The following is a 143,158-nucleotide window of genomic DNA, read 5'->3' as shown; positions in this document are numbered from 1 at the left end:
CGTCAGATTTTTGGTGAAATTCTGACCGCGCGCGTTAGGGATTTTTTCAAAAAAAGTTTTTCCCGCAGGTCAACTTGGGGAGGCCTGATTTCCTTTCCTTTGATGAAAAACCCTTCTGTTTTCGCCACCAAATCTTCCGGGGGAGTCTTGGCAAAATTTTGGCACCATTTTTGAAGAAATTGGAGAACGTCAGATTTTTGGTGAAATTCTGACCGCGCGGGTTAGGGATTTTTTCAAAAAAAGTTTTTCCCGCAGGTCAACTTGGGGAGGCCTGATTTCCTTTCCTTTGATGAAAACCCTTCTGTTTTCACCGCCAAATCTTCCGGGGGAGTCTTGGCAAACTTTTGGCACCATTTTTGAGGAAATTGGAGAACGTCAGATTTTTGGTGAAATTCTGACCGCGCGGGTTAGGGATTTTTTCAAAAAAAGTTTTTCCCGCAGGTCAACTTAGGGAGGCCTGATTTCCTTTCCTTTGATGAAAAACCCTTCTGTTTTCACCGCCAAATCTTCCGGGGGAGTCTTGGCAATATTTTGGCACCATTTTTGAGGAAATTGGAGAACGTCAGATTTTTGGTGAAATTCTGACCGCGCGGGTTAGGGATTTTTTCAAAAAAAGTTTTTCCTGCAGGTCAACTTGGGGAGGCCTGATTTCCTTTCCTTTGATGAAAAAGCCTTCTGTTTTCACCGCCAAATCTTCCGGGGGAGTCTTGGCAAAATTTTGGCACCATTTTTGAGGAAATTGGAGAACGTCAGATTTTTGGTGAAATTCTGACCGCGCGGGTTAGGGATTTTTTCAAAAAAAACTTTTTCCCGCAGGTCAACTTGGGGAGGCCTGATTTCCTTTCCTTTGATGAAAAACCCTTCTGTTTTCACCTCCAAATCTTCCGGGGGAGTCTTGGCAAAATTTTGGCACCATTTTTGAGGAAATTGGAGAACGTCAGATTTTTGGTGAAATTCTGACCACGCGGGTTAGGGATTTTTTCAAAAAAAGTTTTTCCCGCAGGTCAACTTGGGGAGGCCTGATTTCCTTTCCTTTGATGAAAACCCTTCTGTTTTCACCGCCAAATCTTCCGGGGGAGTCTTGGCAAACTTTTGGCACCATTTTTGAGGAAATTGGAGAACGTCAGATTTTGGGTGAAATTCTGACCGCGCGGGTTAGGGATTTTTTCAAAAAAAGTTTTTCCCGCAGGTCAACTTGGGGAGGCCTGATTTCCTTTCCTTTGATGAAAAACCCTTCTGTTTTCGCCGCCAAATCTTCCGGGGGAGTCTTGGCAAAATTTTGGCACCATTTTTGAGGAAATTGGAGAACGTCAGATTTTTGGTGAAATTCTGACCGCGCGGTTAGGGATTTTTTCAAAAAAAGTTTTTCCCGCAGGTCAACTTGGGGAGGCCTGATTTCCTTTCCTTTGATGAAAAACCCTTCTGTTTTCGCCACCAAATCTTCCGGGGGAGTCTTGGCAATATTTTGGCACCATTTTTGAGGAAATTGGAGAACGTCAGATTTTTGGTGAAATTCTGACCGCGCGGGTTAGGGATTTTTTCAAAAAAAGTTTTTCCTGCAGGTCAACTTGGGGAGGCGTGATTTCCTTTCTTTGATGAAAAACCCTTCTGTTTTCACCGCCAAATCTTCCGGGGGAGTCTTGGCAAAATTTTGGCACCATTTTTGAGGAAATTGGAGAACGTCAGATTTTTGGTGAAATTCTGACCGCGCGGGTTAGGGATTTTTTCAAAAAAAGTTTTTCCCGCAGGTCAACTTGGGGAGGCCTGATTTCCTTTCCTTTGATGAAAAACCCTTCTGTTTTCACCGCCAAATCTTCCGGGGGAGTCTTGGCAAAATTTTGGCACCATTTTTGAGGAAATTGGAGAACGTCAGATTTTGGGTGAAATTCTGACCGCGCGGGTTAGGGATTTTTTCAAAAAAAGTTTTTCCCGCAGGTCAACTTGGGGAGGCCTGATTTCCTTTCCTTTGATGAAAAACCCTTCTGTTTTCACCGCCAAATCTTCCGGGGGAGTCTTGGCAAAATTTTGGCACCATTTTTGAGGAAATTGGAGAACGTCAGATTTTTGGTGAAATTCTGACCGCGCGCGTTAGGGATTTTTTCAAAAAAAGTTTTTCCCGCAGGTCAACTTGGGGAGGCCTGATTTCCTTTCCTTTGATGAAAAACCCTTCTGTTTTCGCCACCAAATCTTCCGGGGGAGTCTTGGCAAACTTTTGGCACCATTTTTGAAGAAATTGGAGAACGTCAGATTTTTGGTGAAATTCTGACCGCGCGGGTTAGGGATTTTTTCAAAAAAAGTTTTTCCCGCAAGTCAACTTGGGGAGGCCTGATTTCCTTTCCTTTGATGAAAACCCTTCTGTTTTCACCGCCAAATCTTCCGGGGGAGTCTTGGCAAACTTTTGGCACCATTTTTGCGGAAATTGGAGAACGTCAGATTTTTGGTGAAATTCTGACCGCGCGGGTTAGGGATTTTTTCAAAAAAAGTTTTTCCTGCAGGTCAACTTGGGGAGGCCTGATTTCCTTTCCTTTGATGAAAAACCCTTCTGTTTTCGCCGCCAAATCTTCCGGGGGAGTGTTGGCAAAATTTTGGCACCATTTTTGAGGAAATTGGAGAACGTCAGATTTTGGGTGAAATTCTGACCGCGCGGGTTAGGGATTTTTTCAAAAAAAGTTTTTCCTGCAGGTCAACTTGGGGAGGCGTGATTTCCTTTCCTTTGATGAAAAACCCTTCTGTTTTCACCGCCAAATCTTCCGGGGGAGTCTTGGCAAACTTTTGGCACCATTTTTGAGGAAATTGGAGAACGTCAGATTTTTGGTGAAATTCTGACCGCGCGGGTTAGGGATTTTTTCAAAAAAAGTTTTTCCCGCAGGTCAACTTGGGGAAGCCTGATTTCCTTTCCTTTGATGAAAAACCCTTCTGTTTTCACCGCCAAATCTTCCGGGGGAGTCTTGGCAAAATTTTGACACCATTTTTGAGGAAATTGGAGAACTTTAGATTTTTGGTGAAATTCTGACCGCGCGGGTTAGGGATTTTTTCAAAAAAAGTTTTTCCCGCAGGTCAACTTGGGGAGGCCTGATTTCCTTTCCTTTGATGAAAAACCCTTCTGTTTTCGCCGCCAAATCTTCCGGGGGAGTCTTGGCAAAATTTTGGCACCATTTTTGAGGAAATTGGAGGCGAAAACAGAAGGGTTTTTCATCAAAGGAAAGGAAATCAGGCCTCCCCAAGTTGACCTGCGGGAAAAGAAGGGTTAAGCCGCGCGGTCAGAATTTAAACAAAAATCTGACATTCTGCAACTGACTCAAAAATGCTTCCAAACTCTGGGAAAAACTCCCCTGGAAGATTTCACGGTGGAAACAGAGGGCTTTTTATCATAGGAAAAGAAATCAGGCCTCGACAACTTAACGTACAATTTTTTTTTCAAAAAATCCGTAAGCCGCTGGGTCAGAATTTCACCAAAAATCTGACGTTCTCCAATTTCCTCAAAAATGGTGCCAAAATTTTGCCAAGACTCCCCTGGAAGATTTGGCGGTGAAAATAGAAGGGTTTTTCATCAAAGGAAAGGAAATCAGGCCTCGACAAGTTAACCTGCGGAAAAACTTTGTTTGAAAAAATGCGTAAGCCGCGCGGTTAGTATTTCACCAAAAATCTGACGTTCTACAATTGACTCCAAAATGGTGCCAAACTCTTGCAAAAACTCCACTGGAAGATTTGGCGGTGAAAACAGAAGGCTTTTTATCATAGGAAAAGAAATCAGGCCTCGACAAGTTATTCCCCAATTGACTCAAAAATGGTGCAAAAACTCCCCTGGAAGATTTTGCGGTGGAAACAGAGGGCTTTCTATCATAGGAACAGAAATCAGGCCTCGTCAACTTAACCTGCAAAAAACCATTTTTTTGAAAAAATCCACAAGCCGCATGGTCAGAATTTAAACAAAAATCTGACATTCTCCAGCTGACTCAAAAATGGTTCCAAACTCTGGGAAAAGCTCCCCTGGAAGATTTGGCGGTGGAAACAGAGGGCTTTTTATCATAGGGAAAAAATCAGGTCTCCACAACTTAACCTACACAAAAAAAAAATTGTTTGAAAAAATCCGTAAGCCGCGCGGTCAGAATTTCACCAAAAATCTGACATTCTCCAATTAACTCAAAAATGGTGCCAAACTCTTGCCAAAACTCTCCTGGAACTTTTGGCGGGGAAAACAGAATGCTTCTTCTCATAGGAACAGAAATCAGGCCTCAACAACTTAACCTGTGGAAAAACATTTTTTGAAAAAATCCGTAAGCCGAGCATTTAGAATTTCACCAAAAATCCGACGTTCTCCAATTGACTATAAAATGTTGCCAAACTATTGCAAAAACTCCCCTGGAAGATTTGGCGGTGAAAACAGAAGGCTTTTTGTCATAGGAAAAGAAATCAGGCCTCGACAACTTAAATTGCAAAAAAACATTTTTTGAAAAAATCCGTAAGCCGTGGGGGTCAGAATTTCACCAAAAATCTGATGTTCTCCAATTCCAAACTGTTTCCAAACTGTTTCCAAGACTTCCCTTGAAGATTTTGTGTTGAAAACAGAACGGTTTTTATAATAGAAAAGGAAATCAGGTCTTGATAGCTAGACCTACGGAAAAAACATTTTTTGGAAAAATACAGTTAGAATTTCACCAAAAATCTGACGTTCTCCAAATCACTCAAAAATGGTGCCATACTTTCGCCAAGATTCCCCTGGAAGATTTGGTGTTGAAAACAGAAGGGTTTTTATCAAAGGAAAGGAAATCAAGCCTCGACAACTTGAGCTGCGGAAAAGCATTTTTTGAAAAAATCCCTAACCAGAATTTCAGCAAAAATCTGACATTCTCCAATTCCCTCAAACATGGTGCCAAACTGTTGCTAAGACTCCCCTGGAAATTTTGGTCTTGAAACGGAAGGGTTTTTATCAAAGGAAAGGGAATCAGGCCTCGACAACTTAACCTGCGGAAAAACATTTTTTCAAAAAATCCGTAAGCCGAGCATTTAGAATTTCACCAAAAATCCGACGTTCTCCAATTGACTATAAAATGTTGCCAAACTATTGCAAAAACTCCCCTGGAAGATTTGGCGGTGAAAACAGAAGGCTTTTTGTCATAGGAAAAGAAATCAGGCCTCGACAACTTAAATTGCAAAAAAACATTTTTTGAAAAAATCCGTAAGCCGTGGGGGTCAGAATTTCACCAAAAATCTGATGTTCTCCAATTCCCTCAAAAGTGGTTCCAAACTGTTTCCAATACTTCCCTTGAAGATTTTGTGTTGAAAACAGAACGGTTTTTATAATAGGAAAGGCAATCAGGTCTTGACAACTAGACCTACGGAAAAAAACATTTTAAGGAAAAATCCAGTTAGAATTTCACCAAAAATCTGACGTTCTCCAAATCACTCAAAAATGGTGCCATACTTTCGCCAAGATTCCCCTGGAAGATTTGGTGTTGAAAACAGAAGGGTTTTTATCAAAGGAAAGGAAATCAAGCCTCGACAACTTGAGCTGCGGAAAAGCATTTTTTGAAAAAATCCCTAACCAGAATTTCAGCAAAAATCTGACATTCTCCAATTCCCTCAAACATGGTGCCAAACTGTTGCTAAGACTCCCCTGGAAATTTTGGTCTTGAAACGGAAGGGTTTTTATCAAAGGAAAGGGAATCAGGCCTCGACAACTTAACCTGCGGAAAAACATTTTTTCAAAAAATCCGTAAGCCGAGCATTTAGAATTTCACCAAAAATCCGACGTTCTCCAATTGACTATAAAATGTTGCCAAACTATTGCAAAAACTCCCCTGGAAGATTTGGCGGTGAAAACAGAAGGCTTTTTGTCATAGGAAAAGAAATCAGGCCTCGACAACTTAAATTGCAAAAAAACATTTTTTGAAAAAATCCGTAAGCCGTGGGGGTCAGAATTTCACCAAAAATCTGATGTTCTCCAATTCCCTCAAAAGTGGTTCCAAACTGTTTCCAATACTTCCCTTGAAGATTTTGTGTTGAAAACAGAACGGTTTTTATAATAGGAAAGGCAATCAGGTCTTGACAACTAGACCTACGGAAAAAAACATTTTAAGGAAAAATCCAGTTAGAATTTCACCAAAAATCTGACGTTCTCCAAATCACTCAAAAATGGTGCCAAACTGTTGCCAAACACTTGGATGATTCCTTGAAAGATTCCATCAACAGTGTCTCCAAAAATTTCTACACATCCCTTGGGAAGACAGGCGAACTAATGGCAGTGTACTGGAAGAAGCAAAAATCCCCTGTGTCAAAGCAATGATTCTTCAACATCAACTTTGTTGAATGAAATGAATGTTTAAGATAACCTTTGTTAAAAGAACAGAAGCCTATTTTGCTAGGCATTATAGGCCAAGACTTGCCAAAGGAATAGAATAAACTATTTATGTACACTACAACAGCGGCTAGGATACAACTAGTCCCAAAATGGAAAGACATGATACCAACTAAAGAAGAATGGCATGAAAAAACTGATGGACTATGTGGAAATAGTGAAGTCAACTTAGAGACAAAGACAAGGGAGAATTTAAAAAAGACTGGAAACCATTTATGTTGTACTTACAAAAACATTGTAAAGAAGTGAACTCACTAGCAGGGTTTGAGTAAACACATTTAACAAAATGAACATAGAGATTAAGGTGTAAAAATTGGGAAATAATAAAGTGTAAGAGGCCATTTGAGAACAATTATGGTATAAAAAAGATAAGAATAGAACAATATTTAATCTAAAGAATGTAATATTAAGGTATAATGAAAACAAGCAGGAGAGGTTAATATGTAAAGAACCAGAAGAAATTGAGGGAAGTCGTGGGGGTGGGGTAGGGGGAATATGGGAATTGTATTTTTTTTCTTTTTCTTTGAGATAACATCATTGTAATGAGTATGAAATTGTACAACTTAATAAAAAATTATTAAAAAACAAACATCAACTTTGTTGGACTGGTCACGTTGTTCGGATGCCCGATGATCGTCTTCCAAAGCAACTACTATATTCCCAGCTTAAAAATGGAAAGCGTAATGCTGGTGATCAACAAAAGAGGTTTAAAGACTCTCTCAAGGCAAATCTAATAAACTGTAGTAGAAACACTGACAACTGGGAAACACTGGCCTGTGAGCGCTCCAATTGGAGAACAGCCAAAGGTGTCATGAAGACGCTCAAACTCAGGACGAAAGGGAGAAACGTGCTAAGAGGAAGGAACGCTTGGCAAACTTTCACCGTGAACAACTCCCACCCGGAAACCTACACCCCCACTGTGGAAGGGTATGTGGATTCAGAATTGGCCTCCACAGTCACTTACGGACTTACTGTTAAGACTGTGTTCATGGAAGACAATCTTACTGTTTAGGGAAGTTTTTAACGTGTGATATTTTAATGTATTTTTAATCTTTGTTGGAAGCCGCTCAGAGTGACTGGGGAGACCCAGCCAGATGGGCGGGGTACAAATAAATTATTTATTTATTTATTTATTTATTACTCGGCAATGAGTGATCACCAAAGATATAGAAAAGGTGGTCTCGTAAATATCTGATTAGCACCACCACTGGGATGCAATCAACTCTCTTGCAAATGTGTTGGAAATCAAAGACTCGGATGCAACTTGTGGGCTTACTCCCCTGTCGTTCCCGTACAAATGACACATCCAAATCTGGGTTCGGAAATGTTTAAATTGATTTGAAAGGAAATGGGTCATTCCTCTCATGGCTTTTCTGGTTATGTAGCTAGCTGCTACAGTAAAAGTGCGAAGCCACTGTGTTTATATGGTTAAGTGAGAAATATAATCAGAAAAGGAACCATTAGAAGTGAAGCGAGGATGGTCTCAGCACAGATAATACTATTTCCCCCCTAATTTAATTTCGGCATTGGTCCTGCTTTATTGGACAGAGCTACCTGAACATAAGCATGTGTGTGATGTACCCTCCTATTCGAGAATCATAAAAGGTAAAGGTAAAGGACCCCTGACAGTTAAGTCCAGTCGCGAACGACTGGAGTTGCAGTGCTCATCTCGCTCTATAGGCCGAGGGAGCCGGCGTTTGTCTTCAGACGTTTTTTCCGGGTCATGTGGCCAGCATGACTAAGCCGCTTCCGGCGAACCAGAGCAGCGCATGGAAACGGCGTTTACCTTCCCGCCGGAGCGGTACCTACTTATCTAGTTGCACTTTTGACGTGCTTTCGAACTGCTAGGTTGGCAGGAGCTGGGACCAAGCAACAGGAGCTCACCCCGTCGCGGGGATTCGAACTGCCGACCTTCCGATCGGCAAGCCCCTAGGCTCTGTGGTTTAGACCACAGCGCCACCCACGTCCCATCACAAAAGATTACTGAGCTGCTATTTTAGGCAGCAGCTCTCCGTGACACATTGAATAGCTGCATCTCCCTGTGACTGATTCAAAGATGCTATTAATAGATGGGCTAGCATGATGTTTTGGGGAAGGTATGCCTTATCAAGTAGCTGAATATCTGGTTTCTCTCAGCAATATGTTTTCTCTTTTAAACCTCCTGGCCTTTAAAGGTTTTGAGCAGACTGTAATGGGGGAAGGGGTGCAATGCATTTTTACCTTAATCCTACAGCGGAAGTCTAATGTAGCCCGAATTTCAAGCTTTTATCCAACAATTTAAGTACCTTTCAATTAAGATGTGGATTAAAAGGAACCAGGATCAAGAAATCACGTTTAGCTCCTATTTTTTTTTAAAAAAACAACAACAGCAGCATTTGGGCCTCAATCCTGAAATAAGCTCACTTGAATGTGCACTATAGGCTTCAGAACTGTAAGGAGTAATAGGCATACTGTGGGGAATTAAGTCAATTTAGGAAAATGATATTACTGAAGTTGCAGCAATCATGCTGGAGCTTTTAGCATCTGCATCAAAATCCGATACGGCTAACATTCTCCAGCATGGAGACTACGTTCATGAGATGTTTCCTCCAGAAGAGATGAGTGAATGCTCGGGGAATAGCATATGACTGTACTTTGCATTTCCCATAATATTTATAAGACAGCACAATATTCAAGATTAATGCTTAATGTTCTGTGGCAAATTCCTTTGAGCTGGTGTAAGTGATGGCAAAAAATTAAATTAAATTAAAAAATGCTAATGAACACATAAGTTGAGTTGCCTGTGAAGATTTGAATCCAAGATATGCTGTGCTATAAATCATACAAAAACCAGCACCTGCTTCCTTTCAAAGGAGAGCATGGTAGCGGTACTATCACAAGTATTTTAGTTCTTAAGATATAGAGGGATTCCCCCAGATGAACAACACAGTGTCTTCTGGCACTTGCCTTTATTGTGTGAAGTTACAGAAAACTGCCAGAAGATGGCAGCCAAGACTAAGAACTGCTAACCTAAAGCTTTAAAAGTGCAAGAACTACCTTGATACAGCAAAACCAGGGGGTAGGCAACCTAAGGCCCGGGGGCCGGATGAGGCCCAATTGCCTTCTTAATCCGGCATGTTTTTACATGAGTAGAATGTGTGCTTTTATTTAAAATGCATCTCTGGGTTATTTGCAGGGGATAGGAATTCGTTCATTCCCCCCCCCCCTTCCAAAATATAGTCCGGCCCCCTACAAGGTCTGAGGGGCAGTGGACCGGCCCATGGCTGAAAAAGGTTGCTGACCCCCTGAGCAAAACCATCCCTCTTCTGTGCTTGTTTTTCAAACTGTGACCATCTACATAGGTGCCTCTGTAGACAAGACTAGAAAATTGTCTATGAAGCCACAGGACTTCAGGTGGAGATAAAATATTTTTAAGGGTGCAGTTTGAGGGGATGCTAGTGGTTGTTTCTTTTTATACACATAAAACAGAGAACCTGCAAGGATTTCTTTTGGTGTGCCAGCCATGCCTTCTTTTAGGATCCTTTCTCCACATAAGAAATGGAACAGAAAAGGAACATTTTTGCACCACGCTTAAGATCTTAAGGCATAAGGTGTGTGCAAGAAGGTCAGGCAGACTTATACAGCCAGAGAAACTCAGCTTTAGGCAACCTGTTTTCGTGGTGTTTCAGTTTACGGAGAGGAGGGGGAAACCACCACAACTCATAAGGTGAAAAGAGTTTATTGTGCAATATGAACTGCCGACACCATTTAATTACAGAGTTTAAAAGCTCTATCATTTTCCTTGCGAAACCTGTGATTTTCAAAAACTAGTGCTCTTGCAGATTCTCCTTCATTAAAAAGTGATGAAGATTTCTTTCTTCAATTTCTACATATCAGTACAAAATACATTATAATTTTATATAGGACATACACATAAACACATACATATCCAAAACAGGTATCTGAGTGACGACGTTAAGACATCTGAAGAATGAATACACTTCAACAGGAGTTGATTCGACTTTCATACTTATTCCAGGTAATTCTTTTCTCAGGAAAAAGAGGCTGCGGTTCTGTGCACACTTGTTTGCGAGTAGGCCCACACTGAACACCACCAGGGGCCTCACTTCTGAGAAATTATGCACAAGGCAACGCTGCACAATGTTTAACCATCTTTCTTTAACTGTAGCTAAACACATACATGTCCAAACAGTTCATCATCTCACACGCAAACTTCAATCTGAGTAGACCTGGTACCCAGAATTACAATTCGCTCAGAGGAGCTGGATGGATCACAGTCCAGTCCTATGAAGAGTTAGTGCGCTTCAGCGCAATGATTCCACTGGGTTTAGTTGTGTCTAACTCTTTGCGTGAATAGGTTTTGGGTTTTTTTGTTTCTTAAAAGAGGCACTATGTCTTAAGAGCTAGGTAATAAGAATTCAGCCCTGCAGTAGCAACGATGGAGCAAACATCATCTGCTGAATTTCTGCGTGTCCTAGGAGTGTTGCTTCCAAAAATTCTCCTAATTATTATTTACAAATGTTAACAGAGAATATTCTCGACATATCTGATGTGCATAGTTCATGCTCAGTAATATTTTACTTCAGTAGTTGATATCTGACAGTAAACTTGCAGTGTTGTTTCCTATTCCCACCATGGCTCCTTTTATAGGTTTAAAAAAGAAAAGAAGATAAAGGATCCCTGGATGGTTAAGTCCAGTCAAAGTTGACTATGGGATTGTGGCGCTCATCTCGCTTTCAGGCGGAGGGAGCTGGCGTTTGTCCACAGACAGCTTTCCGGGTCATGTGGCCAGCAGGACTAAACCATTTCTGGTGCAACAGAACATCATGACAGAAACCAGAGCGCACGGAAACGCCATTTACCCTCCCGCCGGAGCGGTACCTATTTATCTACTTGCACTTTGATGTGCTTTCGAACTGCTAGGTTGGCAGGAGCAGGGACCGACCTTCTGATCGGCAAGCCCTAGGCTCTGTGGTTTAACCTACAGCGCCACCCGCGTCCCTTATATTAAAGTGTAACCACTTTGAAGTTGGGGTGTTTCTAAAAGGGATCCCCCTCCCCGTTTTGTAGGCAATTTGCTGTGTTCTGCGGCTGTGCTACACACACATATACACCCGCAGAGTGTTATATTAGTGCTTTGTGCAACCATAAAACCCTGCTTGCCCCCAGAGCACCTCCCTCGCACTATATTCTTTCAGCCAGACAGCAGGTATCCAACCTTTATCGATATGGGGCTATCTGTTTAGCTCCATTCCATTGAGGGTTATGTTTTCCTTTCCCCCCTCAAAGTTCCTTCAGAGGTTTTTTTTTTTAAAAAAATTAAAAATTCTGTACAAATGTATTTTTTCTGACTGTCGGTCATATAAAAGAATGTAGGTAGGTAGGTAGGTAGGTATCCAACCTACTCTCTGTTTTAGAGCAAGATGCTGAGCTCTTTCTGGCCTTAAAGTATAAAGGAGAGGAGGGAGCAGAGTGGCAAGCCAGCCTGACTGCCTGGCACCAGCGGCCCTCTATTATTAAGTTGCCTTTAGCAGGAAGGGGTGCCGTGCCCTTCGCTGCCAGGCAACCGGCGAGAAAGAGCTGGCACAGCTTGATTCAATTTGTGGGGACCCCGTGGAACTCCATGCGCTGCCAGGGGCGATGTTGCCAGCAGCAGCCAACCACGGAAAGCACAGCAGTGGATTCGGGCAGCTCCCCATTTGTGATGGGCCTTGAGCATCCTTGGGGACACCGTGTGCTGCCGCCGCCGCCACAGACACGTAGCCGAAAGCACAGGATCGGCCTCAGTGAAGTTGCTTCTACATCCCTCCCAAAAGCACTGCGACGGGAAGGAAGGAAGGAAGGAGAACCCTGGGAAAGATTCCCCAGTTAAAAGCGAAAGCTGTCCGTCACAAAACTACGGCCCCACCTTTTCCACCCTTGGGAATAAATGTTGCCGTTTTTGCAGATACGCTGCTTGCCTGTGCCTCTCCCTCTGCCTCCAAATCTCTGGATTAATATGCACAAGGCTTTGAGGGGATCTAATTTGGTTTGGGAAAATTTGGAGGGAGACCAGTTTGGCTCAGACATCTCTCGAATTTCTCCAAATCAGCTTGATTCAGATCGGGAATTTGTCTTGACTCTTAGGCACACACGTACTCTCTCTCTCTCTCTCTCTCCCTGTGTGTATATATATAATTCTTCTTACAGCATTTGATAGGTATTGTGCAGTCGTACTTTTCCGTAACTGACAATTTGTGGAATTTCTCACTTCAAACCCAGCAAAATTGAGAGATGGGGGGGGGGAGCCTTACCAATGCTAATTAAAAATTGCACATTGAAATCCAAGTATCTCATTTAACATTTTGTACCATTTTATGTAAACTGTTAAGAGACTGCTTTTTTCTAATTAAGTGGCATATAAAACTTGCTAAGTAACATAAACACTTTGGCAATAAATAGGAGAAGGTTCGCTGAATTCCAAATGCTTGTTTGTATAAAAGACAAATTATGTAACCAGGTATGTGAAAATTCGCCAGTGAGGTGGAACTCCCTTGTCCAGAATGTCTGGTGGCTTGAGACTATCTGGAAATCATGTGAGCATCTGTGGTGATCATGCAGCTGTAGTGTTACATCAGCTGTTCATGCACAACGAAGCTAAAGCCATTTGATTGGCATTTGCAAACAGTATTGCCGAATATGCTTCCCATCCATCTGAAATGCAGCCGGGCATCTGTAGTGCAAGTCAGACGGAAGGGGTCTTTGCCATCTTCATATCCTGAGGTAAGGTGAGAGGAAGGGTAAAGGCAACGGCAGCAGACGACAGAGAGCACATCGATTTCAGTACAACCTGCTCATTGCTCTCTCTTTGGCTTGGGGAAAAAAAAAGTTAAGGCCAGGACTGAAGACTTCTAGAAAGACGTTGAGGTACACTCCGAAGGGAGACAGAAGCAGCAAAGACTGTATCTCTGGAAGACACTGACAGCAGAATCCTCAAGGATCCGCCCCCCCCCACTTGATCAAGGTCTAGGAATCTTGTGTGCTTAATGAGAACATCAACTTGGCAAGAGAGATTAAGGTCCCTGGTCACCTGAATAAACAGGACTCTGCCAGGAATTCCGGAAAGAAGAGTTTTATTAGAAGGCCTGTCGGAGTCAAATGAAACTCAAAAAGAAGGTAGGCAGGTCTTGGTCAAAGCAGAGGAGTAACAGGAACAAGGCTGTAAGCAGAAGATCCTTTTGCTTCTCACCGTGAGGTATTCAGGGATTCGCCTACGAAGCTGGTTTAAAGTGCTTCCTTATGCACAAGTTCGGCACGAGATGCAGACGCTTCAGCTCCACGGCCTTCAGCCCCGTCGGCTATGAGAAATACAGCAGACTCCTAAGTGGCAAGGCTAGCGATTGGCAAGGCTACCGGCACAGCGGTGATTTGACTCTGAGCTGCTCAACAGCCACCGTGAAGCTCCGAGGGATACAGGCAGCTGTAGGGATCAGCGTCCCGGATGGCAGAACTGGCACGAAGAAGGCACAGCGCTATGGCAAAGCAGCCAGACAACAGCTAAACAACAGCAACTTTCCAGCTCTGCTCACAAAGACCGGTCTCTGGAGGGAAAAGATTCTCATTTTGGCTGCGCAGTTTCAGCATTCCCAACCCCCACACGGAGGTCGGGCAGGTGATGTTAGCAGAGCAGCCCAGAGCCCCCAATGGCTGGCTTCCCATGCCGAATGCAAAGACACCTGCATTTCTCGACCTCACAGCATCTCCTGCCCACAACTTTACCCAACTGGAGCTGCCCTCTGGGGTCCGTTCCGTCCTCAGGCTCCAGAAATAAGAGAAAGAAACAAACAGCAGAAGCAGGGGCAGTCTTGCTATGAAACGGGAGCGACTGAGATGATTCCTACTCAAACGACAGCAAATCTGGACTGTGACCTTCAGCTTCCAGTGTGGACGTCTCCGCTGTTGAGGGGCCCATGCTGCTCTCGAACTGGCATTCGGGGGGGCTCTTGTGGCTGAGTTGGAGCGCCACATTTTCTGGGGAGGGGGGTATCCTGTAAGCAGTGTTTAGCTTAGGCTCCAAATTCTCCTTGTAGATGAGATCAGGCACCCCACAGGCCCTGCTGTGGCTGGTCCCAACTTCCTCCTGCGTCAACAAACCAATTTCGCTCTGCGCTGCCTCTCTCCTGGAAGGCTGGCATGCATGTTCCTGGCTCCCCTCTGGAATAGAAGCCTCGACGCTACCTGCCAATGGCTGGGAGGCAATCAACATATCTTGGGTGGTCTTCAGAGCTCTTGGGGTGCGCTTCTTGGCAATCTCCGGGGGCGGATTGAGCCGGGGAATGGCATCGACAGGAGCCTGCCTACAAGCACAAGAAGAAATGGTTAAGGGAGGCGCTCAATGACAACTGTGCATGACCAAATTCTGTATACCTGACGGAGCGTCTCCACCCCCATCATTCAGCCCGGACACTGAGATCCAGCGCCGAGGGCCTTCTGTCGGTTCCCTCACTGCGAGAAGCAAAACTACAGGGAACCAGGCAGAGGGCCTTCTCAGTAGTGGCGCCCGCCCTGTGGAACGCCCTCCCATCAGAAGTCAAGGGTATAAACAACTACTTGACATTCAGAAAATACCTAAAGGCAGCCCTGTTTAGGGAAGTTTTTAAACTGTGACTTGTATTGTATTTTGGTATTTGTTGGAGGCCGCCCAGAGTGGCTGGGGAGACCCGGCCAGATGGGCGGGGTATAAATAATAAATTATTATTATTATTATTATTATTATTATTATTATTATTATTACTTAGAAAAGCGTGGCTTGAAACCGATCGTGGCTCACAGCTCTTCGTGTCGCCAGCTTCTTTCTAAGAAACAAGACGGCAAGCGCTAATGGCTTCTGTTCCAACCAAAGCTAGAACGCGTAGCACGCAGAACAGAAAAGTGCAGTCAGCACTTCACCTACCAGGGCAGCACAGCTTGAAAAGTGGCAAAACTTCTTCGAACGAATATACCTCCTCCTAAGAGGGCAGGTCCTTGGTTCCTCTTTCACCCCAGGGCTGATATGGTGGGGAGTCCCGTCCCATCTTCCGCCTACCTATTGTGGTGCACTGCTTTCTGGTGCACAAGTTAATCAGGTGTAGCAATGGGCAAAATGGCCTAGTACCACTTCCACGGCCTTCTGTTAGCTGGGTGTCCTGGGGTGTGAGCCCCTGGGGTTGTGAGCTTTGGGAGTTCAGATGTTGTTACAATTCCAACTCCAGCCCCAGCACAGCACAGCCAAGAGTCTCTGGCAGCAAAAAGGTAAATGTACCCCTGGACCAGGCATAGGCAAACTCGGCCCTCCAAATGTTTTGAGACTACAGTTCCCATCATCCCTGACCACTGGTCCTGTTGGCTAGGGATGATGGGAGCTGTAGTTCCAAAATATCTGGAGGGCCGACTTTGCCTATGCCCGCCCTGGACAGTTAAGTCTAGTCAAAGGCTAGTCAAAGTCTAGTCAAAGGTTGTGGCACTACGCGCCTGGGTAAAGGACCTCTGGATGGTTAAGTCCAGCGAAAGGTGACTATGAGGTTGCGGTGCTCATCTCGCTTTCAGGCCAAGGGAGCTGGCATTTGTGCACAGATGGCTTTCCGGGTCATGTGGCCGGCAGGACTAAACCGCATCTGGCGCAACGGCACACGGTGATGGAAACCAGAGCACACGGAAACGCCGTTTACCTTCCCGCCACAGCGGTACCTATTTATCTACTTGCAATGGTGTGCTTTCAAACTGCTAGGTTGGCAGGAGCTGGGACAGAGCAATGGGAGCTCACCCCGTTGTGTATTCAAACCACCCACCTTCCATTCAGCAAGCCCAAGAGGCTCGGTGGTTTAGACCACTGCGCTACCCACGTCCCATGCATTCCTATACTACCCCAGGCTAGGTTACTCCTCATCCTTCTACCCCTATTTCACATTTCATTCAGAAAACATTTGCTTCTGTTCAAACTGTTCTGGGGGTACCTTTTCTCGGCATCCCCCCCCCCCCCAGCTCACCTGGCAAGCTGCTTTTGTGCACGGGGCATGTTAAGTCAGGTACACTCTTCAGGGCAAAGCTGGGGAGACGTGGCCCAGAGATTGTCAAGAAGGAAAAAATTACCATGACTTCTCAGGCAGTCCTTAACTAAAAGGGCCCATTTGTGGTGCAAAGCTTTCTCTGGGCAAAGGACCAGCTAGCCAGCTGGCCTTGTGACATCATCTTCTGACCTAACAAAGGGCAACTGCTGGCACCTTGGCCTGACTTTGTAGAGGCTGCTAGCTGGCAAGGGCAAGTTGTGAGGGAAGCCTTTCTATGTGGGTCTGATGCTGAATCCTCCTTGAGGGATGCGTAGGACAGGCTACACAGACGCAAACGAAAGTGGTTCTGTGTCCTTCGCGAGGTATCTCAGCCCCATTGTCCTAATTTATCGCCTCTAACGAGAAAGGCAGCAATCGGTGGATTAAAATGAGACACAGGCTCTGAGCTCAGGTGGTTTAGACCACAGCGCTACCCGTGTCCTCTGGCAGCATTGGGTGGGTGGGGTGAGGCGCTCAGGTAAAGTCCCAGAGCCAGTGTGGTGTAGTGGTTAAGAGCGGTGGACTTGTAATCCGGTGAACCGGGTTCGCGTCCCTGCTCCACATGCCGCTGCTGGGTGACCTTGGGCTAGTGACACTTCTCTGAAGTCTCTCAGCCCCACTCACCTCACAGAGTGTTTGTTGTGGGGGAGGAAGGGAAAGGAGAATGTTAGCCGCTTTGAGACTCCTTCGGGTAGTGATAAAGCGGGATATCAAATCCAAACTCTTTTTCTTCTTCCTATATCCCTGACCTGCGGAATCTGCAAACAGTGGTGACCACGAATGCCTATGGAGCCCCACTTACCATTCCTCCTGCTCCTGGCCTCCCAGCAGCTTGCCATGCCCACAGGAGAGGGCTGCCCCGGCACGCTCATTCACTTCGGTTACCCCAAAGCTACTGTGGTTGCTGGTCTCTTTCCTGCGTAGCAAGTCGTTGACTTTCGCACCCACTGTCTTGCTCAGGTTCTTGAGGTGCTGGCTGCCCCCACCCCACTCGGGATGGCCTCGAGGGCTCACACGGGGGGAGGATCTGGGGTGAAGCGAGACCGATTTGGCAGCTGGCAGCTTTGTTGAGGCGGTAGTGTTTGAATTCTCAAATGTATTTTGGTCAACTAGAAAAAAGAAAGAAAATGGGACTCGTGTGAGTGGGACAGGTGCCAGGAAAAGCCCCCTTCACCCAACCTAGCCTGACCAATTGTTTCCCATGTGCATTGGTTATCTATCTAATGAATGAATTTCCTCCCATAAAACACAAAGCGATTTAACCATCTACGCGCATCAATAATAAAAGCATATTTTAAAACAACTTCAAGTCCAATGTAAACACAAGCTAGGATGGACATCTTCCGTTGAGAGGCTTGTTGGAAAAGCAAGTTCTTCAGATCGTTCTCCTTCCCAGGCGGAGAGGGAAAAATTGTGAAAACAGGTTATTTATTGGGACAGTGATTTTTGTAGCTGCTGTTAAAGTTGCAAAGCAATGAAGCATGGAATGGAGCAATGGAGAATTTCTGAAACAACAGTGGTATATTAGCTCCACCCAAGGCATGATGGAGAACAGCAACAACCAGGAAAATATAGACATAATATTTTACAAGGACAGGAAGAAACACCACAGACAGAATAATTGCCACACACAGGAAGAACAAGGATATACTTTGAGTGCCTCACTTGTAGTTTTTATAAAGCAATTAATGTGTCAATACAAATGGAAATTGTTAATATCATAGTTGTTGTATAAGGGTTTATTTTGACCAGAGTGTAACCTAAATTAATAAGATTTTGGAATGCAGAAATAAATTAAATCATCAAACCATCATATCTAGAACACGGGGGCCACCTAAATGGTATAATTTGGTACCTGAATGATTGGTATTAGTAATTGTATTGTAATTTGGCATTGTTATAATGAGGCTGGATAGAGGATGAGATGGTTGGACAGTGTTCTCGAAGCTACTAACATGAGTTTGGCCAAACTGCGAGAGGCAGTGAAGGATAGGCGTGCCTGGCGTGCTCTGGTCCATGGGGTCACGAAGAGTCGGACACGACTGAACGACTGAACAACAACAACATAATGAGGCTATTATTGGATTGTAATTGAAAACAAATAAAAATATATAAGAAAGGGAAAGCGAGTTCTTCAATAGACACCGAAATGATAATCGAGATGGTGGTTGCTTGAAATGCGGCATAAGAGAGAATCCCAATTCTAACACGGCATGAGATGGACCTCCTAGTGAAGTGGTATCTCCAGGAGGCCTTCTCTTGAGGAGCACAGTGATCAGGGGTGAGACAACTTTAAGCTATCCTGGTCTCAAACCACACAAAGCTTGTATACACTAACAGCAGCACTTTGAACTGAGCTGGTAGCTACTTGGAAGTTGGTGCAATTCCCCCCCCCCCCAAGCAAGACATATAACGTGATCAGTAATATTCTGCCCCAGTGAGCAGCCACATCGTCGTATTTTGCACCAGCTTCTGGGCCCCAGATAGAGCGGACTTACAGCGATCCAACATGGAGATTATCACTGCATGGATGGCCGTGGCGAGGCTCCCCCAGTCTGGAAACGGCGATCGCTGTCTCAATTGCCAAAGGAAGAAAGCTATGATTGGCTTTTCTCACCAGGGACACAAGGAAGGGGAAGGTGTTACATTTAAGAAATCAAGTTCCCCAAGGGCAGACACTCTGTTCAGCCAATTAAAAAACCCGAATTTTCCCAGTTTTATGTCCTAGGACACTTCTGGTACATAGGCTTTCCTGTTTCCTGAGGAAGCAGGCTTATAAATCTCTGCTTTCCTTTGGACCCCCCATTGGTGAGGCTGAGAGGTGGGTCTTGTCATCTGGGCAGCCCAGGACCTTCACATACCATTGCCCAGGCTTGCGCCCTGGAGAGGCCACTTTGGTGCTGCTAACACAGTGGTTTGACTTCACCCTCCAGAGGGGCACTCCATTGTCTCTCAAGACAAATGGATGCCAATGAGAGTTTACCCCATTTCAAGTTGCTGTAATCTAGTCTTCGCTAGTGGTTCGTTTCCTCGCCCTTTTCTCTTTCCGCCTGGTTCATTTCCTCTTCCCTTTTCAGCTCACTCGGCTGGTTGTGTTTTGGCACTTATTTTTACCGTTTCATTCCATTTCTGCAGGTTGGTTTCCATCCATTAGGAATAGGAATAGGAATAATTTATTGGCCAAGTACATTTTCCAACTCATTTCACACGCTAGCAAGGTTATGCTTAAAATTCTACAAGGCAGGCTTAAGCAGTATGTGGACCGAGAACTCCCAGAAGTGCAAGCTGGATTTCGAAGGGGCAGAGGAACCAGAGACCAAATTGCAAACATGCGCTGGATTATGGAGAAAGCTAGAGAGTTCCAGAAAAACTTTACTTCTGCTTCATTGACTATGCAAAAGCATTTGACTGTGTCGACCACAGCAAACTATGGCAAGTTCTTAAAGAAATGGGAGTGCCGGATCACCTCATCCGTCTCCTGAGAAATCTCTATGTGGGACAAGAAGCTACAGTTAGAACTGGATATGGAACAACTGATTGGTTCAAAATTGGGAAAGGAGTACGACAAGGCTGTATATTGTCTCCCTGCTTATTTAACTTATATGCAGAATTCATCATGCGAAAGGCTGGACTGGATGAATCCCGAGCCGGAATTAAGATTGCCGGAAAAAATATCAACAACCTCAGATATGCTGATGATACTACCTTGATGGCAGAAAGTGAGGAAGAATTAAAGAACCTTTTAATGAGGGTGAAAGAAGAGAGCGCAAAATATGGTCTGAAGCTCAACATCAAAAAAACTAAGATCATGGCCACTGGTCCCATCACCTCCTGGCAAATAGAAGGGGAAGAAATGGAGGCAGTGAGAGATTTCACTTTCTTGGGTTCCATGATCACTGCAGATGGTGACAGCAGTCACGAAATTAGAAGACGCCTGCTTCTTGGGAGAAAAGCAATGACAAACCTAGACAGCATCTTAAAAAGCAAAGACATCACCTTGCCGACAAAGGTCCGTATAGTTAAAGCTATGGTTTTCCCAGTAGTAATGTACGGAAGTGAGAGCTGGACCATCAAGAAGGCTGATCGCCGAAGAATTGATGCTTTTGAGTTATGGTGCTGGAGGAGACTCTTGAGAGTCCCATGGACTGCAAGAAGATCAAACCTATCCATTCTCAAAGAAATCAGCCCTGAGTGCTCACTAGAAGGACAGATCCTGAAGTTGAGGCTCCAGTACTTTGGCCACCTCATGAGAAGAGAAGACTCCCTAGAAAAGACCCTGATGTTGGGAAAGATGGAGGGCACAAGGAGAAGGGGACGACAGAGGATGAGATGGTTGGACAGTGTTCTCGAAGCTACTAACATGAGTTTGGCCAAACTGCGAGAGGCAGTGAAGGATAGGCGTGCCTGGCGTGCTCTGGTCCATGGGGTCACGAAGAGTTGGACACGACTGAACGACTGAACAACAACATTTTCCAACATACTTGGAATTTGTTTCAGCTACATTGCAATGTAAACATACAGACACTGTTCCTCTCACAATACAAAGAAGCAAAGAAACCCCACCCATAATTCACCTCCCCTTCAGCTATACAACTACGAATATTACAATTTAATGGCACAAGGGAAAAAACTATTCTTGTGCCTGGCCGATTTTGTATATGAAGTCCTGTAGCGACGTCCAGATGGAAGTAAATCAAGCAGATGATGACCGGGATGTAAAGGATCTGCTACAATTCTCTCTGCTCTCTTCCTAACTCGGGTAGCATAAATTGTCTCTATTGAAGGCAAGCTAACACCAATTACCCTTTCTGCAATTCTTACAGCTCGCTGGAGCCTTTTCTTGTCTCTCTTGAAGGATGTACCGTACCAAGCTGTTATAGAATTACCCTTCTTCCATCGTTTCTCTTCCCTCTTCATGAGTATTCTCAAACTCTCTTGATAATTCTCACACCTCACCTTGACCATTTCCCTCTTCTGCTATTCAACATTTGGCCAATGGTCTCCTTTGGTGCGCATGTCATTGTGATCACGTTTCTCCTCTTCCCTTCAACTCCCATTTTCGTTTCAGATTTGCTTCAAGCTCTCATTATCTTTTAAGTGTCTCTTCTCTATTTCTCCACTCTTTTCCTCTCTCCTTCCACATTCTGACTTAAGTCTACTTGCCAAGCCAAATATTTTTAGCTCAGTTTTTGCCTCCTTCCCCTTCTCCCTGGTTATACCACATTGTTTTTGTAATACTCTTCTCATTCGCAATTAAGCCACTTCAATTACTTCATTAAAAAAATTACGGCAAGGCATCTCTTTAGTTGAGGTTTTCCTGGCAAATCCTCCTACCTTATCCTCTTCTGCTCTTGTTTCCAAAGCCTGAGCTCAGAGCTTGTGTCTCATTTTAATCCACCGACTGCAGCCTTTCTCATGAGAGGCGATAAATTAGGATGATGGGGCTGAGATACCTCGCGAAGGACACAGAACCACTTTCGTTTGCGTATGTGTAGCCTGTCCTACGCATCCCTCCCCTCAAGGAGGATTCAGCATCAGACCCACATAGAAAGGCTTCCCCCACAACTTGCCCTTGCCAGCTAGCAGCCTTTACAAAGTCAGGCCAAGGTGCCAGCAGTTGCCCTTTGTTAGGTCAGGAGATGATGTCACAAGGCCAGCTGGCTAGCTGGTCCTTTGCCCGGAGAAAGCTTTGCACCACAAATGGGCCCTTAAGGACTGCCTGAGAGGACATGGAAAATTTTTCCCTCTTGACAATCTCTGGGCCACGTCTCCCCAGCTTTTCCCTGAAGAGTGTACCTGACTTAACATGCCCCGTGCACAAAAGCAGCTTGCCAGGTGAGCTAGTGCTGGGAAAAGGTACCCCCAGAACAGTTTGAACAGAAGCAAATGTTTTCTGAATGAAATGTGAAATAGGGGTAGAAGGATGAGGAGTAACCTAGCCTGGGGTAGTATAGGAATGCATGGGATGTGGGTGGCGCTGTGGTCTAAACCACCGAGCCTCTTGAGCTTGCCGAATGGAAGGTGGGTGGTTTGAATACACAACGGGGTGAGCTCCCATTGCTCTGTCCCAGCTCCTACCAACCTAGCAGATTGAAAGCACGCCAGTGCAAGTAGATAAATAGGTACCGCTGTGGCGGGAAGGTAAATGTCGTTTCCGTATGCTCTGGTTTCCGTCACCGTGTCCTGTTGTGCCAGATGCGGTTTAGTCCTGTTGGCCACATGACCCGGAAAGCTGTCTGTGCACAAATGCCAGCTCCCTCGGCCTGAAAGCGAGATGAGCGCCGCAACCTCCCTTTCGCTGGACTTAAAACCACCCAGAGATCCTTTACAGAGGGGCGGAGGAAGAGGGGGCGGTGGGGGCGGTCCACCCCAGGTGTTACCGCTGAGGGGGTGACAAAATGCCAGGCGGCACTCACCGCGGGGCCTGGAGCGCGCCCGCAGGCTCTGCGCTGCCCCAAACAGTCTGCCTGCCGCCTCCCCCTCAGCTGTTGGGTGGCTGAGTGGGAGGAGGCAGGCAGACTCCTTGGAGGCCCCGCGGAGTGTCCTGCCCCTGCTGGCCCCGCCCCTGGGCGCAGGGCACGCACGCTGCCCCAGGCACCCGATTGGCTTGCTTCACCGCTTCCTTTATCTTTTAGCTTACCACGCCAACCAGCACGCGGTGCTGGCCACGTCTGAGAAAGGCAGAAGGAGCCCCTTGGCTCACCCATCCCCTTTTCTTTTCCCAGACTGCCTCCTCGCGGAACTGCAGGGCGGGGAGCCTCCGCAGCAGAACTGCACCATCTACCGCCCCTGGTATTCCCCCTACAGCTACTTTGTGTGCATGGACCAAGACAGCCAAACCGAAACCTGTGGTTTCCCAGGGACACTGGGAGGCAACAGCCAAGAAGTCCCAGCGGACACTGGGCCTGCCGGAAACGACAACATGGACAGCGGTTCCTCTTCCTCTGGCTCCCTGGAGAAAACATATCCCCAAGAGAGCAGCGGCAGCGGCAGCAGCAGCAGCAGGAAGGCCACAGACTGTATCACTTCCCAGGACATCCTCTTGGCTTCTGAGTGGCGGCCCCGGCAGCAGCATGGGTGCCAATGCGTGGCCTGCTGCCGAATGTTCCCGACTTTGCGCTCGCTCAAGGCCCACATCAAACGCGGAGCCCAGGAGGGCTTCAGCTGCCAGGTCTATTACCATAAGCTCAAAGCCCTGTGGGGGAAGGAGCACAAATGGCGGCCCAGTAACCGCCCGGCGGGCAGGGGCAGCCACAAAAATGCTCAAATAGCCCTGTCCGTCTGCGAGACGCGCCGCAGCCACCGGGCACCCGTCCTCTCCCCCACAGCCAAATAATAAAGCAAGTTATTGATGTCCCTTATAGCAAGCTCGCTATTCCACAGCAGCCCCGCTCCCTTCCTCTCCTGGGGTCTCCGTTCCCAAAAGGGAGAAGCCTCTTTCTCAGACCACCTCCTCCCTGAGCTTGGCCCTGATTGTTATTTCCATAGCTGATGCTGCTCAAACTCTGGTGCTAGCAGAGGCCTGTCTGCAACTCGGCTGGTGGCTGTTTACTAAAGCTCCTGTGTTTCTCTTGCACAGTCACCAAGGCAAGCAAGGCTGGCTAGAACCATGCCAGGAGCCTCTTCCTGGCACCTTCAGGGCGCCTGGCTGCCATGGGAGGGCAGTCGCTCCAGCTGGAGACACACCAAGGCAGCATATTCAATCTACATGCGACAGAGGCATCAAAGGCATGTCTGCGCATGAGGCAGGGGGGGGGGGAGGACTGCCTGCAGCTTTTCTGTGCCGATTCAGGGGCCTTCAACTGCCCTTACTGTGGGACTAGAGTAGGCCTGGTCCTGCAATGGCAGGAGAGGCTGCAATCCTGCCAGCTACATGCTACACATGCACGCTTCATTTCCCACCTTCCTCAACCCCAGCCCTTTACCACCAATAGCTCCGGAAGAGGCATGGAGCAGGCGCCGAGTGTTTGGCAAGTGTTTAAGTCTGGCAATCGGGAGAGGTGCCCTCACCTCCGGCTTTTGGAACACGTTTTAGAAAGGAAGTATCAGGCAAAAGGAGTGGGAAGATAGCAGAAAAACAAACTGGGCCAGCTGCATACAGTGGTACCTCTGGTTATGTACTTAATTTGTTCCGGAGGTCCGTTCTTAACCTGAAACTGTTCTTAACCTGAAGCACCACTTTAGCTAATGGGGCCTCCCGCTGCCGCTGCGCCGCCAGAGCACGATTTCTGTTCTTATCCTGAAGCAAAGTTCTTAACCTGAAGCGTATGTAACCCGAGGTACCACTGTAGTTTGTTATGGACCTGGCTGGTACCCTAGGGCGATAGGCACGGAGCAGTCTATTTAGAACATGTCTGGTCTAAAAGGATTGCATGGCAATGGGAAGGAGGACAGGCACTTAGCGAGAAACAATGCAGGGGCACAGAAAGTGCAGAAATCAAGTGCTGGGCAGGCAGCGCCAAGGAGAAGTCAGTGGCTGTGGAGGGTTTGGAAGAAAATTCTGGGTTGCTGGCTATAGGATGGAACCTCCAAGGTATCATTTTGGAAATGTTCCCTGTATTGGGCCAGCATTAATGATCCTTAAATGGTTAAGGCAGAAGACAGAGACAGCGGTTATAAATTGGTAAGTCTCCACAATAGAAGAAGGATCTGTCCTGAGAGTGATGCTATTTGATTTACCGGTATTCTTAAATGACCTAGAAACGGGGTGAGCAGCAAGGCGGCCAAACTGGTGTCTCCCTCCACATTCTTGGGCCCCCAACTCCCATCTGCCCCAGCCAGCCTGGTCTGGGGTTCTCCTAGAGAGGAAAGGTTTGGGGGTCACTTCCAGTTCAGTTCTGGTCCTGTCCTGATTGCAGCATCTCCAAAGGATTTTGGTGTAGCAAGGGGGCAATTACAATGATCAGGGGACAGGAGCAGTTTGCCTATGGAGAAAGATTAAAGGGGGACAGGGACCATTTAGTGTAGGGAAAAAACACCTTGCTACCACCCTCACATTTGGCAGGTGTGGGGGAATGGATTCTGTGCCTATACCCAGAGGGATGGGGCAGTTTCTCCACACGAGAGGGAACACGGCCCAGCCAGGTCTGTCCCCCAGCCCCTGCCCCCGGTGTGAAGGAGCAATGTCTGCACAGAGTCTGGCTTAGGCCCAGGTTGTGTGAAGAACTCGAAGCCTCCATATGAACCTTCCTGGGTTCTTAGATCTTTGGGGAAGGCCCTTCTTTCTGTCCCTAGACCTTCACAGGCACACTTGGTGGGGCTGCGGGAGAGGAGGGCCTTCTCGGTGGTGGCTGTTCCCAGGCAACTTTGGAACTCCCTGCCTAGAGGAACCAGACTAGCTCCCTCCTTGTTGTCCATCCATCAGCAGGCAAAGACCATGTTGTTCCGGCAGCTGGGCTAAGTGGGCTGGCCTGGCCCTCTCGTGCCATCATTTAAAAGGCTGTTTTGGCTCCTGCTTTTTCCTCCTGGTGTCTCTTTCCCCTTTGCTATCCCTCAGAGCCTCTGCAGGAGTGCCAGTTGCAACCACTCTCCTGCAGCTACTCCTTGACACGTGCAAAGCGCTTCCTAGCTACTGTGGGAAGGCAAATGGATCAAGTGACGTCCTTCGACAGCAGCTTTTATTAAAGCTCTTGGATCGTTGTGCTGAATTTTTCACTGGTCAGCCTGGGCCTCCAAGGCACAGCATTCCGGCTACTTACGGTAGCCCTCCGAGTGTGGCCTTTTCACAGGGTTTCCCCACCTAGGGGTATACAGTCGTAGAGGCGGGTGTGCATTTTGCTAAGAAAAGAAGAACCATCAGGCCGCAATTGGTGAGGATGTTGGGAACAGCCCAAGCGCCATAATTCCGGATGGTACACACCATTAACATTCCTGCATGCCTCAAGGCACAATCTCATCTGGGACAGCTGCCCGAGGGCTCATCCAGACTTCCTTTTGTGCCACATTTCTAGGTACTGTGTCTTGCACTGTGTCCGAACCCCCCTCACCCACTTTTTGGCCTCAGCACTGCCTTGCAAAAATCTGCTCTTTACTGCTAAATTGGAGCAAACAGCAATCCGGGGAAACACCAAATTTCCGTTTGTTCCAATTCAGCCCTAAAACATGGGTTTTTGCAGTGTGTGTGTGTGGGGGGGGGGTGCTCAGACCTGCTCCTGGAAAGTGTGGGGCGGAAAGCCCTGACTCACTAGTGGAAAGGTTTATGGTTCTTTTTCCTTGGCTGACGAAGCAGCATGAGACTTGGGAATGGCAGTAGGTTTAGACTGCTAAGATGCCACCAGGGGCGATTCTTTCCACCCTAACCTTCTGCCCCATAATGCCTGCCTGGCACAGCTGTTCCCTGCAAACTGCTGCTCTATTTGGGAGGCGGGGGCGGGGCGGATATAGGACTTGGTCTCTTCAAGCAGTCTTTGGTTGTGCACAACCTGCCTTGGGACCTGCCAGTGTCAGCCGCAGATTTTTCACGTGGCCTTTCCTCTTTTCCAAACTCAGGGTGTTAAATTTGGGTCACTGTTCTCTTAACTGAAGGTTGCTGCTGTGCTACTCCTCGTAAGGAACCCTGAACAAACCAGCCACCTTTCTTATAACGCTCGAGGGGATCGAGAAGAAAGGAGGGAAGTGTGAAAAGATACAAGGAAAGCAAAGGAAGCAGAAACGACAGTTCAGCTTTAGGAATAAGGAAGATTTATTTAGCAAAAGCCAAGAAGCTCTACCACCACCACCCGGGGGTTAAGTGCACTTACAGAGAAAGAAATTCCATAACATTCACCGCTTTTGCAAAAGGAGAGAACGAAAGGAAAAAATGCAGAGGAAACTCCCAACAGGCTTTATGAAGGAACCATCTGTTGAACGCCAGGAGATTCAGAAAGGCCTTCCTCTGAGAGTGCCCTCTAAGCAGTCTGGGCTGCTGTGAGAGGGGCACTGCCAAGGCTAGCAGATGCCTTCCTTTTCAAAACTGCATTTTCTTGCCTTAGGCATCTGCCAATGTTGCTGGGCATGCTGGCACCTCTGGCTCTGGCGGCTCCGTGGTAGGTGCTTTCCTGCCCTTACAACCGACACACACTCACTCCATCCCTAAAAGCATTCATTTGGCACAGTCCAGCTTCACACCACCCCCACATTCATGCCTCCCTCCCGTCTTCAGCAAGGTCTTGGGATATCAGGGCCTGGCCTAGGTTGAGAGCAGCAGCCCAGCCCCTTCACTGCTCTTGGCAGAACACAGAAGTATCTCTGATGCTCCCTTCCTCTTCCTGAACAAGACCAGCAGGATCATGCCCTAACTCTCAATTCACCCCAGAGGCACTTTCTCCCTGAGCTGCGTCCCTGAAAGCCCAAGCTGCTGAGCAAAGAGGCTGGGCCTGACTTCCTCAGGGGAGATAATTTGGCTTCAAACTCCCCGGGTTAAGAAGAGAAGAAAAGTTTGGATTTGATACCCCGCTTTATCACTACCCTAAGGAGTCTCAAAGTGGCTAACAATCTCCTTTCCCTTCCTCCCCCACAACAAACACTCTGTGAGGTGAGTGAGGCTGAGAGACTTCAAAGAAGTGTGACTAGCCCAAGGTCACCCAGCAGCTGCATGTGGAGGAGCGGAGACGCGAACCCGGTTCACCAGATTACAAGTCTACCGCTCTTAACCACTACACCACACTGGCTCTTAAGTGGCAGACATAAACTCGCTCCGGATGTTAACAACCCTGGTCAGATGAACCATGGCTTCTCAACAGAGGACTGAGCCATGAGCCGCTTCCCTCTCGCAGGAAACTTCACTTGCTTTCCTAAGCCACGGTTTCCTGCAAGATCCAGACCAGGAAACAGTAGCTTAAGGGCTCCCTCCCTCCAAACCTGGATATGCCACGGGAAACCAAGAAAGCTTTGCTGCTGAAGCTGCGCAAGAGAGGGGAAGGGACGCAGCTTGTTCAATGGCTTTATCACATTTGCATTGTTTCATCTGAACCAGGGGTAGAAGGAAAGGGGTGGAGAGCAGCCGCAAAAGGAAGGTCTTGTCTTGCAGACGCAGGTGGAACCCTGTGGACGTTATGTGAAAACTGCATCTATCTTCAGTAGTTTTGCATAAAAATCACCCATGGAATAAAAACAAAAATAAATAAATAATCCAATTTGCTTAACTGCACAGCAGTTAAATGTAACATTCCTCCCTGTGCAGCTGTATCTCCCCACCCCACCCCCGTTCATCGTTCCAGTTCCTCCAACTACATCCCATGACCCTTGTTTGCAAGCAAATATTTGGGAGGATTCGCAGAACGCCCTGGCAAATATTAACCGTCAATCTTCCTTTGGTGCCTTATGCTCCCCAACAGGGAAGGCCGGAAGCGATCGTTCCTCACAAACCTAGGGAACGGCTTGCCAATCAAATAACGGCAAAGTCTGCAGAAGAGAACAAAATTCGAGCTGTGGAAACACCTAAGGAAAGATCAAACTGAGCAAAAGCCCAACAATCCCTGAATGTTTCTGAGAACATGATGCTTCTTCAGGGAAGTAGTATTAAGAGGGCAGCAGGGATATCTGCACCACCCTTGCTGCAGCTTCTGGTCAGGGTAAGAGCTGGAAGGAAGCCTGAGCACTGATGCTTCTTCTAGCTGCCAGTCATAACATGGGCCGGCCCTCAGAGATTGAAATGCACCTGCTGCCTTGTACGACTGAGTTCTAGTTCAGTTTATGCTGCGCAGGGACCCTTAAGAAACTGCCCTGTTAATTTCTCAACAGCTCGCCAGAAAGTGGGAAGTCCATTTTGCAAAACGTATTCTGAACACAGAAGCTCCTTTAGTGTCTTAAGTTAAAACTAAAAAAATCTGGACCTCTCGCTTGCAGTGTGCCGCTTGCCCTACCCCTCAAAAAGCCAAAAAAAGAGAAAGCAGGGCAGGAAAGGCCATGTCCCGTGTGAGGAAAACAACCTGGCCAATGGAAGGCCAGGGCTGAGATTCTGCTTCCCAAAGGACGGTCACAACATGGAGCCAATGGAATGCTTAACTGCCAATGACTCCAAACGCTGCCTGAGTGCATCTCAGAGAACAAATACAGCAAAGTGTATAACGCTTGCCTCCATACAAAACATGCATTGCAACCCCAAAAAAGTTCTTCTCTGGCTCAGGTTCAAATCCAAGCTAGAGAGGAACATCCATAGTCTTTGCTCTGCCTCTCACCCAACCATTCCGCACACTTGGAATTTAGTTAGAAAGGACTGAGCCATTTTCTGACAAAGCAACTCTAACTTTTCTAGCGCCCAGTTCCAAGCGCAACTGTAGTTCCGACTCGTCTAGGAGATTTTTGGGATGAACGCAGAGGCAGCCTGAGCTTTCAGAGACGCAGGCCTCCTTTGTGGAGTTGCTTCCATAAGGAACCCGCTCCTGTGTTCCTGCAGTTATATACTCAGGGGACGAAGGTGCCAGAGTTATGACAAAAGAGTACGACTTGAGCTTCTGGAACTGAGGCTGTCGTGTCAAGAATTTCAACAATATTCAAAAACTGTAGGATAAGTTATCAGGCCCACAGTTCTAATACAAATTCCAACCAAGGTTCGATCATTTATCCAAAGGCCAACCCTGTCATAATTGAACTGTTTCTTTCAGAGGTTTGCAGAAACATAAGGCAATTGATCCTGTCTGGAAGCTGACTAGGGATAATCCTAAGTATGGAAGGCAGCAAGGGGGGGGGGAATCCCCCTGCAGGGCTTTTGCTGATGCGACTCAGAAGAAGAAGAGTTTGGACTTGATATCCCGCTTTATCACTACCCGAAGGAGCCTCAAAGCGGCTAACATTATCCTTTCCCTTCCTCCCCCACAACAAACACTCTGTGAGGTGAGTGGGGCTGAGAGACTTCAGAGAAGTGTGACTAGCCCAAGGTCACCCAGCAACTGCATGTGGAGGAGCGGGGACGCGAACCCGGTTCACCAGATTACAAGTCTACCACTCTTAACCACTACACCACACTGGCTCTCAGAAGCCAAATCTAATCCACTAGGTACAAAAAAGGCCCCTCTGAATTCTGCCACCTGTATGCATGATGCAAAGGAGGCAAACTTGCAGGTCCTTGCTAGATTTGCATAATTTATCCAGCTTCTAATAGGTCTTTTGGGGAGCGGGGGGGAAGTGTTATGGACACTGGCAATCCTGCACACTTTCACTGCTGGCTTTTCAAGGTTTCACTAGGAACTGCTGACACTCTTTCACGACCACCTTTTCTAAAAGAAAGACGAGGATCCTCAAGATGCTGTCATTTGCACCCAGTACCCCCTTTTTGGTGGTGCAATGTGGCATTTAAAAATATTTAAATCAATGAAAACAATTCCTGAGACCTTTGGGCATCCCGGAAAGCGGCTATTGCCTTCAGGAGGGAAACCGTCACCCTACTCCCAACTTTCAGGTACCAAGACACAGAAAAACAGAGAAGCAGGCTTTCCCCGGCCTGTTTGCAAGGAGCCCTGAGCCCCACGCTCTCTCCTCCCGTCGCTTGCTTGCCACGGGCCTGAGATCTCTGCCTCCTCTTAAATGGCAACCTCTTCGTCCAAGCTATCTCCCAGGCCCTGCTTGTTGAGGACACTGAGCAGGCGAAGCTCTTCCTCCTGGCCCCACGAGTCCCACTCCTCACTGCCGTCCGTGTTGGACTCGTACTCGGAGGCGATCCCCGACTCACGGAACTTGAGGAGCTCCAGGCTGCCCAAGGGAGGGCCGCCACTGGGGAGGAAGCAGAAACATTCCAGCTTGGCCAGGCAGTCGCTCCTACCTAAGGGGCTGGCCAGAGAGTTGGCAGTGTTGGAGAAGCTGGGGTGGAGCTGGAGCGGGTGAGTGTCCTCGGGCATAGGGGTGCTGGGGTCACACAGAACGGGCAGCCCGCCGGGGCGGAAGGTGATTTCCAGCAAGCTGTCCCGAGAGCCTCCTGAAAGACAAATAGAGAAGTAGCAGTGTTATGTCCTTTTATCAAGTCTGCCTGATGCGTGCCTTTCTAGTCGCCCTCCAGCAAATTAAGAGCAACAGCCTCAAAGTGAGGAGTCTTTTGTTCCTGTAATCCATGCATGCATGTGTGTGTAGGGGGTTATCGGTTTGCATTTGTTCTTATTTTTATTGTGCATTTTGTGATTTTATATTGTGAACCACCCTGAAATGTACAGATGAAGGGTCGTATACTTATTACTTTTATTGTTATCATCATCACCATCAACAACAACAACCACAACCCTGGAGAATCAAGAGCTCTGAAATGTACACGGAGCCTCCACAAGCCCTGATGGCACCAAACTTTGGATGGCTGCCCGCAGGTAGCCCATCGAGGAGAGGGAAAACTCTGATCCTAAACCTCTGCTGCCTTGTGGTATATCTCGAGGAAGAGAAAAAGGCTAAGAAGTGAACCCAACAGAAATCCAGAGTGGAGTCCCTAAGATTGGATGGGGCCTTGTACGCCTCCTTCCGGCAACTTCTGCAGCCGAGCTGGTGCCAAACATCTTGGTCTGCTTTCCTTTGGACCACACCAGCGAGGCCGAGAGCGGGGTCTTGTCGTTTGGGCAGCCCAGGACCTCTGGACTCACTGCCCAGGCTTGTGCCCCAGGGAGGTCATTCTGGTGCTGCTAACAAAACAAAAACAACACAGGAGGCAGCAGTGATGAATTACCGGTCTCTGCAGCCACAGCAAGCGCCGTGATTCTCCAGCGGTTTGACTTTCCCCTTGAGGCACAATCCACGGTCTTTCGAGACCGTCTGATGCCAACAACAATTGATTTCTTAATCATATATAATATGAGTTTTGCTTTATTTGTGATATTTAGCTTATTTGTAGTTGTTGTTTTGTTAGCAGCGTTTTATACATACTAATGGACTGGTCATGTTGTGTGGATGCCTGATTGTCATCTTCCAAAGCAACTACTCTATTCCAAACTTAAAAATGGAAAGCATATTCTATTCTTCTCTTTTCTTATTTACAAACAAATTCTTGTACCTCCAATTATCCTCATTGCATTTTTAAGCTATTATACCTATATCACGTACAGTTATATATTTCATTTACAAATCATAATTTTCCATCCTTAAGTCTCTATTTGTTTACCTTAAAGGTTCAGTCTGCATCTGCCATTAGGATTCCACTTATACCATTATTCCTTAAGTAATCTTTGAATATCCTCCATTCAATAGCAGTTTGTTTATGTTTATGTTTACTTGTTGTGTTTGTGTTTGTCTTTATGTGTATTTGTATTTTTATGTGTATTTTTAAATAATGAGAGATTATTAAAAATAAAAAAAATAAAAATGGAAAGCGTAATGCCGGTGGTCGACAAAAGAGGTTCAAAGACTCAAGGCAAATCTTAAAAAATGCAGTATAAACACCAACAACTGGGAAACACTGGCCTGTGAGCGCTCCAATTGGAGAACAGCCTTGGGGCCGAAGGGAGCCTGCAGGCGCCCAAGCCATTGCGTCACTCGCAGGACAGATGCGTGGCTCAGGCGCACTGCAGGCCCCGCGGTGAGTGCCACCCAGCATTCTGTCACCCCCTCAGTGGTGATACCCAGGGCAGACCACCCCCACCGCACCCCCTTTTCCTCTGCCCCTGCTCGCAGTGTCACTGTGACGGTAAGCACAAAGCTGGAAGAGCAACTGTCAAATGAAAAGCTTGCTCTAAGCGTTAAGGAGAAGTGGCAGAATGAAAAGGGAGGAGGAGTATCGAGGAGGAGGAGGAGGAGGAGGAGGAGCTCTTACTGGGGTTGGATCCCAACAGCTTTGCCTCCAGTTCTTGCACCTGTTTCACCAGAAGCGAAATGTGGTGCAGGAGGTCCTTATTCTGCAGCAGGAGCTGGTGCACTCGGGCTTGGGCCTCAAGGCGGGCAGCGGCCTCTGTTGCCAGCTGGTCCTTCAGCAAGTGCACCTGCAGGACAGAAATAAGGTAAGACCCAGGTGAGATGCAGCGGCACAGAGGAAGCGGGGAAGGAAGCAAAGGGAAATCTTCTCGGAAGACACTCTGCACCCATGCGCCTGCTGGGGCTGTCACAAAACTGCTAGCTTCCCCAAATTGGGGAGGGGGCATTTTAAAGGGTGGGGGGTCCTGAAACATTGCAAATTGTTTTGTGGTGAAGGCACCCAATGGTGTGACTTCTTCCCTTCTTTTTACAGTACTCCTTCCTCCCCCCACATACAGGTGAAACTCGAAAAATTAGAATATCGTGGAAAAGTCCATTTATGTAAGCAATTGTTTTCGTTAACTACTGGAGTTTAATATATGAGATAGACTCATGACATGCAAAGCAGGACATCTCAAGCCTTTGTTTGTTATAATTGTGGTGGTTATGGCGTACAGCTGATGAAAACCCCAAAGTTGAAATTGTGAACTTGGGGTTCTCATCAGCTGTGCGCCATAATCATCACAATTATAACGAATAAGGGCTTGACATATCTCGCTTTGCATGTCATGAGTCTATCTCATATATTAGTTTCACCTTTTAAGCTGAATTACTGGAAGAAATGAACCTTTCCACGATATTCTAATTTTTCGAGTTTCACCTGTACATTATGCACACATACGAACTGTGGGCACACCCATTTTTATTTTTTATTTTTTGCCACCTGGCAACATGCATTCAGGCCAGGCATCTTTGCCACTATCTCAGAGACAAAAAACAAAATGGATAAAAACTGATTTCGGATTTACAAAGAAATGAAAATAAAATAGGGATGATCACTTCTTAGGCCATGCTAATTTTAATACGGAAGAAGCATATTTTTTTCTTTAATTCAGCGATGTGAAACTTGAAACGAGGAAGCGCAATTATAGTGTAAATCACGCAAGTTCTAGAATTACTATAAATATGAAAAACTGCAAGAAGATTCAATCACTGTATAGAATGGGGGGGGAAACAAAACTCGTTTCTTCTATAGCATATTGTTAAATAAACTGCAACAGACAGAAGGGTGGTCCTTCTTGAATTCATGCACATGGTATTAACTTAAGTGTTTGGGTTTTTTGTTATGGAAAATGCTGTTTTCAATGTTGTATTTGGACTATGCATGCCTTTCCCCATATAAAGTATTGCTTAAAAGTGATATAAATTAAACAAAAACAAACAAAATGGAGGCATGGCTCTGTTTCAAATCACTCTTGCGAGAGTTGGTGATTCCCTGAAGGACCTGTCGAAAATGCATCGCCTCAGAGTACAGTATTCAAAATTCACGAATCAGGACTAAACGTCAGATAACCACTGTCGTGGCTATAATGCAAAAAATAGCCCTACTTACAGTCACAGAAGCTAGCTTCAGAAACAGATGTAAGTAATAAATCACTGCGTAACTGAAGGAAAATCTAATGGTAAACAGCAACAGATATTTTTTTTAAAAAAATCAATGATCAAATAAAAAACCTACCATGTATCACATCATTGTAAAAAACCGGGATGCAAGATATGTGCTGAAGCATCGTCAATATCCTTGTAAATGTATCAAACACTTATTAATAATAATAATATTAATAATAATAATAATAATAATAATAATTTATTACACTTTGTAATAATAAGAAGAAGCAAAGAAAGGCAGGTCCTTACACATGTTTTGAAAGAGGGGGGAACCAACAGAGGGAAGGAAGCGTGAAGGTAACTGGGACAAACTGTGTGAGAATGCAGTTACAGGTTCCTAAAGAGTGGCTAGAAGAAGAGAAGAGTTTGGATTTGATATCCCGCTTTATCACTACCCGAAGGAGTCTCAAAGCGGCTAACATTCTCCTTTCCTTTCCTCCCCCCACAACAAACACTCTGTGAGGTGAGTGGGGCTGAGAGACTTCAGAGAAGTGTGACTAGCCCAAGGTCACGCACCAGCTGCATGTGGAGGAGCGGGGACGCGAACCCGGTTCACCAGATTACAAGTCTACCGCTCTTAACCACTACACCACACTGGCTCCCAGGAAAAGTGGATTTTCACAACATGGCACAGGGAGAAGAAACGTGATGGGCACTGAGTGATGCTAAGAGCCAGAGAGAGGGAGCATTCAAAGCTGAAGTCAAGGCTTGGTGCCTGGACAACAGAGGAAACTGTGGCTACTGGGTCCTGAGAGTAACTGAGCAGAGGAAGGCTTAGGAGAAAAGATCTTGAGTTTGAAATTGTGGTGAGACATCCAATTAGACAGAATAAGCAGTTGGAGGTGCCAGACTGAACGGAGGGAGCATGAGCTGGGGCAAAGAGGGAGAACCAGGTGATAGCAGCATTCTGGCGATATTGAAAGCCAAGATAACTCTCAGAAGCCATGCTGGGATAGCAGGCAGATTTAAAAATAGTTAGGAATGAGTGAGAGCTGGACCATAAAGAAGGCTGGTCGCCAAAGAATTGATGCTTTTGAATTATGGGGCTGGAGGAGACTCTTGAGAGTCCCATGGACTGCAAGAAGATCAGACCTATCCATTCTGAAGGAAATCATCCCTGAGTGCTCACTGGAAGGACAGATCCTGAAGGTGAGGCTCCAGTACTTTGGCCACCTCATGAGAAGAGAAGACTCCCTAGAAAAGACCCTGATGTTGGGAAAGATGGAGGGCACAAGGAGAAGGGGACGGCAGAGGACAAGATGGTTGGACAGTGTTCTCGAAGCTACTAAAATGAGTTTGACCAAACTGCGGGAGGCAGTGGAAGACAGGAGTGCCTGGCATGCTCTGGTCCATGGGGTCAGGAAGAGTCGGACACGACTAAACGACTAAACAACAACAACAGGAATGAGAACAGACTCCTGAGCAACATTCTGTGGAAAAACTGAACAAGCAACCGAAAAAGTGAGAGAAGAGCCACGGGGACCCAATAGGGCACCTCTCTCATGACACCAGCCTCTGCCCCCTTAAGGCATTGGGTCTCAGCGAAAGGGCAGAGACCGAGCCTCCTTTTGCTCTTTAGGTTGGCTGGAATAGTTCTCGGACGGTAGCATCTCATGCACAGGCTCTGCCCCGTAGATCCCTTTGTGCTCTTCCCTCCCAGAGAACAGAGATAACCACCTGGGACACGGCCACTTGTGTTTGCTGCGTCTGCTGCTGCAAGAGCTGCTGCAGAAGCTGCCTTTGGTGGCGAGCAGAGAGAGGGGTCCCTGGCTCAGGCAGCTGGGCAGAAGAAGGGAGCAGCATCTCGGGAGAAGCCGTCAGGATGTCCTCGTTGTGGAGCAAGCCCTGAAAGAGACAAACAAGCTGCAGGGGATCAGAAAGGCCCACCCCAACACCTCACCCCCACTGGTGGAAGCGAACTCAATTCCACACAGTCTATGGGCTTCACAAAACAATGAGATGATGCCAGGGCCAGGCTAGAAATCACAGAGGTGAAGTGATTATGGCTGATGGATCTTCTGATACCACAACAGATCCCATGCAGCCCACCCCCTGGCACCCAGCAGGCCTCAGTTCCCCAAGCAAAGTGGGCACCTCCTGCATCCAAACACAGCCAGAGGGAGTGGACATCCTAGGTAAAGGTAAAGGACACCTGGATGGTTTCGTCCAGTCAAAGACGACTATGGGGTTCTAGTGCTCATCTCGCTTTCAGGCCGAAGGAGCCGGTGTTTGTCCACAGACAGCTTTCTGGGTTGTGTGGCCAGCAGGACTAAAGCGCTTCTGGCGCAATGGGACGCCGTGACGGAAACCAGAGCGCACGGAAACGCCGTTTACCTTCCCACCGCAGTGGTACCTAATTATCTACTTGCACTGGCGTGCTTTCGAACTGCTAGGTTGGCAGGAGCTGGGACAGAGCGACGGGAGCTCACTCCGTCACGGGGATTTGAACCGCCGACCTTCCGATTGACAAGCCCAAGAGGCTCAGTGGTTTGGACCACTGCACCACCCGCAGCAGGGATCTGGAGGAAGAGCCCTGTGCAGGTCTGTACAGCCCAACACAGGCAAGGAGATAACACGGCTTCCTACGGCCCCATTCATGCCCCACGGTCACATGGCAAAAAGTGACACGGCTGTTTTCAGAGGGTCAAAAGTGGAACAAGCGGGGCAGAGGAGAACAAGGCTGCCCCCGCCCTGTGGCACCTGGGAAGCTGGTCCTGTCCCTTTTGCTCCTGGCCTCTTCTTTGCCTCATTGGACCTGGAGCAGCACCCAATGAGGCCAGCCATGGCTGGGCAGGGAGGGTGCTTCTTTTTCTAGCTAGGGTGCAAATTCCCTAAAGGTGGAGACCTGCTATCTGCCAGGCACAGTCCCCAAATAAGCCTATTAATGTTAAGCAGGTACTTTCGCTGTGCACTTTCAGACCCCTACTAGAAACGATTTATTTAACACAACCTATTGAGACGTATATTTTCCTATTTGCTTTAAAATTTGCCGGCTTCATACGTATTCTCAATCATGCCTTCGTAAAGTTTTGTGAACGTTACATAAGATTTATCACCATTATTCCATTTGGAATTTTTTTTCTTAATTGCATAAACAACTTCTGCCTAGTATCGAACCTGGGAGAAAAGCAGGCCTGGGATCTAGAAGGGAGGCAATGGAGCCCTTCGCTCCAGGGGGGGGGAGGCTTATAAAGAACATGGCTTTCCCCTGTCAGTGGGCATCGGTGCTAGAGGCTGTTTGCTGGTGGGAAGACATCCCAATCAAATCCCATTGAAGAAGAAGAGTTTGGATTTGATATCCCGCTTTATCACTACCCAAAGGAGTCTCAAAGCGGCTAACATTCTCCTTTCCCTTCCTCCCCCACAACAAACACTCTGTGAGGTGAGTGGGGCTGAGAGACTTCAAAGAAGTGTGACCAGCCCAAGGTCACCCAGCAGCTGCATGTGGAGGAGTGGAGACGCGAACCCGGTTCACCAGATTACGAGTCTACTGCTCTTAACCACTACACCACACTGGCTCTTGAGTGGCAGACACTGGGGGAAGACACCACAGAGTTGCTTTGATTTGCCATATCTAAGGCAAGAACGATCACTCCCCCCCACCCAGATTAGATCCACAGAAACGTGGGTCTCCCCCCACCCCGAGATGACTCTGAGGCGTGGGTAGGCAAACTAAGGCCCGGGGGCCAGATCTGGTCCAATCACCTTCTAAATCCAGCCCACGGACGGGAATCAGCATGTTTTTACATGAGTAGAATGTGTCCTTTTGTTTAAAATGCATCTCTGGGTTATTTGTGGGGCATAGGGATCCGTTCATTCCCCCCCCCCAAAAAAAAAATAGTCTGGGCCACCACAAGGTCTGAGGGACAGTGGACTGGCCCCCTGCTGAAAAGGTTTGCTGACCCCTGCTCTAAGTCTTGGGAAATTTGCTCTGCAGGCCTCTTCTGCTCCTGTGCTGTGGCTGCAGCCTGCTCTTTTGCAGACTCCTGGTTCTACAGAATGGGAGCCAACAGATTTCTGTAGGCTGCAGTCTCCCCCCCCCCCCCCCGAGATGAACATACCTTGGTGCAAAGCAGGCCAGGCAGCTCTCCCCCAACAGCATCAAGGTCTGTCACTCCCCTGTTGAACTCCAAGTGGTGCCTCCCCGGCAAACTAGAGTCCACGGCATCAATGTCTGTTTCCTCAGCGGCGACAACTGGCTCGGCTTCAGGCGAGGCTAGGAGAAAACAAAGGGTACCGTGAGGGCGGGTGGTGGTGGAGGGAATTGTCCCCGAAAACTCTTGGTAGAAAATGGCAGGATGTCCACAAGCTTCTCCTCTAAGGGTCAAGGGGGCCGGTAGAGGCTCCGTGTGGCCTGCATTTCAAGGGGCAGGCAGTGGGTGGGGTGGGGGGATGTGTCACGCGGCAGAGGATCCAACCCCTGCAGCAGGACACCAGGAACGGATAAGGCAAGGGAAAGTTCTTACCAACTGCTTTTTATTCAATATTCACAGAGAGAGGCTTGGAAATGCAGCCGTTTGGAATAATGGCGCTGCCTCGAGTGAGTCTCCACTCCTTTCTCCTCTCATGTGTCACAGCTACGGGTGCTGACAAGTGCCCTCTGCCTTTGAGCTCTTTGCTCTCCTACTTTCAAGGCTCGCCAGGTTCTGGGAAAGGGGGGCCTGGAATGCTTTCTAAAGATACTGAGTCCATCAGCTGTCGCCCCTTTGGTTCTTCTTCTTCTTCCTTCTCCTCTCCCATTATACAGTATCCCAGCTTTCCCCCTCATCTTCCCTTGACCTGTGACCTCCCTCAAACCCCTGTTGTAATTCTGAACTGTCTCCTTCTTCTCTGGAAGGGTCAGGCCGGGGAGGCGGTCTCCACCATTCCTCCTCTGCCCAGTCCCTGACAGAATGGAGCCGGATGTTTGGCTCAGCACACCCTTTCAACTCTGCGTCAGAGGGAGAGGGAGTTTCTCAAACTTTGCCAAGTGCAACGTTCCTCGTCTCGTTGCTGCAGGCTGACACTGTGAGGACGTCGTTGGGGCTTCCTCCCCACCCCGGGGCGGTTATGGAATCATAGAGTCATAGAACTGTGGCATTGGAAGGGACCCTTGCGGTCACCAGGCATCCCTGACAGATCCCCCCCCCGGTGGTTTCTGCCTGTCGGCATCCAGAGGGAGTTGGGAGGCCAGCTGGCTAGCCCCCAGCTGGATCATGCCCTTCCAGCCGAGCTGCTGGACAATCCCCAATCTCTGGTGTGACTTCAAAAGCCTGGGCACACTATATCAGCAGAGTGCACTGCGCAACAGAAGTGGCGAGAGAGGCTTTTGTTTGCATATTTACAAGCAGATTTATTGAGCATAAATCAGGACAAAGAAAAACATGTTGCCTCTCCTTTGTCCCCTCAGAGAGAGTCTCAAAAGCAAAAGCAAAAGCTGCACAACAGAAGTTCCTAGCAATCTGTGCTGGTGTGTTAACAGACATGTGACACACAACAGTTCCATGTCTGCAACTTAAGGTGGAATGGGATTTCCTAACACTGCCAGCCCTGTTGCTCTGGGAAGAGAGTGATTCTCTTCAGGACTTAGTCCGAGAAGGAGGAACATCCAGACTGAGGGTGGCAGCAGCAGCATCCTCTTTGCCCTTGCCCTTGCCCACGCACCTGGCGCCTCCGGGTCTTCTCTGCCCTTCTCGCTCTGGCTGTCCTCTTGGCCGTCTGCATTCTGCTGAGTATGCTGCAGGCTCAGCTTGTGGCAGACCTCAAACGCTTGCCCCACAGTTCGGACAATGCGCATGGCCTGACTCTGCAGAGAGACAAGGAAAGAGGTTCCTCCCAGGACACAAAGAACCATGGACCCTTTGCCAAATCAAGAGCTTCCTGCCACCTCTGCCCTGATGCGAACTAGAGAGAAACCCAAGGATGCAACTCCAACTGGGGGTAGCGCCACACAGGATCCTGACCATTCAAGCAGTCCAGGCAAGGCATTTGTGCCCAAGTAACTGCCCCCAGCTCCCCCATCACCCCTCTTTTTTATATAATTTTTATTAAATTTCCGTTTTACAATTTAAAATACTCATTAAACATCCTTAAGATATCAATGATTGTCCTTCTTCTCTTTCCATGGTTCATTTTGCATATCATAAATCCCTGCATATTTTACATAAACTAAACCATTCAGAATTCCATTATTACATCAGTCAAAACTTGTTTACACTGTTGAATTTATCTTAATGCGGACAGGGTTTTCAGCTATACACAATTATTTCCCATATATTCAACAAACGTTTTCCAACCTTCTCTAAACGTATGTTCTTGTTCTCTCATTCTATATGTTAAGTCTGCAAGCTGTGCATATTCTGTCAACGTAAGTTGCCATTCTTCTTTGGTTGGGACCTCGCTCGTTTTCCATTTTGGGGCTAACGAAACACGGGCCGCAGTGGTGGCATACATAAATAACCTTTTTTGACACCTGGGAATTTCAGTCTGAATTATCCCCAACAGAAAGGACTCTGGGGTTTTTTTTGGGGGGGAAGTACTTTTAATTCCCCACCCCCAATTCATTATGGATCATTTCCCAATACTCTTCTACCCTTTTACAAGTCCACATTCCCTCCACCTCTTTGCATCTCCATGGGAAGCCAATTCTTAAGTCCAGAGGGGGTCCTCCAGATGTTTCAGTCTACCATAGCATGTAAAAACAGAAAGAAAGAGTAGAAAAGAGGGGGGGAATTGGCACCAGAGGTGGTCTTTTCTCATACTAGCTTCCCTCCTTCAATCTGGGGAAGAAAATTGCATTCCTTGTAACCAGCTCACAATCCCCATCTAAGTACCGTATTTCTCCATGTATAAGACTAGGTTTTTTAACCAAAAAATTAGGTTTAAATTTGGGGCTCGTCTTATACACGGGTAGTGCTGAGGGGTGTCTTCTTAATCTGGAGTCCCCCCCCCCCAAAAAAATGGGAGGCATCTTATAAACGGAAAAATACGGTAGGTCTCAGATTCCACACTGTGTCTCCAGCTGCAAGCTCTGCCAGAGGTGCTAAAGCTCCACATTTACACCATGATCCTGCCCCGCAAAGAGAGATACTCAGAGGCCCCCTCCCCAAGTTTTGCCTGCTGCTGGCCAGGCCAGACCAGCTTAGACCTCACCTTCTTCTTCGACTTGAAGACATTGCAACGGAAGACGTTGCTGGAGCCATCCCTGGCAATGTAGCTGAAAATCTTCAGGTCCTGGGAATCGTGAGACACGTAGAATATCCTGCAGGAACGGCACAGTAATTGTACAGGTGCCAAAGGTGTGCAAAAGAGGCTCCCATGCTCTTTGGCAGGGATGGGAGCCTGTGGCCCTCCAGGTGTGGCCGGACTCACGAGTCCCATCACCCCTGTGCACTGGCCAGGCTGGTTGCTGTGGGTGGGAGTCCAATAACAGTTTCACACCTGGGCACAAGAGGAAGTCAGGACAAGGGCAAGTAGGGAACTCCTGTCTTGGAATTGTTATTTGGGGTGGGCTCTGTGCAAAGATAAAAAGGTGGAGGTAAAGGACTCCTGGACGGTTAAGTCCAGTCCAAGGCAACTATGGGGTTGCGGCGCTCATCTCACTTTCAGGCCGAGGGAGCCGGCGTTTGTCCGCAGACAGCTTTCTGGGTCATGTGGCCAGCAGGACACAGTGAAGGAAACCAGAGCGCCCAGAAACGCCATTTACCTTCCCGTCGCAGCGGTACCTATTTATCTACTTGCACTAGCGTATTTTCGAAGCTGGGACAGAGCAACGGGAGCTCACTCTGTTGTGGGGATTCGAACTGCCGACCTTCCGATCGGCAAGCCCAAGAGGCTCAGTGGTGTAGACCACAGCGCCACCTGCGTCCCTCTGCATACAGGGTATCAGGCAATAATGAAGGACACCAGGCTCCATGAGGGAACCGAGTGGTGGGGGGAATCCCTCACCCAGAAAAGCCCACCTGCTGTCAACTTGCAGGGGGCATCAACTGGTTTTTGTGAATAGTGACAAGCCAGACCATGTCCTTTTCCATTTTATGTATTTCTGCTTATTAGGTAAAGGGACCCCTGACTGTTAGGTCCAGTTGTGGACGACTCTGGGGTTGCAGCACTCATCTCGCTTTACTGGCCGAGGGAGCTGGCGTACAGCTTCCAGGTCATGTGGTCAGCATGACTAAGCCACTTCTGGTGAACCAAAGCAGCTCACGGAAACGCCATTTACCTTCCCACCGGAGTGGTACCTATTTATCTACTTGCACTTTGTGCTTTCAAACTGCTAGGTTGGCAGGAGCAGGGACCGAGGAACGGGAGCTCACCCCATCGCGGGGATTCGAACCGCCGACCTTCCGATCAGCAAGCCCTAGGCTCTGTGGTTTAACCCACAGCGCCACCTGCGTCCCACTTCTGTTTATTAGGGTGGGGTTTTTTTTCTTTTCTTTTGCTTTTAAAGCGACCAAGCCCATCTTCCCCTCGTTCCTTGTCTGCAATGTGAGGCTCCCTTCTTCTCCTGAGACAAGGCTCTGCTTCCCCTTTCATTAACCTGCCAACAGCGGCCAGAGGTCCAACTGTAGATTTCCTTTGGCCAGACACAGACCGACCCAAGTTAAGCGCGCTTCGAGCCGACACTCCTTCCCTGCTCCCGAAATCTCACCTGTAGATCGGGTCGTGCATCACCAGCAGTTTGCTCTCGTCCCAGTCCCACTCTTTCTTCTGCAAAAGAAAGCTGCGTATAAGCAAGACAGATTCCTCACTGAGTGGCAGAGATATTACAAAGCTCACAAGGAAGGTTTGGTTTCACCCAACCTCCTTCAGGTGACCTGGCATCAGCTGATGTCACCCGCAACCCGCAGGGCGGGGCGGGCTGAGGTTTGGCTCTGCATTGGCTGCGGGTGCCTTTTGCCAGGAAGGAAGAGGCACCTGCAGCCAATGCAGCAGGATATGGCCCACACTAGCCAGCTGATGGGGAAGGCTCAGGTTCTACTCAGGAAAGAGGAGTGTGCAGCCAAACAAGGCCTGTAAGCTGGAGGGTCCCTTTTTTGTGCACCCTGAAGCAGTGGCAGCAGGGTGGAAGGGGAGCAAAGAGAAAAAGGAAGCTTCTTTCTCCCCTTGGTGTCTCCCCCACCCCTCGCCCCGCTGCAGGAAGCACAAGAAGGCTGCGTTTTGAAGCACCTTTTTGTACCCCCCTTCATGCCCCCTCAACGCAATAAGAAATGTTGCTGTGCATTTGAAAATGCAGGCCCGTCGCTCATTCTTCTCATGGCAACAGCAGCAGGGACAGGGCCCACTAAGGGGAGAAAGGAGTGTCCTCCTTTTTGACTGCCTGTCTGTCCGTCCGTGTCCGCCCCCCACCATTGCCACTGCTGCCTGTAAGACTGGGCCATGCCCCTCTGTAACATTTGATTTGACCAATTCTGGTAAGGGTCTGGCCAGCAGAGACAAAAAAAAAAGTTTGCCACCCAGGTTGTGTCCTGCTGAGCAGACAAGCGTCCCGAGCAAATATGGGGGAAAGAGTCGACTCTTTTTTTACCTCACGGAGCCAGATAGGACAGTGGACACCTCATGAAAGTCAACGGTTTCCTGCACGGAAATCTCCTTTCCATCCAGTCAGAGGGAGGAATTGCACAGACGGGGCCCAGAGCTTATTGCAGCCCGAGAAATCGGGAGCTCACCTTCTTCTTCTTCTTTTTCTTCAGCAGCACCTTCACGCCGTCCACAGACACCATGAGAGTGACCTTCTTCTTCTTTATACTTTTGGCTTTGAACTCGTACTGTGGGGAGCAAGAGCACAACGGGAAGGAAGGGCCCCTCTCAGCAGTGCCTCCAAGCTATCTGTGCACCACACGAATCCACCCCTCGGTCTGCCACCCCCAGAGGCCTATTTCATGCACAAGGCAGCCCCCACATCATAGCTACCATGTTTACTAAGGGCGCTTTGTGTGCACCCTGGTATGTGCAAACAGCCTCATAAGGAGGCCAGACAGGTGGGCAGAGGACAAGGGCAGCATCAGCGGAAGATGCGATGTGCTTGGAGGAGATGCCCCTCAGAGGGGCTTCCACAGGCCTGGCCAACTGTCTGCCTGTTGAGGAAGAGACCTTTACTTTTACTTTTTTAAAATAATTTTAATTAAATTTCTGTTTTACATTTTAGAATATTCACTTAAACAACCTTAAAATATCAACGACTCCCCTTCCTCTCTTTCCATGGTTCATTTTGCACAACATACCGGTAAATCGCTGAATATTTCACATAAACTAGAACATTCGGTATTCCATTATTACATCAATCAAAACTTATTTACACTGCTGGATTTATCTTAATGCTGCCCACACCATTTCCCTCCATATATTCAATATATATTCAATAAACATTTTCCAATCTTCTTTAAACATATGTTCTTCTTGTTCTCTTATTCTGTATGTTAGGTCCGCAAGCTGCGCATATTCCATCAGTTTAATTTGACAACCTTCTTTAGTTGGAACCTCAGCCGTTTTCCATTTTTGGGCTAACAAAACATGGGCCACAGTAGTGGCATACATGAATAACCTTTTTTTTTTTTACACCTGGGAATTTCAGTCTGAATTATCCCCAACAGAAAGGACTCTGGCCTTTTGAGGGAGGGGGAGTGCTTTTAAACATTTTTCCCCCCAGTTCATTATGAATTATTTCCCAACACTCTTTTGCCCTTTTACAGGTCCACCACGTATGATAGAACATACCCTTTCTTAGCTTCTGAGCCACTTCTGACTTGTACAAAACAGAGATGTACTGATGAGCACAAATGGATGATGGCACAAACTCCTTGTCTCAGCACTAACATGATGCACAAGCCTCAGGGGCACATTTGGCATGAAGTACAGCCCTCCACGGGACACGGGTGGCACTGTGGGTTAAACCACAGAGCCTAGGGCTTGCTGATCGGAAGGTCAGCGGTTCGAATCCCTGCGACGGGGTGAGCTCCCGTTGCTCGGTCCCAGCTCCTGCCCACCTAGCAGTTCAAAAGCACGTCAAAGTGCAAGTAGATAAATAGGTACCGCTCCAGCGGGAAGGTAAACAGTGTTTCTGTGCGCTGCTGTGGTTCACCAGAAGCAGCTTGTCATGCTGGCTACATGACCTGGAAGCTGTACGCCGGCTCCCTTGGCCAGTAACACGAGATGAGCGCCGCAACCCCAGAGTTGGACACAACTGGACCTAATGGTCAGGGGTCCCTTTACCTTTACCTTACAGCCCTCCACAGAACTCCTGAGGCCAGCTCCACAGGAATAATAATAAGAATAAGAAGAAGAAGAAGAAGAAGAATAAGAATAAGAAGAAGAAGAAGAAGAAGAAGAAGAAGCCACTTTGGGTGGCTTCCAACAGAAGGTTAAAAATACATTAAAACATCAGTCATTAAAAACTTCCCTAAACAGGGCTGCCTTCAGATGTCTTCTAAATGTCATATAGTTGTTTATCTAACTAAAACCATCAAATACAGTGGCACCTCGGTTTAAGAACAGCCCAGTTTAAGAACGATTCGGTTTACAAACTCTGCAAAACCGAAAATAGTGTCTCGGTTTGAGAACTTTACCTCGGTCCAAGAATGGAATCGGAACGGTGGAAGGGCACTGGCGGCGGGAGGCCTCATTAGGGAAAGCACGCCTCGGTTTAAGAACAGTTTCAGTTTAAGAACAGACTTCCAGAATGGATTAAGTTCGTAAACCAAGGTACGGCTGTAGTTTCATTCAGGATCCTGAGACAACTTCCGGAGATACGATAAGGGGAAGTCACAGGTGACCCCTGAAAGATTTTAAGACTTCAGTATGTTCTCTACATGAAGATCTCAGCTTGTGTGACGGAGCGTCTATGCAACTTCAGGTCCAGAGTGAAATCCGAGCCTGTGATGGAAAATTATTGCACAAGCTGCTTTACAATAACTGTTTTATACAGGAGAATAAAGCAAGGATTGTTTTCGTACATGATTCACAGCTGCTGAGAAAGACCTGCTGAAGACTAAGGGCTCACCCACACTTATCTTCTGCCCCACCCTTTCTAGAAACAGGCTCACGCTTCCCCAGTCCATGTTTGAACACTAGTTTTTGATTTGTTTTTTGCCCCAGTGCTTTCTTCAGGAAAACCCGACATTTACCACTGAATTGGAGCAATTTGAGTTGTCCGCAGATAGCCATTTGTTCCGATTCTGCAGTAAAGAGCAGTGTTTTAAAGGGATAGCACCGGGGCAAAAAGGAAGGAAGGAAGGACTCAAACACAGACCTGGAAAGCCCTTGCACTTTGTCCAGAGCTATGCAGAGCGAAGGTTGTTGTGGGTGAGCCCTGAGTAAGCTCCCTCACTGATGGGGAGAGGGTCCTTGCTTAGTGACAGGAAACCTTTTTTCCTTGGTGTACATTGGTTCCTAAGGAATAGCAATGCTGCAGATGAGACGCAGATTATTTCATGCTGTCAGAAGATGGTGCCAAGGAAGGACGTGTGAATCAGTCAAGATACCCAGGCGTTGGGAAGGTCCAAACACACAGTACGAAGGAAACGTAAGGGCCATTGCGATAGCTGGGGGTAGCTCCACCGTTGGTGATGGAAGCATAGTCCAACCATGACACCTCTTCCTTTAACCAGAACATAAGTATAAAAAGCCAGGCAGCAGCACAGGCTGAGAATTATTCTCCCCACTGCATTTCCGCACTTTGGACCAAGTGGAGCAAATTATTTAATCAACGATGAACGTGGTTCAGTTGGCTGTTTGCTTCCCATATTTGGAATGCCAGCTTCGCAAACTGCATATCTTTTGTTTTATCTCAAGTTTATTTTGCATTGCATTTCCTTCTCATGGGCTCACCCAAATGCTCAAGTAGCCCTTCATTTTCTTTATTAGTTATAGATCTGTACCATTTGTTAAAATCATCCACTTCTGTAACCACAATGCAAACTCTTAAATGTTGTATCTTATCTTTAATAAATCAATTAATCACTTTATTTCAGCTTTAAGCTCATATATATCTTTAATAAAAACTTCAATGCCTCCCAGTTAAATCTTGAGTCGACAGTTATGTTTTCTGGCTTGGTTAGCCACCGGCATGTCCTCAAGCCAGATACCGGCCTTAACTGACCATTGGTCTGCTGAGAAGCACATTTACAAAGACTTGTCTGAGTGTAACTATCTCCTAAAGGGCCTTGCGCCATGGGAAACTGCTTCATGTCATCTCTAAAACCCTTATTTGTCCACAAAATCGCTCGATGGGTCAGACTTGCTCCAGGCAGGGGACCAGCATGGAAATTCTGCATTTGCAAAGTGCCAAGAAAGGGGCATATATCGATCCTTTAAGGGTAGGAACAGGGAATGGCAATGTGACAGAAAGCTGGATTTCCTCGTCAACAATGTCACAGAAGGACACAGGCATGGTGCCAGCATCAAATCATAGAATCAGGAAGATCCTGTTTTCAAAAGGTCACATGTGACAGAATCCGTCAGTTTAATGCACACTGTTTCCAACCTCTCAATAGTTTACATAAGCAAAACAAACTCATGCACACATTCAGGTCGCTTATATAAAATTCTAATAAAATTCGGGCCAGGGGGAGTGGGTGGGAGTTCCCCCACCTTTCCAAATGACCTTTGCCTTCAGCATCTCCTTTCTTTTCCAGAGAGGCGATTTAAAAAAACAGAAACTCTACCCTTTTGTCATCCAAGATCAAGCTGTGAGGGAAGACAGGGGCCCTAACTCAAGTTCTCAGAACATCTAAGAGCCACAAAGCAGGAGCAATGAGCAAAAGGTGCCAATAATCCACAGTAGCATAATACCTTTAATTGGGACCGACCAAACGTGTCACAAAATGGTGGCAACCTTTTTGTCCTCCAGAAGAGGCAAGAGTTGGAAGGGGAGTAAAGAAATATAAACAGCAAAAAGGTACAAAAGTATGCTTGGGTGTCAGCTATTCAGGATCCTGATAAATATTTAAATCCTTGCATCCAGGGGTTTAAATGCACAGAACAACAAGATCTTACCATCCAGGTTTCAAAGCCCTTAGGAGTTCAAAAATGAAAAATTTACCAAGGTATGAGGTGTAACACCTGGGATAGGACAGACAAAAGGGGGAAAAGGCCACTCAGGAATAAACTATGCCATTCCTAGAGACCTTTCCCTAGAGACCTTTTCAAGATCAGTTTTCACTGAGGGAGTGGGCAATCTTCTAGCCTCTTTACTGAACACTTTTGGGATGTGAAACCATGTGAATCTCTCCACAAAGAGTGCATCTATTAAGACAAGGTTTCGTATCTAACCTAGGTTTGTGATGCTTAAAAAGGCCACAACAAAAGCAAGGCAATACAGATTTTCCCGGCCAGTTTCTGAATTTTTTCCCCCTTGTGAGAAACGTGGGTAGCCGATTTTAAAAAGGTAAAGGGACCCCAGACAGTCAAGTCCAGTCGCAGACGATTCTGGGGTTGCGGCGCTCATCTCGCTTTACAGGCCGAGGGAGCCGGCGTTTGTCCGCAGACAGTTTTTCCGGGTCATGTGGCAAGCATGGCTAAGCCGCTTCTGGCGAAACCAGAGCAGCGCACGGAAACGCCGTTAACCTTCCCGCCGGAGTGGTACCTATTTATCTACTTGCACTCTGACGTGCTTTTGGACTGCTAGGTTGGCAGGAGCTGGGTCAGAGCAACGGGAGCTCACCCCGACGCGGAGATTCAAACCGCCGACCTTCTGATCGGCAAGCCCAAGAGGCTCAGTGGTTTAGACCGCAGCGCCACCCGAATCCTGGGTAGCCGATTACTCCATCGCTTTAGGCACATGGTCGGAACTTTGCCAGCCTTACCCACCTGGGAGAGCAAAGCAGAGAGGCTGGTGAAGTAACTCTAGGGCTGGCAGAACCATTTGTTCCCGCCAGGAGTGTTTTTTTTTGGGGGGGGGCAGGGTGACAAACTGCTCACCAACTTCCCATATTTCCCAAGGAGAAGGTCCCTCATCAGTTCTAGACACATGCGCCCTCAAAGAAAGAAAAGGGAAAAAAGTTCACTGAAAGCATGTGGAGAAAGCAGGAATGTGCTGTTGGCAGGAATGTGTGCCACCTGGCCGCACACCAAATGCGCCTTTGAAATCACCATTCACTGCTAGTGAAAACACAAGAGGGGCTCCTCCATGCGATCAGGAACCCTGGGCGAAGTGCGCTTCTCCTTATGGGAAGACAGATATTTATACAGTTATTCTTGTTTGCACACACTTGAATGTTGCTGTCGCATTTAGCTCTTTCGAGGTGGGTCCAGTTCTTCTTCTTTTTTTTTAAGCATTATAATCTGAAATTTGTAGTTGTGTAGGATTACACGAACTGAATTGGACGGTTTGCGACAATGAACCAAGAATTCTACGTGGAAATTACGCGTTAAACTTTAAAATAAAAAAAGAAAAAGAAATGAGAAGATAAGACTAAAAGTCGCATTGGCGTAAGCGAACTGGACTTCCCGACACTGTTTTGATAGAATATTGGGGACGGGGGTCCGCAAGTTAAACTCTAGTTGGTCCGGAAAATATATTAAAGCTCAGCACATTCTATCCAGCCTCTTGCCTCCAGATTAGGAAAGGTCCAAGGTGAAGAATGACCACATGCAACAGCAATTCCAGGCATTCCTGAGAAATGCCAGAGGCTACCACACTCCTCTGCAAGGGGGGCTGCACTCCCTTCACCATGGAAGGAGAGAGAAACAAGAAGTGGCCGGGAAGGGGGGTGGGTGGCATATTGGACAGCAAATTCATGGAAGGAGACATTGGGAAGGTCTCCAACCATCACCTGACACACACACACCCCCCCCACCAGAGGAAAGAAGCGCCACCAGAACCCCGGCTTTCTTCTGGAGATCTCTCCGCAAAGGCTTTCCTGAATGGCCCTGGACTGCAAGCAAACTCTTGTGCCACAAACTCTTGTGCCACAGCCCCGAAGGGCTTATTATTATTATTATTATTATTATTATTATTATTATTATTATTATTATTATTATTTTATTTGGTCTTTCAGTTTAAAGTTTCACAATCACATACCCAACATACAACATAAAGACAAGATTCCAAATAATCTCCTGGACTTCCCTTCTCCCCCTTTTGTGGGTCCAATTGTTAATGATTTCCTCCTGCATCTTTTATGATAATCCAAATCTTTTACATCCCCACTGTGTCCAAAATTCACCATTAAACTACAAGTGTCATTCCAATCCTACTAACGGTTTTAGCTGTTTACAATGGTTCTTAAGATAAATTATAACCACACCCCGCCACATTCCTTATGAAAATTTTGGCCTTCCCGATTTCTGATTCTTCCGGTCATTTTAGCCATTTCGGCATAATCCATCAGCTTGATCTGCCATTCTTCTCTGGTAGGGACTTTATCTTCCTTCCATCTCTGGGCCACGGAGGGCTCCTCTCGGTTCCCTCTGCTCCACAGTTTCTTCCGCTTGTCCTTTTTGCTCCGGGGCTTTCCCCATTCAAACCTGCTCTTTAAAGCTCCATCGGAGCCAACAGCAATCCACTTGAAACACAAGTTGATGTTTGCTCCGATGGAGCGCTAAAGAGCGGGTTTGCATGGGGAAAGCTCAGGGGTAACAGCAGCAGTGGCGGCAGAGGCAGCAGCAATGCTCAGGCAGGGAGCTTCTGAGCATGGAGTTGTGCCTGGCAGGAGCAGGGAAATGGTAGGCAGCTGCAGCCTCCAAAATGAGCAGCAGCAACTGGCTGGCCAGCCTTCGTTCTGCGTTTACAAAGGTGACCATCCAACTGCCGTGTCTCTGTTCTGCCTAGGTGGTTTCTCCAAGAGAGCCAGACGGAGAGAACAGGGTGCTGCAGAAATTCCTGGCAGCCACGGGATGGGTTGGGGCAGGGATGTCGCAGGAACGAATGTGCCGAAGTCTGCCTTGCTCTTCTCTATAGGATATACATTGGGGAATTCAACCCTCTCTTTAAAAAATAAAAATAAAGAGTAAGTCTCGAAAATTCATGAAAATGCCTGGGTTGCTTAAACCTCCCGCTGACCCTAATAAGGGTCAGTTTATAAAACACTAATAATAATAATAATAATAATAATAATAATAATTTCCCAGCCACTCTGGGCAGCTTTCAACCGAATATTAAAAACAATACAGCATCAAACATTAAAAACTTCCCTAAACAGGGCCACCTTCAGTTGTCTTTTAAAAGTAAAATAGTTGCTTTTTGCCTTGACATCTGATGGGAGGGCGTTCCACAGGGCAGGCGCCACGACCGAGAAGGCCCTCTGCCTGGTTCCCTGTAATGTCACTTCTCGCAGGGAGGGAACCGCCAGAAGGCCCTCGGAGCTGGACCTCAGTGTCTGGGCTGAATGATAGGGGTGGGGACACCCCTTCAGGTATACAGGACCTTCAGGTTAAAAAATCCCGCCAATCATGACAACGTCAACTGGTCCTAACATAAGCACACTTGTTTATTATGCAAAGCGAAAAAATCCCAAGCACCTATATTGAAATAGGGCTTTGACACCCCGCTCCCCCCAAAAAACCAGGTCCTATTCTGCATTTTAAACACTTCTTAGCTAAGTGCTTGGAAGCTGTACTCCCTGCCAGGGTTTCTCTAGTTCTTCAGCTTCAATACAAAGCAGCTGCTGCTCCATCACACCTTTGCCTGGGTCATGTTGGCCTTGCGGTTCTATGTTCCTGGAAAAGCTAGGCCACCCCCCACCCCCCTTCCAAGACATCTGGCAGGCAGCTCCCTCCCCTCCCTCCTTGTCTGCTAAGCTTGAGATGGAATCCAGAGCGACAGACTAAGGCTGGAATCTGAGGAATTCCCATTACTCTGCTCCCCCCCCTTCATTAGCACACGGCTGAGCAGGGATGGGGGAACAGAGGTTGGAGACCTCTGGGACGTGTCTGCGCAGGTCAGTGGCAAGGAATTTCCTGTTCCAATAACAGTCTTGTGCTCATCGCTGTGCAGAAACAGAGAGCGGCGAAGAAGCGCTGCTCCTCCTGGGCATATTCAACAGGCTTTTGCACGCTGGGAGCCACCTAGGCTCCCCCACTGCAACAGGAGGCTCCCGACAGGGTGAAGAAGCACCCGAGAGAGGGGCTGGGGATAGAAAGCATCTGCATCCCATTAGCTTCTCTCTTAAAGAGACCCTGAAGAGAGAGACCAAAGCCACACACTAGAGAGCCAGTGTGGTGTAGTGGTTAGGAGCGGTAGACTCATAATCAGGCGAACCGGGTTCGCGTCCCCGCTCCTCCACATGCAGCTGCTGGGTGACCTTGGGCTGGTCACACTTCTTTGAAGTCTCTCAGCCCCACTCACCTCACAGAGTGTTTGTTGTGGGGGAGGAAGGGAAAGGAGAGTGTTAGCCGCTTTGAGACTCCTTCGGGTAGTGATAAAGCGGGATATCAAATCCAAACTCCTCCTCCTCTTCTTCTTCTTCTTCTTCTTCTTCCGGATCCTCCTCCCCTTCCCCACCTGACTCAGCGGGCGAATGGGCTCTTCTCCTTGGCAAGAGGGCCAGAAGCAGAGCAGCCCACACTAGCCTCCCCGTCTCTAGCCACCCACCCACGAGCTCAGGACGGATCCCTCTCGTCTGCTCTCCTGCCAGACCCCTTGGGAAGGTCCTCTGTTTCCATCTCCCTGCAGATAGAATAACCAGAGCCCTTCTTTGCCTGTACCAAGGGTCATTTGGGGATCACCCTTGGCTTTCAGTAAGCACTGGTTTGGCTTCGGGTCATGCAATCCAGTGCTGGGCTCATCACAGCAGGAGAGGGGATTAAAAACCTCTGGGGGTGTTGTGTGTGTGTTGCGGGTAGCATAACATTGTGCTACTGGAAGGAATCTTTTTACTTTTAATTTTGTTTTGACTATGGCAGACCAACACGGCTACCTGCCTGTAATTGTTGCTTCTGTGCAAATGAATTAATGGTTTAATTTTTCTTAAAAAGTGGCAAATGTATGATTCCCTACTTTATCATTATGCAATTATATCTGCAAGTTGAGGACTTCGCTTCACTTCCAGCGCCATGGCTGCGCTGAGTATCTGTTCCCTCCGCACTCCAGCTCTAAACTGGAGGTCTCTTGCACACGGCAGGACTCCTGCCTGGTGCCTCTGCCAGGGCCAAGTATGAAACTGGAGAAGGGGGACAAGGATCAATCCTGTACCTCTGCCTGCCTTGCCACTGAAGCATTCCCCCCCCCCCCGCGCGCAGTCCCCTCTCCAGCTTTTCTCCTGGAGATGCAGGAGGGGAGGGGAGGATGCCAGAGACAAGATGAGTTGCCTTTGTTACCAAGGCAGGCCAAAATCTGTGAGCCTCCCAAGGCCAGTTATGAATACCAGCAACATTTAAGCCCAGAACTGCCACCCGTGACGTGAACATTATAACATGTGGATAACAGCATTATACAATGAATTAACAAACCATCTCACAAAATTGGGGAGACTTCAAAATGCGGTTCCAGGAGAATATCTGTCAACTGATGACTTAACAGTGGCATAATGTCCTACAAAGAACTACCGTGTTTCTCCTAAAATAAGACACCGTCTTATATTTTTTTTCGCTCAACAAAACACAGTATGGCTTATTTTCAGGGGATGTCTTATTTTAACCGTGTCGCATCGGTATGCTGCATAGCCACGCCTCTCCAGGCTGTTTTAATGGGAGGTACCACGTCACTATGGCTTATTTTCGGGGTATGGCTTATTTTTGGGGAACGGCTTATATTTCGCAAATGCATAGAAATCCTGCTATGGCTTATTTTATGGCTATGTCTTATTTTAGGAGAAACAGGGTATCTGCTGTCATGGGAGGTTCTTGTCCACCATGGTTTTTTTTTTCTTTGCCTTCCCAAATAAGGCACATCGTAACTAAGGTGATGGTGAACTACTGTCCTTATAGGATGAAGTAATGTTTGAGAGCAGGATAACAAATCAGAAAATGCAGAGGTGGATCAGCAAAATACATTCTTTATTATCTGTACGCAAGGAATCCGCTCAAACACACACATTGTTTAAGCATAACTGAAAGGATACAAATTCAGTAACAGGAATCGTCTTGGATAGCCAACAATGCATTCTCAACTCTGCTGACCACAAATTTGAAATAATCAACCTCAGGTATTTCAATATAAGGGGGAATTTCTCATTACAGGTCAGGTGCTTGTTGGAGACGTTCTGCTTCTAAGGAAGATTTTCTATCCATCTTTTGGATCTACCTTACTACAGTGGTACCTTGGTTGTCAAACGGCCAAACGGCTTGACTCCCGAACAAATCGACTCCCGAACACTGCAAACCTGCAAGTAAGTGTTCCAGTAGGCAGATGTTTTTTGGAAGCCAAATGTCCGTCGTGACTACCGCAGCTTCTGATTGGCCAATCGGAAGCCACGCCTTGGTTTTCGAATGGATTAAGTTTGACAACCAAGGTACTACCGTATTCAAAGTTTCTAGAATGAGCTTATCGATGAATTCCACCATACTGCATGTTATCAGGTAATACAGAATCCAGAAACATTCAGTGGGGGGGGGGAGAGGGAGAGGCAGGGCAGGCAAACTAATTGTTGCCATGGGTCAAGAGTAACCAGAGCCCTCAGGCCAGAAATGGTTAGCATTCAGGTGAAGGTACAACTGAACAGAACCCGCAATCTTTCTTATTACACAGCATCTCTCACACTTTTGCAGCTGCCTTCCTGGGATGAATTTTACAAGCTTTCTGGGGCAGGGGACCTTCCTCCTCCCGTTGTTATTACTTCCTAAAGAACTAGGCGCGCTGGTAGTGCTATAAAAATTCATATTGCTAAAATTATTATTAGCAGAAACAGAGCATGAGCCACTGCCGTTGAGGAAGGGACCACATTTACCCGCTTAAAAAGGTAAAGGGACCCCTGACCATTAGGTCCAGGTGTGTCCGACTCTGGGATTGCGGTGCTCATCTTGCGTTACTGGCCGAGGGAGCCGGCGTACAGCTTCCATGACAAAGCCACTTCTGGCGAACCAGAGCAGTGCACGGAAACGCCGTTTACCTTCCCGCCAGAGTGGTACCTATTTATCTACTTGCACTTTGATGTGCTTTCGAACTGCGAGGTTGGCAGGAGCTGGGACCGAGCAACGGGAGCTCACCCCATCGCAGGGATTCAAACCGCTGACCTTCTGATCAGCAAGCCCTAGGCTCTGTGGTTTAACCCACAGCGCCACCCACGTCCCATTTACCCACTTACAAGGGGGTTAATAAGGATCCCGCGTTACCTCTCCCAACCACCTAGAATTAGGATATCTCTCTCTCGTTCCCATGAATCTTGTTTGGATACAGCAGACATCTGTAAGCGTGCTCGAATCAAAGCATTGCCACCACTTACCCTAATGCGTCTCATGGCCGTGACAATCTCCACCCTGCTGTTTGGTCGGGGTACATCTAGGCTGCCAATATACTAGAAGGAAAAGAGAGAAGAGTTAAGCAACAGAAAGGCAAGAGTCAAACTTTCCTTCAGAACCAGCCTTCTGGGCAGCTGCATCCCACACTGAGCTGCCCTCCTGCTCCTCTCTGCACCCAGGTTATTGTAGGGTACCACGCCCTGCATCTTAGTGAGGATGTGTTCACAAAGCCACCTTATAGCGGTTGCATTTTCATCTCTCTCCCCAAACACACACTGTTCACATCTGGATGGCTTCACTTTGCTTCTGTTCTGTATGCATCGAGGGGGCCTTGTTGAGCTGGGGGTGCCTTCCCCCTGCGTTAGGGAAAGTGGTGCTGTGGTCCAAACCACTGAGCCTCTTGGGCATTCCAATCAGAAGGTCAGCGGTTCAAATCCCCGCGACGGGGTGGGCTCACATTGCTCTGTCCCAGCTCCTGCCAACCTAGCAGTTTGAAAGCACACCAGTGCAAGTAGATAAATAGGTACCGCTGGGGCGGGAAGGTAAACGGCGTTTCCGTGCGCTCTGGTTTCCATTGAGGTGTCCCGTTGTGCCAGAAGCAGTTTAGTCCTGCTGGCCACATGACCCGGAAACCCCTGCTCCCTTGGCCTGAAAGTGAGATGAGCGCTGCAACCCTACAGTCGTCTTTGACTGGACTTAACCGTCCAGGGGCCCTTTACCTTTTTTTAGGGGGTTCATACTCTCGAAGCTACTAACATGAGTTTGGCCAAACTGTGGGACGTGCCTGGCGTGCTCTGCTCCATGGGGTCATGAAGAGTTGGACACGACTGAACGACTGAACAACAACACCTTGGCTAGGAACAGCTTAAGAATTCCAATCAGTGTTACTCTGGTTTGAGAAAGAACCTATCAAACAGGAGTATCATATAATGTTGCACGGCATACATACGTGTTTTGTATTGAAAATCGAGCTCTGGAAACAGAATGAGTGCACTATAAAGGGGAGTGTGAGCACAGTCTGAAGAAAGATATGCACGATCTCAATGGTGCAGCTGATTTTAGACTTTGGGCTTAATGCTCTTATGGGTGTGTGTGTGGGGGGGTGTCTTTTGATGGCTCTGTGAGTAAGGCACACAATTAACCTATCTCTTTTCTGCTCCACTGCCGTTCCATGCTTTACAACTGCTTCCACTTGTCTGGCATTTCAGAACAAAAATAATAATAATAAATTTGCCAACCCTGATAAGAACAAACACTTTTGAGTAAACACAGCTTTGTATTTAATCCCACTGAAATCACAGCATCTTTACGATTACAGGGAAACAAAATGGAGCTTGCTTCCAACTGCCCTGATGCCAAACACGCTTGCTTGGGATTAAGCACCCGGCTGCAGAAAGGGATAATATCTTTTAAACTAAAAAAAAACAAAAAAAACAAAACAACTAACAATAAAACAAGCATTTTATTATGCCTGACTGGCTGTCTCTTGGCTCTAAGATTTTTTTTGGGGGGGGGGGCAGAAATGAAGCTGCAGTGACCAGCACAATCCCTGCTGGCCCAGCTACTGACATGTGGTCTTTTTGCCAATGCCTCCTTCAGCTGCCACTCAATGGGTGGTCACCTGAAGGCCCCCTGGGCTGCGGGTACCAGGGCTATGGGGTTGCGGCGCTAATCTCGTTTTCAGGCCGAGGAAGCCGCCGTTTGTCCGCAGACAGCTTTCCGGGTCATGTGGCCAGCTGGACTAAACCGCTTCTGGCGCAAAAGGACACCGTGACGGAAGCCAGAGAGCACAGAAACGCCGTTTACTTTCCCGCCGCAGCAGTACCTATTTATCTATTTGCGCTGGCATGCTTTCGAACTGGTAGTCTGGCAGGAGCTGGGACAGAGCAACGGGAGCTCATCCCGTCGTGGGAATTCGAACTGCCAACCTTCCGATCGGCAAGCCCAAGAGGTTCAGTGGTTTAGACCACAGCGCCACCCGTGTCCCTTCATAGGGAGAATGCGAGTGTGATGAAAAAGGGGCTCTAGGTTCAGAGGGAAGCCATTTCCCTAAGCATTATATCTTGAGCAGAGGTCACAAGGCCTGTGGCTTTTGGATGCCTTCATCCTCACTCAGGTCCATCGGCTGAAAGATCACCCAGCCCACTCAACTCACTGTGATAAAAACAGCCCCCCTCCACCATCTGCCTGTAAGGATTTGGGAAACACAGACAGATAAAGCACAGCGGAATCCCATGCCAGATTTTCTGGGAAACTCCTTTCAGAGACAGAACCACTTTGCAAAATTGCTCTCTGCAAGTCAAAGTCTTGCAAGTGGGATTATCTCACAGAGTAACACCCCACTCCCCCGCGCACGCAGCAAATGGTCAACCACCTTTGACAGGACTAACGTTCAAACCAAAGGAGGAAAGCCTGGGTTTGAAAATAGGTATTAACCATGTTTTCTCAAAGGGCCAAGCCTCCGCCATGTGTGAATGTGATAAGGAGACACTGGAGTCTCTCCAGCACATTATGTTCGCTTGCCCCTTGTTCAACGTGCCACGGGCAAATTTGTTGGGATCAATCATACAGAAACTAGAGGGCACCCCACCAGAATTCCACCTCGCCCAAATCTTGCAGGATAAGGATACTCATACGACCCTGAAAGTAGCAAGGTTCCTGGTCGCTGTCCTTACCCAAAAGCGACGCCAAGGAGCACTACAAGCTAGCTAAGGCTTAGTATGCCATTTTATTTTATTGTATTTTATTGTTACTGTGGTGTTTTAGCAGCTGTTGTTCCCACTTGCACAAGTTGTTATCTATGTGTTTGTTTGTTTTTTTACTTGTATGGGCCTATGGCCGTAAATAAAATTCTATTCTATTCGTGTTTTGAATTCAAAGTTTCAAGCGTATAGTTTTTATTCATTTTCCGTTTTTTATAATACTAAGCAAAGGGTGGCATTCAAATACTGTGTGTTATTGTACAAGTGGGATTACTTTTATTTGCACAATGGGACTTGCCATTGTTCTGAGTTTTCCCCCAAAGTACATGTGAAGATGGCAAAGGGGGCACATGGAGGAGGAGAGGGGGGGGGGGAGTCCTGTTGCACAAGCAGAAATTGTTCTGCTTGCACCATTCTTTAGCTGAATGCTGCCCAAAGGTACAACCAATGGCCAACTTCAGAGCTATGTTGGTTGGGGGCCAGGAGAAGAGTATGGCAGGAACTATGAAAGATACTATCTAAACTTGGTTTTTTAGCATACAGAACCAGGTGGCAAGGAAGGCTGTATTTTGGTTTGCCTCTCTGATGTCTTGGCAAACTTCAGAAACTCAATGGTTTTGATGATTTTGGCAGTTCACAGAGGGCAAACAAGGCTTGGTCCTCAGACTAACGGATGGGGCGTTCTCATTCTTCCAATGCTACAATGTCAGGAAAATGCACAACATTTAATTCCTCTGGGCAGGCGTGAGACTTTCTACTACAGGACGGTATTTCATCAAAGCTATCCCACTGGGTGGGGAAATGTTCTGTTCCTAGGATCTGATTGATCTGAATGTTTTGGGTTTTTTTGAAGTTGTTTTTATTTGATTTTACAAAATATAAATTTATAACAAAACCAAATACATATCATATAGAGAGATTTCTCTGAAGACTTCCCCCCTCCCCTCCATGCGTCCTATTGTCAACCTTTTCAACTGCATATTATTTCATATTTTGTATCTATCCATATTATACATAGGATCTGTTACATTACAAGTTAGATTAAAATCCTGCTAATCAGGGTGGATTTGATTTAAATCAAATCAATTTAAATCATGATTTAAATCACTAGACAGTAAGACTTGATTTAAATCTTTTTTTTTTTCACAGAAAGAAAGACTCATTCTTGCTGGTATAATCTTAATATTTACAACCAGATGAAGGTTTCATTTTTGGAATAATAAATTTTCAGAGTGGTTTTTACAGTTATATCAAAAATTACTGATTTGGTTATAGTATTAGAAATACATAGACAGATAATTATGAAATTATTGTGAGGTTTAATAAGTTAACTGTTTATATTTGGACAACTTTTCTGCTGTACTTTATTGGAAGGAGAAAAATAATCATTTCCTTAATAACAATTTAAACAATTTATTTAACTAAAGCAATAACATTATAGCATATGTATCCATGTTTGTTAACTGATGTGGTTAAACTTTTTTAAAAACAACAACATACAACGTAGACTGAGTTTTAGCACACCTGCAAAACTTAAAACAAATCCTTTGGACTATAATGTAACCTAAATAGAAAACTATATTTAGAAAGATTTTTCCTCCAAAAGCATTTTATTTTAAAAATCCGATTTAAATCAAAACAATCTGATTTTTTAAAATTTCTTTTTTAATCATTGATTTTTATCCACCCTGCTGCTAATGTTTTCATCTGTTTACAGTGGTCTGCTAAATAAATTGTAAAAATTTTCCCATTCTTTCTTGAAGTTTTGGTCTTCTTGGTCCCTGAGCTTTCTGGTCAGTTTTGCCATTTCGGCGTAGTCTAACAGCTTGATTTTGTTTGATCTGAATGTTGACTCTGCAGCAGAACAGGAAGACGATAAGTCAAGAGCTTAACGTGAGAACCCTAGTTTAGTTTCTTAAAAGTGAGTAGTGACTTCTTTGCTTCTGCCGAAGAATGCCTCTCACCATCCTAAAGGTAAAGGGACCCCTGACCATTAGGTCCAGTCACAGACGACTCTGGGGTTGCGGTGCTCATCTCGCTTTATTGGCCAAGGGAGCCGGTGTACAGCTTCCGGGTCATGTGGCCAGCATGACTAAGCCACTTCTGGTGAACCAGAGCAGCACACGGAAACGCCATTTGCCTTCCCGCTGGAGCGGTACCTATTTATCTACTTGCACTTTGACATTTTTTCAAACTGCTAGGTTGGCAGGAGCAGGGACCAAGCAACAGGAGTTCACCCCGTTGCGGGGATTTGAACCGCCGACCTTCTGATCGGCAAGCCCTAGGCTCTGTGGTTTAGACCACAACGCCACCTGCGTCACCATCCTACAGAACAGCAAACCCCACACCTCAGAACTGCAATGAACCAGAGGACCATCTGCTCCCATGTAAACCGGCCATAAATTAAGATCTTCACCAGGGAGAGGGACTTCTCTGTGGCGGCACCTAAGTTGTGCCATTCCCTACCCAGACAAATTTGCCCTATCCTATACCCATTGATTTAAGAGTAAGCCCCACTGAACTCAATAGGACTCGTTTCTCAGAAACATGTACAGGACTGTTCTGTGAAATAAGTGCAATAAAATTGTGAGTACTGTATATTCAGATTTAGTAGCTGCAAATTTCCCAAACGTATCTCAAACAAACAGGGAGGTCTTCTTTTTGGGGAAGGGGCTAAGGAATGGCATGTAAATAATATGAACCATGTACAAAGCCCAGTAATAAAATACTGAAGCACCATTCCACTTGCAGGAGACCCTTAGCTGAGCTTTCGGGGGGGGGGGGGTTGGATCTGTAAACCCGGCTAGTTTATATCCAGATGGCCTCATTTTACTGCAAAGGCTCTATTTTACTAATCAAGTCCCCCCTATTAATTTTCTAGATATCTCCTGGGAAAGCCAGCATAGTTCCATTCAGGATACAGGAAGGTTTGTTTCACACAAAAAAGGCTTCTGACGTTCTGGCCCCACATCTCACAAAAATATAAACCTGTTAGTCAAACCATCTGCCTTTAATTGCAAACTTTCTGTGCACATTCCATTTGCCTTAGTTTAAAAACAGTTATCTCTCTCTCAACCTTTCTTATCGCTGTTGTATACCTGTCTTTTCTCTCTCCCAGAGATCTAATAGCAGTTTCAAGCATTTATTGGAGTGGTTTAGATTAGGGAAACAACATGGGAGAGGAAAGAGTTTATGTCCCACTGCTCGTCCCAACTTTGTTCCCCCAAACGATGTTAAGTAGTGCTTTGAAAACAAGAAAAACCAAAAACGCCAACGATCCTGATCCTTGAACAGATATTCCATGTGATGTGAAGTGTGGCTCTGGTAGGGAAGGTAAAGCCCCTGCTAGAGAAGAATAGCAGATTAAATTGATGGATTATGCCAAAATGGCAAAAATGGCCAGAAGAATCAGAAATCCCCTATAGCACCTGGCTCTCACCTGGACCACAGGGCTTCGTCTCTGCTCACTAACCGTGCCCCCGACAGGTGAATGGGGGGAAATGTCGCTGACAGCATTAAGATAAATTCAACAGTGTAAACAAACTTTGATGGATGCAATAATGGAATACTAAATGGCATAGTTTATATAAAATACAGTGGATATGAACTTAATTCGTTCCGGGGGTCCGTTCACACCCCAAAAATTACATAAATAGAGGCGCGCTTCTACACATGCACGCGGCACGACTGAGAGCTTCTGCGCATGCAGCGAAACCCGGAAGTATACACTTCTGGGTTTGCTGTGGCCGTAACCCGAAGATTCTGTATCCAGAGGGATATGCAAGCAGAGGTACGACTGTATGCAGGGATTTAAGATAGGTATGTAAAATGAACCATTTACCAAGTCCCAGGAAAGGATAAACAGCAAGAGATTCACATTGTAAGACATCGGATTGAGGCTATATACCAGGAAAAACAACTGGGCAGTGGAACTAATTGCTCAGAAAATCGTAGCGTCCCCTCTCATGGAGGTTAAGTTTTGGGGATTAGTTTGGAGTTCAAGATACGATGCAGTTACAGGAATTTCTACTATCTAAGTTACCCATTACCTTTAAAGTCCTCCTATCTCTTCACCACATGCCACGGCTCTTGTCTTTAGGTGAGAGATTGAAACTGAAATACAATTTACTTCAGTGAAAAGGGAAAAGGAAGTGGGAACTGCTACGGTTCATGTGTTCGTCTGTGCTCAGAAGGGAAACCGCTGCCTCCTTCCATCCCCTTTCAGAGTAAGCTCACTGAAATGAGTTGGGTTACGTTACTACAACTCTATGTGCCTAATCAAGTTTGGCAGAGAGGACCAAAAGGGAAGATATGCCCGGCCTCAGTAAGCTCAAGACATCACTAGCACTAGAGCTGATCCCCTTGGATGAAACACTTTTAATCAGCTAAAAAGGTCCCTGATTAAATCAGGCAACAGAATTCTAATACACATTTATTGAATGTGTTGTTTTTAATGCAAATGTGGGCAAAAAATACAGATGGCAAGCACTGATCTAAAAGTGGCTTCCATGGGGCGAGGGATTTTGGGTATAATATACAATTTACAGCATGGGAGAAGTTACGGAATTGGGATTTAAAATGCACAGCATGAAAGAAAATTCTATGAAAATGGTATTTAACTCCCAGTAAATTAGCAAAAATGTATAAAACAGGGTCAAATGTATGCTGGAAATGTAAGGAAAAAGAAGGCAACTTTTATCACATGTGGTGGAAATGTAAGGTAGTAAAAGAATTTTGGGAAATGAAATAATGTATAATGAGTTGAAAAAAATGTTTAAAATAACTTTTTCTTAAAAAACAACAACCCCCAAAGCCTTTCATTTCGGAACCCTAGGTGCTGAAATCCCAAGCGAGCAGAAAAGACTATTTATGTACGTGACCACGGCTGTGCGGATGTTATTGGCCCAGAGATGGAAAGAAGATAAAGTCCCCACCAGAGAAAATGACAGAACAAGTTGATGGTTTATGCCAAAATGTGGGAAATGACCGGAAGAATCAGAAACCGGGAAGACCACAATTTTAATAAGGAATGGAGGAAATTTATAACTTATCTTAAAAACCATTGTAAACAGCTAAAACAGTTAGTAGGATTGGAATGACACTTGTTGTTTAATGATGAATTTTGGAAATAATGGAGATATGGATGATCATAAAAGATGCAGGAGGAAATGATTAACAATAGGACCCACAAAGGGGAGGGAGGGAAGTCCAGGAGATTCTTTGGAATCATGTTTTTATGTTGTATGTTAGATATGTGATTTTAAAACTTTAATCTGAAAACCAACCAACCGAATGAATGAATGAATGAATGGAAAGGCCTCTAAAAGACTTTGCCTCCCACAGCGCAAGGGGCCATCACCTGAACAAGACAGGAAGCTGCCTTATTATGAGTCAGGCCACGGCTCCACCTGGCTCAGTATTTCCTGCTTTGACTGGCAGCAATTCTTCTGTTCACCAAGCAACTGGAGATGTCAGGGGTTAAGAACAGGGTCCACTTCGTGCAAAACAGGTGGTCTGCTACAAACCTCTGCAAACCACCAAAGCGTCTGCTTCTCACTTCAAAAAATAATACTAATTTAAATGGGTTGATTACTCAGTGGAGAATCAATCAAATAAAATCTCCTTAGCTGAGTTACAGATCTTGCGGGCACCAGCACAGGAATAAAACAAAGGGGAGGGAACCGAATTAATTGCTCCTATTTGTTGTTGTTGTTTAGTCGTTTAGTCGTGTCCTACTCTTCGTGACCCCATGGACCAGAGCACGCCAGGTACTCCTGTCTTCCACTGCCTCCCGCAGTTTGGTCAAACTCATGTTGGTAGCTTTGAGAACACTGTCCAACCATCTCGTCCTGTCGTCCCCTTCTCCTTGTGCCCTCAAGCTTTCCTAACATCAGGGTCTTTTCCAGGGAGTCTTCTCTTCTCATGAGGTGGCCAAAGTATTGGAGCCTCAGCTTCAGGATCTGTCCTTCCAGTGAGCACTCAGGGTTGATTTCCTTCAGAATGGATAGGTTTGATCTTATTGTAGTCCATGGGACTCTCAAGAGTCTCCTCCAGCACCATAATTCAAAAGCATCAATTCTTCGGCGATCAGCCTTCTTTATGGTCCAGCTCTCACTTCCATACATCACTACTGGGAAAACCATAGCTTTAACTATACGGACCTTTGTTGGCAAGGTGATGTCTCTGCTTTTTAAGATGCTGTCTAGGTTTGTCATTGCTTTTCTCCCAAAAAGCAGGCGTCTTCTACTTTTGTGACTGCTGTCACCATCTGAAGTGATCATGGAACCCAAGAAAGTGAAATCTCTCACTGCCTCCATTTCTTCCCCTTCTATTTGCCAGGAGGTGATGGGACCAGTGGCCATGATCTTAGTTTTTTTGATGTTGAGCTTCAGACCATATTTTGCGCTCTCCTCTTTCACCATCATTAAAGGGTTCTTTAATTCCTCCTCACTTTCTGCCATCAAGGTTGTGTCATCAGCATATCTGAGGTTGTTGATATTTCCCTGAAAATGTATGATTACTTTCAACACTCCCGACTGCAATGCAATTTAATCTGCAGGTTTTAGGGCGGAAATGAAGTACAAAAACGTTAACAAGCTAATAAAGTCCTGAACAAATTAGAGATCAAGACCTCTTTTTCCATTTCTTTAAGCATCATTGGTCAGGTTTCAGAAGCAAAATTCCAAACCTGACAAGATTTGTGGGAAACGGCATTTTGCCTCCGAAAACAGCCAACGGTCACTGAGGGGAATGAACCGTATGAAAAATCCCTGCACAGAAAAATGGTACTAGAAGCAAATTCACATCACTGTAGAATTAAACCATCAATGGCCTTTTAAATGCAGGGTGGGGGAGATAGTGTTTGTTACTATTTTATGTGTTTCTGTTTTTACGTTGTATAATGCAGGACAGTACAGTGGTGCCTCCGGTTGCAGACGGGATCCGTTCTGGAGCTGCGGTCGGATCCCGAGGTTTTCGCAACCAGAGGTGCCTGTTCTGCGAATGCACACGGTAGAGCGATTCTGCGCATACGGCGAAACCCGAAAAAATACTTCCGGATAACCAGAGGTGCTAATAAGTAGAGGTACCACTGTACAGAAAATAGATAGATAGAGAAGATTGCTTCCTCATAAAGCTCTCTTGCACCATTGAGGCATTACTTTCCTACTGGAAACAGAATTAAAACAGGGTTCTTAATGTAACTGCGGGGAATGTAATACTTCTCAAGCAGATCCAATACCTATATCCTGGCACTGTCCAGTAATCAAGGTTTTCTGGACTACAGTCCATCACTTTTATCACCGAAATGACTAAATACTTATTACCGCAGGGATACTGTTAGGCAACAGGGACACGGGTGGCGCTGTGGGTTAAACCACAGAGCCTAGGGCTTGCTGATCAGAAGGTCGGAGGTTCAGATCCCCGCGACGGGGTGAGCTCCCGCTGCTCAGTCCCAGCTCCTGCCCACCTAGCAGTTCGAAAGCATGTCAAAGTGGAAATAGATAAATAGGTACCACTCCGGCGGGAAGGTAAACAGCATTTCCGTGCACTGCTCTGGTTCATCAGAAACGGCTTAGTCATGCTAACCACATGACTCAGAAGCTGTACACCGGCTCCCTCGGCCAGTAACAAACAAACACACACACACACACACACCCTCTGTCCTTATCCCAAACTCTCTAGATTGGATGTCCGTCTGCCTTCTTCTCCATATAGGAAGGAAGGACTCATTCACAAATGGGAGCCTGTTTGCCCTGTGGCACTGAGGAAGCCAGCTCTCTTCCACCCCACGGTTTCTGAATCACACAAGCAGAGGTGATGTGGTCAAAGATGTGGAGCAGATGCACATGACCGAAGGGGACATCAAAAAAAGGAACAGTAGGGTGTACAATCAGAAGGATGCGGGAACAGAAGCTAGCCAGCTAACAGGAAGACTCAAGGGACCATCTGATTCATGCGATGACTCTGTCTAGCTTTTCAGGAAGTACACCTTCTGCCTACTCCGAGTAGGCTTGCTAATATGTATAAGAATGAATCAGATAAGTGCTGGAGATGCAAAGAGGTGGAGGGAATGGTCTTTGATATGTGGTGGACACGTAAAAGGGTAAAAGAGTATTGGGAAATGATCTGTAATAAATTGAAAAAAAATGTTTAAAGTACTCCCCCCCCCCCAACCCAGAGTCCTTTCTGTTGGGGATAATTCAGACTGAAATTCCCAGGTGTCAAAAAGGTTATTTCTGTATGCCACTACTGCGGCCCATGTTTTGTTAGCCCAAAAATGGAAAACGAGCGAGGTCCCAACCAAAGAAGAATGGCAACTCAAGTTGACTCAATATGCACAGCTTGCAGACTTAATTTATAGAAAAAGAGAACAAGAAGAACACACATTTAGAGAAGATTGGAAAATATTTATTGAATATTCAAATTATAGTCTGGCCCCCCGCAAGGTCTGAGGGACAGCCCCATAGCTTTAGAGAAGATTGGAAAAGGTTTATTGAATATATGGGAAGTAACTGTGTACAGCTGAAAACGCTGGCAGCGTTGAGATAAATTCAACAGTGTAAACAAGTTTTGATGGATGCAAAAATGGAATACTGAATGGTATAGTTTTTTGTAAAATATGCAGGGATTTATGATATGTAAAATGAGCCATGGAAAGAGAAGAAGGGAAGCCATTGATATCTGAAGGATGTAAAATGAGTATTTTAAATTGTAAAGCAGAAAATTTAATAAAAATGTGTGCCTTAAGAAATCAAGGAACGCATGCTGTGTGCTAGGCTAAGCAACAATGGCATCCCTTCTCTCCACTCCTTTTCTTTCCCATATAAGCAGCATATAAGCAGGTAATGTAGCCCGGCAAAGAGTGTTTCAGAGACATCACCCACCTGTTAAACCCCTTTTTATATCGGAAGAGAATCCTGACTGACAGCTGCTTTAGATATGTGCAAGGGGGAGGCATTACTTTTCGAAACTCCCTTCCCTTAAAAACAAACCAACCGATATATAATGAACTGAAAAGAATATTTAAAATAACTTTTTCTATTAAAAAAAACAAAAACCCTGAGGCCTTTCTTTTAGGAATTTTAGGTGCCGAAATCCCAAGTGAGCTAAAAAGACTATTTATATATGTGACCACGGCTGCACAGATGTTATTGGCTCAGAGATGGAAAGAAGATAAAGTCCCGACCGGAGAAGAATAGCAGATCAAGTTGATGGATTATGCCGAAATGGGGAAAATTTATAATTTATCTTAAAGACCATTGTAAACAGTTAAAATCGTTAGTAGGGTTGGAATATGACTTGTAGTTTAATGGTGAATTTTGGATACAATGGAGAGATAAAAGAATAGGATTGTTATAAAAGATGCGGGAGGAAATGATTAACAATAGGACCCACAAAAGGGGAGCAGTCAAGGAGATTCTTCAGAATCTTTGTTTTTTATGTTGTATGTTGGATATGTGGTTGTAAAATTGTAATCTGAAAAACCAAATAAACAAACAAACATAATGAAACATTAAGCATTAATTTTTTTTAAAAAAAACACCTAGCCTATACAGAGCTGCCTTCAGATGTCTCCTAAAGGCTGTATCACATTAAATCAAGACCCTCCAACACTTCACCGATGAAAATTGGGACATCCTAATGAAAAGCGGGACATTCCGGGATCAAATCGGAAACGGGGACGGCTTCTGTAAATCTGGGACCGTCCCTGGAAAGTAGGGACACTTGGAGGGTCTGCACTGGAGCCTTGTGCTCCACTTTCACACACACACCCCACTTGCGTGGGGAGGAAAATGTTTCATGCTTGGGGGAATCATTTCCCATCCTTTCACAGTGTTTCCGAGCCCCTGTGATCACCTATGTCTAAACCACCCCAGTAACTTCTCCTTTCTGGAAAACTTTCTCAAGGCAGATGATTTCACAACCTCCTGGCGAGCCAGTTCTGGTGCTGAGTTAACTCCCCTTTCAGGTTCCTAGTACTTAATTCAAAATCGTACTCCCTGCAATTTGAAAAACAGGAATGCTTTTCAATTATAGTCCCAAATGCAAATTAGCACCATTGAGTAGCCGAAGAAACAGACTGGAAGACATTTGGGTCCAGTGCTAAACATCCTAAAAGAGGCAAGGAGACGCACAAGGGAAATGTTGTCACCTATCTTATCTCCAACGGGACGTGGGTGGCACTGTGGGTTAAACCACAGAGCCTAGGGCTTGCTGATCAGAAGGTCGGTGGTTTGAATCCCCGCAATGGGGTGAGCTCCCGTTGCTCAGTCCCAGCTCCTGCCCACCTAGCAGTTCGAAAGCACGTCAAAGTGCAAGTAGATAAATAGGTACCGCTCCGGCGGGAAGGTAAATGGCATTTCCGTGCGCTGCTCTGGTTCGCCAGAAGCGGCTTAGTCATGCTGGCCACATGACCCGGAAGCTGTACGCCGGCTCCCTCGGCCAGTAACGTGAGATGAGCGCCGCAACCCCAGAGTCGGACACGACTGGACCTAATGGTCAGGGGTCCCCTTTACCTTTATCTTATCTCCATTTCAACCAAAGCAGGCTCCTTGAACTCTCTCCTTGCCAGCCACTAACTGCTGTGCACTTAGGCCAACACCCTAAATTGCCTACTCTTTAACTTTGGGAATATTTTAACCAGGGTTCGTGCATGGAGAAAAGGCACATGCATGGGGGGGGGGCAGTTATGGGGTGGAATGTCTGAGAAAATATGCACAAGGCAACGCTGCACAATGTTTAACCATCTTTCTTTAACTGTAGCTAAACGCATACATCAAACAGTTCATCATCTCACACGCAAACTTCAATCTGAGTAGACCTGTTACCCAGAATTACAATTTGCTCAGAGGAGCTGGATGGATCACAGTCCAGTCCTATGAAGAGTTAGTGCGCTTCAGTGCAATGATTCCACTGGGTTTAGTTGTGTCAAACTCTTTGCGTGAATAGGTTTTGGGTTTTTTGTCTTAAGAGCTAGGTAGTAAGAATTCAGCCCTGCAGTAGCAACAATGGGGAAAACATCATCTGCTGAATTTCTGCCTGTCCTAAGGGTGTTGCTTTCAAAAATTCTCCTAATTATTATTTACAAATGTTAACAGAGAATATTCTTTAAATATCTGATGTGCATAGTTCATGCTCGGTAATATTTTACTTCAGAAGTTGATATCTGAGAGTAAATTTGCCGTGTTGTTTCCTATTCCCACCATGGCTCTTTTCATAGGTTAAAAAAAAAAGGTAAAGGACCCCCCAGATGGTTACGTCCAGTCAAAGGTGACTATGGGATTGAGGCACTCATCTCGCTTTCAGGCCGAGGAAGCCGGCGTTTGTCCACAGACAGCTTTCTGGGTCATGTGGCCAGCAGGACTAAACCGCTTCTGGCGCAACGGAAACCAGAGCGCAGGGAAACGCAGGAGTTGGGACACAGCAACGAGAGCTCACCCCGTCATGGGGATTCGAACCGCCGACCTTCTGATCGGCAAGCCTAAGAGGCTCCGTGGTTTAGACCACAATGCCGCCCACGTCCTGGTTGCAAGATAAAACACATAGAACTGTCGGGAGGTATTTAAAGAGTCAGAGCAGGAGTAATGTGGTCCTGGGAATGCATGCCGTTTATAATATGAAAATGCCATTTTCTTCTGCCAAATTAGTTCTCCTGGCAGAATAAAACCCTCTCTCCCCACGCCCCAAAGCTCAGTCTTCCTATGAAAGGAATCTTCACTTCTTTTGCCTCTTCGCACAGACTTCTCCCAGCTCAGCTCTTTGCATAGCCTTCTCTCCCTCTCATCCATTGTTTGACCAGCACATCCAACTTTGCTTGTCCTGACACCAAACCAGAGAGCTGGCATTTGCCCACCTGCCTGCCACCACCCCACACTCCCTTTGTTAAGTTTTTGTTGTTGTTCTTTCCGACATGAAGTGAAATGCTCCATAATCCAAAACCAGAGGAAATGGGATTTAGAGAGGGTAGTAATTAACTCACCCCAAACTGGGTGGAGGAACTCGCTGCCCAAATATTTCAGCAAAGAGTTTTTACGCAGTGAAGCAGTCGTACAACGTGGGTGGCAGATCTGTGGCCTTTTGGGTGTCATTGGGCTCCAACTTCCATCAGCCCCAGCCAGCCAGCCTGGGCAGCCATTGGGGGAGATCTGGGGGGGGGGGAACCCAATATCCCCATGGCGGCCAGAACTTAGCCACCGCTGTGAAAAGTTGTCTTATAGACAGATGGCATGAAGAAGATGCGGAGTCTTACTGGCTTTGTGCCCAGTAGGAACTGATGACAAGTTGGGATTAGATCTGGAAAATACAGCTTCAGGCCCATCTCAGGTGAGACCTTGGGCAAGTCACTAAGGGTCTGGTGACTTCTGTTTCAGTGTATCTGAAGAAGTGTGCATGCACACGAAAGCTCATACCAAGAACAAACTTAGTTGGTCTCTAAGGTGCTACTGGAAGGAATTTTTTAATTTTTAATTTTGTCCTTCAATCAAATTAGCCTGATATTATAGGAAGCCTAGGGGTGCATTTCTATCTATTTTCCCCACAGTCAGGGTTCCCAGATCACTGGCAAAGATGTCGAGGTTGGAGGTCCTCCAAGTTTCTTGTCTCCCTGTTGCACTCCTCCGAGGCTACAAGATCCAGTACCCACCTCCCACTGTGTTCCACCTCTGGGAAGATGGGCATTCATGATCTCACCATAGAACAGGGAATCTGGCCACCTCTAGCACAACAGAACAGCCTGCTTGCAAACGCCAATACTTTGGGCTCTTTCAGACTTAAAGCAGTGGGAGAGGGAATAAGGTAACGGTAAGGTAAAAGACCACTGGACAGTTAAGTCCAGTCAAAGGCGACTATGGGGTTGCGGCGCTCATCTCGCTTTCACGCCAAGGAAGCCATCGTTTGTCCACAGACAGCTTTCCGGGTCATGTGGCCAGCAGGACTAAACCAATTCTGGTGCAGTGGGACACCATGATGGAAACCAGAGTGCACGGAAACGCCGTTCACCTTCCCACCGCAGCAGTACCTATTTATCTACTTGTGCTGGTGTGCTTTTGAACTGGTAGGTTGGCAGGAGCTGGGAGAGAGCAACGGGGGCTCACTCCGTTGCGAGGATTTGAACAACCAACCTTCTGATCGGCAAGCCCAAGAGACTCAGTGGTTTAGACCACAGCACATTGCTAAAGCTCCAACAAAGGTTATCAGAAGGATGCAGAAAGATTACTCAAACATTCCTGGGGAAATCCACCAGTTGGGAACATCGATGTCAGAGGAACCTTGTATGTGAAGTTATGGAAATACTGAATGCTAAATACAGTATGTCAGTGAGGCTAATGTGTGTTACTGTGGAGAGGCGGAAGAGATGAACCTGCCGTTTCTGAGCCTTCCAAAGAAATTCAAGAGCAAGCAGTGCAAATTCAGAATATGGCCTAAAATGCCAGCATTTCCCACCAGATTTTGGAAAACAACAACCCCAAGGCAACCCTAAAAGCACCTTTAGATCCCTAAAGCACCTTGGCAGTGTTCTCGAAGCTACCAACATGAGTCTGACCAAACTGCGGGAGGCAGTGGAAGACAGGAGTGCCTGGCGTGCTCTGGTCCATGGGGTCACAAAGATTAGGACACGACTAAACAACAAGAACAAGGCACCTTGGCACTGCCCATCTTAAGAGTTGCAAAACCCTTAAAAGCCCATTTACACCTTACATTTTTCAGTACAGCTCAGAATCTCCAGGCCAGGCACTTGACGTCATACGGCCTGAGCATTAACACACAGATCAGAGAAACATCTCTGATGTTCCTTTAATGGTGTCCATCAACCACACAGTCACATATCACCTGGAAAACACGTGGATCTGGTCATGTTTTGCACCCACCACTGGCCTGTCCACTTCATTCTAGCAATGGGAAGCAGTATCTTAATTGATGGCCACAGTCCTCAAATAAGGCCAGCTGCTGGGACAACCATCTCCCCAGCTGACAAGAAGGTTCAGCATTTCGTTGATCTTGATTCTATAGCAGGGCTTCTGTCCCTGGTCTGTCGCTCTCCCCCTCCCCCCCCCCCATTTCACTCACGAAATTGGCAGGAAATAACTGCATGCTGGAATATCACCCCAAAATTCATCACACGGCTTGAGCCATGAAAACCTTGCCAAATTGCAGTGCAAAACTCCTGTGATTTTCCAGGTTAACAATACTGCGAGCTGATTTTTCCTCCCCGGAAGCAATTTAACATGGAAATGAGTGCTAAACTCCCACTAAGATTTCTAGAAGTGGCTTTTATGTCATGTGAAAGATCGCATAAAACGTATTCAGAAAATCAGGTAAGGAAACATCAGGAAAGTGTTGTCTGAATGCAGCCTACTCAGAAGTGGGTCCCGTTACAATGCCAAGCTTGGGAAACGATGCAACGAGATGTGTGGAACCAAATTCTGCTTTCCCCAAGGAAGGTGAGAGGCGCCGGCTGAAGTAAACATATGAAAAACTGCTGCTGCAAGTGAGACGTTACATTAAGGAGAGCTGGGAAAAGCCAAAACCATTTTATTGTTCCAGTGAAGTCAATTCTTTAACAATAATCAACATCTGAAAATCTGCCCAACTATTTTTCTATTGATTCATTCATTTATTTTATTTCATCTTTTATCCAAGGCTTCCAGGGCAGTTTACAATATAAAAATACAAAATTACATAACATAAAGGTAAAGGGGACCCCTGACCATTAGGCCCAGCCGTGTCCGACTCTGGGGTTGCGGCGCTCATCTCGCGTTACTGGCCGAGGGAGCCGGCGTACAGCTTCCGGTTCATGTGGCCAGCATGACGAAGCCGCTTCTGGTGAACCAGAACAGCGCACGGAAATGCCATTTACCTTCCCACCGGAGCGGTACCTATTTATCTACTTGCACTTTTGACCTGCTTTCGAACTGCTAGGTGGGCAGGAGCAGGGACCGAGCAACGGGAGCTCACCCCGTTGCGGGGATTCAAACCACCGACCTTCTGATCAGCAAGCCCTAGGCTCTGTGGTTTAACCCACAGCGCCACCCGCGTCCCTTACATAACATAGTAACAAACAAAAATAATAACCCCCCAGTATTTAACTGTAAATACAAATCCATCATAAACAAAACAAAAAAAAACCTAGTTTGCCCACCCCAACATATCTGTGTGATTCATTTGTGCTCAAGAAAGAGCTAAGTTCTTGCCTGGTTACCTAGGCAATTCTTACTTGTCCTAAGCAACCAGGAAAGCAACTATTTGCAAGCCTGCTAGTGCTTTAAGGTTCATCATAACCCATGTTGCCAGTTTACGGTAGGAAAAAAAAAATGAAGACAAGCCCCCTCCCCCGGCGTAGCCAGAAGTGACTGGGTCACATGTGCAAATTCGTGATGATAGCAGAGAGCAATAATGACAATCTATAATGTTTTAATGGCATGTTTGTTAATTGCTTTGATGCACGTGAAAAATGAATAAATGAATAAAACAGCGACAACATTCAGAACTAGTCAGGGCTGGGCGATGTCAGAACCGTGCCTCACATCTACAGAAAGAACGAACGGGGATATGTGAACAGGTGGAAATGTGCCAAACCTGATGGTGTTGTTTTTTTTAAAAAAGAAGAAAATAATCGCTGCGTGCAATTTAAGAAGGGGGGCGGGGGGGATGATTATGGGACACAAACAGCAGTCTAATGATAAGAGGGCAATAGAATACCTGCCCAAATGCATAATAAGGCATCGTTCATGAACATAACTTACTTTTATCCAACACGGAAATGTAGCACTAAGTTGGGTAACACACAGGATGGAACATACATAAGCAGGAACAGACATCTGGGTACCAAATGTACAAGATACAACTGGCGTGGACTTTTTCCGCGATTCTGTGTCCGTGTAGGTTACCAAACTCCCAGGGTTTGTTTTTAACGGAACTTGCATGCTGCTTTGCAAAACCCAAAGACTTTCCGAAGCAGATCACAGTATTCCCTCCCTGGACGCTTGCTTGAATTTCCCATTAGTTGCCCATTTTGTTCCGCTCCTACACTTACTCACATGGGTAAAGTCTGTCTCCGTACTGAGCCCCGCACCAGATGGCCTGCTGCTATATGATACTCATGGATGAGTCAAACCTATTCCCATTCTGCTAAGATGCAATGCCTGCTTCTGTCTTCCGTTCCTTCCTGCCCTTGCTTGCCTTATGATAAGGCAGAATTCAGCGGCCAGGTTGCTCACCGGAGCAAGACGGTCTGAGCATATTACACCGATCTTGGTCCATCTTCACTGGCTACCAATTACCGGTAGTTTCCGGGCTCAATTCAAAGTGCTGGTTTTGACCTATAAACCCTGAAACGGCTCAGGGCTGCAATACCTCAAGGACTGCCTCTTTCCATATGAATCTACCCAGACCCTGAGATCATCTTCTGAGGCCCTCCTTTGTTTGCCTCCTCCTTGAGAGGCCCGGAGGGTGGCAACACGAAAACGGGGCCTTCTCTGCAGCGGCTCCCTGTCTGTGGAATGCACTCCCCAGGGAAGTTCGCCTGGCGCCTTCATTAGACACCTTTAGGCGCTAGGCAAACGCGTTCCTTTTTAAACAGGCCTTTGCTTGACCTGATTGACATCCTATGCCCTTTTTAAATGTTTTTTTGGGGGGGCTATTGGTTGTTTTTATTATGTATTTTGTGGTTTTATATCTTGATTTTATTTTGTGAGCCGCCCTGAGACCCCTGAGTATATGGCGGTATATAAATTCAATAAGTAATAATAATAAGGCCAGTGATGCATGCTTTAGAGGCGGAATGAGCAATAGGTTGTTGTCATTGTTTTTCTTGTCATTTAGGTTGCTGTCATTGTTTTAAGCAATGGGTGATCAGCACAACGCAGTCTGGGTACGTTATGAGGTTGTGCCAAAGTATGTGGCAGAGAGAAAGCCTTCTGGCTGAGGTGAAGGATGCAGCAGGGCGGGGGGGGGGGGCCTAAGGGACGACGACGACGACACACATTTTAAAAATGCAATTTCAATAGCAACTCATTTTATTGGATCCAGCCTCCTTTCTCTAGCACTATGTGACCCCTCCCAGTGGCACCCCACATTCCCCCCGCACCATCTTTCTCCCCCCCCTCCCCGCCCTAAATTCACCCACCCACCCTTTCTCTCCATCGCTCTGCTTTCTGTTCAAGCCGCTCAGGTGGCAAGCTGAGCCTGAAAGAGGACCGACCAGAGGACTGGAAGGCAAAGCGAGTTTCAACTTTGTCCTTCAACTCTATGCCCTTTTAAGGGGGAGGGGGAAGCAAAAGCCCTCCCCCCCATTGCCCCTTGCGATGAAGGGGGCAGCGCCTGCAGGTGCCATGGCAGGGACCCCAGCACAAAGGTGGCACCAGCTACCTGAGATGCCCAGCTGCCTTTGCCCAGGGCCTCCCCTCCTGATTCAGAGCAAGCCAAGAGCGGAGAGGGCAAATGGTTAAGCGCTGCCCTGTTCCTCTCCGGGCAGGGAGGGAAAGAAGAGGGCACACCTGCCTGCTTGGCAAACAAGAGACAAAGGGCACCTGCTCCCAAGCAGAGCCAAAGGAGCAAGGTACCACTCCGGGACTCGGAGATCCCAGCAGGCTATTGCTATTAATAACTGTATTATAAATTGGTATTGTTACATTGAGGCTGTTATCGCCAGGAAAGGGCGCCCAGGAAAGCGAGTTCGCTCAATGCCCACTCGGAAGCTGCCTCGCTGGGCAGACATCGTGCCCTTTGCGCGGGGGCACAAGCAGGAGCCCTCCAAGCAGACTGTTTCGGAACCACCTCCTCCACCTTGGCACGGGCGACCCTTTCGAGACAGAAGGACCCCCGTCCAAAACGGGTCCAGGACCGCCAGAGCCCCCCCCCCTCTTTCTTTCCTTCGACTCGAACCCGGGCTCGCCCCTACACTCCCTGGGGTGGGATCCAGATGCGAAGCGCGCGGAGGCAGCAAGGGTGCTTTCGAGCACGTGCAGAGCGCACAGCCTCATCCCAAGGAACAGAGCCAATTGCCCTCTCCTCTGCCCCCCACCAAGCACCGCTGGAGGAAACGCCGCCGCGCGCCCTGGAAGGGGGAGGCTTTCTGCACGCGCTCGGGAGCCCTCTCGACCTCTAGTCCGTCCGCCGGGCGCCTACCTTGGCCTCGAAGGCGATGCCGTGCTGGAAGGCGTCGTCGTTGTGCAGCGGGACGCGCAGGTCGTGCCGGTCGTCCACCAGGCTGTAGCGGGTCTTGGCCGACGGGGAGGCCCCGACGGGCATCGCGGGGAGGGTGGCGGCGGCGGCGGCAAGGCGCCGGCACGCAGGCGGTCGATCGCGCTCCCCTGGCCCTGGCGCTCCCTTGGTCCGCCGGCGGCCCCTCGGCCTGAACCCGGGGAGGCGGGCCCCGTGCCGGCACCGCCCCCGAGGAAGCTCCGCCGGGAGAGCGCACGCCGCTGCCGGGCATGCGCCGCCCGGGAAGGAGGAGCCGCGCAGCCGGGGGAAGCAGCCGGCCGGGCGGGAGCAGCGACGGCGACGCCCGCGACACCCGCGCGGCCCGCCTTGTCCGCGATCGGTGCAGCCGTCGAGTGGCGGTGCGCCGTCCTGGCCAAGGACGCGCTGCCTCTCCGTCCGGACGATCCTCTCTCCGTCCCGGGGGGGTCGGAAAAGCGACCGGACACCCCTCCCCAAAGGCGGCTTCCGTGTAGCAGGATAAGCCGTCGAGTCGGCGGCTGGAAGGGGGGGGGGCTCCCGCTTGAAATTGGGCTGGGAATTATAGCCTAAATTGTATAGAAATTTATTCATGTATGCGACTGCAGCGGCAAGAATATGCTACTTGCCCGAAAATGGAAAGAAGCAAAGGGAGAGTGCATAAAAAAATACTTATGGAATATGCAGAAATGGCGAAACTTGCCAGAAGAAATAAGAAATCAAGATCAACTTTTTATGAAAGAATGGAAATGGTTTGTTGAATAAATTGCAAACAGATAAAAACATTGGCAGGATTATTGTAATAGCCGGCAGAGTATATATTTAAAGTAGATAATTAAATGAGTAAATTAAATTAATTTGGTTATGCGGGAGTTATTAAAAAAATAAACCGAAGGAACCGCAGAAAGAGGGGGAAGGAAGTCAAACTCTGAAATGTTAAATTGATTGTAAAGCTAATGGGACGTAACTTGAAAAGTATAAGGAACTGGGCTGAGAAGAAGGTGGCGGGGGGGGGGAGCCTTCACAGAGCCCCTTCCCGGGGCAGGTGATCGAGGGCACAGGATGGGCCCTCAAGGGGTGCCAGCAGGGTTTTCTGAGCCCTGCACGCTGCGTGGATTGGGCCCTCTGGCCTCCTTGCAGAAGAGGACACAATTTGCACAAATCTACATATACTTCGTATGAAATGCAAAGTAATATCCTCTCTTTTTTTGCAGGAGGATTGGATGGCCCCAAACTATACAGTATAAAATGTCTGAGGGAGAAAAAACAAGTGAAGCTTGCCCCATCTCTGGTCCAATAACACCCGCATAGCTGTGATTGCATACATAAATAGTATTTTCTGCTACTTTGGGATTTTGGCACCTAGAATTCCTAAAAGGAAGGCTATTTTTAAAAGCAAAGGTTATGTTAAACATTTTTTCCAACTCATTATATATCATTTCCCAAAATCCTTTTACTACCTTACATTTCCACCACATGTGATAAAAGGTGCCTTTTTTCCCCTTACATTTCCAGCATACATTTGACCCCGTTTTATACATTTTTGCTAACTGACTAGGAGTTAAATACAAACTGTCATTGCTTCCCCCCCCCCAAAAAAAAATGTTTAGGGGTACTCTCTTTTCCTACTCCTAATGAAATACTACCCCTCAACGAAGTCAGAATTAAGATTCACGAAATGTTCAGGCGTATGCGTACCCCTGCGTCCCCCCAGAAAAAAGCACCGCCAACGGTACATTATTTTCATATAATTTTCTTTCAACGTATAACATGCTGTGAATTTTAAATCCCATTTCAGTTGGATAGGTTACGGTAAAATTTTAAGCTGAAAAACGAAATAAATAAAATTTATTATTTTATTGCAAATGCGGGTGGTTGTGCTGCGGGTGTGACCTTGCTCTTGGTGGTGCCTTCTGTGGGCAGAGCTGGTTGTCCGTTCCCACTATAATCTCTGCCAGGAGGATTTCTTTTTCTGGACTACCAGTTCTGCCCTGGTTCGTTAATCGATATACGCAACTGCTCCATTGTATTTCAAAGCTGCCATTTTTGCCTTTTGGGTGGCAATGCATGCCACACAAGGATCCCAACAATTTATTATGGGGCTTGAAGGATTATTATGCCCAACAATGAGGCTCCTAGAAGGAATATAGAGAAGAAAAGTAGAAGAAGAGTTTGGATTTGATATCCTGCTTTATCACTACCTGAAGGAGTCTCAAAGCTGCTAACAATCTCCTTTCCCTCCCTCCCCCACAACAAACACTCTGTGAGGTGAGAGGGGCTGAGAGACTTCAAAGAAGTGTGACTAGCCCAGACATCCCCCAAACTCAGCCCTCCAGATGTTTTGGGACTACATCTCCCATCATCCCTAGCTAACTGGACCAGTGGTCAGGGATGATGGGAATTGTAGTCTCAAATCATCTGGAGGGCCGAGTTTGGGGGTGCCTGGACTAGCCCAAGGTCATCCAGCAGCTGCATGTGGAGGAGCGGAGACACGATCCCGGTTCACCAGATTATGAGTCTACCTCACTTAACCACTACACCACACTGGCTCTCTAGAGGTACAGTGGTACCTCGACTTATGAATTACTCGACTTACGAATGAAAAAAGTGCCCGCGCGCCTACGAATTTTTCGACATCCGAAGGACATCCGTTGGCGGTATTAGATGCAGTTTACTCGACTTACGAATTTTGTCGAATTTTTGTTTTCAATGCATTCCTATGGGGAAATCGCTTTTTTCGACTTACGAATTTTTCGACCTACGAATGTGCATTCGGAACGGATTAAATTCGTAAGTTGAGGTACCACTGTATATTGCATCACTAATAAGGAAGGACAGGAAGAACATTTATTGTTGTTGTTGTTTAGTCGTGTCCGACTCTTCGTGACCCCAAGGACCAGAGCACGCCAGGCACTCCTGTCTTCCACTGCTTCCCGCAGTTTGGTCAAACCCATGTTAGTCGCTTTAAGAACACTGTCCAACCATCTTGTCCTCTGCTGTCCCCTTCTCCTTGTGCCCTCCATCTTTCCCAACATCAGGGTCTTTTCCAGGGAGTCTTCTCTTCTCATGAGGTGGCCAAAGTATTGGAGCCTCAGCTTCAGGATCGGTCCTTCCAGTGAGCACTCAGGGCTGATTTCCTTCAGAATGGATAGGTTTGATCTTATTGCAGTCCATAGGAGTCTCCTCCAGCACCATAATTCAAAAGCACCAATTCTTCGGTGATCAGCCTTCTTTATGGTCCAGCTCTCACTTCCATACATCACTACTGGGAAAACCATAGCTTTAACTATATGGACCTTTGCCTCTGCTTTTTAAGATCCTGTCTAGGTTTGTCATCGCTTGTACGAGTCTTAATAGTGCCCTGCCTGCTTTGCACACTAATGCTAAGGCATAGACAGTCGTCTTCTCCTGAAGAAGATTTGCATTGTTCCTTACTGTCCCACAGGGGTCTGTGGAAATGTGTAGAACATTTGCAGTTGCCCTGGTCTAAGTTGTTGTTGTTGTTGTTGTTGTTGTTGTTTTGTTACTTATTGAATTTATATAGGCTACCGCCCTATACCCGGATGTCTCAGGGCGGTTCACAGAAAAGATCGCAACATATATAATCAGAATGAAAACAATAACCCAATAACACACAGACACACCCAAGTAATAATTAATTCACCTCAGCATCCTCTAATCAGCAGTGGAGACAGGGCGAAGAGTTTTATGGCACCTTAAAGTATACCAGATGATTATGGCATGCTTTTATTGAGTGCAACACACTTAAATCAGATGTAAATCCATGAGTGTATGCCGGGCAGTTCAACATGTGGCACCTTTTTTGGCAACTCTTGGCAACATTTGACACACACCCCTGGCACCCCAGTCCTTTGCTGCCTCCCTGAAACCAGGAAAATGGGGGTGGGGTGGGCTCTGATGGGGCCCTCCTGCCTCCAAGCTCTTTTCCAAAGCTTCCCTCTGATATGAAAATTGTAAGCCGTGTTCACTTCACCCTTTTCAAGGCTGAATCAGCTATACTGGCCTCCCATGAAAGGCAAGCTCTGGTGCCACCTGTCGAGCATTTGGGGGAAATTGGTAAGAGAGATTTCCAGTAGATCCCAAGAGATGGCTTTGCTAAAGTATCTCCTGCTTCTCACACCAACTCATTTTAAATGCTGAGGAACTGAGAAAGATTTCTGGCTGTTTTCAGATCCACTAAGAACAATGTTTTGCCATTGAGAGAGCTTCTTCTCATTTTCTTGAAAAGGAAATGTCTTTTGCAGAAACGGAAATATTCCAGGGCTGTGTTTTTGTACTTTTCGGTGGTGGCTGAGGCCTAACTTCTTCTTATCCAGTAGAGCTCTCAGACTAAAATTAATGTATTCCTTTTATGGTGGCTGTTGTCCTTTCGCTTTGCATATGAGCATCTTAACTGGGATCTTTCCGAGACAAGCTCATATGTCAAGCGATAGCAAGGCCAAACTTGTGAGAGAGAGGAATGGGCAAGATTGCAGGACTGTAAAAAGAGACACGGTAGCTGCCATGAATGCTGGGGGTGAAAAAGAAGGGTGCAACAACCATTGTTAAAGGAGAACTCCTTAACATTGTTTTAGTATCTTGCCTGTGCTCCATGGCAGGATGAGATGTTTCGGAGAGGTTCAAATAGTCTCTCGCCTTTCAAAATGGCACCATCTGAGGTAGTTCATCATTCAGCCCAATAGCGGACCACAGTCCCAGTCGGTTGGTCCCCTGGATTCCTAGGGAACCCTCACCTTGAGTTTAAGAATAGGAGAATCTCCCTTGGAAGAGACACAAGGGAAGCCTGACCACTGGCAGAGGAACAGGGGTGTGGGGGGAGCGCACCGCCCCCAGCACCATCATGGAGGGGGGTAGCATCGCGACCGCCTCCCCGGACATGCGCCACACACCCACCACCATGCTGGGTGCCCATACACCAGCGGGTGGCATGCCACGCCCCCCGGGACACGCACCAGCCACGGCCCTCCTGCTATCCACCCCCTGGTGCCAGACCATGTAGCTTCACCACTGAGCCTGACTGCACACTGTGAAAATCTTGTGTAGCTCAAGCAGTGAAGGAACAAGGCAACCGAAAGTGAGCAAAAGCCCTTGAGCCACAACCGCTGTGGAAATCAGATTAAAAAATGGGGAGAAGAGATTTGCAGCCAGGCACCAGCTTGGGCCTCCATGTGCTGGAACTGGAACCGCTGGACAGGACACCCAATGTGTCCATGTTGTCTGGTACGGCATTTTCCTTTGCCCGAGCGGTTTGGGCTTCCTTTGCTGGCACAGTTTGAAATCAAGCTGCACGGGTAAAGGGAGCAAAGCTTGAAATCAAACCCACTGAGCAAAGAACGTTTCTCTGCAGCCTCGCCAGAGGCACTAGTCAGCCTGTGCCTCCGTGCAGCAAGTGGAAGGGACACGGCACTGTGGTCTAAACCACTGATCCTCTTGGGCTTGATGATCAGAAGGTCGGTGGTTTGAATCCACGTGACGGGGCGAGCTCCCGTTGCTCTGTCCCAGCTTCTGCCAATCTAGCAGTTCAAAAGCACACCGGCGCAAGTAGATAAATAGGCACCACTGCGGTGGGAAGGTAAACGGCGTTTCCATACGCTCTGGTTTCCATCATGGTCTGTTGCACTGGAAGCAGTTTAGTCCTACTGGCCACATGACCCGGAAAACTGCCTGTGGACAAACGCCGGCTCCCTCAGCCTAAAAGCAAGATGAGCGCTGCACCCCATAATCACCTTTGACTGGACCTAACCAGCGGTCCTTTACCTTTACCTTTTTCTTTTACCTACCTAGCTTTCCTTCCACCTCAGCCTTGGCCACATTCATTGCTATCTCCGTAGCTAGAAAGTGAGGAAAATGAGACTTACTGTCCTATAACTTATCCATCCTTAAAGAAATCAGCCCTGAGTGCTCCCTGGAAGGACAGATCCTGAAGTTGAGGCTCCAATACTTTGGCCACCTCATGAGAAGAGAAGACTCCCTAGAAAAGACCCTGATGTTGGGAAAGATGGAGGGCACAAGGAGAAGGGGACGGCAGAGGATGAGATGGTTGGACAGTGTTCTCGAAGCGACTGGCATGAGTTTGGCCAAGCTGTGGGAGGCAGTGGAGGATAGGGGTGCCTGGCGTGCTCTGCTCCATGGGGTCACGAAGAGTCGGACACGACTGAACGACTGAACAACAACAAGTCCTATAATTACTTTCCTACTACAAAATGCCAAGCAATATGAAAGCACTGGAGCCCAGAAGGGTGGCTCTTAGGTGAAATCAGTCGAGGGATTGCAGGAGAGGTTTGGGTGTGTTGGATGTTATGTATATCACTATAATTACTGTAGGATTTGACTCAGAAATGTCAGTGCAGCTAGTGCTTTGGATGAGATTTGTTTTAATTAATTAATTGAAGTTGTTTTTCTCATATCCTGCCCTTCTCCTAAGAGCCCAGGGAGACCAACGACCATCATGGGAAAAGAAAACAACTTTAAAATCACTATTTAAAATCACCAATGCACATTAAAATGTTGTCTGTTATGCAGATTTGAATTCCCATGTGTCACAAGTGGAAATTTGTTGAAGCAGCATCAGCTAGAATGGGGAAGCCTTGATGAAATCAGGTGTGGCTACGGAACGAGTAATTAAATTTAGGGATATATCTGTCCCTCGTAAATATTAATCTTTCCTTCGTTTAAATAATGAATGCCACTATCTTCAGCAAAATCCCCAGGATGTCTCTAGCCCTCAGGTAATTTGTTTTGTTCCTGCCTGAAGGACGTTTAAAAAAAGGCCACAAAATGCTTGCAACCCCTCAAAGATAAATTTTGCCTGGATATAATTTTAGACTCACTGGCAGGAAGGCGGAATAGTTTGCACAATACACAGTGCATGAAATATACTCGGAGTCAAGTGTGGATTTCATGCTCTTTATTCAGCTCATAGTAGCAAGGAATGGAAGTTCCCCCAAAACGTCTGCTTTATATACCGGTACATTATTTACACAATGGGCCCCACGTGATTGGCTAATTCCGGGATATTCCTGTATGCCAATCAGGTTGCGGATTCACTTCCACCTGGAGCTGGATTGGGTGGCTCCTGTGGACCAATCAGACTGCTGCATTCTGGATCCTATTGTTCTAGGACCAATCAGACTGCTGCATTCTGAATCCTATTGTTCTAGGACCAATCAGACTGCTGCATTTTGGATCCTGCTCAACTCAGTACATAACAGTGCAGATCTGTAACTTTGTTACAAAAGGAGAAAGAATAGAAAGACCCGTGAAGTGGGAAAATGTTTAAAATAATTTAGGATATATCTTACATGGTTAAACTACACGTTTGAGGCAGCTCCAGGAAGGTAGGGGAGGAGCTATAATATCAGAATGTATGATGAAAACTAAAATAAATATTTAAATGTTGGAACAGATACCATAATGGGAATGGTGCTGTAGATAAATATTAATGAAAATATTGTGTGTAAGTGGAAGGGACTCCCCTCGGCTCACCTAATCCAACCGCTGTTAGGGACTGGGCAGAGGAGGAATGGTGGAGACCACCTTCCCATCCTGACCCTTCCAGAGAAGAAGAAGGCAGTTCAGGGAGGTCACAGCTCAGAGGCAGATGAGGGGGAAAGTTGGGAAATAATGGGAGAGGAGGAGGAAGCACCAGGGGGGCAACAACTGATGGACACAGTGTCTTTAGAAAGCCTTCCAGACCCTCCATCTCCCAGAAATCAGCAAGCCTTAAAAGTAGGAGAGCAAAGAGCTCAAAGACAGGGGGCAAGTAGCAGCACCTGTCTGGGAGACCAGGGCCAGATTTAGGTGATGAGGCCCTGAGCTACTGAAGGTAATGGGGCCCTTTATATGTCCAGCTGTCCTTTGTCAACAACAAATTGTCGCTGTTTTTTGTGTGGGATATATGCTATATGGTAATTTATGGACCTAATAGGTATCTAAAGCCATTTGCACAAAACAAATAGGAGCCTACATAACACAAAACACTGTTGCTGTATGTAGGTCTTATTTTATTTGTTTTTTTTATATCTTATATTTTGGAAATGTACATCCAGGTTTTTTTTCCCTTTAATTTTTTTTTTGTTGGGCCCAAGAGTATGGAGCCCTAAGCTATAGCTTGTTTAGCTTATACGTAAATCCGGCACTGGGGAGACGATGAGAATGACGAATGAGGAAGTGGGAGAGACGGCGGGGGGTGGAGATTCACTCGGGACAACACAATTATCCAAGAGGCTGGGTTCTACAGCCTCTGTCTGTGAAGACTGAAATAAAAAAGGGCAGTAAGTAAGAAACTTTTCCTTGTCTTTATACTTTCCTGGGCAACCAGCCGGGAGCCGCTGACAGAACCCTGAAAAACGTGGGGTTTTCACCGCCAAACATCTCAGGGCGTCTTTTGAAAGTGTTTGGTGCTGCTTTTGAGGGAATCCAACGACATCGGGTTTTCGGTGAAACAGTGACCCCAGCAGATTAGGGTGCCGAGGGCTCATTTTTTGGGGTGCCATGGAATGTGGGGTTTTTGCCGACAAACATTGCAGGGAGACTTTTGCCCGTGTTTGGCGCCGCTTTGTAGTGAATTGGACCATGTCGGCTTTTTGGAGAAACCATGAACACGTGAGTTAGGGCACTGAAGGCTCATTTTGTGAGGTGCCGTGAAATGTGCGGTTTTCACCACTAAACACTGCATGGGACATTTTGCCAGTGCTTGGCGCTACTTTGGAGTGAATCAGATGACGTCGAGTTTTGGGGCTCATTTTTGGGGTGTGGTGAAACTTGAGGTTTTCACCACAAACGTTGGAGGGAAACTTTTGCCTGTGTTTGGTGCAGCTTTGGAGTGGATCAGACAATGTCGTTTTTTGGAGAAACCGTGACCCTGTGGGTTGGGGTGCCAACGGTTCATTTTTGGGGTGTGGTGAAACTTGATTTTTTTACTACCGAACGTTGGTTTGAGACTTTTGCCTGCATTTGGTGCAGCTTTGAAGTTAATCGAACAACCTGCATTGGTTGGGGTGCCAAACACTCATTTTGTGGGGTGCCATGAAACATGGGATTTTTCACTGCATCTGTTTTCCTCTGGTAGCAAAATGAAACGACAGATAGAACAACTTTCATGTGAACAACTCCAAATCATTGCGTAATTTGGAGTGAGGCATCGCTTATTTTTATTTTTGGACTGCAGTTTTGTGAAAGCATGGTAGATCACAAAAGGGGTATGTGAAAAAAAATTGGATTCAAATTTTTGAAGAAATTAAGAAAATATTGAAATATAATATTTTAAAAAATCCAGAAGCTTTTTTATTAGGCATATTAGATGAAGGAATTAAAAAAAGAGGATGAGAAATTATTTCTCTATGCGGTAGCGGCACCAAGGATATTTATTAATTGCAACATATTGGAAGAGACAAGAAGCACCAAATCTCCAAGAATGGCAAGAGAAATTATATAGTTATCTGGATTTGGCTAAGTTAACAGAAGTAGTAAGAGGAGGAAGCAATCAAAAATTCTATCAAAGTTGGGAGAAATTTGGGGAGAATATGAAAAAACAGTGCCCTTCCATAAAAACTTGGATCCATTTCTAACCTTCCGTATTGTTAAAGGGGGAAAAGGATAAGAGGTTACTTCTGTAAGGTATGTGGTCTAGTGGTAAAAGGAAGCAGTAGTGAATGATTTAGTCAAATAACCTGAGAGGACGCCAAGTGGAAGTCTAAGAATTTGATAAGACTGAGTGTTGAATGTAGGTATTATGATTTATTCTGTTGGTTTAATGACTTTTGATTTGTTTTTGTTAGAATGAATGAATATGCGAGATTTGTTTTGTTATATTTTATTTGGTGTATTTGGTTACGTTGTTTTTTATTATTAGTTATTTTTTGTTGTTGTTCAGTTTGTTTTGTTTTGTTTTTATTGTATGGTATGACATAATTTTCAATAAAGATTATTTAAAAAAGGGGGGGGTATGTGCCCATAGATCCATAGATCTCAGGTTTCCTGGCTTGGAGCAACACGCACGCACACACACAAAACTGCTGTTTTGTGCAAAGCTGGTAGATTGAGAAACTTGTATTTTAATTTTTTAAAAAAATAAACTAAAGATGTGTGCTAACAGGTAAACAGATACCAGTGTGCATGCCCATTATGACCTCAGGCAAGAAGGAAGAAAATAACAGTTGGTCCCTCTTAACTGACATTCTTAACTGAACAGAACTGAAGGGAGGGGCTGGTTCTGGAGCAAAGCTGTTTGGGTTGGGTTTGGGTGGATGCGAGGAGGATGCCTCAAACTTCTTGGGCTTTGCCTCTCAACTTATTCTGCCTTGTGGGACCCCCCAGCCCAACACGAACCATCTCTTGGATAGGTGAACATGCAGATATTTTGGAATGTGAGTGTGGGGCAAATTGACCACGTATGAAAGCTCATTTTAGCACAAGTGCTGCCGCCCCCCCCCTTTTCCTACCTCTCTCCCCACTCTTGGCTGGCAAGAGAACGCATCTAGTTGCACTAGACTCTGAACGGAAAATCACAAGCCGGGAAGCTCCTTGTTCAGGGCCTCCAAGGGAGAGAAAAGGGAACCTCAGTTACTATTTGCCTTCTGAGGACAATGTCTCACTTCCAGAGCCGCAATACGGCTGCTGCACAACGGCCTCGGGACGCCCAAGGGATCATGACCCGTCCGGAGCAAAGTACACAAGCCCTGCCCACCAGATACCAAGCAGTCTACTGAGAAATTATGGGTTTTTTAATTGGCTGAGAAATTAGAGTTTCAGCCCTTGGGGAATTAGATTTCTTAAACGTACACCTTCCCCTTCCTTGTGTCCCTGGTGAGAAAAGTCAATCCTGGCTTTCTTCCTTTGATTTGCTGAATCATGAACTCTGTACATGCACAGAGCCTATACCCCTTGAACGCAAGACCAAAGCCAAAGTCATACCCCAAAGATGGGCAAGATGGGACATTTCTCTCCAGGGAGTGTCGCCACCTGGCTCCATGGAATATTGCTTATGGTCAATGAAAGGCCAAGCAGGGATTCCTGGTGGGGGATGTTGCTCTGGTATACTGGAGGAGCAGGGCTAGGAGGCTAACTTTGATGCCTGAGAACAGAAAAAGCAGCAGCAAAACAACTACATGTTTCATTTTAAATGGACTTTCCTGCTGAGTGTAAAGCATAGAAAAGGGACAGAAGGCTTCTTCCAAATGGTTAGAAAGCCACAAGTAATATGTAACAATAGAACAAAACAAAATGTGTTTTTTCATAGGATACAGGATCCTACGTGCAAATCTGGTAGATTGAGAAACTTGTATTAAATATGAAAAGAATTAAAGGTGTGTGCTTACAGGTAAACAGGTAGGTGATCTCCTGCAAGATCTTGTGAGATCTCATCAAAGTCTTGCAAGATGTCTAGGAGAGCAAAATATGTATTGAGATTTAGGAGAGATCTTGCATGCTCTGCTGCAGCGCCAAGGGCAGGTGGCCAAGGGGTGGTGAGTGTCCCACGGGTGTTGGTGGGGTGGCAGAGCAGGGGGGGCACTTCCTGTTTGGCCTCAAGGGGCAAAAATGGGATGTAACCCCCCCCCCAGCTCAGGATTCCGGAACTAACAGCTGTCAGTTGGGAGGGAAGGAGGCAAGGACCCACAGCCCAGGTGGGGCTCAAAACTTGGGGTTGAGTTGTCTGATTCCTCAGCTGGCATAGACTCAGAACAGGTGAGGCTCACAACCCCAGAAGCTATAACAGGAAATCCGTCCTGGCCAGGCCTGCATGCTTTGGCTCCGGTTTGGAGTACATCGGACGACATCAGATTTTTGGTGAATTTTTTCCCCCTTCTTTCTGAATTTTATTTATGATTTTCAAGTTTATACATTTCAAATCAACTTAATTTGTTCATTTGTTCATCTACTTTAAAGATATACTTTTATGAAACTTCAGGTTATTACAATAATCCTGCCAGTGTTCTTATCTGTTTACAATTTGCTTGTAATCATTCAATAAACCATTTCCATTCTTTTATAAAAAGTTTGTTCTCTTGCTCCTAGAAACAGTCATCAGCATGCGACAGCGGCCACATCCCGGGAATGGCTTTGACTGGCCACCTGAACCAGGTGAGGGCAGCCAAGAAGTCTCAAATGCTCAGTGAGTTCAGGACTTCCCCTGTGTACAAAGACGGGCTCCAGCAGATTGAGCACACAAGACCAGGAGTGGGTCCAGTGGTCCAGAAGTTGGTTTCTGCACATGCTGTGGGGGGAAGTGAGGGGCAGATGGAGCTCATCAACCTAGAAATGTAGCCCATCGAGGAGAAGGAAAACACCGATCCTAATTTGCCTTGTCTGATATCTTCAGGAGCAGAAAAGGCTAAGGAGTAAACTCTACACAAATCTGGAGCGGAGTTCCTCGGGGGTTGGATGGCGCCGTTTACAACCCCTTTCTGACAACTCCTGCAGCCCAACTGGTGCCTAACTCTGCTTTCCTTGGAGCCACATCTGCAAGGCCAAGAGAGGGGGTCTTGTCATCTGAGCAGCCCAGGACCTCGAGACACACTGCCCAGGCTTGCTCCTGGGAGAGGTCATTTTGGGACTGCTAACTCCATTGCTTGACTTTCGACCTCACCCCCGGAGGCGCACTCCATTGCTTCTCGAGACAGACAAATGGCAACATTCAAAGCTATCTGAAAGGATTTTATTTCATGCACAAAAGACAATCGGGCATGTGATTGTGATCAAGGTTTTCAGACAACGGGTGACACGCTTATTGATCCAGCTTGGAAGTCTCTTGCCTTGTCTTCGCACATGCGCAGTTCCATCTAGGGGCAGCAACAAGGGAAGGAGCCAAACTGTCGACTCCTGCAGCCAGACTTGGGATTTCCACCCATGCTCACAAACGTAGGAAAAAGCACCGCCTAGGATAAATGCATGATCACAGAGTAGCATGTTCATAAAGTGACTTTATTAGAATAATATTTATTTATTTATTTTTCTATTTGGGTTTGTGGGGAAGGGGGAACTGGAATTTTTTTTTGGGGGGGGGAGCTGTGCTTATTATTATGTTGATAACCCATCTTTCCTGCAAGGCTATCCTTGTGGCTTACGCTATTCTTCCTGCCTCATCCCATCCCCACAACAGCTCTGTGAGGCAGGTCAAGAGGCAGCTAGTACCCAAGGCCACCCATTAAGTTCCATGGGTGAGGTAGGATTTGAACCCGTCGTCCCCAAGTCCTAGTCCAGCAGTGTAACTTGGGTTGCCAACTCTTTCAACCCATGGGCACACCTGCAAACCTGAGAGACCGCAGTGGGCACTCCACCATAATGGAAAAGGACAGAATTAAAGAATAATGGTTGTCTCTCTTCTTCCAAAGGGATGTCCCTGAAGTCTTCTTGAATCAGGAAACTGCCTCCCCCTCTGGCCTCCCTGATGAACAAAGTGACCCAGATTCACCTCCCTCCCATCCTAAACACAGACCAGGGGATGTATCTTGGGCGTGCGACAGCAGGAGACCAGCAGCCCATGGAGCCTTCTCAGACTTCGAAACCTAGGGAAGAAGAGTGAAAATAATCAGGGGATGAGTTCTAGATACTTTCTTGATACTCTCTATCTCTGCACTGAATTTGGTTCCCTATGTTTCTAAATTTGAGGGGTAGCATAGGAAGCAGAATTCAAAAAGAATTAGGAATCCTACGTACACTTTAGATGAAGAAAGTCTCTTACTTGCACAAGAAAACATGTTTGCTTCCTCAAAAACGTCCTCCTCCCCTGAACTATCTTCAAATAGTTGCTCTTCCCAAAGTTTTCATCCCATTCCTGAACTCTTCTTGAATCACGGAGCTTCCCCCCCCCCAATAGACCAGGGGGTGGGTCTTAGTGGCACGACAACAGGAGGCCAGCAGCTCACCCAGCCTTCTCAGACTGCGGAATCTAGGGAAGAAGAGGGAAAATAGTCAGGAAATAGGTTCTAGATACTTTCTTGATACTCTCTGTCTAACAGCTAAACTCCTCCACCCCCCTACCCCAGTGATCCCGATTTTCTGTCGCCTCCCTGTTCCTGATGAACAAAGATCAGCATTCACCATCCATGTTGTCATCGGTGGCATCCACCCATGGTCGCACGGTCTTACAAAGATTCTTCTGCTTTTCACTTTCTACACCTTCTCGTTCTTAATTACATTCACCTCCTCACAGACCAGGGGGTGGATCTTGGGCATGCGACAGCAGGAGACCAGCAGCCCATGGAGCCTTCAAAGACTTTGAAACCTAGGGAAGAAGAGGGAAAAAAAATCAGGAAATGGGTTCTAGATACTTCCTTGATACTCTCTATCTCGCTATCTTTCCATTCCCTTCTCCATCACCACCACAGTCTTCTACTCCTCACAGACCAGGGGATGGATCTTAGTGGCACGACAACAGGAGGCCAGCAGCTCACCCAGCATTCTCAGACTGCAGAAACTAGAGAAGAAGAGTGGAAATAGGCAGGAAATGGGTTCTAGATACTTTCTTGATACTCTCTATCTAACAGCTAAACTCCTCCACCCCCCCCCCCACCCCAGTGATCCCGATTTTCTTTCGCCTCCCTCTTCCTGATGAACACAGATCAGCACTCACCATCCATGTTGTCATCGGTGGCATCCACCCATGGTCGCACGGTCTTACAAAGATTCTTCTGATTTTCACTTTCTCCACCTTCTCGTTCTTTATTACATTCACCTCCTCCCATTCATCCTCCTTACAGACCAGGGGATGGATCTTGGGCATGCGACAGCAGGAGACCAGCAGCCCATGGAGCCTTCAAAGACTTTGAAACCTAGGGAAGAAGAGGAAAAATAATCAGGAAATGGGTTCTAGATACTTCCTTGATACTCTCTATCTTGCTATCTTTCCTTTCCCTTCTCCATCACCACCACAGTCTTCTGCTCCTCACAGACCAGGGGGTGGGTCTTAGTGGCACGACAACATGAGGCCAGCAGCTCACCCAGCATTCTCAGACTGCAGAATCTAGAGAAGAAGAGTGGAAATAGACAGGAAATGGGAAGCACACTGCGGAAAGAATAAGAGATCCTACTAAACCTCTCGATGAAGAAGGTTTCATTTTCTTGGGCAACACAGTTCACTCAAGCCACCTCCTTGATCACTCACTAACCTCAAATAGTTGATCTGCCCAATGTTCTCAGCCAAGTTGCTCAGCAGGGGACATGTCACAATGGAGGACATGACACCGTTACTTTAGCTACCTTGCCTAACAATGAGCATTGTTCCCCTTAATATTCATTTTTTCAAATGTATCTTTCAGTGGGTTAAGTGGTTTTATTTAATTAACTTAGAAAAAATCCGCAGCTGGCTTCATCCAGCACGGTGCATTTCTGGACAGGACAGGAAACACATTGCAAACACACACACTTCTCAACATGGCGGGGTCACCAAGGGAAAACACTTCTGGCCTAGACTCACTTCTGGCCTTATTTTTCCAGTCCTTTTCCTTATTAAGATAATAATAACCTTGATAATAGTAATAGTAACGATAAGATTAGCACCATCATGCCGCCTGCTAGCAGAACTGAACAACAAGGGGTCATTTCTCCACCTCACACGCGTAAGGGCACAGAAAGGGGCGCTCCTAGCAGAGCCGTGCAGGTGGCTTTCAGTTAGGAAGCATGTCACCACAAAACGTGTTTCTGCTGGAGGCAAGAAGGCAACATTGGTTAGCTCTCCCACCGCATCTGGGAGGCTTAGTACCACCATCAAGAGGTCAGCTCTCTCCTCCAGGCGTCAGGTGACCTGGGATTTCTACCCATGCCCACAACTGTTGGACAAAAGCACCCCCAAGGATAAAATCATGATGAAAGACTTTATTAGAATAACAATAAAAATATTTATTAATTTATTTTTCTAACTGGATTTCTGGGGAAGGGGAATGGGGAATGGGGCAAAAGTGGGGGGAGAGCTGTGCTGGAGCTTCTGGCCTCACTGCTGCCACTGCTCGGAAGAGAAAAGAAGAAAAAAGATTCGTAATATTTTCATTTATTAAGATCAACACTCACCATTGGTAGCAGCAATGGTGGCATTCTTCCGTCCACCATGACACTTTCTTCTTCCAAACAGACCAGGGGATTGATCTTGGTGGCACGGCAGCAGGAGGCCAGCAGCTCACCCAGTCTGTGCAGACTGCAGAATCTAGGGAAGAAGAGGGGAAATAGTCAGGAAATGGGTTCTAGATACTTTCTTGACACTCTCTATCTAACAGCTAAACTTGCTTTCAGAAACCTCTATTGGAGAGTAAATAGTTGCTCAAATAGTTGCTCTTCCAGAAGTCCTCATCCCATCCTTGAACTCTTCTTGAATCAGGAAGCTGCCTCTTCCCCCCCCACCCACCCAGCGAGCCATATTCTCTCTGGCCTCCCTGTTCCTGATGATCAAAGATCAACACTCACCATCCATGTTGTCATTGGTGGCATCCACCCCCTGATCTCTCAGCCGTACATATATTGTTCTAATATTCACCATCCTTCCATCTCTAGCTCCTCTACATCTCTTCCTCCTCACAGACCAGGGGATGGATCTTCGGCATGCGACAGCAGGAGACCAGCAGCCCATGGAGCCTTCAAAGACTTTGAAACCTAGGGAAGAAGAGGGAAAATAATCAGGAAATGGGTTCTACATACTTCCTTGATACTCTCTATCTCACTATCTTTCCATTCCCTTCTCCATTACCACCACAGTCTTCTACTCCTCACAGACCAGGGGATAGGTCTTAGTGGCACGACAACTGGAGACCAGCAGCTCACCCAGCTTTATCAGACTGCAGAATCTAGGGAAGAGGAGGGAACATAATCAGGAAATGGGTTGTAGATACCTCTTTGATACTCTCTATCTTGCTATCTTTCCTTCCCCTTCTTCATCACCACCACAGTCTCTTACTTCTTACAGACCAGGGGATGGATCTTGGGCATGCGACAGCAGGAGACCAGCAGCCCATGGAGCCTTCAAAGACTTTGAAACCTAGGGAAGAAGAGGAAAAGTAAGCAGGAAATGGGTTCTAGATACTTCTTTGATACTCTCTATCTTGCTATCTTTCCTTCCCCTTCTTCATCACCACCACAGTCTCTTACTCCTTACAGACCAGGGGATGGATCTTGGGCATGCGACAGCAGGTGACCAGCAGCCCATGGAGCCTTCAAAGACTTTGAAACCTAGGGAAGAAGAGGGAAAATAATCAGGAAATGGGTTCTAGATACTTCTTTGATACTCTCTATCTTGCTATCTTTCCTTCCCCTTTTTCATCACCACCACAGTCTCTTACTTCTTACAGACCAGGGGATGGATCTTGGGCATGCGACAGCAGGAGCCCAGCAGCCCATGGAGCCTTCAAAGACTTTGAAACCTAGGGAAGAAAAGGGAAAATAATCAGGAAATGGGTTCTAGATACTTCTTTGATACTCTCTATCTCGCTATCTTTCCTTCCCCTTCTTCATCACCATCACAGTCTCTTACTCCTTACAGACCAGGGGATGGATCTTAGTGGCACGACAACAGGAGACCAGCAGCTCACCCAGACTTCTCAGACTGCGAAATCTAGGGAAGAAGAGGGGAAATAGTCAGGAAATGGGTTCAAGATACTTTCTTGATACTCTATATGTAACAGCTAAACTCTTCCACCCCACCCCCACCCCAGTGATCCCGATTTTCTGTGGCCTCCCTGTTCCTGATGAACTCACCATCCATGTTGTCATCGGTGGCATCCACCCCCTGATCTCTCAGCCGTACATATATTGTTCTAATATTCACCATCCTTCCATCTCTAGCTCCTCTACATCTCTTCCTCCTTACAGACCAGGGGATGGATCTTGGGCATGCGACAGCAGGAGACCAGCAGCCCATGGAGCCTTCAAAGACTTTGAAACCTAGGGAAGAAGAGGGAAAATAATCAGGAAATGGGTTCTAGATACTTCTTTGATACTCTCTATCTCTGCGCTAAATTTGGTGCAGCTGACAGCTGAACTTGCTTTCAGAAACCTCAAATGGAGAGTACAGCAAGCAGCTGAACCCACAGAGGAGGGCATCTTGTCAAAGGACCCTCCAAAATTGGGAGATGCCCTTTTTGTGATGATTCCCTTAAGGGAGAAGGCAAGCCTTTTCTCTCAAAGCAGCTAAGGGGGCCCTGAGGACAGTCTTTAAAAATTAATCTAACCATGACCTGGTTCCCTATGTTTCTAAATCTTAAGGGACAGCAAAAGAAACATACTGTAGAAAGAATAAGAGATCCTACTTACAAGCGTGATGAAGAAATCTTCATTGTTTTCGGCAAACAATATCCACACCAACCAACTCCTTGATCACTCACTATCCTCAAATAGTTGCTCTTCCCAAAATTGCCAGCCAATCACTCAGCAGGCGGACGTGTCACAATGGAGGACATGACACCGTTACTTTAGCTCCCTTGCTTTATGATGTGCGTTGTTCCCCTTAATATTCATTTTTCAAATATATCTTTCAGTGGGTTAAGTGGTTTTATTCAATTTATTTAGAAACAATCCAGCACAGTGCATTTCTGGACAGGACAGGAGACATCTTGCAAACACACACACTTTTCAATATGCCGGGGTCACCAAGGGAAAACTCTTCTGGCCTAGACTATGGATGCTGTTTCTCTCTTAAGAGTTAAAATAACCTCTGTCAACACCCTGTAGTAATCTGTCCAGTATTATGATGGACAGGAGCAAGACTTCCCCCTTAGACCTCCTCATTCCCCTGTTTCTTTCCATTTCTGCCCAGTGTGTTCTGCCAATAAACATCTTTCCTTAGGTTGCAAGGAAGTGAAATTTTACGAGTTTGTGGGTGCCAGGCATTGAACCCCTAGACACTGAGCATCTGGGGGGTTGACCTAAGCCTTGTTTAAATTTACCCAGTGCTTTTTTTCTGAGGGGAGGGATGCAGGGGTATGCTTGCACCCCAAAATTTTGTGAATCTTACGGGAGAAGGAACAAAGATTTTTAAATTTCTTAGTTTCTCCTCTAGCACGGTGAATCCTCAGTTCCGATGCTTCCCCCGAGGGCAGCCTCATTTCCATTCTTGGTGCTTCCTGAGTCTCAGACGGAAGCAAGTGTTTAATGTGTGAAGCAGTGTGGAATGTGGATGTGTGGTGTTTTACTGATGAAAGTTTGGCCTCATTGAGGAGGCAATATTGCAATATGAGTGGGAAAATTGCAAACTATTTTTCATCAACACAGCCAGAAGTGTAAAGTTAATGAAGACTCTGTAAAAACCAAAAGATGGGACAATGGTGTTGTGTGATATGAGGTAATGCATGTTCTTTGTACTTTTGTCCATTTACTGTTTTTCTTTCCCTCGATTTGAACTGTAAAATGGTGATTTCCTCGAGTCAAAATGAGAGTGCTAAACATTTTGTTTTGAAAAAAGAAGCACTGGATGTTTCCCCAATCTCTTCATTTGATTGTTGGTTATTAAAAACTGGTTGGAAGCATTTTATTTCATTCACAAAAGAAAATCTGACGTGATTATGATAAAGGTTTATAAAATAAAGGCGACACGTTTATTGATCCTTTTTGTAAGTTGTTATTTGTCTACTTTAATGTATAATTTATATGTAGTAATCAATAAGGGGGTGGGAAGCAGTTTTGAATATGAAACTAGTGGATGGCTGTCATTAATCCAGATCAATTTCATAGAATCAGAATCTTGGAGCTGGAAGGGACCTAGGGGTCATCTAGTCTAACCCACTGCAATGCAAGAATCTCAGCGAAAGCATCCATGGCAGATGGCTATCCAAGCTCTACTTAAAAACCTCCATGGAAGGAGAGTCCACCACCTCTCACGGGAGTCTGTTCCACTGCCAAACAGCCCTTACTGTCAGAAGGTTTTTATGAATGTTTAGTCGGAATCTCCTTTCTTGTAACTTGAAGCCATGGGTTCAAGTCCTACCGCCTAGAGCAAGAGAAAACAAGCTTGTTCCCTTAAGATATGTGACAGCCCTTAAGATATTTGATGGTGGCTGTCTGATTTCCTCTCAGTCTCTTCTTTTCCAAGCTAAACATAGCCAGCTCCTTCAAGCGTTTCTCATAAGTCTTAGTTTCCAGACCCTTGATCATCTTGGTTGCCCTCCTCTGCACACATTCCAGCTTGTCAACATCCTTCTTGAATTGTGGTGCCCAGAACTGGACACAGTATTCCAGGTGTGGTCTGACCAAGGCAGAAGAAAGCAGGACTATGACTTCCCTTGATCAGGACCCTGGACATCCGTTGATACAGCCTAGAAAAAGCGCTAGCATTTTTCTGCCGCTGCACATTCCTTGTGGCCGAGGCTCAGAGTAACACAGGGACCCTTCAGTTCATGGTGTCAACATGACTGTGAGGTGTTACAAGTCATTAACTCCAAGCCTCATGGCCATGCCTCTGAAAACACAAAGAATCCCAGCTTTTCAGAGCTGGCTATCATGGCTTCTTTGTGTATTGCTCCACCATGTGGCTGAATCATATAAAAACACACCTCATTTCTGTACCACTGGAAAATGGCATCTGTTAAATTTTGGTCTTTTGTCAGCATCTGGTTCTGTAGTTTTTCTGCTTATTTTAAACTCAGATCCTCTTTGGACAATCACTTATTATATATTATATTATATGGCAACTATGATTATGATCATGGTTACCAGTAAGATTTGCAACAGAGGCTGCTGTTTTTTTTTTTAAATGATTTTTTTAAAAAAAAATCTGCGTAGCAATTTAAAATAATTTAAACTCCCTAAGATATCAATGACTTCCATTCTTCTCTTTCCATGGTTCATTTTACACATCATAAATCCCTACATATTTTACAAAAACTATACCAATCAGTTTTCCATTATTGCATCCATCAAAACTAATTTTCATTGTTGAATTTATCTTAATGCTGCCAGTGTTTTCAGCTGTACACAGTTCAATATATTCAAGAAACTTTTTTCCAATCCTCTTTAAACGTATGTTCTTCTTGTTCTCTTATTCTTTATGTTAAGTGTGCAAGTTGTGCATATTCTGTCAACTTAAGTTGCCAATCTTCTTTGGTTGGGACCTCGCTCGTTTTCCATTTTGGGGGTTAACAAAACATGGACCGCATGTTTTGTATCTGATTTTTGTTGGAAGCCGCCCGGAGTGGCTGGGGAAATCCAGCCAGATGGGCGGGGTACAAATAATAAATATTATTATTATTATTATTATTATTATTATTATTATTATTATTATTATTGTAGCATACATAAATAACCTTTTTTTGACACCTGGGAATTTCAGTCTGAATTATCCCCAACAGAAAGGACTCGGGGTTTTATTTTTTGAGGGGTGGGGAGTACTTTTAAACATGCTTTTCAATTCATCATGGATCATTTCCCAACACTCTTTTACCCTTTTACGTATCCACCACACATGAAAGAACATTGGGAGCTGGGCCAGATGTTCTGGGCATCTCTTATCTCTACACCTGAATCTCCTACTCACATTTTTCCAGGTTAGGAACGGTAAAGCTTGCAGGTCCATTGCGTGTGGGCAGATTGCTCAGTGATTAATCACGTTCAGTCGTTCAGTCGTGTCCGACTCTTCGTGACCCCATGGACCAGAGCACGCCAGGCAGGCCTATCCTTCACTGCCTCCCGCACGGTGGCTGGAAAGGCAGCGGGGAACAACGGATGCTCCCAAGCAGGGGGACGGGGGACGAGCATTTAACTAATGTGCTAATCTAGCCTAGCAGCTGATCACAGGCTGCAATTCTCGCAGTTCATCTGTTTGTTATGCTTCTGCCCCAAATAGAAATACTTTATTGTCACTGTACCACATGTTTACAGTGAGATTAAACGAGCCCCCCTCCCCTCCCACAATCTCTCAGTTCTTGTTACACTCTATGTGCTGCTGTATGACCACCCACCCCGAACGTCAGCTGCAATGTTGCTGTCTTCCATTCAGCAGCCTCACGGCCCACAGGTAAAAACTGTTCTTTAACCTGTTGGTGCAACTTATCATGCTTCTATATCTCCTGCCAGGAGATTAAAAAGGTGCTGGCCAGGGTGTGAGTCATCCCTGAGAATGTTCCTTGCTCTTCTGAGGCAACGGTCTCCTGCGATGACGTCTAGCGGACTCAGGGGACAGCCCATGATGTCGTGCGCTGTCTTCACCACCCTCTGTAGGGACTTTCTGTCCATGGCTGTCCAACCAGCGTACCACGCCGTAATATAGTATGAGAGAACACTTTCTATCGTGGACCGATAGAAGGAAATCATCATTTGCTGTCTAACTTTGTCCTTTCGCAAGACCCTAAGGAAATTAAGTCTCTGTTGGGCCTTCCTAACCACCTGGGCTGTATTGACCTTCCAAGTAAGGTCTTCACTAAGATGGACTCCCAGGTATTTAAAGGAAGAGACTCTCTCCACCCAGCCCCCCAGCCCCAATATACAACGGGGCTAGCTCCCCTCTCTTCCTCCAAAAGTTCAACACCATCTCCTTTGTCTTGCCAATGTTTAGGTGTAGATTGTTCTCTTAGCACCATGTGGATACCTTTTGAACCTCCCCCCTGTATGCAGATTCGTCTCTGCCTGTAATTAAACCTATTATGGTGGTGTTATCAGCAAACGTAATAATTGCAGGAGATGGGTCAGATGAAATGCAATCGTGTGTATACAACATGCAATTCTCACAGTTCATCTGTTTGTTATGCTCCTGCCCCAAACTCTGCCTTTTTCTGCCATTTTGGGAACATGCTCTCCAGAGTTATTTGTTTATTTGTTTTATTTCCATAAACAGCGAGAAGCGCAATCATTAAGTGCATGCAACTGGACCTCCATGCGCCAGTAGCCATGGAAACTCCTCCGAGACCTTCAGTTTCCTCCTCAAGAATTAATTTACATGAAAATGCAGGTGTGGGAGCAAAGCTATTTATAGCACGGATCCATAGGCTTTTCATAGACCAGGAGCGGCAGGACTGAGGAACCCATGGTGCCGGCAGGACACATCTGGGTTTGTCAGGGTTCCCATGGTCTCCGGCTGAACAAGTTTTGCAGGGCTCTCTCCTCCCTCCCCCCGCAACGTCTCAAGGCCCTGCTTTCCGGGTGGTTGAGCTTGTGCCACCTGATTAACTGCGTAGCACCACTGCTTTGAAATGTACTCTCGAAAAGCTGGATCCTGCGCAATATGCATGTATTTTGCTTACAGCCACATGTGACACCAAGATGAAGCCCTAAGGCTTCCAGATTCACTTTCTCGGACTGGCTGGATGCTGAGGAGTGCTATGAGGCACAAGATGGGGAACCCCCAGGAGAAGAAGAATCAGAGCCAGGGGATTGGTGGTGGGACAACGATGAGTGGTCAGAGGGAGAAGAGGGAGCAGATAATGATGATGATTATATTTTATATACTGCTCTGTATCCGGAGGTCCCAGGTCAGTTCACAGAAAAGATCACAACATACCGTATTGGCCCGAATATAAGCCGCACCGGAATATAAGTCGCACCTTTAAAATTCAAAGGGGGGGGGGAGAGAGAAAGAAAAAGACAATGCCCAAATATAAGCCGCTCCCTTGATATTCCGCAGGCACTCACACCCGTTCCGTTTTACCGTATGTCTGTTTCAGCAACGATATCATAAAAGCCAGTTTTTGTAAGGTCGCGAATTTAAGCTGCGCTTAAATTTTTGTTTGTGGGACATTCCTAGCCTTCTCATGCCTTGAGAGAGTGTCAGCAGCTGGAGTCTGGTGCAGATCAGCGATAAAACACCCGCTGTCAGTGAACTCTTTCTTCCAAAATAAAACAAAACAAAAAAACCCCACACCAAAACAGCTCGTGCCTGGTGATCACAGCCACTCTTCCCAGTAGGTCTTGCCCCATTGAAGCTGTTGCAAGGACTGAAAGTCCCCACCTTTCCACCGCTCTCTATGGCTCTTTTGTTTTGTCCTCTACATTTATCTGCATGTTCTGGGAGACCAGGAGCAGGGGAGCTGGTCGCAGCAGGAGAGGAAGACTCCCTGGATTCTTCAGCAGCCTCCCTGATTTCTGTCTCCTGGTCCCACTCCTCTCCTGCCTCTGAGTCTGGACTGCCCTCTGCCCCATCCGCTTCCTGCTCACTAAACCGTTGCTTCTTCAGCTTCCAGCACCTCCTTCTCCTAGTTTTGTTTCCGGGCCCAATTCAAAGTGCTGGTTTTGGCCTATCAAGCCTGAAACGGCTCAGGACCACAACACCTCAAGGACTGCCTCTTTCCATACGAACCTTCCCAGACCCTGAGATCATCTTCTGATGCCCTCCTTTGTGTGCCTCCCCATCGAGAGGTCCGGAGGGTGGCAACACGAGAACGGGGCCTTCTCGGGAGTGGCTCCCCGCCTGTGGAATGCTCTCCGCAAGGCAGTTCGCCTGATGCCTTCATTATACACCTTTAGGCGCCAGGCAAAAACATTCCTTTTTGACCAGGCCTTTGGTTGATCCTATACCCTTTTAAAATGTGGCTCTTTTGGTGGTGGTGGGGGGGGCAGTGTTATTGGGTTGTTGTTTCTGTTTTGATTATTTGTTGTGGTGTTTTATGTTGATCTTGTTCTGTGAACAGCCCTGAGACCTCTGGGTATAGGACGGTATATAAATTCAATCAATCAATCAATCAATCAATAAAATTCTTTCCACAGACAGAATTGTGGACTAAAAGACCACCAATGGCGACTAATCCTGACGGCGCTTGTATTGCCTTCAGGCACAGAGGCAGCCTCTCAGAAGCAAATTTGGGGGATTGTGGGGAGGGAGCTTTTGCCTTTGGGTCCTGCGGGCAGCCTTTCCAGAGGCATCTGGTTGGTCCCGGGGGGGGGGGAGAATACTGCATTAAACAAGCCTTTTGTCAGGTCTAGAGGGGCTCCTAAGAAGGGAAGGGAAGCAGCAGCCGCTGCCACGATAAACATCCAAAACAGTTTCAGTGATGAGATTGCAGCTCCCCCCCACCCCCCACCCCTACCCCTGCCTGAGTTGTCACTGAAGCATCCCTCAGTACATCACCTACTGGCAGGGGCAGCCTGGCAAAATGGGAAGGTGCCCCCACCACCACTGCTCCCCCCCCGGAAGCTTTGCCTGCCATTGTCCTGCAGCTGCAGTGGATTCCAGCAAGAGTTCCACAAGATCCAGCAACTGGCTGCTGCAGCTGTGTGCACAAGGGAGGTGCCTTTGGGGGACTGTCTCACAGGATTCGGCTGCCCGAAGTGGTTGCTTCATTCAGTCTCATGAGAGAGTCGGCCCTCCCTGCTGACCATTTCACTTCAGCCCCTGGTCTCCCTTTTCCTCCAAGGTAAAGGTAAAAGGTAAAGGATCCCTGGAGACTTAAGTCCAGTACAGTGGTACCCTGTGTTACTACGCGATCTGTTTCGGGTCGCACCACGTAACCTGGGCGTACTTAACATGAACGAACAAAAAGAGAGAGAGAGAGAAAAAAAAAAAAACCCCGGAAGTTCGTGGAGGACTTCCGGGTCGCGGAGGTGCGTAACCCGAACGTACGCAACACAGAGCGTATGCAACACAAGGTATGACTCTAAAGGTGACTATGCGGTTGCAGCGCTCATTTTGCTTTCAGGCCGAGGGAGCTGGCGTTTGTCCACAGACAGCTTTCCAGGTCATGTGCCAGCAGGACTAAACCGCTTCTGGCGCAACGGGACACTGTGACGGAAACCAGAGTGCACGGAAACGCTGTTTACCTCCCCGCCGTAGCGGTACCTATTTATCTACTTGCGCTGGCGTGCTTTCAAACTGCTAGGTTGGCAGGAGCTGGGACAGAACAACGGGAGCTCACCCCGTCGCGGGGATTTGAACCGCCGACCTTCTGATCGGCAAGCCCAAGAGGCTCAGTGGTTTGGACCACAGCGCCACCTGTGTCCCATGCAAGGAGCTGAAGGTGGCATAAGAAGTTTCCCTCTTCCCAGTTCAGTTCTAGTACTATGAGAGGGAGAGAAAAGAACCTGCTTCCTCCATGCCATGCATAATTGTATAAACCTCTGTCATTGCTAAGCCACCCTCTCCAGTGGCGGAGCTTCATGGTCCGGCACTGGGGGGGGGGGCGGAGAGCAGGTGTGGGTGGGGCTGGCGTGTGCCAAGGGGCGTGGCACACCACCCACAGGGACGTGGTGCCCAGCGCAGGTGGGGTACAGCTGTGTTGGCACCCCACCGGGATTGCGCTGCCGGGGGGCGGCGCATTCCTGTTGCACTCCTCTCCCTCCGCCAGTAGCCCTCTCCCCTAAGCGGTCCCTGCTTCAGCACCCCGGTCATTCGGTGGCCTCCTTTTCCATTTGGAGACAAGCCTGCCCAGAGCTGAACACAAGATCCAAGTGTGGCTGCACCACAGATTTGTAGAAAAGGCAGCTGTGATCAAGGTGAACCCCATGCTTGTGGGATCTGAAACACATAGCAGTCAAGTACAACATTCCTAGAATGTTTGGTCCAGCCAGTCGGAACTTCCTGTTTCCTCCTGAGCTGGGACCAACTTCCTCTGCATGTGACTAGATGTGGGTGTGGCCTAATCTGGGTAGGGGAGCACACGTTCTTCTTTTGCTCCTTCTTCTCCATTTCGTTTTTCCACATGTTAGCAGAAGTGACTGTCGGCAGTCACTTGGGACTAACTCTTTTATGGGATAGCTCCACAGGTATATATACTTTTGTAACCTAAGTCTGCCTTCAGGGATCCAACCGTGAACTCAATGAATGTGAGTAAATTACTTTTATATAGATTGCAGTGTCTATTTTTTTTAAGGGGGACAAGAAGGGATCTTACCAGGAATCTTATATAGAGAGGCTCAGATGAGCCTGCAACGAGCAAACAGCTGTGCGTTTAAAGGGGAATGTTTAAACTCTGCTACAATATAGAGTTTGCTAAGGCAAGTTAGGAAGAATATTGTTAAACAATATATGCTCTCCTGCCTCCCTGAACATTCCCACAACACTAAGAGATCATTAGGAAAGGGATCCAAAACAAGACTGCCAGTGCCACGATCTCTTAACATGACATTTGCCCTTTTCACAGCTGCCACAGGCTGAGCCACTGGTTGCATTAAGCTGCCCGCCATGAGTTGCAGGATTGCTTCAACCAGGAACTTGAGTAATAGAATCTAAATAAGATGGAGTGACACAGAATGGTCCCTAAAACGATGGGGGAGGGAGCCTCCATCATGTCATGCTGGTGGCTTTTTTCAGCTGCCTCTTTCAGTTACTCCTCACCCTGCTCCCCCCCCCCAATTTTTTTTTTCTTATCCTCCCACTGTGATTCTGAGATCTCTTCCCTAGTTTAGTATAAGCCTCGTCCTTTGAAAGGCTTTGCTGCCAAGGAACTGCATAGCATCACTTCCGAATGGATTGCTTATTCTTTGGAAGAAAATAGGTCATCTCCTCTTCCTTCTGGGTTTCGTCCAAAGGAAGCCTCCCTCTCCATGCCTGCCCCACTGCTCCCTTCGGCGGCAGCATCTTTTCTAACGGCATACACCACGCCGAGTGTGCAGAAAGCTTAGCATGGTGCTCCGAGTTTGGGACTGAATCATTGACTGTCATACAGCTGTTAAAAGCTGACACTCTCTACCTGGGGCAGAGGAGGGGAAGACCTGCAGCAACAGCACCTAGCTAAGAGGTGAGTCGCAGAATCTGTTGAATGTGGGGCGGCCCCCTTGAGTCCTCCCTGGAGCTTGCCTTCATCTTGGTTCCTTTGTACCTTTGCATGCTGGGCAAGCCAGGGGAAGGCAAGCAATGTTGCTACCACTGTGGCCCTCCAAGGAAGCCCCATCTGGCAAAACTGGCTCAAGGGGCCCTGATGTTGCAACTTAAAAGGTGCTGCCAAATTAAGGGCAATGTTCGGGCACAGCCCTAAACGTCCTGGCCAAGTCCTGTAGGAGGCGCCCTGCACATGCCTCCTAAAAGGGACGAGGGCGGCGCTGTCGTCTAAACCACTGAGCCTCTTGGGCTTGCCAATCAGAAGGACGGCAGTTTAAAACCCCATGACGGGGTGAGCTCCCGTTGCTCTGTCCCAGCTCCTGCCAACCTAGCAGTTCGAAAGCATGCCAGTGCAAGTAGATAAATAGGTACCACCGCGGCGGGAAGGGAAACGGCGTTTCCATTGCACCAGAAGCGGTTTAGTCCTGCTGGCCACATGACCCGGAAGCTGTCTGTGGACAAATGCCGGCTCCCTCTGCCTGAAAGCGAGATGAGTGCCGCAACCCCATAGTCGCCTTTGACTGGACTTAACCTTTACCTTTACCTTACATGCCACCTAAAGGGCTTTAGTGAAGACCCTGTTGGAGCACTCCCAGAGGCTCAGAGCACCTGCTCTCTGCACCTTCCCCAGGCAGAAGAGTTGGCCTTGGGGCCAGAGCCAGGCTGCCCCGGAGGCAGACTGAAGCAGCCACTTTGGGCAGGGGAATCCCATGGGGTGGTGCCCCCATGGATGCCCCACTCATTGCTGCTGGGGTTGCACAATGGCAGCAGTTTCCAGTCAGATGAGGGAGTGCTCCAGGAGGCTTTGGTGGAGGGGCTAGCAGTTACCTTTCCCTTTCACCTTAGGAGGTGAAATGGGATGGGCTGCCCCTGGACCGGGGGGGGGGGGAGATAGAGGAGCATATGAAGTGGGTGGTGCTGTGGTCTAAACCACTGAGCCTCTTGGGCTTGCTGATCAGAAGGTTAGCGGTTTGAATCCCTGCGACAGGGTGAGCTCCCGTTGCTCTGTCCCAGCTCCTGCCAACCTAGCAGTTCAAAAGCATGCCAGTGCAAGTAGATAAATAGGTACCGCTGGAGCGGGAAGGTAAACAGCGTTTCCATGTGCTCTGGTTTCCGTCAGTGTCCCCGTTGCACCAGAAGCAGTTGATTCCTGCTGGCCACATGAACCAGAAAGCTATCTGTGGACAAACGCCGGCTCCCTCAGCCTGAAAGCAAGATGAGCGCTAGAACCCTTTGACTGGACTTAACCATCCAGGGGTCCTTAACATTTTACCTTTTCGATTAAGTGGATTGTGGGGTGCTAAGGAAAAAAAGCAGCATCGAACACCTGTCCCTGCTACGAGTGAGAACTGTCCAAATAGCCTCCACTCAAATGAACTGAATATCTCCTAGCCAACAGCTCAGCAGAGACTCCAGACATTCCCAGCATTTGGGGTGGGACAACAATGCACCTGTCCGAGCAGGGAGAAAAGGAACATGCCCTCAGCCATGGGCAGTTTAAATAGCCCGCCCCGCACCATGCCCCCAGATTGGACTGCCTTGGGTTGACACGACCAAGGACCAACCAATGGCTCAGGGGCTATCCCGCCCAATTTGCGTGGGGAGGGCTTGCTCCCAGCCCGCAACGTCATCTCCCCGGGGACGGGAAATGGCTTTATCTACTTGCACTGGCATGTTTTCGAACTGCTAGGTTGGCAGGAACTGGGACAGAGCAATGGGAGCTCGCCCCGTTGCGGGGATTCGAACCGCCGACCTTCCAATCGGCAAGCCCAAGAGGCTCAGTGGTTTAGACCACAGCGCCACCCGCGTCCCTATAACATGCAACCACTATGGAATAAGGATCCATGTCCAGTCACAAAAGCGAAAACCCATCAGGTGGCGGCAAGAGCGGCTGTCAGCCTTCCTGGCGGACTGCTTGGGGACGCGCTGGTCCGTTCCTAGGAAGTGGGCTCCTTTCCCCCTTAACCTTACCTTCCTGCATGTAGAGGTACAAAATCAGCTGGTCCTAGTTCTGCAACGGGGACTGCAAGGTAGTAGGGTGGGTTTGGGGAAGAATATCAGCTGGAGGGGTTCTCTGCCATAACTTGGCTGCATGAAACTGGGTAGCTGGCCTCCTGAGAAAGACCGGGAGGAGGATCCTACAGAGATGGACTTCCTGTACAGGTGTTTGCAGATGCTGTGCGGACTTCTGGAGATGAGCAGGGATGAAATTGAAGGGTTGGCAAATAAGACACACAGATAGTGAAAGCAGCTGCCTGCTGGGTAGAACCCAGAACCCTTTATTACATAAAAACAGAACTGTCTTGAAACAAAATAAAAACAAGAGTCCTGTGCAGGGACCAAACTCTCCCTCGGAGTTCTGTTGCTCCCCAGGCAAGGGACTACATGATCTGAGAGTGCCCTCTTGTTGGGCGAGCCCAGCACTTTTCTATACTTCCTTTTCGGGGACGGCTGCAGCTGGATGACTCCAAAACACACACCCTGCTGTTATGGCCTGAGAGTAGTGGATTCGTAGGAGTGGTGGTGATGCAATGAAGCCCCCCCTGGAGGCACGGGAGGGTTTCAGAGCCCAAGAGCCTGCTCCCCCCAGGCACAGCACCTCGCAAAGCTAGACTCCGCAGCACAGACCCCCCCCCCCGAGTCACCCACATTTTTCCATATGCACCCCTCCTCTGCTCACCCTCTGTTTCCATCTCCTCATATTTCTCCCCGTTATTACTTGGCGGAGTGATAATTCCATGGGTCAGAAAGCTCAAACCTTTCCTCTGCCGCTGAGCCTCGGGGTCCCTCTCCTCCTCTGCCATCCACATGGAGGCATGGAACACAATGGCTGGGTATTGCTTGCCTGGTTGGTGGTGGTGGTCTGGGGGGAGTTAGAGGGAGAAATGGCAGCCCATGGGGTTTTCCAGCCCTCTTCCTTTTGCACCAAGGCCCACCTCCTCAGAGGGGCATCCCATTGTTGGTTTGCATAAGGGAATTGACGTATTCTGTTCTGGTTGCCTGACCCCAAGGCCGAGCTTTCAAAATGTACAATGAAAAATGTACAATTGTGCGGAGACCTCAGCACAATTGGGAACTTGACCGCTTGGGCTATGGCAGCAGGCCGCCAAACGGGACCCCTTCTCCTGTGCAGCTGAATGGGGCAAGTGAGCAATGGGCCTCATGGCTGAAGGGGGTAGGGAGGTGCATGGCACATGGCGCATGGCACATGCAGTGGGAGGAGCTGCCCCCAGTCACTGCGAGGCTGCCCAGGAGAAGCCAGGGCTTGGTGTGGAAATAGGAGAAAAGATCACCGATAAGGAAGGGGCCACTGGGACACGCCCCTTCTTGGGTGTCAGCCTTTATTTGCTGCTAGCAGCTCGAAAGTGGGACGGAGACACTGCAAGACCTCTTTCGGCTTGGATGGGGCCTCCATTCTTGGTAGCGTTTTCATGGTGCTTGGATCCGACTGCTGCCCATCCTCTGCTGGATCCGACTGCCACTCCTCTGACCTGCACAGAGGGGCCGGCTCCTGCTCTTGCCTAGAGAAAGACTTTGTGGTTTATACAAAAGCAGCCCTGTTTTAAATTCAGCTGCTGCTGCTGCTGGAATAAAAATGAACCTGTATCATCCTTAGGGTTGCAGCTTCGACTAGTTGTAGCCCCATCTGGCCGCTCTCCTCACCCTGACCCCCTCTGGCAAAAATACCCCCCGGAAAAATCAAGCCATCAGGACTGAGAGTTGGGAAATGAGAAAATCATCCTACACCCCCCCAACCCCCCAAAATAAACCCAGGAACCTTGTGCTGAATTATTTGACAAAGCATCAGAATGGCTCTTGCAAAGCATTCCGTTGGCTGTCAAACGCCGTTCCTGGCGCATCTGCTTTAGCATTTCGGCCATGTTGGAGATCCTCTTTTCCCAGAGAGTTGCCACGCCTCAACTTTTGCACCTACGCCTGAAGAGAACGGCACGACTGCTGTGAGCAGCTGAACAGGACCAGGAGCTGCTGCCGGAGATTATAAAATCGCCCAGGCTCTGCTAGACTTCCCAGCAATGATCAAACGGGTGGCTTTTTCGTCTTAAAAATAAGAAACTGTAAACGCATACTTTTTGAATAAGACACCCATGTTTACAGGGACACTGGTAAAAGTGCAAGGCCCGGTTCTCCCCACCCTCCCACCCTCCCATTCCCTTCCTTAGAAAAGACTTTGATAACAAAAGAATCTTCATTCCCATCATGTTGTGATGCACAGGTAACAAACAGATAGAAAAGATCAGAAGCTGACTGGGGCAAAGTTCTTCTCCGGAGGTCCATTTGGTTTTGTTTTCTTTCTAGAGGGCCCCCCCCCAAGGAAATACCTGAGATGCATGGGGTGTCCCACCACTTTGATCAGAACCTTGTGCCGGGGGTGGGGGCAGCTCTGGGTGCTGGGGTGAGAGCACAATCCCCTCTCCCACCCTGCCAAGGGAAGGTGAGCAAGCGCCAATGCCCGAGGGGCCCCGTCATGTGTCCAAGATTTCCCTGGTGGGCGACTGCTCGTGAGAAATGCCCTGCGAACTGTGGACCGTCTGGTTGTGGGGCACCGAGTTCTGCTGCAGCTCGAGCGCAATGGCGTTTTGCGGAAACTCCTTCACCTGCTTCTTGTACTCGAGGAAAGTGCAGGCCTTGGTGGCGATGGCGATGATGTTCTTGCCGATGAAGATGGTGGAGACTCTGCTGTCTTGGAACAACACCATGTTGATGGCACGGATGAAGATGGTGACGACGTTGATGGTCACCAGGCTCAGGACAGGGTAGAGCATCATTTTCTGCGGAGCAATGTGCTCCCCTTGCATGCTGATTTCGCTGAGCGAAACGCAAGGGAGGATCAGGAGAAGAATGTAGCAGTAGAAGAACATGAGTCCTTCTGCCCAGATGGGCAGCCCCGTCTTGTGCGGCTCCCACAGATTGGCTTGAATGTCCAAGATATCCAGGAGGTCTAAGGCTACCCAGAAGAGCCTTCCTCGCAAGTCCTCTTTCTTCCGGAAAGTGCGGATGTATTCCATGCTGTCCAAAGCCACGAGCACCAAGTATAGTCCTGGCACGCAGATGGAGAGCAGCAAGGTCAGTGCCTTCCTGGCCACTGTCTCCAGGTTTCTCTTATCAGCCTTGTAGTTCTGGAATATAAAGTAGAGTTTGATTTCCAGTACAAAGATGTAGAGGAACCACAGAATCATAGCATAGCCACGCTTGGCTGTTTTGACCTCAGCCCCCACCCAGACAGCCACGTAGCGCAGCACAATCAGAAAGCAGATGTCTCCTACCAGGACGATGATGCAGACGCCAATCTTACGGGGCCCCTGGTTCTGCTCCACCAGATAAGCGTCCATGAATGCCATGCTGGTCATTATAACAATAGTGGTGAGACACACATGCCGCTTGTCCGGGGGTGGAAGCACCATGGTGAGACGATGGAAGCGCCCCCTCTTCCCTCGGGCCTCCTTGCTACAAAGGCAGGCCTGCGTTCATCTCTGACGGAGTGTCACGAGGTGAGCAGCAGAAGTCCTCTGTCGCAGGAGAAGTTCCAGCAAAGCAATGACAGATGGACCAGGGACTTCATGTGATGTCCTCAGGCTCCAGTAGCCCAGAAACACAGCACCCTCGACACAATCATTGCTCCTAAAGGCTTTGCAACCTATGGATGGAGGTTCCTGCATGGAATGACCTCAAGCAAATCCTTCGCTGCCCCCCACTGGAATTGCCTTCTGCCCAGGACTATTCTCAGTACCTCTGAAAGCACCAACCTTTTCCTTCCTCCCCCTTCCGTCCCTTCCCACTCTTGATTCTCTCTGACTTTTCACTACTAATTTCTTTCTTAGGGATAAGAGGAGTCCCGCACTGGCCGGTGGGCAATCTTTCTTATGGGCCTCCTGGTAGCAACTTGTTCAGATCTTCAACAATTAGAAAAACTATCAGACAGCCGTATCAGTGTAAAAGGGGGAATGTTACTCCTCAACTGGCTCAGACTCTTCCAGAGCCGCAGACAGGACCAGCACTGGGTATCCTTTCTCCTGTGACTTGTTCTGCTCCTCCTGACCCAAACCTATTTGGAGCAGGATCCATGGTGAACAAGGCTTGCATTTCCAAGCAAGGGTTCTGCTCAGCCATCGCTTTCCAGGAGACATCCATTCAGATCTGAAATAAACCAAAGGAAAGACATGAGAGGATGTATCAAGAACCTGCATCCCATCCGGTGGGGATCTGAGCTAATCCCTCACCAGTAAACATCACATTTTTCATTCATTTAGGCAAAGCTGGTAGATCGCAGAAGTTTTTGTCAATCCTGTTGGCATCCTGAAAACTTCTGGGATGCTGGCTGCCTCCTAGCACGACCAATGTGCTCACAGAGTCACTTGGTGGGGTTTACTAGATCCAATGAAAAAATTAAAAATTAGAAAATTGTTCAGTAGCACCTTAGAGACCAGCTACGTTTGTTCTGGGTATAAGCTTTGGTGTGCATGCTCACTTCTTCAGATACCATGCACACGAACAAACCCAGAACAAACTTAGTTGGTCTCTAAGGTGCTACTGGACATTTTTTTAATTTTTAATTTATTTATTTCGACTGCGTCAGACCAACACGACTACCTACCTGAATCTAGATTCAATGAGTCTTGGATAACAGATGCATCAGGGGCTCCAAATCGACCTTCTCCAACTTGGTGCCCTCCAGATGTTTTGGACTATAACCTCCATCTTTCCCAGCAAGCACAACTCTGGAGGGCAGCTGGTTTAAAATATCTGGAGGGTATCATATTGGGGAAGGCTGCTTGGCACTCCCAGGGCAGAGACAATGAGCAGTCAGATGCGGGGGACCAGCAAACGGGAAGGTTTTCCACCTTTTCACGCCTGAGACTTTCCCTGTGGCATCTGGCCAGCCACTGTCAGAATGCTGAGCCATTCCTTTCTCTGTGTGCAGTCCCTGTGCTATTACTCATTTCCCAGCGGCAAGCAAAGATCTCTATGGAAATCAGAGCTGTGGCAATTGGCAATTGTTGCGATCAAAGGAATGGAGATTCAAAGGCAGTCGGGCTCATTACTTCAGGGGTTTCCATTCTGGTTTTGCATGAAAGTGTTTGTTTGTTGTTTCGAATCCCAGATGAGTCCGCAAAGACACCCAATTTGCATATTTGCTTTCCTCAAGAATCTGCCTGGCAAGAGGAAGGCACGGGCCGGCAAAAGAGAAACTCGCAGAATGAACACAGCAGAACAGCCTGCGGCGAGGTACCAAAGGCGAGTTTATTCCTAAAAATGGCAGAATTATTTTAATAACCTGACCTCACTTTTCAATATTTAATAAATTTTTCTCTGACTTTCTATGGGTTGTTCTGAATAGCCTGCAGCCACGCGTTGAAGAGCAACATGGCTCTTCTCAATATAATACATGTCTCTCAAGGCAGCTCTTGTCTGTCATCCCTCTTAGGCACCTCCTGCATGTACTTTGGACTGGGGAAACCCAAACATTGCGGAGCACTCAACTCAAGCCCTAGTACACAGGCAGACCTAAGCCCTTCAAAGTGGTTTTGGTGGTGCTCAGGGCCAGATTTAGGTCTGATGAGGCCCTAAGCTACTGAAGGTAATGGGACCCTTTATATGTCCAGCTGTCCTTTGTCAACAACAAATTGTCGCTGTTTTTTGTGTTGAATATATGCTGTATGGTAATTTATGGACCTAATAGGTATCTAAAGCCATTTGCACATGCAGAATGTAGGCACCCTATATATAGAAATGAGCAAACCAGTGATATTTGAGGGAGCAGGCTATGGTTACACCATAGGAGCGTACACAACACAAAACGCTGTTGCTGTATGTAGGTTTTATTTTATTTGTTTTTTATCTTATATTCTGGAAATGTACATCCAGGTTGTTTCTTTCCTTTGAATTTTTTGGGCCCCCCAAGAGAGTGGGGCCCTAAGCTATAGCTTGTTTAGCTTATTTGTAAATCCGGCACTGGTGGTGGTAGTGGTTGCTACTGTTCATTTGGGAGTCCAACCATGGCATCTCTACTTATCAAGCACCGGGATCCACCTCTACTTGGGATCCACTACCAGTCTGAGTCTACAGAATGGCCATGCTAGTTGATTGCAACAAGGTCACCTTAGATAACGAATGGCGTCGATGTTTATTCCCCTGCCCCCATTCCATATCTGCATATATGGGTGGGTGTGTTTAGGGTGTCCCAATAAAAGTGAGGGGTACCCACTTAGGTGAGCACCCCTGTTTGATATAATAATAATAATAATAATAATAATAATAATAATAATAATAATTTATTATCTATACCCTGCCCATCTGGCTGGGTTTCCCCAGCCACTCTCGGCGGCTTCCAAAAGAATGTTAAAATACAATAATCTATTAAACATGAAAAGCTTCCCTAAACAGGGCTGCTTTCAGATGTCTCCTAAAAGTCTGGTAGTTGGTTTTCTCTTTGACATCTGGTGGGAGGGTGTTCCACAGGGCAGGTGCCACTACCGAGAAGGCCCTCTGCCTCTGCCTGGTTCCCTGTAACTTGGCTTCTCGCAGCGAGGGAACCGCCAGAAGGCCCTCAGCACTGGACCCCTGAAACAAAGGATTTCTGCAGCAAAAATCTGGGCAGAAAGCATGGTCAACTTTAAGTGGGCACCTGTCCCAATCCTGCTTGCATGCTCTCCAATTCTCCTCCCCAGAGGAAAATTCTACCAGGCAGGCAGCAGTGATACAGCGGCTTCTTTCGGATGAGAGATCCACACCTAGCCTCACTTTCTCCTTCCCCACATTTGTCTGAAAAGGAAAAGGTACACTTGTAGAGATAGACGGAGATGGTTTTTAATATGGAACACTGCCTTGGGGGAAAGGAGCAAGTCTGAAAAGCTGCCTAAAGATAATCGGAGGGGTGGGGTGGGGTGGGGGGAATAAACTGATACCTCCCCAGGTTGAAGAGATAAGCAACTATACAACCTTTAGAAGACATCTGGAGGCAGCCCTGTAGGCCTATAGGGAAGCTTTTTTCATTTTTATTATGTTTTCATATATGTTGTAAGCAGCCCAGAGTGGCTGGATGGGTGGGGTACAAATAACAAATTGCAGCTGTACCTTGGAAGTCAAACAGAATCCATTCTGGAAGTCCATTCGACTTCCAAAACAATTGAAAACCAAAGCACAGCTTTTGATTGGCTGCAGGAAGCTCCTGGAGCCGATCGGAAGCCACGGAAGCCCCATTGGACGTTTGGTTTCCAAAAGAACGTTCGAAAACCGGAACACTCATTTCCGGGTTTATAAATCCTTGTTTTCTGACTGACGGTCGAATAAAATTTTGATGATGATGACTTCCGGGTTTCGATCCTTTGGGAGCCGATTTGTTTGGGAGCCAAGGCGTTTGAGATCCAAGGTACGACTGTATTATTGTAGATATTCTAAGCTAAGGAGGGCATATGCTGGAGTGGGCGTACAGGAGGCTAGGTTGCAAGAGATTTGCAAACAATAGACAGCCCTGGGCTCTCCTCTAAGCAACCTGGAAGTCACTGTTAATTACTTCTTAGCACTTTCACTGGGTGACAGTTGTGCTAACAGAATCGTGGCATAAAAGTATTCCTTCCTTGCTCGGGTAAGCTATAAAATGAGCTCCAGTCTGCGTTCAGCCAGAATCAGCACTGTTTGATGTTCTTATGTCCCAGTCTGATCCCAGCTGCAAAATCTCTAGTTGAGTTAGCAACAGAAAATGAAGGTAGAACGGCTTGGTGGGGGCGGGGAGTAGGAACTAAAATCTGCCATAAATCTAGCATTACTCTTCTTGAAACTGGTGACTTTGCAACTTAAAAAAATAAAATGCTCATATAGGCATTCTGGTAACAGTTCCAGAGGACCACTCTTGTCTCCCATCACAATTTCGAGGAACTTTAGACATAGTTGTGCAGCTCATAAATATGAAATACTGTTTTTCAAACCTAATGGAAGAAGGAACAATTTCCATTTGCTCTTGATCCCAGACCCCCCACCACAAGTTTTTTTTTTGGGGGGGGGCAGATCTGCATTTCTTAACACCTCTCGTTTGGCCCTCGGTTCATTGTGGTACAAGTAACACCAACAGAGGGGGAAAGTGGACTGCAAGGAAGGCCCCAATTCTCTAGCCTCTGGCCACTGCTCAGGAGAAAGACCCACAGACAGCTCAAGCTGGGGCTCTCGCAGCACAAACCACAATCCTTCTGCTCATGGGAATGACCTGGTGCCAGGGACCCAATCCTGTCTCACTGCCTGCTGCACTAACTTTCAGCTATTTGCTGCTGAGGAGGTTCGTCCATCTATTCTTCTTTGCTGCCTGCCAGGCTGCAAGCCCACCTGCGGTCTCTTTGCACCTGATTCACACTCCAGAGAGGACTTCCTCTCCATCCCAATACTGAATCTGCCTTCTCTGCTTGCATGCAAATGCCATCACCCTGCACTGTGTGGGCATGCGCTTAATTAAACAATATATAGTGTCAATAATGTTAATCAAATCCAATTTCTAGGCATTATCCATGAGCAAAGACTGGCATTTATTTTAATTTAAAATCTCAGCAGCTAATTCCAGGATGGATCAGACAGTATTGCCAGTGAAACGACAAGGGGGGGGGGGGGGAACGAAACACCTGGTGAGATCAGGGCACTGATAGTGACACGTGCCAAGCAGCTAAAACTGTATTAAGCGAGTAACATTAATTCATGGTCATTGTGAGAATAACAACAGTGGTGTAAGAGAGCAAGGAGGAGAATGGAGGATAGTCGCTGCTCTCCTAGCTCCATCCCGCAAGTGCTGCAGAAGACATGGAGTGATGGCTGGGACTTCTGTAGACTTCACTGACAATTTAGGGAGGTTGAAGATGGGGTCCTGAGAATCTAAGCAACTCTACATGTTATTCCTTGAAGGAGAAATGCTTGAAAATGATTTACAGATCGTACCTAACTCCGAGTAGGTTTGCTAAGATGTGTAGGACTGAATCAGATAAGTGCTGGAGATGCAATGAAGTTGAGGGAAGGTTATTTCATACGCGGTGGACTTGAGTACGGGGAAATGATTTATAATAAATTGGGGGGATGTTTAAAAATGCTTCCCCCCCCCCCAAAAAAAACCAGAGTCCTTTTTGTTGGGGATAATTGAGACTGAAATTCCCAGGTGTCAAAAAAGGTTATTTATGTATGCCACCACTGCGGCCCGTGTTTTGTTAGACCCAAAATAGAAAACGAGTGAGGTCCCAACCAAAGAAGAATGGCAACTTAAACTGATGGAATATCCGCAGCTTGCGGACTTAACATACGGAATAAGAGAACAAGATGAACATACGTTTAGAGAAGATTGGAAAATGTTTATTGAGTATATGGGCGGAAATTGTGTGCACTTGCAAACGTGGGAAGCGTTAAGATAAATTCAGCAGTGTAAATAAGCTATGATGGATGTAATTATGGAATACTGAATGGTTTAGGTAAAATATGCAGGGATTTACGATATGCAAAATGAACCATGGAAAGAGAAGAAGGGAAGTTTTTGATATTTTAAGGTTGTTGAAATGAATATTCTAAATTGTAAAACAGAAAATGGACTGTAATTACACACACACATACACACACACTGTATGTGAGAATCTGAGCAATTCTACACAGCACCTCATTTCACACCATGTGTACAAGTTGCTGATCAATTAGCTTTTAAATATAAAAGACAGGAAATCCTTCTGCCCCCTCCCTCCCCTTGCACACACAGAGCCAGATACCTTCTGCAATTTGGTCACCTGGAGTTTCCTACCATGAGAGCTCTGAGCATCTCCTCTCATTCCCCCTGCCAGATTCCCCTTCAGCTTAGGCTGGGAGAGCAATCTCTTTAAACAGTTAGGCAGTGGCTGAAAGATACTGTACTTTAGAATATTAGCAGCCTGGACAGCAAGAGAGGGGAAAGAAAGAGTCTGCATTGCAGAAAATTTGAGTGACAAGGCAAGATGGAGTAGGTGGGATTTGAAAGAGGACTGCAATTTGGTATCCACGGGTAGAGGAATGGTTTGTTTGTACTTGTAGCCAGTGCTTTTTTTTTTCCTTTAAAAAAACAATGTTTAGGGGTACTCTCATTTTGACTCAAGAAAACCACCATTTTAGAGTTCAAACCAGGGAAAATAAATAGACAAAAGTACAAAGATTCACAAAATGTTTAGGGGCATGCATACACCCCTGCATAGCCCAGGGAAAAAGCAGTGCTTGTAGCCCTCCCTTCACCACACGGTTACATAAAATCCATTGAATATATTAAATTAAAAGCACAAAACAACACAAAATCACAGGAGCAGCACACTAGGCATGCAACAATGCAACAGGAGGGGAAGCAGCTCCTTGTTCCCAAGTGTCTTGACCTGATGGCACAAGACGCACCGCTGAAGGGTTCTATAACCTGACAGCCAGCACAGAAAAAGCAAGCATCCTACAACCCATGCAATTATTATTATTATTATTATTATTATTATTATTATTATTATTATTAATGCCCTGCCCATCTGGCTGGGTTTCCCCAGCCACTCTGAGTGGCTTCCAACAGAATAATAAAATGTAATTGTCCATTAAACATTAAAAGCTTCCCTAAACAGGGCTGCCTTCAGATGTCTTCTAAAAGTCTGGTAGTTGTTTTTCTCTTTGACATCTGGTGAGAGGGCGTTCCACAGGGCGGGTGCCACTACCGAGAAGGCCCTCTGCCTGGTTCCCTGTAACTTGGCTTCTCGCAGTGAGGGAACCGCCAGAAGGCCCTTGGCACTGGACCTCAGTGTCCGGGCAGAATGATGGGGGTGGAGACGCTCCTTCAGGTATACTGGACCGAGGCCTTTTAGGGCTTCAAGGTCAGCACCAACACTTTGAATTGTGCTCGGAAACGTACTGGGAGCCAATGTAGGTCTTTCAGGACTGGTGTTATGTGGTCTCGGCAGCCGCTCCCACTCACCAGTCCAGCTGCCACATTCTGGATTAGTTGTAGTTTCCGGGTCACCTTCAAAGGTAGCCCCACATAGAGCGCATTGCAGTAATCCAAGCGTGAGATAACTAGAGCATGCACCACTCTGGCGAGACAGTCTGGTGGGGTCTCAGCCTGCATACCAGATGGAGCTGATAAACAGCTGTCCTGGAGACAGAATTAACCTGTGCCTCCATGGACAGAATGACTCCCAGGCTGTGCACCTGGTCCTTCGGGGGCACAGTTACCCCATTCAGGACCAGGGAGTCCTCCACACCTGCCCGCCTCCTGTCCCCCCAAAACAGTACTTCTGTCTTGTCAGGATTCAACCTCAATCTGTTAGCCGCCATCCATTCTCCAACCGCAAGGCAGCCCTATCACTAAAAGAGCCTCCCTTTGAAGACGAAAGAGACATTTATTCAGATAGCTAGGGTTGTATATGTCAATATCAACGCCACCTTAAATTGGTCTAGGGAGCAAGGCGCAAGATTTTGTAGGAAGATCGGGAAGGCATTAAGGTCCTTTTTATGCTTCTGATCATTAAGGTTGCAAGGTTTTTAGCTGGGGGAATCAGAATAAGATCCAATATTTGACTATTGATTCAAAATCCTAAAATGTATTTTACAGTGCTACCTCTGGATACGAACGCTTCTGGTTGCGCACGTGTCGGGTTACGAGCTGCGCTAACCCGGAAACAGTTGCTCCCGGATGTGAACTTTGCCCCGGGATGGGAGCGGAGGCGTGTGCACGAAGCGGGAGGCGTGCTTTTGCTAATGGCGCCTCATGTTAAGAACTGTTTCAGGATAAGAACGGACCTCTGGAATGAATTAAGTTCGTAACCGGAGGTACCGCTGTATATAATTGAGTTTTTATTTCCATTCTTTATATATTGTATTGTTGTTTTATTGCTATGGCCAATGGCTAACTCAAATAAAGATTCATTCATTCATTCATTCATGCTTATTATCATGTTTTCAAGGTGTGATGGGGACTGAATTTCAGAATGGAGCTTATTCCTAATAAACCAAGCTATAATCTATTGAAAGGGAAGGCTCTCAGTTTTACCGAGCCCAATTCCAAGCCAAGCTTCAGCAAGGACTTTCTTTCTGTATCCCCATACATCCAAACACTCTCCCAGTGATGCTACCGGTTTGAGAGCATTAAAAGCTGCAATGCCTTCCGTTCTGCACACCCTTCCTGTCCATATTTAGCTCCCCCCCTCCCCAGCACAGCACTGCCCTATTTATCACCATCCGCTTCATTTCAATGAAGGGAAAGTAGCGACAGATAAAAATATGGCAGAAAGACGGGAGGGCAGAAGACTTCCACAAACCGTGTCTTTAACTACAAGTCAGAAAGACCTGACAAATTGCACCACCGAAAGTGATTGAAACAGAGATCGAGTTTCCAGAAGGCTGGAGAATTGCAAACGAAGCCTTGAGTGCAAGTCACATCCCTGGAAAGTAATTGCAGCAACATAAAAAGGGGGGGGGTGTTCACTTTAACATCTAGATGGAACAGGAATGATATATTTGCAATCAACATGGATTTATTAAGAACAAATCATATCAAACTAACCATGGTAATTTCATTTGGTGAATGATTTAGATGAATGATGGAATCACAGGGCTGGAATGTACCCGCTTGTCCTAATGCAAGATGTATGTATAGATTAATTCATGCCAATTCACAAAAAGGGCACGCTTTCAGATTCATTTCTGCTAATTCACATAAAGGGCACACTTTCAGATTCATTTTTGTTTGGATTCATTAATACAGGACAAACAGTGTGCTAATGTTTTCAAAAGGAGGGACATGGATTCACAATTACCTCCACCTGAGCCGAAGGTCATTGATTTTGTTAGGCTGCTTCCATAAGGTTTCCGGTTTCTTGTTCTCATCCGATTTTTGGTTCTCACAGTTATTACAGAAGAAGTCTTAAAATCCTGTGCCTGTGATTTCTGGTTCAGAATTATTATTGAGCAATCTTCAAGGCAGTGAGGGTCCGTGGCAGAGCCCTTTTGACCGAGTAGGAAGAGGGGCTTTTCTGGGTCGTCATCCCCCATCCCCGTTTTGTTTTGAGGAGTTTCCCTTCATTTCTCCTCCCATAAATATCCAGTGTTGGTGGATACCCCTGGCACATTTTCTGGATCTTTCTAGCAGTTTCTCTCCTCCAGTGGCCTTAGACTGGGTGTAGGATTGCAGTCTAAGTAAATTAACAACCAATTATTTAAGTAAATTAACAACCAATTATTTAAAGTATTCAGCTGTCTTTTAAAATTAAATATAATGTCTCAGTTCAGGTGATATTCTGCATATAGTTAAACTAGGGGGCAGTTTAAAAAAAAAATATCCTAGGGGTTCATATAGTTTTCTCATGGTCTGATTCCCCTTTGTTTCCTATCTGGTGTAACAGATTTTTTTTTCCTGTTTTTTAAAAAGTTGCCTATGGGGAGGGGGTAAAGCTGCCACCGGCTGCTACCACGGCGAACATCTGCAACCCATAAACCAAGAAGTCATGCCAGACTAAACTTATCTCCCTTTTTGATAGCTCTACTAGCCTGATATATCTGGGGATTTTTGTGGATTTAGTATACCTTCATTTCGGCAAGGCTTTCAACAAGGTGTGCCGTGATGTTATCGTCAGAATGTGGGCTAGACAATGCTGATAGGGGGATGCTTGCTGGACCAAACCGTGCTCATCAATAGCTCCTTGTCATTGTGGGAAGAAGTGACAAGCAAAGTGCCTGGGTGCAGAGTTGTTCTACACATTTATAAACGATTTAGCGAAAGGAATAGCAGGGGTGCTCATCAAATTCTCAGATGGCACCAAAACGGGAGGTATAGCCAATGCCTTAGGAGACAGAAACAGGATCCAAGAGGATAGGATGGACCCAAACAAACATGTGATAAATACCTAAGTGACAAGCTAAAAAAGGCTAACACAGTTCTAAGCTGGGTCAAGAGAAGTAGAGAGAGTTCAGATCATTAGAAATAACGGTACAGTACAGTGGTACCTCAGGTTACAGACACTTCAGGTTACAGACTCTGCTAACCCAGAAATAGTACCTCAGGTTAAGAACTTTACCTCAGGATGAGAACAGAAATCGTGCACTGGCGGCATGGCAGCAGCGGGAGGCCCCATTAGCTAAAGTGGTACCTCAGGTTAAGAACAGTTTCAGGTTAAGAATGGACCTCCAGAACAGATTAAGTTCTTAACCCGAGGTACCACTGTACTGTTCTAGTCTGCTTTGATCAGACCTCATGAGGAATACTATACCTATTTCTCGGCACCTCAGCAGAAGAAAATCAAACAAGTCCAGAGGAGGGTGACAAAGATGATGAAGGGCCTGGAAACCCAACTCTTATGAAGGTTGAAAGAGTTAGGGTGTGTTTGGTCTGGAGGCAGGACCATTGATAGGTGAGAGGGGAGCCATCATCAAAGATATGAAAGGATGTCACACAACCAGATTTGTTTTCTGTTCCCCCTATGGATGCAATAGATCCACATTACAAGAAAACAGGTTTAGACTAAACATTAGGAAGCTCTCCATGACTGTAAGAGCTGCTTGGCCATGGAACAGGCTCCCTCAGAAGTTAGTGGACTCCCTTTAGCTAATGAATTGTAACTGTTGACCATGTAAAGGTAAAACAAAAAGGTAAAGGACCCTTGGACGGTTAAGTCCAGTCAAAGGCGGACTATGGGGTTGTGGCGCTCCTCTCATTTTCAGGCTGAGGGAGCCGCCGTTTGTCCACAGACAGCTTTCTGGGTCATGTGGCCAGCAGGACTAAACCGCTTCTGGCGCAACGGAAACCAGAGCGCAGGGAAACGCAGGAGTTGGGACACAGTGACGAGAGCTCACCCCGTCATGGGGATTTGATTTGTGATGATTATGGCGTACAGCTGATGAAAACCCCAAAGTTGAAATTGTTAATTTGGGGTTCTCATCAGTTGTACGCTATAATCATCACAATTATAACAAATAAAGGCTTGGCATATCTCGCTTTGCATCTCATGAGTCTATCTCATATATCAGTTTCACTTTTTAAGTTGAATTACTGAAAGAAATGAACCTTTCCACGATATTCTAATTTTTCGAGTTTCACCTGTATGTTGTTTTGCTTTCAGAATAGTCGGTGTTATCTTGTAATCTCACTTTGTATGCACAACAGCTTCCCTGATATCTTCTTGGCTCACATAGCCTACGAGGAAGTTTGGCTCCAGCCTCATGAAGCTCATCCACAATAAATGTAGCGATATCTCATTTTGGGACCTGGCGTTATGAAGGAGGGTGGTGTCTTCGGCTGGTGGGAGTTGTGTGCAAGGCACCTAGCACAGGATAGGACCATTTACAAAGCAAATATCAAACCCTCCAATTGTCCAACAAATGAAATGATACAAGACGTAAGAGATGTGACCCCGACATTTACTGGTGCATCTGAAAGAACATTCCACTATGCATTTAAGAAACACGGGATTCTCTGTTGTTTCTGCCATTGCATACCAATATTGAAACAGTTCTGGAGGAGTGCTGATTATGAGGATTCTTAGGAGATACAATATGTTGATTCTATAGAGTCACTTGAGCAAAGGGCAGCTCCTTGCAACACTGAGCCTATCTGAGCTAAAGTAATAATATTTTTTTATTTATACCCTGCCCATCTGGCTGGGTTTCCCCAGCCACTCTGGGTGGCTCCCAACAGAATATTAAAAACACGATAGAACATCAAACATTTAATGCTTTCCTAAACAGGGCTGCCTTCAGATGTCTTCTAAAAGTCAGATAGTTGTTTATTTCCTTGACATCTGATGGGAGGGCGTTCCACAGGGTGGGCGCAGCTACCGAGAAGGCCCTCTGCCTGGTTCTCTGTAACCTCACTTCTCGCAGTGAGGGAACTGCCAGAAGGCCCTCGGAGCTGGACCTCAGTGTCCGAGCTGAACAATGGGGTTGGAGACGCTCCTTCAGGTATACTGGGCAGAAGCTGTTTAGGGCTTTAAAGGTCAGCACCAACACTTTGAATTGTGCTCGGAAACGTACTGGGAGCCAATGTTGGATCTTTCAGGATCGGTGTTATGTGATCTCGGTGGCCACTCCCATCTAGTCCAACTCTCTGCAATGCAGGAATCTTTTGCCCAGCCTGGGGTTTGAACCCATGGCCCTGCGATTAAGAGCCCCATGCTCTCAAACGCAAAGCATAAAGCAGCACGGCTCAACTACAGAAGTCAACCGCAATAGAATCTCCTCTGCAAGCACAGATACACAAATCTACATCAGATTAAACAGCCCCAATAAACAATATTAAAAGGATGGTTGGTACAAGATGCTAAGGTTGTTAAAAATGGCTGCAAGCTGCTGAAAGTCCTGGAAGAAAAGAAAGGTATTTGCCGGCTACGGAAAAGATTGTCTCAAGTGGGTACCAGGGAAACTGTTCTCAAAAGAGGTGTGGCTGGGGGCTTTTCACTGCTGAAAAGGCTCCTCTTTTGCTGCCCCCTTCTGAATCTCAACAGGGTTCAAAACTCTCGTGTGCATTTACTTGTACACTTCATTTCATGTCTGGTGGATTTTTGTAATAATAGCATGTGTTTCTTTATAAATAATACTCATTCTGTGCTAAAATTCTTGCTAACTGTCAGGAATGCTTTGATGGTGTTTCCTGCTTGGAAGGGGGTTGGACTGGATGGCCCTTGTGGTCTCTTCCAACTCTATGATTCTATGATTCTAACTGGAAGTCTTAATAGCACTATTTGTAAGGGGCAAGTTCCAGAGACAACGGGCCACCACAGAAAGCTCTGAGTCATGTCACAAGTCTATGAGCATCCAGTACATTAGATGGCAATACATTATGTCCTCACATTGAAGTAGTTTCATTTATTTAAAAATTCATATTTAAATGAACCAGTGAATATACCTATGAACAGCTGTTTGTTTGTTTTTAAAGTACAGTGGTACCTCAGGTTACATACGCTTCAGGTTACATACTCCACAAACCCAGAAATAACGCTTCAGGTTAAGAACTTTGCTTCAGGATAAGAACAGAAATTGTGCTCTGAAAGCGCAGCGGCAGTGGGAGGCCCCATTAGCTAAAGTGGAGCTTCAGGTTAAGAACAGTTTCAGGTTAAGAATGGACCTCCAGAACGAATTAAGTTCTTAACCCGAGGTACCACTGTAGTAAACATACGAGGGGTTTTCTTTCCAATATTTTCTTCGTTAAAATATTTGTCACACGAGGCAGCAACAGAATGCTGATTGGATGGCTGGGTATTGGGATGACACTCCCGCCTTCCAATAAATGCTAGGAAAATTGAATGCGGTCTCCAGGAAAAGTGCATAGCTGACTGGCTATAAAGGTGAACACAGCATGCTGCACGGTAACCTTTTCTAGCAGGTCCCACTTATCTCCAAAAAACGTCAAAATAGCTGAAGAGGTTCCAGATTTGATGGTTTCTTAAGCCCTCCTTGGGGACATGGGTGGCGCTGTGGTCTAAACCACAGAGCCTAGGGCTTGCTGATCGGAAGGTCGGCGGTTCAAATCCCCACAACAGGTTGAGCTCCCGTTGCTCTGTCCCGGCATTTGACAACCTAGCAGTTCGAAAGCACACCAGTGCAAGTAGATAAATAGGTACCGCTCTGGCGGGAAGGTAAACAGCGTTTCCGTGTGCTGCTCTGGTTTGCCAGAAGCGGCTTAGTCATGCTGGCCACATGATCCGGAAGCTGTACGCTGGCTCCCTCGGCCAATAAAGCGAGATGGTACCTATTGATCTACTTGCACTCTGACGTGCTTTCGAACGGCAGGAGCAGGGACCAAGCAACGGGAGCTCACCCTGTCACAGGGATTGGAACCACCGACCTTCTGATCGGCAAGCCCTAGGCTCTGTGGTTTAACCCACAGCGCCACCCACACACTTACTTCTGAGTAAATAAAATATGCATCTTGTGCTGTTCCTACCCAAACCTAAAGGTGGGGAACCTGTGGCGGCTCAACTTCCCTCACCCCTGAACTGAGGTATAGCATGGGGAGGGCCAGGAAGGCCATAGCCTTGGGCACATGATTCTGAGGGGGTGCGAACCAGAGCCTGGCCTCGCTTTGCCTCCGTTCCTCGCTGAATGTCCACCTGGCCAGCAGTGGTGTGGATGCGCCTGCCAAGGGCCACGTCAGCCAGCCTCCATGCCCCATACCCGCCTGGTGGTGGTGGTGAGGGTTGGGCTGGTGTGGGTTTTGTTTACCCTCCACACCCAGGCCCTGGTCCTGCTTGGTGCGCGAGTGTGCACGCCCCGGGCACCAGCAAAGGACGCAACGCCTCTGACCATTGGCCAACAACTGGATAGCCCTATGGACAAATGAAACTACACAGCTGCTTCTTGCTATGTTGCAAGAGTGGAAAGGAAAAGATGTAAGGAAAAGATACCAAGATTTCATATCAGTGTTAATTTGTCGTAATCTAGCATCTTCTCCTAGAAATGTGTTAACAAGCATGCTGTAGCGCAGGCAAGAATCAGCTTGAATTGTGGATTAAGCAGCAGCCTATAGCTGCATGGCAGATCTCCTGCTTTGCAAGCAAAGGCTCCCAGTTTCAGTCTCTGGAAAGACTGGGAAAGGCCCCTGCCTGAATCACCAAAGAGATGCTGCCTGGACAATACTGGGCTAGAGGGACTCACTTGGTTTGAGGCAGCTTGCTATGTTCACCCAGAGCAGCCCTACGGTCTCTAAAAATGTACAGGCCATTTAGGATACCTAGCTTGGCAGGTGAATGTAATATTCATTTCACCGCTGCCTCACTTAATGCACTCACAGATGCCAGCACTTAAATACTGGATAAGCAAACAAGCTTAACGTTTCCACACGCTATCTGAATGCTATAGTATGAAAAGGAAATTGACATTTTAGTAAGGTGTAACGGTGCTGCTCTACTCTACTTTGTCAGTTCACCCGGAGTATTATGTTCAGTTCTGGGCACTGCAGTTTAAGAAGGAAACTGCCGAACTAGAAAATGCCCACAGAAGGTTAACAAAAGCAGTGAGGGCCATTGACCAATTCCTGGGAGAGAAGGCTGAAGGAGAAGCATAGCCTAGATGCAAGATGAGAACCATCTTCAGATATCTGAAGGGCTATCATAGAGATGATGGAACAGATTCATCTTCCTATTTCAGAGGGAAAGACCTGAAGCCATGGGCTCAAATTGCAAGAAAAGGGACGTAGAACTAACATTACAGAAAACTTGTTGACTGCATGAGCTCTTTGACAGCAAAACAGACCGGGGACTCTCCTTCTAACCAGAGGCTGGGTGGCCAACTATCAGGGATGCTGTCATGATGGATTTCCTGCATTGGCCATGGGCTGGACAGGATGACCTTTGGATCCCTTCCAGTTCTGTGATTCTATAGCACATCTGTTTCAGATTAGCGGCACTAGAAACCTCCAAGACAGTCAATGCCCTAGCAATGTTTGAGCCAAAGAGAGGGAATGCACATAGTGCTCATAAGCACACAGAAAAGTCCCAGCAGACACACACACACACACAGAGAGAGAGAGAGAGAGAAGGATGGATGGATGGATGGATGGATGGATAGATAGACAGATAGACAGACAGATAGATAGATGATAGATAGATAGATAGATAGATAGATATAGAAGGATGGATGGATGGATAGATAGTAGATAGAAGGATGGATGGATAGATAGATAGATAGATAGAAGGATGGATAGATAGATAGATAGATAGAAGGATGGATGGATGGATAGATGATAGATAGTTAGATGAATGGATGGATGGATGGATAGATAGATAGATAGGAGTTTCTAGGGCTGGTTTACAGGGACAAACCTCCACACCCCACTCAATTCATTTCTCAAATGAGTACTGCTGCACCCTGTCTGGAGGCCAGTCGTTTCCCTAAAGGCTCATCCCTGACCCTTTCATTTTGGGGGGGGGGGGTGTTAGCTGGTTATTCAGTGAACATATCGACCAGCTTACCAGGGAAGCCCCAGCCTTTTCGAAGCAGAACGAAAGTCCTTTTGTGGCTAACATGCTCCTACGACCGTCTCAATCTAGAAACATTCAGGAAAGCAACATTCTCCACACCCGGAACAGCAGCAGCAAAATATCCTGCCGACACCGTCTGCACGCACAACGGCAAGGATGAAATGTATGGAGAAGAAGCTTCCTTTCCTCTCACGACCGGCCTCTCAGCCATCTTAGCCAACGGATCTTGGAAGCAGGCTGGCCCTGGGAACCAGAGGGTTATTCTGCTCCAGGGCCTCCCCGACCCAGGCACCATGGAGAGCGACCGGAGAGCATTTCCACAGTACTGCCTTTTGCTGCTGGGGGTGGGATTCCCACTTGCATCCGGATGGGGGCATGCTACAAGTAGTGGAGTGAGAGAACAGCTCCCGATTCTTAGGATAGCCGTAATCTCTCCCCCACCCCTGCCCCAAATCCACATCCGCCCAGGAACACCAGCCTGGCGAGCCCTACTTTGTCAAGATGAAGTGGGACTTCGTCCAAGAGTTGGGAAGATGCAATTCGCGGCGGCGAGAGAATGCGAGCCTTGTCTCTGCTGCATCTCTGAGTAGAAGCACGGGGGAATCTGCTCCCTTCGCATGCATGCTGCTCCTCTCTGTCTCCACCTCCTCGGAGCAGCTGAGAGCCAAGAGTCGCCTGGAGAAGCTTTGCAATGCCCGGCACCATAGCCCCCCACTCCCCTGGCTCACTTGCGTTTGCCCTCCGAGCCCTGGGGCTGGCGGAGGGCCTGGCGTGTGTGCTCAAGCCCCCCCCCCCCCCAGGGCCGGCTGTGCCTGTTCCCCTTTCCATCGGGGGCGGCCCAGCAGAGAGAGGAGAGGGCCCCCCACCCCAAAGCCGCCCCACCCGTAAGGCCCTCCCGGGGAGGGGAGAGGGACGAAACCGGGTCGCTCGGTCGGAAGATCATCCAGCTGCGGCCGCCTGGCCCACCTTGCGCGCTCCCCGACGGGCTGCGGGACTGCGGATGGGGCCCGGCAGGCCCGGAGCCCCCGCGTGAGATGCCCGGAGGAAGAGGGCATCGCCGAGGGAGAGGGCGAGGGGCGACCCCTACCCGCCACCCTCCCGGCGTGCACGCGCCCCGGCCCCCTCGGTTTCCTGGGTGAGGCGGGGGACGCCGAGATGCCCTCCTCCCCGAGGCACCTGGCCACGATCCCGGCGAACGGGGAGGGGGGCACGAAGGGCCTGTGGCAAGAGACCCCTTGGCGCCGGGATGGGGGGCGCCCGGCCGGCTCTGCGCTCTCCCTACCTGGCATCGGCGAGCGGGCTCCGACGGCGGCTTGGAGCCCGTCGTGGCCGGGCGCGTCCCCGGCCGCCGACCCGCCTCTCGGCGCGGGCGCCGGGCTGGCCGAGGCTAGCTTTGCCGGCGGGGCTGCTGCGCGACGGGGCGAGCGGAGCAGCGGCGGGAGCGCGCGCGCGCGTGCGCCGCTTGCGATGACGCGGCCGGGGGCGCGGCTCCGCAGATCGGCCTGGCCCCCCAGTCGCAGGAGGACCCCCGTCCCCGCCGCCAGCCAGCCAGCTGCCTCCGATGGGGCGGGCGGGCGTGGGAATGCCCGGCATCGGCGCCTCAGAGGAGCTTCGCCGGAATCCCCCGAGGGGCGCATTGGCGACAGCCGCCGCCTCTGCGCCAGGCGCCCATCTGACAGGAGGAAGCAGATATGGGGCACCCTCATTTCCCCGAGGATGGACGCGCCATAGAATGCCCAAGGTGGCGGAGCCAGGCGCAGGTGCCCATCTGGCAGGAGGAAGCAGCACAGCTGCCCAAAGGACACCGAGCGCCTGCCTGCCGCTGCAAGGTGCCCTCATTTCCCCGGGGATGGACGCGGTATAGGATGCCCGGGTGGCGGAGCCACTTGCGTCCCACCCCACCACCCCCCTTGGTGTTTCCTTAAAAAAAAAATATTTATTTATGCTTTTCAGGTTTATACATTTCACTAATTTTACAATCATTTTAACATTTCAAAACTTGACTTCCCCCTCTTTCTACGGTTCCTTAATTTTATTTTTAATGTCTTTTGCATATCCAAATTAACTTAATCTGCTCATTTATCATCTTCTTTAAATATATGCTCTTAGGAAACTGCAGGTTATTACAATAATCCTCCCAATGTTCTTATCTGTTTACAATTTATCTGTAAATATTAAATAAACCATTTCCATTCTTTTTATATATAAAAAAAGCTTGTTGTCTTGATTTCTTATTCTTCCGGTAAGTTTCGCCATTTCTTCATATTCCATACGTTTTTGCATCCATTCTTCCTTTGCTGGGACTTCTGCTTCTTTCCATTTTGGGGCAAGGAACATTCTTGCTGCTGTAGCAGCATACATGAAGAACTTTCTATACAATTTAGGTAGTTCTGCCCCTATAATTCCCAAAGGAAAAGCTTCTGGTTTTTTTTGTTTTTTGTTTTTTTACAAACGTGATTTTAAGCATCCTTTTCAATTCATTATATATCATCTCCCAGTAAGCTTGGTGCTTCTGTTATTCACAAGCGGATGCTGGCAGGTTGCTTCCCCAACGGGCCACCCCCGCCTCACCTTCAGGGCTCACCACACAAACAGGCATGTGCACATTGAGAGGGCTGTAGAAATTGAGATGGTGGCTGCCTGGCGTCTTCCTGTGCTTTGCAATGTGGCCCAGAGCTACTTCAGCAAAGGGCTGGGGGTGATTTCAAGCCCTGGTTGGGAAAATCTGGGTCTTAGATCCCCAAAACAATATCCCTAACTCAGAGCTCCTCCCACCGACTAGTTCATTTCACTTTTAATTTGCATACGGCATTTCTGTTTTGCAAGATCATCCAGGACAGTCCCATTCAGCTCTCCCCATGCAAGCCCATCCTAGCCCCACAGTCACTATGTGGAGCCTTCGTATGGAGTGGGGGGGGGGGCTATACCTCTGAATACAGCAGGGAGCCTGGAATACATAATTCTCTTTTTTTAAATATATTTATTATTATTATTTATTATTTTTTCTATTTTACAATTTAAAGTACTCATTTTTACATCCTTAAAATATCAGCAACTTCCCTTCTTCTCTTTCCATGGTTCATTTTACATATCACAAATCCCTGCATATTTTACAGAAACCAAATCATTCAGTAAAGGACGTGGGTGGTGCTGTGGGTTAAACCACAGAGCCTAGGGCTTGCTGATCAGAAGGTTAGTGGTTTGAATCCCCGCGACAGGGTGAGCTCCTGTTGCTCTGTCCCAGCTCCTGCCAACCTAGCAGTTTGAAAGCACGCCAGTGCAAGTAGATAAATAGGTACCGCTCCAGCGGGAAGGTAAACAGCGTTTCTGTGCGCTGCTCTGGTTCGCCAGAAGCGGCTTAGTCTTATGCATGGGCTCAGGCATCCCAAAGGATTTCTTTTCGCCAGTGATCCTTCAGGGACTGAATTCCCTTCTGAGTTCCCTGCGGGGTTCTAGCCCAGCCACCTCCTGACCATGAGGCCACAGTCAGTATGGTACTGAAAGTATGAAGCTTCCCAGCAACACACACTCCTGATGAGTAAACAAGAGGAACTCATTTAAGGTTGAGTCCTAATGGCTAGCAAGACTGGTTTGCTGGCAGGATTATGCCTCTTCCCCCCCCCCCAAAAAAAGAAAACATGCACCCCCACTAAGTCAAATCAGATGCCAAAAAATAGTGACACGGCATCCCACAGTTTCAAATGCAGTAACAAAAACCCATTTCCATACACAGTTACATATAAAAATCAGGGGCGTCTTAGCCAAAGAGGCCAGTGTGGCATGGAGAACCAAGGCGCCACATTCTGGAGGGCGCCAGGGAAGAGGTCCAGGGGCCACGTCGGTGACTCAGTAGGGCGGCAGGCTGCCCGCTGCCAGGGGGAAGGCAGGAGGAGGCGATCGGCGGCAGGGAGCCGGGCGCGCAGAGATCAGCCCTCCATCCCTTCCTCCGTCCCTCTCCAGCTGGTGTGCACCCCCCGCCCGGGAAGCGGGTGCGATCCCCGACGGTTGCCCCTCCTCTTGGTGCTACAATTGGTCGCTGGAGCGCTTCTCCGGCCTGCCACTGTGCAGGACTGGAGGAGGGTGCGGGGCGGCCAGGAAGGAGCCCAAGGGGTCCCTGTGGAAGGGATCCACATGGAACATGAGCCAATATCAATCCCGGCACCTATTCTCCATGCCCGGCGCCCGCCCAGCCTTACACCTGGAACAGGATCCTGTATGGAGGGGGGGTGGAGACCTCCCTGCCAGAGGAGTCGCCCTCCAGCTGCTGCCCGCCTGGAGGGAAAGGTGGGTGTGGGGGGTGCCGGAGGGATCCTTGCACCACGGCGCCAGATAGGCTTAAGCCAGCCCTGACAAAAATGGTACTTTAATGCAAAGTTACTAATTTATATAAATCAGTATCAATTCTGACTCCTCCACCTCACCCGAACAGACGTTTCCTGGTCAAAACTCTGCTTGCTTTTGCATCCTGCCTGACACTCTAACTTTGGTGAGGCTTAATTCAGAATAAACAGACCTAGGTTTGGATTGTGTAATCCTCCGCTTCTGATAAACTGAACGGGGAGCTCTCTGTTCTGCACTGCTTGACAAGCACAGAGAGGAAAGGTGAAGTATTTCTGTGGGATGTATTTCTGTGGGATGTAAACACAGAGCAGCCGAACCCAACACTCCTAGAGAGGACATGAAGGTAACTCAGTCCTCCCGGCTTAACTTCCTGTTTACCTGGACTGAGTTACAGGAACCAGAAGTAGGTGTGGTCTTACCTGGGAACCAGATCCCAAAGTAGAGTGTAAAAAAATAAAAATAAAACCAGTCGAGATCATGAGAGATGGAAGCATCTTGATAGTGGCAGCAGCAGCAGTGGCAACACTGGAACGGAGGAAAAAATAAGCAGGTCACCTAGTGACTGTGCGCTAGGAGAGAGCTCCTGAGAGAGAGCACAAATGTGAGAATTTTGCCCATCCTTAAGGTTCTCCTGTGGAAAAACGAGAAGCTCCCCTGTTAATTAATCATTTTAAAGAGGCTCTAATTAACCACCATATGCTCAGCCTCACCGAGTAGGGAGCATGCCACATGATGCTATCACTAATCATGCTGCTCATCATTTAAGGAAACGCCTTTATAGAAACATCAGAAAGTGTGGCCGTGCGATAGGTGAGGAACAATACAGGAAAATGGTCCGAATAATGGGATGTGGGTGGGTGCCATTTAAGTATGTTGGAAAGAGAGGTATGCTTGGATACTTGATGGACTTCTTCAGCTGAAGTGGTCTTGCAGTAGGAAGAGTAAAGCCACACACAACCAGAACAGAGATGAATCAATAAAGTACAGCTTAGTTAGTTGTAGACATATGGACTGTATAGCACTTGGAATGGACAGACCAGGAGGTCTCGTCCTGAGTACTGCCAGAATGAGGTCCCTAAGCTGCATATATAGTGAAACAAAAGACGAAATTGTTAAAACCTCTTTGACACACTGGGCAATAGATATATGTGGGATGTGATACATACCGTGTTTCTCCTAAAATAAGACACCGTCTTATATATTTTTTCGCTCAACAAAACACAGTATGGCTTATTTTCAGGGGATGTCTTATTTTAACCGCGTTGCATTGGTACGCTGCATAGCCACGCCTCTCCAGGCTGTTTTAATGGGAGGTACCACGTCACTATGGCTTATTTTCGGGGTATGGCTTATTTTTGGGGAACGGCTTATATTTCGCAAATGCATAGAAATCCTGCTATGGCTTATTTTATGGCTATGTCTTATTTTAGGAGAAACAGGGTAAGTAGCAGTCAAGTACAACATTCCTTGTTTTCCTAGAGTGGACATGCGAGGGAATGTTTGGTCCAGCCAGTCGAAAACTTCCTGTTTCCTCCTGGCTGGGACATACTTCCTTTGCATGTAACTAAGAGGTGGGCATGACCTTACCTGTCCAGGTAACAAAAATGGCAAGGTACACAGCACTTTCTCTCTCTTTTTGACTTCTTCCATCATTGGAGCAGCTTTTTAGCTAGAGATGCTTCCAGCCAACAGAGGACACTGGGATTATCGCAATATGGGATACCTCCACATGTATATACTTTGTAACTAAGTCTGCCTTCAGGGATCCAACTGTGAACTGAATGTGAGTAAACAACTTTTATTGACTTTAAATAAGATTGTCATGTCTTTATTCTTTTAAGAGGGATATAAGGGAACTTACCAGGAGCCTAATAGAGAGAGGCTTACACAAGCCTGCAACCAGTTATCCGCTGTGCGTTTAAAAGGGAAATGTGAAACTCTGCTAAGTAAAGGAACTTGCTAGCGCAAGTTAGGAAGGATATTAATAAACTATATATCCTCTCCTGCCTCCCTGAACATTCCCACAACATAGGACACAATATAGATTTTAACCTCTGGGGAAAACTCTGGAAAAGCGATTCGAAGTTTACAGCATGTTATTCTTTGAATGGGAACTACTTGAAAATGATTTACATATGGTATTTAACTCCGATTAGACTTGCTAAGATGTATAAGGCTGAATCAGATAAGTGCTGGAGATGCAAAGAGGTTGAGAGAATGTTCTTTCATATGTTGTAGACTTGTAAAAGGGTAAAAAGGTATTGGGAGATAATCCATAATGAATTGAAAAAAATGTTTAAAAGGACTTTTCAAAAAAGAAGAAGACCAGTCTTTTTGTTGGGGATAATTCAGATGGAAATTCCCAGGTGTCAAAAAAGGTTATTTTTGTATGCCACTACTGCGGCTGGTGTTTTGTTAGCCCAAAAATGGAAAACGAGTGAGGTCCCAACCAAAAAAAGAATGAAAAGAATACGTGCAGCTTGATGACCTAACATATAGAATAAGAGAATAAGAAGAACATACGTTTAAAGAAGATTGGAAAATGTTTATTGAATATGTGGCAGAAAATTGTATACACTTGAAAACGCTGGCAGCATTAGGATAAATTCAACAGTGTCAATAAGTTTTGATGGATGTAATAATGCAATACTGAATGATTTAGTTTATATAAAATATGGAGGGATTTATGTTACACAAAATGAACCATGGAAAGAGCAAAAGGGAAGTCATTGATATTTTAAGGTTGTTTAAATGAATATTCTAAATTGTAAAACAGAAAATGTAATAAAAATTTTGGGAAGGGGGTGGGGAGGGTGCCGGTACGAGGCAGAGGGCCTTCTCAGTAGTGGTACCCATCCTGAGGAATGCCCCCCACCAGATGTCAAGGAAATAAATAGCTACCTGACTTTCAGAAGACATCTGAAGGCAGCCCGGTTTAGGGAAGTTTTTAATGTTTGGTGTTTTATTGTGTTTTTAATATCCTGTTGGAAGCCCCCCAGAGTGGCTGGGGAGGCCTGGCCAGATGGGCGGGGTATAAGTAATAAAGTATTATTATTATTATTATTATTATTATTATTATTATTATTATTATTATTATTATTATTACAGTACTGCATACTGTATAGTGCCACCAGAAAAAGCACTGCTTATTTGCAATTTATTTCATTTATTGCACACAGAGCTGCCCCTCTGCCCTGGCAAACACACACAAAGAACTCGGAGCAGCTTACCATGGCCCTCCCTAGGCAGTTCCCAAAAACTCCTCAGCCTCAGCAGTGGAACAGTATCATGTTGTCAAATTCTGAACTTCAAGTTTTGAAATCTTAAGTCAGCTTTCAACATCAAAATGCATCTTTTTAGGTGTGAAAAGGCACCAGGTTTATTGTTGCCGCTGTGGCAGCGAGGAGTGAGTTCCATCTCTTGTTTCCCTTGGAAGCCTTTCTATTATTTCACTTGCCCTCGATCATCGTTTCGGCAAATGATGCTCATGTCCGATTAATTCCATTGCCAATCGCTTGTAGAGTTCCTTTTTCTACAGTTGTTCAGAATAGCCAGCACGGAGGCCCCGAGATGACTTTGGCCACATTGCAATAATGCAGGAAAACCAAGTGATAGTTAAGATAATTACTTGGAAGAATCTGCTCATCCTAGCATGGCACACCAATTGGACCGTCTGGTTTTAGCTTCCAGCACTGAGCCAGAATTCTGGTTACCGTTTTGTGATCTCTGCACTTCTGAAATGGAACATGTGTCTGCTGGCAGAGAAATGGATAATCTCTCAAAAACAGGCCCGTTTCTGGCTTAGAATCATAGAATCATAGAGTTGGAAGAGGCCACAAGGGCCATCCAGTCCAACCCCCTGCCAAGCAGGAAACACCATCAAAGCATTCCTGACAGATGGCTGTCAAGCCTCTGCTTAAAGACCTCCAAAGAAGGAGACTCCACCACACTCCTTGGTAGCAAATTCCACTGCCGAACAGCTCTCACTGTCAGGAAGTCCTTCCTAATGTTTAGGTGGAATCTTCTTTCTTGTAGTTTGAATCCATTGCCCCGTGTCCGCTTCTCTGGAGCAGCAGAAAACAACCTTTCACCCTCCTCTATATGATATCCTTTTATATATTTGAACATGGCTATCATATCACCCCTTAACCTTCTCTTCTCCAGGCTAAACATACCCAGCTCCCTAAGCCGTTCCTCATAAGGCATCGTTTCCAGGAACTTTGACCATTTTGGTTGCCCTCCTCTGGACATGTTCCAGCTTGTCAGTATCCTTCTTGAACTGTGGTGCCCAGAACTGGACACAGTATTCCAGGTGAGGTCTGACCAGAGCGGAATACAGTGGTACTATTACTTCCCTTGATCTAGATGCTATACTCCTATTGATGCAGCCCAGAATTGCATTGGCTTTTTTAGCTGCTGCATCACTCTCATGCTCCGAAAAGCACGGCACAACTGACAATCGCCATAAAGAGTGCACTTGGCGATGTGACCTTTCAATTACAAAGGGCGTCTTTTTCCTCTCCTTTTTTATGCTTATAGCTGAAAATGTTTTACTATATCGCCTCGCAGGCTCTTTTGCTTCCCCGAGTCATGTGCTCTGCCTGTGCTATGCTCATGTCACCGCTTATTTGCATGTTAATTAAAATTGCCTAGTTGCCTTTCATGATGCTTAGCTACGAGGAGGGGGAAAAACCCAACAGATTGGCACCGCTGAGTGTTTTGCACTTGGCCAATCAGTGTCTGGTTCGCAAGTATCACTTTCCTTAATTAGCGAGCTCTCCGGAGACTTCATCTCGTCCATCTGAGAAGCAGTCGAGTTTGTCGCTGGACCAGGGCTGTGCCATTTCAAGCTGCGCATAAGTGAGCCTGGCCATGCAGAGATGTGATGGTTAAGAGCTCTGCTCCACTGGCCTTTTCCTGAGCAATAAACTCCTTTCTGCAGTTAATTAAGGATCGCATGCCAGTTTCCTCAGAGCAACTGTAGCCACACTTCAGTTTAGCATTGGCCGAGGTGACCATTTGAGGGCTTATTTTCACTCCGTAATTGCTCCTTTTGTTTGCCTGTGCTAGATGTGAAGCTGTAGCCAGGAGGGAGAAGTCTTATTCCAAGTGCCCTGCTTTATTTCATCTCATTTCTTTAAATTTTATTTATGATTTTCAGGTTTTTACATTTCACTAATTTTGCAATCCTTTTAGCATTTCAAAACTTGACTTCCTTCCCCCTCTTTCTGGTTCCTCAATCTTATTTCAGATATCTTTTGCATATCCTAGTTAACTTAATTTGCTCACTTATTCATCTACTTTAAATATGTACTCTTATAAAACTGCACGCTATTACAATAATAATCCTGCCAATGTTCTTAGCTGTTTACAATTTATCTGTAAATCTTCAATAAGTTCTGTCCCTATAATTCCCAAAAGAAAAGCTTCTGGGGGTTTTTTTTTAAACAAATGTTATTTTAAACATCCTTTTCATTTCATTATATATCATTTCCCAGTAAGCTTTACTCTTACTACAAAACCGCCACATATGATAAAAAGTTTACATTTCCAACACTTATTTGATTTACATTCCTACATTTATACGTATCTGAAGAAGTGTGCATGCACACGAAAGCTTATACCAAGAACAAACTTAGTTGGTCTCTAAGGTGCTACAGGACAATTTTATTTTATTTTTTTATATATTTCAACTGCGTCAGACCAACAGTTTCCTCAGTGTACCTACCTGAATATTTTTGCCAGTTTCCTCAGTGTAAGGTACCATTGATATATCATTTCCGTAAACAATTGTACCTTGGAAGTTGAATGGAATCTGTTCCGGAAGTCTGTTCAACTTCCAAAATGTTAGAAAACCAAATCGGGCCTCTGATTTCCTGCAGGAATACACGGAAGCCAAATCGGACATTTGGCTTCCAAAAATAGTTCACAAACTGGAACAGTCACTTCCAGGTTTGCAACATATGGGAGCCAAAATGTTTGAGAACTAAGCTGTTTGAAAACCAAGTTCGAAAACCAAGTCCAAAAGTTTATTTACTGCAGTAAATAGGTTCAGTGTGGTCACTTCCACAAAGGTTGAACGGAGTGTGTGTTACCCCCCCCTGGACCTTTTATAGGGTTTACAGACAAAGAATTAATATAAAGTTCAATCAGAACGCTGCAGACATTTGCAGAGGGTAGCTGGCAGAACACTCATTGGATACAACTTTCTGGATGTCCAGTCTGCAACTTGATGTCTGTCCAGCCTACACAGATACAGTGGTACCTCGGTTTAAGAACAGTCCAGTTTAAGAACGATTTGGTTTATAAACTCCGCAAAACCAGAAAAAGTGTCTCGGTTTGAGAACTTTACCTCGGTCTAAGAATGGAATCAGAACAGTGGAAGGGCACCGGCGGTGGGAGGCCCCATGAGGGAAAGCGTGCCTCGGTTTCTGAACGGTTTCGGTTTAAGAACGGACTTCCGGAACGGATTAAGTTCGTAAACCGAGGTACCACTGTACAAACCTACATACTAAAGAAAGGAGAATTGCAGTCTGAGATTTATGTTCAAGACTACATAAGGGGAGTCGTCCTTGGTAAGCTGGCATGCCCAGACTCCCGTAATTTTACTCTTCAGAAATTCACTCCCCAAATGCCTCATCTTTGGTATTTCCAGCAACCAAGCAGCAACTGGGCTGTGTGTCATTTATGAACAAAAGGAAACTGTTATGAGCCAAGGATTTTAACGCCAATATCTCATTCAGTTGGGGCTTTTTATAGGTTTCTCACACAAAACATATTTTGGGGTCCCTTGGGGTCCCCCCACAATAACATTTAGCCGAAATCTACTTCCCTGAAGCATCCACCCGTTGCTCTCGTCTTACTGTGCAGCAAGAGAGGGTGTGGCTCCATATCTCTGCATGTAAAAGCCTGACAGAGGGCTGCCATGAAGTCTCCCCTTAATCTCCAGGCCAAATGTGCCTAGCTCTTTCAACCTGATCTCACACACACACACACACACACCATATTTTTTGGTGTATAAGACTAGGTTATTTTCCTAAAAAATAATTTCAAAAATTAGGGGACATCTTATACTTTGGGCCATCTCCCCCCATTTTCTTAAATCTGAGAGGAGGTATCAAATATGGGGGTGTCTTATAGATGAAAAAATTCTCTCTCTCTCTCTCTCTCTCTCTCTCTCTATATATATATATATATATATTGTATTTTTACTATATATATATATATATATATATATATATATATATATATATACACACGATATATATACATACAATATATATATTCTGTTTTACAATTTAAAATACTCATTTAAACATCCTCAAAATATCAATGACTTCCCTTCTTCTCTTTCCATGGTTCATTTTGCACAACGTAAGTCTCTGCATATTTTATATAAACCAAACCATTCACTATTCCATTATTACATCCATCCAAACTTATTTATACTGTTGAATTTATGTTAATGCTGCCAATGTTTTCAGGTGTACCCCCAACAGAAAGGACTCTGGTGTTGTTGTTTTTTTGGAAAAGTCGTTTGAAATGCCCCCCCCCCAATTCATTATAAATAATTTTAGCATTTTACATGTCCACCACATATGAAAGAACATTCCCTCCACCTCTTTACACTTCCAGCACTTATCTGATTCTGCCTTGTAAATCTACCTCTGTAGGAGGGTTATACCACACAAGTGTGGTGTAGTGATTAGAGTCCTGGACTAAGACTGAGGAGACCTGGGTTCAAATCCTCACTCTGCCATGAAGCGTGACCTGGACAGAAGATAATCAATGCTTTAAAAAACAACAACAACCCACCAAAACCATTAATCTGAATTCTTTCACATTTTGAGCTGGAAGTTCCTATCAAATTTAGAAATTAACTTTTTAGTGGCATGTTTCATTTAACTTTTGGAAATTATATCTTAAGTCTTGGGACCGTGGCATTTCATCCTCTTTTCTTGTATGTTTGTCTGTATGCTTTGCTTTGTTATTCAATATTCTTTTAAAAATAAAAATAAATAAATATGTGCATGACATTTCTGAATTACTCATTTCTTTTTGGGAAGAGAAGAAGCGAAAGAAGAAGAAGAAGAGGAGGAGGAGGAGGAGGAGGAGTTTGGATTTGATACCCCGCTTTATCACTACCCAAAGGAGTCTCAAAGCGGCTAACATTCTCCTTTCCCTTCCTCTCCCACAACAAACACTCTGTGAGGTGAGTGGGGCTGAGAGACCTCAGAGAAGTGTGACTAGCCCAATGTCACCCAGAAGCTGCATGTGGAGGAGTGGGGAAGCGAACCCGGTTCACCAGATTACGAATCTACTCTCTTAACCACTACACCACTCCCCCCACTCCAGCAACAGATTAACCCCTACATTGCTCCATGGGGTAGCTCAACCAGACATGCCATGGGATAGCTGTGTTCAGGATCTCGTGTGTGTGTGTTTGTGTGCTTGTTTTTTTTATTTTAAAAAAATTAGTCCCACGAGGCTGGGAAAAAACAATACAGTGGTACCTCAGGTTACAGACGCTTCAGGTTTCAGACTCCGCTAACCAAGAAATAGTTCCTCAGGTTAAGAACTTTACCTCAGGATGAGAAGAGAAATCGCACGGCGCCAGTGGGAGGCCCCATTAGCTAAAGAGGTACCTCAGGTTTAAGAACGGTTTCAGGTTAAGAACGGACCTCTGGAACAAATTAATTTCTTAACCTGCTATTTCCCCTCCCCATCATCCCCAAAGCTGCTATTTTTCCTACAGAGGAAAGCATGTAAATAATTCAAATGGCTGATGTATGTTTTCCCAAGCAGAGAACAAATATTTAATTTGTAAGGGAAAGAACACTCCGCTCCCTCAGTGCAGCACCGCAGGTCAAATGAACAGATTTATGCAGCTGCTTGAAAAGTGGGGGATCTGGACCATTGATCTCTCCGTGACATCTAGTCTGTCCCTGGGATGCATCAAATGCTTTTGCAGGATATGTTCTGCAGAGTGACACTTGGAGGCTGCAGCCTGCCAGGAGGTTGGTGTACGAACTTCCATGGGCTCTGTAATTTGTCCACCTCTTCCGTGGCTCCGCAGATGGGCTGCTCTGTGCCTGTCATCTGGAAGGCCTCAGACACACCCAGGCTGCATTATTACAAAGGAAATTAGATGCCTGCTCACTGCTGACTTTTGCCTGCTTTATTCTGAGCCTCATTTTCAGCTGTAAGTAAAGGTTTTCAGCAGTTGTAATCACTAGGTTTTCATGTAGCGTCTTTAGTTTCTAAAGCAGAGGGTGGGAAGAGAGTGGGGTTTTATTGTTGCTTTTAAAGGTTATGGGGAGCAAATATATATATTTGTGTATTTGTGTGTGTGTAAGTAAATTACTGTCTTGCATTCTATACTTTCAGCAAATTCCACAGGGCTGCTTCTCCCCTCGCGCCTCATGGCTCTCAAAATTAACCTTTATATAATTGCATTTTGCGCGTTTTCCAATTCTAGATACACACATTACAAAGTAACTCAAAATTTAAATAAATCTAGAAAGGTAGAAAGTTTCTCATTACAAGTCTTCAACCAACCCTGCTAGCAATGTTAATTGCTTACAATAATCTTTCAGATATCGTATATATTTACTCCAGTCCTTTTGGAATATTTGATCATGCTGGATTTTTCCTGTCAGCTTCGCCAGTTCTGCAAAGCCCATCATCTTCACCTGCCACTCTTCTTTCGTTGGTGCTTCTTGTTTCCATTTTTGGGCTAAAAGAATTCTTGCCACAGTTGTTGCATATATAAACAGTATTTTCTCTCCCCTTTGTATCTCTTCACCCACTACACCCAGTAAAAAGGCTTCTGGTTTTTTAACAAAAGTATTTTTGAACATTTTCTTTAGCTCATTATATACCACATGTGGTAAAAGATACCTTCCTTTTCTTTACTTTCCCAGTACTCATTAGTTCTTGTCTTAAACATTTTGGCAAGTTTAGCTGGTGTTAAATACCATCCATACATCATTTTCATAACATTTTCTTTAAGTGCACTGCATGCAGTAAAATTAATACCTTCCTCCCGTAACCTTTCCCATGATTCTAATTGAATATTATATCCAAAATCTTTAGCCCAGTGTATCGGGGCTGCTGCTCCCTCATCTCTTCTTAAGTTTATCTCAAACCTCTCTCTCTTCACCCCTTGCCTGCCTGCCTGTTTGCTCTTGCATTTGCTAACGGGAGTAGGACAATTTCTGTGCTCAAGGCAGCGTGAGCACAATTTCTGCTTTTCATTTTTGAATCGAAACCAGTTTCTGACAGCGAAAACTGTTCAGTCTGTTCAGCATCCCAGAGCATTTCATTTCCTGAAAGTACCCTTGCACCCAGGGCACCCAGACAGAGAGAGGTGAGAGGTGCTTGTGCACATGGCACACACTTTCCCCCTCTGAAGAAGCCGTGTTATATGGCATTATAGGGTTTGCACAAAAGGGTCCCTGCTTACATGTCAGGAGACAAGATCTCTGGTGGTTCAACTCTCATCTGGCGAGTCAGTTCTAGTAGGTTGGGTTGAGGGACTTCAGCTTTATGTCAAAGCATTTAGGTAAAAAAAGAAAGGGGGGGTCCCCACGGGTCTCTGTTTTGTCCCCAATGCTATTTAAATTCTATATGAAACTACAGGGACAATCCATCCATAGGTTGGGGGTGAGATGACAGCAGGGCTGGATTTAGGTTTGATGAGGCCCCAAGCTACTGAAGGTAATTGTTGTTGTTGTTGTTGTTCAGTCGTTCAGTCGTTCAGTCGTGTCCGACTCTTCGTGACCCCATGGACCAGAGCACGCCAGGCACGCCTATCCTTCACTGCCTCTCGCAGTTTGGCCAAACTCATGTTAGTGGCTTCGAGAACACTGTCCAACCGTCTCGTCCTCTGTCGTCCCCTTCTCCTTGTGCCCTCCATCTTTCCCAACATCAGGGTCTTTTATAGGGAGTCTTCTCTTCTCATGACTGAAGGTAATGGGGCCCTTTATATGTCCAGCTGTCCTTTGTCAACAACAAATTGTCGCTGTTTTTTGTGTTGAATATATGCTATATGGTAATTTATGGACCTAATAGGTATCTAAAGCCATTTGCACATAACAAATAGGAGCCTACACAACACAAAGCACTGTTGCTGTATGTAGGTTTTATTTTATTTGTTTTTTATCTTCTATTTTGGAAATGTACATCCAGTTTTTTTCCCCTTTTAAATTTTTTGGGGCCCCCAAGAGAGTGGAGCCCTAAGCTATAGCTTGCTTAGCTTATACGTAAATCTGGCACTGGATGCAAGTCCTGCCTTACAGCTGGTCAAAGCCTCACACTTGCAACTGCACCCACCAAAATGTTAGCATTTCACTCCTCCCATTGCAAGGATCATCTGATTCTTGTTTACTTTCTGTTTGTGAGAAAGGAACTATTGGTACTATTGTACTTTTTCTTTCTGCTCTGTCTTACAACAAGACAGGATGTCTGTATGAGGGCTGCTCCTCTCTCATATGTGTTTGTTATGCTCTTTAATCTGTAATTAGCGGAAATAAAGTAGGTATGCCCAGATACCTCCTCAACTCTGTCTGCGCTGCTTTTGCTCTGCTATACCGGGTGCTCACAAGACAGCAGCTGTGAGTCCCAGAATGCCTGTACCCCTTTGCAGGAATGCTGCGTAGCTGTTCCAGTGCTGGAGGAGGCCATGGGGCCTGCAGGACTGTTCCATCACCTTTGTTGTTCTTTAGTTGTTTAGTCGTTTAGTTGTGTCCTACTCTTCGTGACCCCATGGACTAGAGCACGCCAGGCACTCCTGTCTTCCACTGCCTCCCGCAGTTTGGTCAGACTCATGTTGGTAGCTTCAAGAACACTGTCCAACCATCTCGTCCTCTGTCGTCCCCTTCTCCTTGTGCCCTCTATCTTTCCCAACATCCAGGGAGTCTTCTCTTCTCATGAGGTGGCCAAAGTATTGGAGCCTCAGCTTCAGGATCTGTCCTTCCAGTGAGCACTCAGGGCTGATTTCCTTCAGAATGGATAGGTTTGATCTTCTTGCAGTCTGTGGGACTCTCAAGAGTCTCCTCCAGCACCATAATTCAAAAGCATCAATTCTTCGGAGATCAGCCTTCTTTATGGTCCAGCTCTCACTTCCATACATCACTACTGGGAAAACCATAGCTTTAACTATACGGACCTTTGTCGGCAAGGTGATGTCTCTGCTTTTTAAGATGCTGTCTAGGTTTGTCATTGCTTTTCTCCATTACCTTACAGCTGCTCAAAGGCTCACACTTGCAACTGCACCCCCCAAAACCGCATGGATGACTTTT

The 143,158-nt window shown here is 46.8% G+C and overlaps 4 protein-coding genes across 5 annotated transcripts; 1 reads left to right on the top strand and 3 right to left on the bottom strand.

Annotated features, from left to right (window-relative positions):
- Positions 1-14,234: 14,234 nt before the first annotated feature.
- C6H1orf226 (chromosome 6 C1orf226 homolog) lies at positions 14,235-18,933 on the bottom strand. Its single transcript, XM_033151082.1, has 3 exons — positions 18,921-18,933; positions 17,225-17,531; positions 14,235-14,694 (listed from the first exon to the last, which is right to left on the bottom strand). The coding sequence occupies exons 1-3, from the start codon at positions 18,931-18,933 to the stop codon at positions 14,235-14,237; spliced, it is 780 nt and encodes a 259-aa protein (XP_033006973.1).
- A 3,202-nt stretch (positions 18,934-22,135) lies between these two features.
- Positions 22,136-23,758, top strand: SPATA46 (spermatogenesis associated 46). Its single transcript, XM_033151081.1, has 2 exons — positions 22,136-22,257; positions 23,148-23,758. Exons 1-2 carry the CDS (start codon positions 22,152-22,154, stop codon positions 23,756-23,758), a joined length of 717 nt encoding a protein of 238 aa, XP_033006972.1. The 5' UTR covers positions 22,136-22,151.
- A 7,113-nt stretch (positions 23,759-30,871) lies between these two features.
- On the bottom strand, positions 30,872-77,007 carry NOS1AP (nitric oxide synthase 1 adaptor protein). Its single transcript, XM_033151363.1, has 10 exons — positions 76,848-77,007; positions 56,004-56,075; positions 44,355-44,453; positions 43,337-43,395; positions 41,839-41,947; positions 40,351-40,492; positions 38,769-38,923; positions 36,385-36,552; positions 33,122-33,287; positions 30,872-31,312 (listed from the first exon to the last, which is right to left on the bottom strand). Exons 1-10 carry the CDS (start codon positions 76,968-76,970, stop codon positions 30,921-30,923), a joined length of 1,485 nt encoding a protein of 494 aa, XP_033007254.1. The 5' UTR covers positions 76,971-77,007; the 3' UTR covers positions 30,872-30,920.
- Positions 77,008-108,778: 31,771 nt separating this feature from the next.
- On the bottom strand, positions 108,779-113,237 carry TMEM121 (transmembrane protein 121). 2 transcript variants are annotated; one of them, XM_033151362.1, is made up of 3 exons: positions 113,219-113,237; positions 109,860-110,730; positions 108,779-109,712 (listed from the first exon to the last, which is right to left on the bottom strand). In XM_033151362.1, exons 2-3 carry the CDS (start codon positions 109,995-109,997, stop codon positions 109,059-109,061), a joined length of 792 nt encoding a protein of 263 aa, XP_033007253.1. In that variant the 5' UTR covers positions 109,998-110,730; positions 113,219-113,237; the 3' UTR covers positions 108,779-109,058. The 2 variants fall into 2 exon arrangements, with proteins under 2 accessions (XP_033007253.1, XP_033007251.1); XM_033151360.1 differs by lacking the exon at positions 113,219-113,237 and having other exon boundaries at positions 108,779-110,730.
- Positions 113,238-143,158: the final 29,921 nt, after the last annotated feature.

Source organism: Lacerta agilis, chromosome 6, assembly GCF_009819535.1.
Source record: "Lacerta agilis isolate rLacAgi1 chromosome 6, rLacAgi1.pri, whole genome shotgun sequence".
Classification (NCBI taxonomy): Eukaryota; Metazoa; Chordata; class Lepidosauria; order Squamata; family Lacertidae; genus Lacerta; species Lacerta agilis.
This window is presented reverse-complemented; position numbering and strand designations above follow the sequence as displayed.

What these genes read in the sequence shown, in the direction of transcription:
- C6H1orf226 (XM_033151082.1), bottom strand. An exon ending in GGCCAGGAGCAGGAGGAATG is followed by an intron (nt 14,695 to 17,224) that starts GTAAGTGGGGCT and finishes TTGTGCTTGTAG; the next exon opens with GCAGGCTCCTGTCGATGCCA.
- NOS1AP (XM_033151363.1), bottom strand. Translation starts at nt 76,970, where the DNA reads ATGCCCGTCGGGGCCTCCCCGTCGGCCAAGACCCGCTACAGCCTGGTG. An exon ending in GCATCGCCTTCGAGGCCAAG is followed by an intron (nt 56,076 to 76,847) that starts GTAGGCGCCCGG and finishes TTTTCCTTCTAG; the next exon opens with TATATTGGCAGCCTAGATGT. An exon ending in GCTGTTGGGATCCAACCCCA is followed by an intron (nt 31,313 to 33,121) that starts GTAAGAGCTCCT and finishes TTTGTCTTTCAG; the next exon opens with GAGGCTCTCGGGACAGCTTG.
- TMEM121 (XM_033151360.1), bottom strand. Translation starts at nt 109,997, where the DNA reads ATGGTGCTTCCACCCCCGGACAAGCGGCATGTGTGTCTCACCACTATT.
- SPATA46 (XM_033151081.1), top strand. Translation starts at nt 22,152, where the DNA reads ATGGAAAATTTTTCCCTCTTGACAATCTCTGGGCCACGTCTCCCCAGC. An exon ending in GCACAAAAGCAGCTTGCCAG is followed by an intron (nt 22,258 to 23,147) that starts GTGAGCTAGTGC and finishes TTCTTTTCCCAG; the next exon opens with ACTGCCTCCTCGCGGAACTG.